This window comes from Agelaius phoeniceus, chromosome 5 (genome assembly GCF_051311805.1).
Source record: "Agelaius phoeniceus isolate bAgePho1 chromosome 5, bAgePho1.hap1, whole genome shotgun sequence".
In the NCBI taxonomy this organism is placed as follows: Eukaryota; Metazoa; Chordata; class Aves; order Passeriformes; family Icteridae; genus Agelaius; species Agelaius phoeniceus.
Genome location: NC_135269.1, coordinates 6,204,434 through 6,325,573, shown reverse-complemented (window position 1 = coordinate 6,325,573; position 121,140 = coordinate 6,204,434). Strand labels below are relative to the sequence as shown.

Below are 121,140 nucleotides of genomic sequence, written 5' to 3'. Positions count from 1 at the left end.
CAGGACGTGTGACAGCAAACACCTCCATTGCACAGGGCACAAGGACACAAAGGACAAGGTCAGATGGAGACTCAAGAGAGGCTCCTGTTGCTGCTGCCCAAGGTGTTGCAACTCTGAGGAGGTCAGCTGGAGACAGGGTTAACAAAACCACTGGCAATTTCTTGGAAGCAAGAGCTTCTCCAGTGTGCTCCCCCATGCGTGCTTCCCTTATCTGCACCATGCAGATCCCCCTCCTGCAGGATGCTAACCCCATTAGCACACAAGGGCTCAGCCAAACATCCTGCTCTGTGGGGTATGCCCATTTGCACCTGCCTGTAGGAGCCACTTAACAGATTATTTGGGAATTTCTGCTTCACAGGATTATGTATTCCACGAGTGAACACGTTCATCTTACTCCATTCTCTCCATTTATGCACCATGGCATCCAACACATCCACTTTTCTTGTCACCATAATGTGCAATACAACTCACAATGCATCACTCTGCAACTGCCCTGTAGTTACCATTAAAGGCAAAAGGAAAAGAGCTCTCAAGCATGTGTTCAAACATCCCAGGATTTGGGATGCTCTCCATGACAGTAGGTGCACCCTCATCCATGGGTCTGTCCCTGACATCCAAAGTCCCTCCCTGCCCTATGTGAGCATCTCCATCCATGGACAAAGAAGGCTGAGTTTTCTCCCCAGGCACCACTGACACAAAAAGGGAAAAGCAGAGCCTGGTTTTTATGGATGGGTGGATGGACATCCTTTCTAAGCACCAATGATGTGGGGCAGAACCTTAGGGACTTCTTTAGGTTTATTTCTTATTTGAAAAAAAGAAAAAATAAACACCAAAAAACAAAACTAAACCAAATTAAAAAAAAACCCAAAACAAAACTCAAAACACAAAAAAGCCCCAACCAAAAGACCAAAAAAGCAACAAAATCAAACAAAAAGCAACAAATCAAAACCAATCAAACAAACTGAAAAACCATGATCACCACCACCACAAAACAATCCATGAAAAAAAAAGGCTCTTTAATGTCATGCCCAGTATCTAGTAAGTAATGGGTTGAATTCTCAGGCTAATTGGTAGGTTTTGGATTCTGAAAGTGGGAAATACCCAATGACCACACACCTCTTGTCTAAAGGGAGATCAGCATCTCCCCAGCTGGCAAAAGTATGGTGCAAATTCCACAGACTGCAAGGCTGATCTTGGAGGCAATGAAAATCCCTTTCACCGTATCCCAAATCATAAACAAACACCGTATGCTGAAATTGCCATATTCTGAATTTCACAAAAAATTCCTTTAAAACGTGGGGGTTTAAAAGTGCTGTGTAAAAAATGTCATGTCTGGAAATTTCAAATAAATTAATTTCAAATTTAGTCCATCAACCTTTTCAATGAGCAAGATAGAATATACTTGATTCATATTTCAAGCCAGGTGTCATCAAGTCTAACACTTTGCCTAAAGTCATGTCAGAAATAAGAAACTTATTTAAGAGTATTCAGCAAAACCTTTGGTTCTCTAGCTTATCTGACCTACCTAGTTCATCCACAGCTTTACAGCAATTGGGTCATGTGAGAGCACAGGCTTGGGAGATTTCCTGGGTCATATATAACCAGATCAATAAACCACATGCCCAATTCACTGGACGCCAGTCTATTTTGAAACAAAGCAAGTCACAAGCCTTTCAGCAAATTCACACTTTCCCTACATGCAGCCAAGCAGACTTTTACATCAGCCAGATTTTAGAGATAGCTGCAAACAATTACTGTTTTCTATTATGGTTGAAATATCTTGCCAGTGGGACAAACCTCTTAGAGATATTACTGGAAAATGAAAGTATAATTCTGTTTAAGGTTAACATGACATGAATAAAAATATCTGTTGCTAGAACTTCTGTATTGAACTCAATCCTCTCATTTCTAGAAGTAATTTTTACCAGCCAATTGCGTTTCCAAGTGGCAGGGCAGCTGGTTGGCTCCATCTTCCCTCACGCTTTGTGGGTCTCTTCCAAAAGGGGCTTCCCCTGGATTTCTCAGCTCTTTACTACCTTTGGTTCATGCATCACCACGAAGTACAGTTGTAGCAGTGGTAGTGCCCATGAAAATAGTGGCAACCTCCAACTTCCCAGTGGTTTCCAGAGGCAGAGAGGGAGGCATGCAGAAACTTGAGATTTTGATGTGAGAGGTGCAGACCGACCAAAGGGGGCAACCCATGGTAGTAAAAGGAACCCATCCACCTCACAGTCCGTGTGGAAAATAGGCTGGGAAAAGGGAAGACAGGCTGGCAGCGACATGAAGTTTCCAGCCACGCTGGAAGAGAGGCAGCGCAGCCCCGGAGGGCTCAGCTCTGTGGGTGCTCCCTCCTGCAGGTTAAACCTGCACCGCCTCAGAGCAAATCCCCTCAGAACCTGGCCCCCATTGCAGTTTCACAGCCTCCAGCAGCAGAAGTCCGTGTCTCCTTTCCACATACACCTGTGTCTATGTACCTCAGGTTTCCAGGCTCCAAGAACACTAAACGAAGTCCAGGCAAACCAAACTCGGGAACTTGACATTGCCTAGAGGAGTAAACCCGTTCGTGCCACAGCTGGGAGCACGGTTCTGAGATCACGGTTCCCTGAGGGAGGCAGATGTCCTCAGAGAAAACCTCCACAGGGAAGCGGGCAGGAAGGGCGAGGAGCATGGCGGGGGCACCGTGACCCCCGGGCCCAGCGTCCCTCAGCCGGGTGCCGCCGCCTCCGCCCGCCCGCGGGGCCCCGTCCCGAGCGAAGGCTGAGGGCCTGGGGCCACCTTGTGGCTAATGGAGCGGATTGCGCTAATTCCCTTTAATTTGCTTTAATTCGCGTCTTCCTCTGCCCGCGGCGGCAGAAGCCTTGGCCCACCAGTGTCTTTGTGTGCTTCAGGAAGCCGAGCGCCTCCGGCTGCTGGCTCAGCTCTGTCCAGGCTCCAGCTCCCTCAGGGTTCCCTGGGAGCCATCCAGCTTCCCAGGGTTACGTGTCCTCTGGCTGCCCTCCTCGGATGCTGGGGCTACAGCACTGAAAACACAAGCGCTGAGTTTTATTTCTTTTACCCAACCAGCCTGGAAACTAGGGACCCTGTTTGTTGACATAACATGCAGATTCTGTTTCCAACACACAGCCCTTCTTCCATTCACAGGAAAACCAAAATTACTGGCTCCAGAGCACCTGGGAAGGTAGTCAGCACTGAAAAACACATATATCTGCAGAGGGGAGGGAGAGCTTCCTATGATCCCTCACTTGCAAGAAGAAAACACAAATCCACATGCTGCTCTCAGACCCCAGGAACAGCCTGGTGACTCATCAGACAGATGACACTGCTGTCTGAGACCTGGCAGTGGCTCCAGCAGAAGGTGGCATTGCACTCTTCACCCCAGGCCTGCCACTCAGAGAAGCCTCTGAACCCCTGTTCCCTGTTTTCCTTCCTACCCTAACCAAGCTTCCTCTCCTCTGGCCACCTTCCCATATCACTGCATCAGTGCAACTGAGATCCAGACCTGGGTGCCCAGCACAGCTCAGCTGACACACATCTCACCTTAACATGCTGTTGGCAAGGAATGCCAGTGGGACAAAATAGAGACAAAGCAGATCTAGTCAGGAAAAAACATAGATTTAATGGAATGAATGGAGAAGCTCCCAAAGTCCACACTGGAGCCACAGCTCTGACACTTTACTCCAGGGTCAGTCCTTCCTTTCTGCCCACCAGAAGCCTGGGGATGCTCAGGAACACTGGTGCTTGATGTGCCCCTTCAGAGCTCTCTCCAGGGAGAGAATTAAGGTGCATTGCTAACTCCACACAGACCATCTTCATGGCAGCCTCTTCATCAGCCCTTCAAATCTTCCAGAGAAGGGAGCTCAGCCCAGAAATCCCTCTCTTCTTGGTGAATGAAGAATCCTTGCGTTATCCAACATGTGGCAAAGGCTGTATAGAAACCATCCTGGGGGGAGGGAGGAAGAGCCACACTGGTCCTAGCAATGAGATTCGAGCTCTGTCAGCATCAGGAGGCCAGCTCTGGTAGAGGGAAGGGGCTGCTCTGTGCCTGGCCTGGAAGGCAAGTCCTCAAGTGGGCAGGTGAGTTGGCGGAACCTCTGGAAGGCAAAGACAGGCACTAAACAGCTGCAAGGACAAAAAGTGACCTGGGCCCTGCCCTACCAGTCCTGAGTTTCATTCAGCCAGCCAGGCCCAGCTGCAGATCTGCTCACTAAATGCCAGAGATGTCCAAAGTAAGGACAGTCAGTACTTCAAAAACTGAGGGGATAAACTCATCTTCCAACCACCTGTCCCAAGGCAAGCACTGAGCACATGAGGTATCTAACACAGGGGTAATGGAGAAAAGCTTCCTCCATTTGGTCCAGGCCAGGGCTAGAAAACAGTCTGAAGGAAGGTTGGTGACAAAGTACCTCCAAGTCATGTCCTCCATCAGCACAGAGCCTGTGCACACAGAATTTGCTTTAACTGGGACAAGTTCATAAGGGGTTACTCTCATACCACATCATGCTGTGCAGCCTTGCCTTGCCTCTGCAGCTGTTCCCACTCCTCCCTGTGTGTGCTGGACACAGGGGTCAGGGGCCCATTGCTGTCACAAGCCATTCTGGAACACTTGTAGGAGGCAGGAAATGAGAGGGATCCTGGGGGTTCAGGACTGTTTGTGAAACCTCACCCTGAAATCATGAGCTGTGGCAGGGATAGGATGCTCATGTGGAGCAGGGCCTGGTTTTCCAGCTCCCTGCTTCTCCAGTGTATTACAGGGCAACCAGCAATTCATCACTCTGGAAGCAGGACAGACCCAGAGCTCTAAGACTGATAGCAACTCCAAATTCCCAGTGATTGCTGCCATTCCAACTCTGTGGCCTCAGCACAGACTGGTGAACTCAGCTGACCATAATGCTCAGGGGATCTGGAGCTTTCTCAGAGCAAGTTCTCAAGCCTCAATTAAGGGCAGCATGGAGACCATCTTTATCTTCTCCATCTAATGACCTTTTTACTGGTGGTACTTGCAAAGAGACAGAAGAAATTTAAAAAGGCTACCAAGAGGCAACAGCCAGCTTGGAGCAGCCCTCCAGCATGGCAGAATTTTAAAAAACAGGTCTGTTATAGCAATTAACTCATTTAATTGATTTATTCTGGGCTCCTTCCTAATCAACCTGCAACACACAAATGATTCTGCTGCAGGGCTGGAGTTCAACACAGAAGCACAGCCCCATGCCCTGATCCCAGAGCACCAACCTCACCTCTCTGAGCGAGCCTTTGATGGTGGAAAGTTTGTAGATGACCCAGAGAGGGATGCAAACCATGGAGGAGAGGGCCAGCAGCCATCCCAGAGTGTCTCCCCACCACGGGTACACATACTTCTTGTTGTAAGTCAATGGGGTGTATTTGATCAAAGAAAACAGGAAGGTTGCCTGGCAAGGTGAGAGAGATCAAGAAAAACAAGAGAAAGAAAATCAACACATGAGAAAAGAGAGGTTTTCCTGGTAAGTACACATCTGCAGAGAGACTCATGGTAAAAAAGAGCCCCTCAGGGCAGCAACAGAAGAGACATCCCTTAAACAGGGTTTGCATTGCCCCATGGGCAATGTCAGAACCCAGAATATTCCTCTGGCTGCCCTGGAGGTCTCAAGACCCTGGCAAGGGGCTCAGAGACCTTGGAACAGAGTCAAAAACACCTGTGCCTTTGATTTTAGCCCACAGAAAAAATTACAAACTTTGTGTGAAGTTTTACAAGCCACAAGAGTTTGAATAGAATGATAGTTAATATGTCACAGGGTGAAAAAGTAGAATTTTGGGGATTTTGAAGGGGAGTTCAAGAAGCAAGATGGAGGAATCTGGGCATGTTCTGTCCTTCTTCTCGTCCTCCATCTTCTGCTGAGATGGTGGCCCTGTTTGATTGGTTCAGAAAGTAGACAGACTGTCTAACAAATTACAGGTATTGGAAAATTATTGTAAATAATGTACACGTAGTTCCTAGTATAAAAAGCTAACAACACCCCAAGGGCAGTCAGTGTGCCATAAACCAACCTGCCAGACAGATCTCAGCAGGTCAGAGAAAAAAATGTAATAGATAATAGAAAAAAACAACCTTAAAAAACAGAACTGACAAATCTCAACTTCTTCAGAGAGTCACAGAGCTGGGAAAAAAAGACTTCCTAATACCTCAGGAGCCATTTCAACAACAAAAACCCAAAAGGGCTACACTGGTCATGACATCAAGGAGCTTGTCCCACCAGCAAACACCTCTGTCACAGCTGAGCCTCTCCCCATTGTTTGAGCCCCACACCTAGCCCCCAAAGCTACAAGCAACAAATGGCCCCCATAGTCCAGGACACATAATCCCCTATATATATGCACATCCCTCTGTATATATGTAGGTGTCTGTATCTCAGAGGCACCCAGCTCTGCCCATCTTCCTCCCCACAGCTCTTCCTCCTGTGTGTCCTCACCATGCAAACAGCAGGGGTGATGAAAAGCCAGCAGTATTTGATGAGGGGCCACGGCCGGTAGCCGATCATATCTTCAATGTTATCATAGAAACGCTCAGCACCTGCAGAAGAGAGCAAGGATGGGATCCCTCACTGCCACCAGGGAAGGAGGGCAGCAGGGTCTGCACGTCCAGAGTCTTGCTTCACCATTCTTTAGGTGCAATAGTCTCAGCATAGCCAACAGTCAGGTCAGGGAGTTCCTCAGGAGAGTGGCCAGCTTCAGTCTTTGTCCTGGACTAGCTTCCTATCCTCCCAGAACAGCTAAATAGGTCAGCAGGGCCAGCCCCTCAGCCTCTCCAAGGCTAGGACCTCAGCAGAGGTTTTACCCATATCTGGTGACTGTCAGGACTGTGAGACAGGGCTCTCAAAATGTTTGAGTCTCAAGCCCTCTGAACACACGTTGAGAAAAGATTTTTCAGATAGCTCCAATTCCCCAAGGAAGGAGCGTCTCAAAAGCAGGAACACATAGGAGCATGCAGGGGATATCCACCAGGGTGTTCCCGTGAGGAAGTCCCTGCCAGTTGAGTCCAGGGGCACCAAAGCAAAGGTTTGGTGCTTCTGCCCTGCACTACAAAGCAACTACCAAGTTAAGCTACCAACCAAAATTTTGAGAATGAATCAGACAAGACTGAGAGAAGCCAGAGCTGTGGACCGCCCCCAGTCCATACTCACCATAGACCCAGGCGATGCAGAGAGTCTCAAAGATGGCCACAAAGAGCAGGCACATGCCACTGGCAGCATAGTAATCAAAGAGCTGGAAGACATACATCCCACCCTGGGAAGGCCCAAGTGGGCAGCAAGGTGAGAGAGAGGGGAGAAGAATCAGGCAGAGAGCTAGAACCAGAGCAGAAAACCAACTCAATATCTTCCTCAGAGCTGGAGGCATCTCACTCTCTGGGGAAGAGTTTTAGCCTACAGAAAGGACACATCCCTTGTGCCCAAGGCCCAACAGAGACATGCAGCCACCCTGGTGCTCTCAGGAGTCTCTGCAACCCTTCATTTCCATGCAGGGCAGCACAGCAGATGGCAACTGACTGCCAGAGATTGTGGGGATGTTTTAGGAGAAGACAAAACCTAGGCAACTCTTGTAGCTGGAAGTGAGAAAGGAAACCCCCCTTTAAGATACACAATCCATCTGATCGACTATAAATTCCCAATTTGCAGAAGGAAATAACTGCACACAGCCTGGCTGTTTCACTGCCCAGGTCTGCAAGGCTGCCTCCAAAACAAGCCTATGGGTAAATCTGGCACAATGTTGCATATACAACATCAGAGACAGCTTTTCCAAAAGTTATGCCCAAATGAAAACAGCAAGTGCCAAGAGCATTCTGGCAGCATCAATCCACACACTCATATTGCTAGGCAGAGTTCAAAGTTTTAAAGAAGAACAGTTTAGCTCCCAGGCAATTACAAGGGGAATACAGAGGGTATCAGTGTAATAGATAAGGGGTGCCCTGAGGCCTGACAAGTTTCCTTATAGCGAGTGTTCCTGTAGCTCCATTCAGGAAGAGAGAGAAGGACAAGGGCACTCCCCTACCCATGCAACCGGCTACAGCTGTAAAGGTTTGGTCTGTGTCAAGATAAATTTATAACCAAAACATAGGCTGCCCAGAGCTCCAGCTATCAGTCTTGGCAAGGCAAGTATCAGGACTGTGACTGGCACAAGGAGAAAGGGCTGGAAGGGAAAACATGAACAGCATGAGAAGGGCAGGGCAGCCTCCTGCAGGCAAAGGGCAGCAGGATGGGACTCAGCAGCAAGCTCTCAGCCCCAGTGTAAGACCTCACCACCCACCAGGTCCCACTCTGTCCTGACAAGTACTATGCAGGTGGTCTGAGCCCAAAATACCTCTGTGAGCATCACCAAGCCAACCAGATATGAGAGGATGGAGACCACCAGGATGAGGGTCTCCCGGCGGTTCTTCTTGCGGAAGATGGTGGGGTACATGTCCACAAGAGCTGTCACCAGACTCTCCACGCAGACAAACTGCAAAAAGCAGAGATCCCACCTCCGTCAGCCCATCCTGACCAGCATCCCAGCCCCACTGGCTCCCCCCTCAGCCAAGCTGAAGCCTGTCCTGAAGAGACAGTGGCTTTTGTCTGGTAGGGAGTCACTCTGCTCCTGCAGTTTTACCTGGCTGTCCAGTCCCAGCAAGACAACCATCAGGAAGAAGAAGCACGCCCAGAGTGGGGAGAAGGGCAGCATGACCACAGCCCGAGGGTAGGCGATGAATGCTAGGCCAGGCCCTGCAGGGAGAAGGGCTTTCAGAGCAATGCCACAGCAGCAGCACAGCTGGTTCAGACCTGCCTGAGGCAGCCACCCAGCCAAGGCACAGCTTGGGGCCATGCAGCCTCTCACTCCAGTAATATCCGTGCTGTGCATGAAACTCAGGCTCCTGGAGCAGGGAAGGAGAAGCAGGAAGGGAGGTAAGGGGACACAGCAACCTCTGGCTGCTTCACTGTGGCAAGGGCTGGGAGCCAGGGGAAGCCTCTGAGCCCAGGGAGCACAGCACAAGCCTGGGGATATGCCACGCAGTCACCTCAGCACCCTTCCCACAAGAGACAGCAGCTGCATAATGCCAGCCCTCACCCTTAGAAGCAACTTTTATTAGGCTCAAACCTACTGCATCTCCATACTTCAAGACTGTGCACTTATTTGCACTCATTTCTCCCTGCTTTTTGGAGGCAGAGAGCAAGGGATGGGAATCTGCAGCTGCAGGCTTCCCCCAGTAGCTGGGGGCTCAAGTGGCAGCACCCCCACAGCCCCATCCCACCAGTGTCTTCACTCACCTGACTCAGCCACGTTGGCAATGGGCACACCCTGCTCCTCTGCCATGAAGCCCAGGATGGAGAAGATGGCAAAGCCAGCCACAAAGCTGGTGCCACTGTTGAGGAAGCACAGGGCCACACAGTCCCTGGGAGAAGGGGGAAAAGCATCAGCCAGCTATGACCCACAACTCATGGCAGCCCCCCAAGACAGCACCTGCTTTTCTGCCCTGGCCACTGTGTCTCTCCCAACACACCTCAGCTTGATTCAGCACCAGGAGCTGCAGAAAGATGCCCCAGGCTGGACAACACAGCAGGACTCCCCCAAGGGAAGCCTTGTCCAAGGACAGCATAAAGATGCATTGCTCACCTAGCCCCCTTGCTTGTGAGGCAGTCTTCCCACACATCTAAATGCCAGGGGTTTTTTCTGTTTTTCCCCTCTCTCTCCCCTGGTCCCTCCTGTGGCAGCATGTAACAGTTTATTTTTGTCTGAGAAGGGAACTTTTTTTTTTTCTTTAATAGATTTCTCAGACCAGTTACAATCTTCTGGGTTCTCAGCACTACTAGTTATCTCCTGGTCTTTGCATTATGAGAAAAAGATAATCACAGCCATCCAATTTATTTTCTCTGACCTATTCCCTTTTGTCTCTGTTTCATCTCATTCTCATCCATCAACACTTTAAACTGAACATCTCTTATCTACCCAATTCTTTTTTATGTTTGAGTCTCCCTAGTTCTCTTGTGACTGCAACCCTGGGGACAACAATAACATTTGCAGCATCATTTTGAGATATTCTGAACCAAACTGAATGCACCCCTTCTGGCATTTCATGGCCTGCTCTGACTTTATTAAATGTTACTCTGCAAATCCAGAGTGATTTTTCTGTATCAGAATATAGCATTTTTGTATATTGTATAGCATTTTTGGGGCTTCATGCTCCTCTGCTTGCATGTTAACTAGGTCAGAGCCCCTGCATCATACAAATTCAAATCACTCTTTCCAAAGCACAGCTCCTTGCACTGTCAAGGACTGCACTGCACCCAGCACCATTGCTCTGCCTTTGCATTTGGTTTCTAAGGCTCAATGAATCTCCCAGCTGGAAAGGAAGGTCACACTCCACCAATCCCAGCTACACAATGGGAAGCCCAAACCCAAACCTCATTTCTCCAGTTGCTATAAAGTGCCTAATCTCCACTCAAATTATATTCTCAGTAATTGATACAAATTCTCACATGTTTCAAATAGTTCCTCGTCCTTCCTGGTGTTTCTCCCTCTTTCCCCTGGATGTATCCATGACAGGTCAAACCCTCCTTGGAAAGGAATGGGCTGAAATGTGTTCTCCCATTATCTGGAAGGTGGGAAGGGGTGTCATGGTAGAGAGTAAAATGAGGGGATGGCCAGATCAAAGAGATCTCTGCAGATTTACACCTGAAAGGGAACCAGGAACACCTGAAGTATTCCCTTTCTGTGACAGGAGACAAGAAATGGTCAACACTGTTTGATGCCATCTTCGACCACTGCCATATGAACAAAGGTTTCTACTGCCCATGTCCTTTTCCAGGTCACCCAGAATAGATGACCTGGAAATAACAAAGTACCTGGCCTGGCATAACAAAATGGGGCACCATGCTGATGTCCCTCTCCCTTGCTAAATCCTGGTTCTGTCTTCTTATCCAAACAAGCCTGTAGAGCACAGGATTGACTCACTAAAACTGGGTCCCTGCCTGGGAAAGGCTCATCGAGGTTTTGACACCAAAACTAAGACCAGTGTTCCTAGAAGAGCCAAACAGCACACAGGGTAAAAGTACAGGACCATGTGCAGACAGAGGTCTCTCCCCTTTCTACAGCAACTCCCAGCTGCAGTTACAGAAGGTCTTTACAACCCTTCTGCTGAGCAGCCCCTGTCATCATCTCCATGTTACATATTAGACTGGGGATGCAAAGGGCTAATGTCCAAGGACATGTTGAAGGCCAGAAACAGATCCATTATCTCTTCTTTTCTTACAGCTTTTTCTCTCAAAACTGAACGTGGGAGAAGGGATATGAAAACAAACAAGCATCCTAGCCCTGTTGTTGGAGAAGCAGCCCTGAAGCAGAAATTAACCCCTAAAGTGAAGAAAGATGCCAAGCAAGGATCATGTAGCCAGTGGCGTCCCTGGACCTTTGATGACAACAACCACAGTTTTGAATTTAAAAGATGGAGGGAGAAATCAGTGCCAGGAGCGGCCCAATCAGCAGAGGAAGTGTGGGAAAAGAGGTGGCCTCTTCTCCCACAAGTCTTTTAACCCTGGGGATGGATACACCTACAGCAAAATGGGTTTGTTTTCACTGGACCACAATCAGCAGCCTGATTCTATCTGGCAACCTGGTCTATTTCTGCTCCTGCAGTCCAGCACGCAATAAACAGAAGTGACTTCTGCAGGCTCCTATGTAACCATATGAGATAGCACACAGGAACCCAGAGCACTGACAGAGTCACTGGGTCCAAAATGAACCACTGAAGGATAAATCCCAAGGGGAAAGCACTCCAGTTGAGAGCCATTAGATTTCACAGTTGTGCTTTCCCTGTAGCTGCCTGTCCACCCACATAATAATGGAGACTGTAATGTGGGCTGGGGTCACAAAGCTAGTGAAGAAGATCTAACTTTGCAGAGTGTGGAAGAAGGGACAGACAGACAATTCCCTTGGGTATAAAGCACAGAGAACTGGACTTGGGGAGAAAACACCTGGAAAGAGTTTTCCTATGGCTTGAGTAGAAACAAAAATCATGACACTTGCAAAGGCCAGCAGGCTCCAGCAGATCCCTCGTGTTCAGGGAGGGGAAGGCTCGAGGCAGCAGTTACCTGTAGCAGTTGTTATGGTATTTGTTATAGCTGCCCAGAGCTGTCAGGCATCCCAGACAAATTGCATACGAAAAGAAGATTTGAGTGCCTGCATCCATCCAGACCTGCAAGGGAGATGCAAACACAGGTGAGAAGACAAGGCCAGCACACACACTGCACAATGGGATGGGAAGGGCCCCAAGGCTGCTGTAAGCACCAGAAAGGCCAGGGATCAGAAGGCCAGCAGGCAAGTTGTACAGTGCCAGGAATTACAGTGCTCAGTGATGCACCCAGGGGGGCTAGGCATGCCAAAGGGAAGGGATACATCAGGACCCTCATCCACCTAAATTATATATAGCTCTTCATCACTACCCTTCTTTCTTTGACAAATCTGCAGCACCCTGTGGTATTCACATTCCCTGAACATGATTCCTTAGCCCAGGGTTTTTCTCCTGGGAAGCTGAAAGGCAGCGAGAGAAAAGCCTCAGAGAAAAGAAAACAAATTCTCATCTCATCTGCTTCTCCTGTGTTGTGCTCACGTAGATTGTGTTTGGAGATTGTTTCATTGGATTCTGGTGTGAGTTGTTTTGACTCATTGGCCAGTTGGGGCCAAGCTGTGTCAGGACTCTGGAAAGAGTCACAAGTTTTCATCATTATCTTTTTAGCATTCAGTAAGTATCTTTTATGTATTCTTTAGTATAGTATAGTATTCTTTAATATAATATAGTATAATAAAATAATAAATTAGCCTTCTGATAAGATGGAGTCCTCCTCATCATTACTTCCTTTGTTGGTGGACCTGCATTTACAATAGCACTCTGTGACACTCAAGAGCCTTCTAGCAAAAGGAGACCAGATGAACACTTTCCATGAGAGCTGAAGGAGCCCTCTGCCACCAGAGGAAGGGCACTTGATTTGGGCAAGCCTAGTCTCCAACTGGCCAGCACAGGAACATACAGCTTGTGGTGGTGGCCCTTCCCTCCAAGACCTAATATAAATACTCCAAACTTTAAATGAAATTCAACTGGGGAGGAATACTAGAAATAAACAGAGCTGATTGCAAAAGACAGCTCCTAAAAGAACATACAAAACCACTGTTATTCCCATGAGGCCCTTTACTCTCACTGTCAATAACACATCCCAGGGCTCTGAGGCTGACATTTGTCAATGCCAAATTTCATCTGAAAGCCTAGCTGTGTGCAGTCACCAATTCAGGCACTGTCACTGCCTACTGCAGACTACAGCAAAAGCAGGAACCAATGGTGGGGAATGACAAAGATTATTAAATAAACCTCTGTTCTCTAAGATCTTTTTTTTCCTAGGGGTTTTATAAAACAGAGATAAGACAATCATTCAACAATGCTGAAACACAGCCACATTTTTAAGACAAAAGAAAAGCAGAAATAAAATATTGCTGGGACAACTTTATGAGAACAATCTCCATTTGACTACACTCTCCTCTCCCACAGTGGCAGTGCCAGTAAGCCCTCAAACAGCAGCCTTGCCCCAGAGCCCCTCTGAGAGGAACAGGAGCCAGTGGAAAGCACCACAGTGCTTTCCAGAGGTTTTGATGCCTTCAAATCACACCTGTATCTGTCAACCAAGACCTCATGTCCTGAGGCAATGGTTGGCTGGGCAGCACCTGCCAACCACCTGGCAACCACCCCCATTGCTCAGGCCTCCCTTACCAATGCATGGTTCTGCCTTTCCTCTTTTGTTCTGGCCAAAATACAACCATGTGGTGACAGGTTTTGTTTTATATTTACTTCTCCTTACTGGGCTGATGAGCCTTATGAAGGCATGTTACAATCCCATTAACTCCCATTTTCCCAGAAGAAATTCTGGATTTAGCTCAAGGCACAGAATAAATCCTCTCCCCGCCCACTGCCGCAAACCCCAGCAGGGAAAGAAGGCGAAGTGCTGCTAGGGCTAGGTTTGGTGAAACTGCTCTCCCTGACTGTTCTGCAAGCCACTTGCCTAACATTCAACCCCACAATCTTCCAACCCCATGGAAACCCCGGACTCTGGGTTTCAGATCAAAAAGGGAGGGAGATCCAATCTCTGATTTGTAAAATGGGAAGGGACAGGTGATGAGATAAGACTGGAACAACTAATTGGAGGCACTGAGAAGTCAAAAAAGTAATTGACTTCAGTGTATTTTACTCTTTTTAGAGATGAATGGGAAGATGGGTTTAGAGAGCAAGGTATTAATTTTTTTTAAGTTCAAAGACATTAGAAATAGATCAAAGCCCTTTTAAAATTGATTCCTAAAGCATCAGTGTGCTCTTGGGCAGCACGGGCACAGCTTTCATTTTGCAGCTACATTTTAGGCACAGCAAGGCACCAAGGTGAGCTGGACCAGCACACACCTTTGCATCAATAATTTAAACATCTTTGCACAGACTGGAATCAAATGCTTTGTTAGGTTTGCTTTTTATTTTGCTGTTCATTGATAGAGCTCTTGTTTTCCATCAAATTTGAGCTCAAAACACACCCTCTCATGGGGTTTGTAGCTCTTATAGCTCAATTTGTCAAGATAACAAGACTTTTGCCATTAAACTGCCTACCCCACGCCTGTCATAACATTAGACTCAGTTGATGCTTTTCTACCAGATTTAACAGTTGTCAGAAACCTCAAGGATATCAATTACCTATGAATTGCACAACAGTTAGGGAATGGGAAAAAGACAGGAATTCAGGGTCCCCACTGAGCAGAAAGCTACAGGGAAGAAGAGTCAACCAGTGTTAAATACCACATAAATCACACAAGCAAAGGAGAAATACCCCTCAGGCAGGAAAAGAACTGGTGCTTCACCAGCCATGGTGGAAGCCAAATATCAAGAGGCCAAGCTTCATTAGCTCTGTGGTTTATGACGTGGCTCATTTCTAAAATCAGTGATAACCCTGACTTGTGTAGCAGAGACCAGCATGGGGTCTGTGGGCTCCCCACTTCCCTGCCTGCTCTGCCCAGTCTCACACCTGTGGGGTGCACACCTGGCTGTGTGGAAGTCCAGCCCCAAAGGGATATCTTTAGGGAATACAGGACCTGCCTTAGCATATGCTCCTGTTTGAAGCAAAGCAGCCTGTCACTGAAACCGTAAATAAAGCTAAGCTTGACTTGCAGAGCTGATGATCCTACTTAGCATGACTGTGAACACCAGCTCAGGCTGCCTGCACATTATTTCAGGCATTAAAATGTAACTGCAGCTCTTGGGCCAAAGACAAGAGTCATCTACAACCTTCCCAGTTTCCTTGCAATTCCTGACCGCTTCCCCCAGATTTCTTGAGGGGGCAAAGGACTGCCACAGGACTGATGCCATGTGTGCTCCTCACCCACTGGTGATGGGGTCAAGCAGCAGCAGCAAGTCCCAGGACTGTGGGATCACTGGGAGTGGAAAGGATCCAGCCACCTCCAGCAGCACCACTGCCCATCCAGCCCCACAGGGCTCATGGGGGCTACACAGACCTGTTATCATTATATTGCTAAAGTTCCATACCTTCCTGGTGATTTCTCATGGGCACCTCCTTGCAGCACTAACTTCTTCACAGCACAACCAACAAACTCCAACTCTCTTTTCACCACCAGCTAACCCACTCTTTTGTAGCACTCATCTTCTTATTGGACACAGCTGTGGCCTATTAAGGGCAGGCCTGTTCCTAATCTTTGGTGATTGGTACAGCTGCAACTCCTCAGGTATGAGACTAGCTTCTGCATTACCTTTATTTTCTTACATTCTATCCCTCCACACAGACCATTCACTTCAGCAAAAGCAGCTCAAACCTTTTCTCCCCAACCTGCTGCCTGTGCTCATTTCTCTCCCTGTAGTGACTCAGAGAAATGGTTTTTTCAGCTGTTCCCAGACCAGTCTGACTAAAAGGCCTCGCAGGGTCAGGCAGTGCTCTTTTTCCACTGCAGATCAAAGCATCCTGCTGTTCTCTGGCCACTGCTCCCAAAGAGACTGGTAAAGTTTATCCTGTTCAGATTTTGCTGGCATATTGGCAGAATGGGTATTTTGATTTAATTATTGTCTGCATTTTTCTAAGCCATCCAGTTTATTTAATTCATAATTCGAATTCTTTGAATATGTTGTTTGGTCCAGTTTACAATAGCCTCCTATTCTGTTTTTAGCCAAAACTTTACACCTGAGCTGCAGTTATTCAAGATGGCTATGGCCATTCCTCTGTCTCTTAATTTTCTCTTTAATATTCACTTTATTACATGTACTGGAATTTAATAGCTCCCAGTACTGAAACAGGTCCTTCCTTAGGAAGTTCTCAAAGCATTTACATAATAACAGCAAAACCACTTTCAAGCAAAATGTTATTGTGGATGCCATACATCAAATATAGGTGGCATGCTGAGAAGCACTGAACTGTCCCCATCAGCAAGCAGAGACAGCACAGTACGGAGTGGGTACATGCTGTGAGGAGGGTCACGCTTGGTGTAATACATAGCAGAGAGCAAAAACCAGCCAAGTCTTCAGCTACAGTTCAAGCAGCATTTCTTTTGCTCACAACATCACGGCTCACGAGTCAGCCTGGGGCACCGGCACTCCCACCAGCCACCCACTGCACCACACAAACACATCCCTGCCTTGGAAAGGGACATGGTGACTCCTAAGGTTTTACTGCAAGACTCCCAGGGCTCGATTTCCAGCACACTGACATTCCCCTTGGCTCAGGGCTGGCCCACAGGCCCCAGCCCAAAGAAGCAGCCCACGTCCCACCGTGCTGCACCAGCACAGAGCTGAGGCACTGCCACACAGCTCAGGGCAATGCTTCCCCCATCCCCATTCATCCTAGCAGAGAGGAGACAGGGAATGGGGCACTGGCATTTATGTTCCTGTTCCATTTGCCCAGCACCATGTTCCCAATCCCAGAGCCCAATCTGCTTGGAAAACTCTCCTCGGGAGTGAGGAACAGGGGTTTTGTTCCCCAATTTATCTCCCTCTGCCAGCACTCAAGGCCCCCACAATGTCCTGCCTGAGAACACTGACCTCATGCTACCCCCACACCTCAGGACACCTGGGGGCCTGGAGGGACATTTTGCACCCAGGAGGGCCCTCCCGCCGCTGGGGTTACTTTAAACACCACAAGAAAACAAACAGGTTTGTGGCTCGTCCCAAGGAACGCAGCTGCCTGCCCCGGGGAGGTGCAAAGGGGTGAGCGGTGCTCCGAGAGACGCTCCTCGCTGCCTGGGAAGCCGGGCTTGATGGTCCTCCCCGCCCTGCTCCTCCCCGCCCGGACAGACAGACAGACAGCTTCATTCCTTCCTGCTATGTCAGCGCTGAGATCAGGCTCAGCAGGGCAGCAGGGCTGGGAACAGGCATGGGGCAAGGAGGCGGAGGGAACCACACGGCTGCGGTTCTCCCCACAGGGATGCGCTGCTCCAGCAAGGCAGAGCAGAGGATGGCAGCCCCGGGCCTCTCTGGCACGGTGTGCGAGCACCAAGCTCTCCCTGCCTGCTGCCCCGTGCCTGCCCTCTGTCCCCGGGGCGATGTGGGAGCAGTGCCCGGCTCGCAGCCCCTCGGCCGGGGCGGTGGGGACGAGCAGGGCCCTGTGGGTGACAAGCAGGGCCCTGTCGGTGCTCATGTCCGCACACGGCACAGCGGGAGCGGCTCCGCACCGAGCAAACACCCGCCCGCCGAAGGGGAAAGCTGTGCAAACCCGGCACGCTGGGTCAGGACACGGCCCTGCTGGGAAAACAATAAATACGGGGAACAAATAATATTTAGGAGGCCTGTGGTCGCCCTCCCCGCTCACAGGGAAGCAGCAGCGTTTGCTGGCCATAGAGCAGCAGCGGGAAGGGCCTGGATTTGGGGCTGTGACCCCTTCCCAGCAGGGCTTCAGGGGCCCGTGGTTAACCCAGCGGGTCCCGGCCCTGCAGGATGCACGCATCTCTCATCCTCCCTGTGGTGGCTGGAGAGGTTTATCCTCAGCTCAGCATTGACTGTGAGAGCTGCCCTGGTCCAAACCATGACCTCAGCATTCTCCCTCTGCAGCCACAGGCAGAGTGGGCAGACTCCCCAAAAACAGTGGGGGCATTTTCTCTTGCCTTCCCTTTCTGTGCTATCTGTTGGGAAACAAGAGCCATGAGGGAAATCTGCAGGGGCAAACACTCCAAAACCCAGTCCTCAGGGAGAGAGGTGAAAGAAAATGAGAGGGATGCAGGGAAGGATATTCAGAAATAAATGCTCAACTCTGCTGACTACTGGCACCTCCGGTGCTTCCCTGACCCAAGACTGAGTTACAGCCCCCAGATTCAGGGGTCTTCACATCTGGGATGGGTGGAAAGGAACTTATCACAGAAGCTTCTTTCTTTATATAAAAGACTGGATAAAGTACAAGCAAATACAGCATGGTGGGTGTTTTCTGGAAATTTCAAGAGGAAAATAAGAGTGGGAGGCTTTGAGAAACATTTGCTGCTTTCCCAGAGAGACACAAACTCTGAGCGCAACAGCAGCCTCTGAACACAACTTCTCTATTCTCACATAGCATTAAACCTAAGGAAATTTAGCTAAGACTTGATACCAGAGTGAAAGGAGACTACTACATTTCTTCTCTTGAAAACAAACCCAAACACACAAGACAGTCCTTTCTGCATCAGCCCCACCCATTCTCTCTTTACATCTGTCTGTCTAAACAGTGACTGGCAGTGATATGAAAGCTTCAATCAACAGAAAGCCTGACAACACCTGAAAAAATTCTTTTAATGACAAGTTTTACACACTTAAATCTTAGTTCTACTCTGAATTCCTCTCATTTCATCTTCTCACTAGTAGATCCCACTATGTATCCCTCTCCTTAATCACATTGATAAATTTCTAGCATTTCCTGCAAATAAAACAATTGATAAAACTGATAAATGCAAAGGGTGATCAAAAGTACAAATGGAGGACAACCCCAAGACCCTCTGTTGGTCCTCACTGTGAAACACACAAGATGCATCTGGAGGCACAGCAATGCAGTCAAGGAGTGAGAAAAGACTTTGGGCCTGGTTATGACTGACATGCTAACATCATAATATTAAATAATCTACATATTTTAAAAATGAGCTCTGAGCTCGTTTTTTAGATTTTTTTTTTGTTTGGGGACATACAGTTCAAAATAGATGATCTCTTTGGTGGTTTTGCTGTTATCTGCTCATATTTGAGCATAACTGGCCTTCCTTATTCAACACCTTGGTTTGGCAGTTCTCTGTATGGTCTCATCTACCTATCAACTGCAATTAATTTACCAGTTTAATTATAGGCATTTCACAGATTGAGGAGATGAAGATGAAGGAAGATTTAGGCCACCTCACAGCCAGAATAGACCATTACCAATCAGCTCAACTAAGCTCTCATAGACAGGATTTCCCAGTTTTGTCCAAGGTCACTTGGCAGGTGAAAAGCAATGATTTCCACACACCAGCCTGATATTCTGACATTCAATCACATCTCAGTTGTTGCTGCTCCCCTGGTAGAATCTGGTAAATAATTCATCCTCTCTTTTCATGTAGTTTTTCATATACTTTAGAGGAACTTTGATTTTATTGTTTGCCCTTTGTTAAACCTCCCCTTGAGATGCCTCCTCATAAGGCTCAGATTGGAGAGTCTTTTTTTTTTTTTTAATTTCCAAAATCCCTTCCCAAGCACTAAAGAATATTCCATTTTTCAAGGCAGTACAGAACTGCTGGTAAACAATTACAGTTCGCTGTCCTGTGAGCACAAATTAATTATAATCAGCTTGGTCCCCATGGGCTGGCAGGACTCACACCACAGTCCCTGCACAGAGACAGGAGGGCACAGTCACACACATACGTGGGGCTTGGGGCACTAACCCTTCCATCTCTGATGGGAAGACACAAGAGAATACTCAACACTGTTCAACAGGATGGTTAAAAACATGCTACAGGAAGGCAACCATTGCTGCCAAATCCTGCTTTTCTCTCTCAGAATGAAGCATTCATCAGGGAGTGTGGAGTGGGGAGGGAGAAGCAAGTTTTCCTCTCCTTGTTCAGAGCTATCCTCTTACTTTTGAAGGGTTACTCTGCCTTTCTGCCAGCATTTCCTAGGCTGGGAGGAAGATCTGCGTCTAAAGCACAGGCTGCAATTGAAAAGGTTTGCCAGGACAGACCTAATGAGGACACAGCTAGAACCAACCAAGTCACGCCTGAGGTGGCTTAGTTCAGTCCCCTGGGCAACACAGCCACGGTAACAACAGGACTTTTCACGAGAGAAGGAACACCACTCAAAAATACTGTTTCATTTCAGGAGCCTCTTGCACCTCATCAGTGCAAACAGAGACACAGTCACAGCAAACACAGACCTGTTCTCACCCTTCCATGCTTTTCTGCACCTCCATGCTGATGGAGCAGCTGTCCTTCCCACCTCCTGCCATACATCCACCAGCTTATGCTCCTATTTGCAAAAGTAATAACCAAGGCAGCACTGGTGCTAGAGCAGAAAGAGTTAATGGGGTTACCAAGGGTTTTGCTGGCCTATTTTCCAGGCAGGCACCCTTTAATCTCCTTTGGAAACACCTTCACACAAAGGCTGGTACAGTAGCTCAGCTGGAGCCAGGATTTAACATGGAAGAACTTGTCCCAAAGAGATTAAAAGCAGCAGTCGGGCGCTGACCCTCCTGTCAAACAGGCAGGAATTTCTCACCAGGGATGGCAAGGAGAGAAAGGCAGCCATGTCCCAGGGACTGCTGCTGCAGCATGCCATGGCTCCCACCATCCATGCACCCAGCATGCTTCCCAAGGAAGATGGAGCAAATGTGCCAGGAGCAGGGCTCATCCCCACAAGCTGCCAGCACAATGCAAAGGGCACCCCATGCACTGTCTGGCTCCACAGCAGAGGAGCCTCCCCAGGAAAGGGAGGCATAGCTTGCACCACTCATGGGAAAGGATTAAATCCCACTGCCCATACCCCTGAGCAATTCAGACTCAACTCAGACAGGAAAACAGCCCTGGAGGGCAAGAGAGCAGGGACTATCAGAAATGACACCAGTATCACAGTTCTGCCTTACGGCCACAGAGAGGCAAAAGAGAGGTCAAAAGAGAGGTCAAAAGAAACTGGAAGAAAAAGAGTAGGAAAACAGAAAGGAGAGAGTGAGGGCTGCCAGAGGAATCCATGCAAGCACAGCTTAGCCATTCATCCCCCCTTCCACCTTACCTGAGGGTCTCCAAGGCGACTGATGTCTGGGTAAAGATAAAAGAGGATTCCCTGGGCTGCCCCAGGTAAGGAGACTCCCCTGATCAGCAGAACAATCAGCATGACGTATGGGAACGTGGCAGTGAAATACACCACCTGGGAGGAGCAGGAAGGGACAAGTGTGAGAGAGCAGCATGGGCCTGAGCACACAGTGCCAGCCAGCAGCACAGCACTGATCCCTGGGCTGGGAGAGCTGGGCAGGGAACAGGCCAGGCTGCTTTGCTCAGCACCTTGCTGTCTCCTGCAGTAGAAAGAAACACATTTTAAAGTGCAATCAGGAAATGTATGACATGCCACTGCATGTCTGCAGCCAGAGAAAATCTTTCCAGTCCTAGAGCAATCCAGACCCTGAACCAGGCTGTCAGCAGGCTGGACTCAGAGTGGGTCTTCTGAAGCCAGTGGTGTAATATCTACATGCATCAGGGAAGGAGCTGTCCCCAGTAGCCATCTTCACATCCCTACTCCAAATAAAGTCTGAGTGACCCACAGTCTCTTCTCTGTAGCATTTAGTGGCAAGGGTGAAGGGTGTGCAGGTAACACCTTGAAACATGATTGCCACTGAAGGACCATCAGGGACAATGCTGGGGGTCCCCAGCTCAGAGCTGGGGCTGGCAAAGGGAGTGTGCCCAGCCCTTCCCACTGCAGTGGGCATTTCATCATGGGCATTTCAGGCAGAGCAGGGCTGCAAGTCTCAGAATTGCCACTAAGGATGAAGACCCAAAAGGTGGTATTCACATGCTCTTTGAACAGAGAGAGACATAATTCTCTCTCCCAGGATTTTTCCTGGGGAAGGCAGTGAGAAAGCTCAGAGAGAGAAGAGAAAACAATTCTTATCTCTACTTGCTGCTCTGTTGTTTGGCACATGTGGAATGTGTTATGGAGATTGTTTACAGAAAGGGATTTGTTAATTGGACTCTGCTGATGGGTGTTTGGACTGATTGACCAATTAGGTGAAAGCTGTGCTGTGACTGTCTGAAAGGGTCACAGGTTTTTCTTTAGTATAATATAGTGTAATATAATATAGCTTAATAGAGAGTTTGTTCTGCCTTCTGAATCATGGAACCAAGGCTCTTTATTCCTCACCTCAGGGGAATACCTGCATCGATACTTGAACACATGTCCTCTTGCTTTTTGTATCACTAGCCCCATGAGCATTGCAGACACACTCAGGTAGGGTTAAAACCACTTTTCTCTAGCAAAGGAGCTACATCCCCTTGGGGAAAACCAGCATCAGATAATCCTTTCAGGGACTTCTCTACCTCTGGTAAATGTGACATCCAGTCTGGGGACTACCAGGGTACTTTCAGGACTGTTCAGGCTAACTGCTGTAGCATGCCACCATGACACCACATTGCAGTCTGTTTCCCACACAAACTGATATTGAGAGCTCATGCAACCTCCTCAACAATTCAAGTAATGTGATTAATCCTTTTGCATCGTTTCCACACCTTAAAGAATTATTGGCCACCTTGAGAAGAGGTTGTTCTTTATCATGCTAGGCCAAAAAAAGAAATGTTGCTTCTTCAGGTTTTTTTCTGTGTGGACGTGCTGAGCAAGGACTTGCATCAGCATGCTTCACCTGAATGCTACCCTACAGCTCTTTTCTCAGCTCTGGCAGCTTTGCACTGGAGAGCTCATCTCTGGAGAAAGTGCAAAATGTAATGATGTGAAGTAACCTGTTTCTCACACCTGCCCGTCCATCCAGAATAAGTTGCTTTAAAATTCCAAAGCCCACCATCTCTTAGTGGGAGTCACAGGCTGTGACACATCTTTGGTGATGTCTGCCTTAGGGGACATCCTACTGAGAACAGGTATCTGATTTCCCTGGACAGTATGACCACTTCTGCTCTGCCCCTGGGCAATCTTTATGGTGTGAGCAGTAATTTACAATGAGATTTTGCTTTCTGGATCCACTCTGATAGCCTCCATCTGAATAAAGCAATGTCCAAAGCACCTGATTCTGTGAGTCCTTCCCCAAGTCAGGACACACTTTCCAGTCATTCAGTTTTGTATTGTAGGACAGGATTTGAAAGATTTCCCATCCTTGAAAAAACCCAATACAGGACTATCATCTCTATCTATGCATTTCATGTGCCCTGCTCTATGTATCTCAGCAGTCTTGCATAACACTGACACAGAGATCAGTGAAAAATACCTCCTTGCTGAGGCTCTGGATTGCCTGAGATATCTGGAGCAGGTTCATCCCAAACACTGTAGAAACCAAGGACAGGATCCTTCAGCAAGTAAATTCCCCATAGTCTCAAATTTTCAAGGAGGCTCTGATTTAGAGCTGTACAGTGACAGTAAATCAAATCTGCAGGTCCTGCAAGCTTAACCATCATCACTGTATTTACCACACAACCAAAGTCTTCCTTCAGGAAATAGTGGGATGCAAGTCTAAGCTTTCTCAGCCCATGAAAGCAAGATTAGAAACAAAAATCATAAAAACAACTCATTGTCTTTGAACCTTAGTGCACGTTCTTCCAGGATGCCAGGTTGCACATTGGCTTAATCTCTAAATAACATTAGTTTTAGGAGCTCAGGACACAAACTGGTAGTTGTCTGCCATATGATTTAGATACATATTTTGGTAACATCCTATTGCTTTACAGCCTGTGTGAATTACTGTGTTAAGCTTTTCACTCCACAGTCACTCACACCTCCACCTGAATTTGGAGAATGCTTTGCTGGATTAATATTGCCAAACTTCTAACAATAGGAACATCTGGATCCAATGAGATATTACTCAGTGCTTGGCTCAGACCCAATATTTTTTATTTTTTGGGCATTGTTAGCACTTACATCACTAGGAACCTTGCCGGGATCAGTGTGATCGTTCTGTCACATGCTGGTCAACAACATCCAGGGTTTTATTTGAATCTGATCCACATGCCTCTGCAAAGTGGTTCCATCTGTGACAACCTCCTGCCTGTGGGAGTGCTCCTGGGGTCAGGCAGTCCCTGTGCAGGAGGGTGAGAACCACTGCTGGTCTGAGTAGGGTGATTTCAGCTCAGGGTGTTGACCCTCCACAGGCAAATCCTCAGAATTAAGGAATATTTCTTTCCCAGTGGGGTTATATTCCTACAGCCATCACTTCAGTCAGATTATGAAATACGTGGAGGGCTGATAAACCTGTGGACACTGTTGCTTCAATGAAAGAAGGTTTCTGTTTTCAAGATCTCACCATCACTAGTACTTTTTGCTAAAAATCACTTGCATTTGACTGAGAACTTGTATCTAAAATAGATGGAATTTGTTCTCAGGACTTCCCACACTATGTTTGCTGTATCTTCATATCATATTTGCTGTTATTAGACTGCCTCTGTTTCTTTTACCAGGCCACCATAGCAAGCAGTTGCTCTTTTCTTCTAATTTTACTCCATGGAAACCAGAAAACCTCATCCCTGCAAGCTGCTTGATTTCCCTGTCATGTTTCATAATCCCAGATCATTCTGGAAGCAAGAGAAACTGCTAACACCCATGCCATCAACTTGATAGAAATGGGTGCAGCTAAAGTTTACACCCCATCACACATGATGGCTTGTTCAAGACATGCAGAGAAGACACCATTTAGGAAATGCACTAAACCTTTTCATTTCCATCTGTTCTTGCTGGCTCCAGACAAAGCTAGCTGGGAATGGGGTCAGGAGGCAGTGGCGGAAACTAAGTTAATGGGGTCAGTGCAAATCAGAATGGCACACTCTGCAACAGACAGCATGGAATGGAGCTGGACAGCAACACCAGTTTTTTCCCCAAAAACTTTACAAGAAATAACTCTGGGGTGACTAGCGTGGGGATAGAAAAAGGAGATCTTTACTGCTGGAGAACATGAGCAACTGTAGGAAGAGTTGGGACAAACAGAAAGCATAAAAAGACAACTCCCATGGTGCTGAGGCAGAGAGGGCTTTGGGGCCATCATGGTTACCTTTTTTTATAGCTCATGATTTTGAATGTTTTCCAGCTGCGCTTGCCAGCAGAGGCAAAAACATGCTGCTTGCTCATGCTGTGGTGGGAAGGAAGGGAGCATGCAACCACCCCAGACAGAGAAATGCTGCAGGGTCTCCTCAGCCTGTGAATGGAGAGGGACTAGATAGGCACCTTGGAAGTTAATGCTCTGAGGTGCCTCAGTGCTCCCCATCCTTTCCTACCCAAAAACACAGAGCCTGGCTCACACTCCTGCTCCACATTGAGCCCTACAGGCTCCCACCAGCTTAGGCAGACAGGGGTTCCCAGGGGACCTCAAGGACCTCTCTGAACCTGTAAAAGGTGAGTAGAAGCAGTGCTGTGACCAAGAGGCTTGACCAGAACCAAGGACTCACCTTGCCCGTGGACTTGACCCCTTTCCAGATGCAGAAGTAACAGATGATCCAAGCCAGCAGGAGACACAGAGCCAGCTCCCAGCGGAGACCACCCAGGTGCTGGATGCCATCAGAAATCTTTAGCACTCGCCTCCTGCATTGGGGGGAAAGCAAAGAAACATGCAAGGGTCACTGATGCTGGCCACTAATGTTCCCAATACCATGCTGGTTCTCACCTCCTCGGTGCCTGATGGCTTGGGGGAGACAAGCTGTCTTACTAACAAGGTTCAGGTCTGAGCTGAAAGCCTCAGAGGAATTAAGCAGTGCTCTTCTCTGAAAAATCCTGCCAGCCTGGCAGGTCACACAGGGACACACAAAGTTCACCTACTTTTCTGACACACTGCAATCCTCAAAGTCAGGGGTACACTGCACTTACCATGCAGAATCCATCAGGATCACCCAAGAAGCAATGCTGTCCAGCCCCTTCTCCCTGGCACACTTTCTCTCTTTTGAGGCAGCCACATAATTGACCTCAGGACACAGAGCAGCACAGCATCCCATTCTGGGACTAAGACCCAACCACAACCACCATAATCCCCACTGCACAGTCAGAAGAGGCCACCTAGAACATCCTCTCACAGCCAGTGTGGAGATAAAATCCTGGTCTAGGTGTACAAATGAGGTCAGATAATAACAGCTTTTCCATGTCATGTGTGTGACAAATCTTCCTCATCACTTAGAAAAGTAAGGATTCATCCTCCTCTATCTCCTACACCTCACAGCTGAACCTGAGTGTGAAACCCCAGGGTGCAGTCCCAGAAACCCAAGCCTGAGAAGGACTTGCACAGCACTGGAACCCAGCAACCAGCAGTGTCCCCCCTGCTGCAAAAGACAGCAATTACCCCAAAATAAAGGTGCTGCTGGAGAACCCTTGTCTAAGGCACACTGCTGCCCTCACTGCCCCACAGCCTTGCAGCAGATTGAGGGGGTGAGAGAAGGGCTGGAAAAATCACAGTGCACTCTCAGATACGCTTTGTCATGCTGCTCTTTGCCTGCTGCTGAGGATGTGGACTCTAACCAGTGCAAAGGGTGCCACTGGACTGGAACTAACTGGGGGCTGTACTGCAGCCAGAAGAGACCTGTGGAGTCTGTGTGATCACCCCACTGGCAGGTCAGAGCTCCTCAAAGAAATGCTGGCCTCCTACCCCCCTGCCCAGGGACAGCAGGAACAGATGCTGCAGGCAGTGGAAACAGAAGGAACAGAAGCAATGGACAGTGGAAATTTCCAGTCCCATGCTGCTTATTCCCCAGTAACACAGGGATGCTCACAGCAGTGGGAGAAACAACAAATTTTCCTGTGTTCAGCCTCAGGAAAAGCAGCCTAAGGCAGGCCACCATCTAATCACCTGTGAGCAACAGGCAGAGGGAGAGCACAGGCGACAAAAAAAAGTTTTAAAACTTTGGAGTTTAAAAGCAGTGTCCCTGTGCTGAGCTGAGGAGGCCCTGGAGGTGCTGTGTGTGTGCTCCATGTCCCCCTGAGGGTTGGCAGGGACAGAGCACTCCATGCATCCCAACACAAGGGAAATGCACAGCGGCAGCAGAGGGGTTACCTGCACAGCCATTCAGCCAGGGCTCAGTGCTTAGCTGGACCTGCTGAGGATCATCAGGGATCCTAAGCCAACATCCTAAGCCTTTGTGACAGACATAAAGCTACTCTGTTGTTGCAGTGTGATGCTATATGATCCCAATACTCTGTACCCCAGGGTAACTAACAAGGGGAGAAAACCATGAACACGAGGGACCAAATTTCAGTGTGAAGTTATCTGACCCTAGAAACTCACCATTAGTGAGTTTCTCTCCTCAGTTTAACTTGCATATTAGTCACCCTATACTGAGGACATCACTCCTTTTTCTATTTTTGAGATAAGACCAGTGCACATACAAAAGTCACTGCTCACCATGCCAGAGCCTCCTGGGAGCACGCTGGTATCACACAGCAGCATGGATTCAAAGGAAAGAGGTCAGTGAGACCAAAAAGGGCAAAAGGTCCAGAGGGACAGGAACACAGCACATCAGAGAAGGACAAAATCAGGTGGCTCTGAGGCATGCCAGCACTGCTCCAGAGCAACACCCTGGGTGCACTGAAGTTAACCTTGACTGACAGGGCTACCCCTGAGAGCCTTCACTCTGACCTGCTCAGCTTCCCCCCCCTTTGTGTCTTCTGGCAAGGGTGGGTTTATGGGATGTGCTACTGCAGTTTGTCCTTGACCCAGGGAGGGAAGGGGTGTTCAGGCCTGTCCTTTACTTACTCCCAGAACTCGATGACAGGGGACGTGGCGTTTTCACTGGTCACGTTGAAGGTGGAGTTTGCCTTCTGAAGCTCCATGCAGTTCTCTGTGGGAAAGGCCCAGGGAAACAAGAACTGTAAGCAGCAGTGCCTGGAGTACCAGGGGTCTGAAAAATCCTTCCCTGTCATCCACAGTGTTGAGACTCCCTGACACTGACTCCGGGATGAGTTATAACCCCAAGGATGCACAAAAAGAAACTCCTTCCGTGGAAAGGCTGAGCAGAACCACAGAACAAGAACAACCAGAGAAACACACAGAACAAGATGATTGAAAGATGCCAAGAAGGAGGGCACCCATGTTTGCTGGAACCCAGAGCAGGAGTCACCAGGGAGGTCACCACTGCACAGCACTGGTGCTTCTCTAGCAAAGACTGAGATCAGCAAAGCCTCTCCCACAAAAGTGCCAACAGCACTGCAGGGACCCAGCACCCCAAACCTATATCCCACCCACACATGAACAGGACACTCTCCTGAAGCTTGGCCCTGGGCAGTAGCAGGTTTCCCTCAGTGGGATCTGCTGCAGAACAGGGAGAGGGCTCCACACCCACCTGTGTTCCACTCGTGGTCACAGCTGCCCCAGGGGAGGTCAATGGTGAAGGAACTGAAGAGATAAAACAAGGCCCAGGCCAGGACGATGATGTAGTAGAAGTTGAGCAGTACGACGATGACCTGTGAGGCGTAGCCAATTCCTGCAGAAAGCGAGCCCCAAAGGAAGGTGACCCACATGCCAAGGACAGGAACAGGATTCCCTGTGGGACCTGCTCTCCCACTGTTTGTGCCTGCTGCTCTGCATTTTGAGTGCTCTGCCAGATCCATGTCACTGGGGTGGCCACCAGAGCCACTGTCCCCTCCCCAAATTCCACTGTGCCACATCAGTGGGCATCCAGTCAGGAGCCCCCAGGCACTCCCATTCCTGCTGCCCTCCCACAGCCTTCCCTGGTCAAAGGGTGGCAATGGGAGGGATGCTGGGCAGGGGGTGGGCAGCTTATGGTTGGAACACCACCCAAAGGGACAGAAACATACAATGGTGTGGCACCTGCTGAGTCACATCTAACAAAATTCATTTTTTAATAATTTTCACTTTCCCTTTTCATTTTTATTTGGGAAGCTCTTTTATTAACTCTGCACACCTTCTCTGGGAGGTGTCAGAGAAGCATCCAAAGGTTTGGGCACATGAGGAGGAGGCAACTGTGACTTTCAGAGAAATCAAAGAGAGTGGCTTGAGGCTGGATAACTGTGATGAAACTGTGCTAGAAACAGAGGATCTGACTACTGACAATTCATTAAGAGAGCTGACACCTTCACCAGTAGGGTTTTACACAACCTGCAAACTCACAGAGATGACAGAGCATCTACTTAAAAAAAAAAAAAAAAACAACAGCAACAGCAGCATGCTTCAGGTTCCTCATAATCAACAGAAGCATTTTCCCCATTTGCCTCTTAAAGGACAACCTTGACTGGGCATAAAGCTCCTTTCCATGAAGAAGGAAACCGGGATGGGATGTAACAGTGAGAACTGTTGGGTGAAGGTGACCCAAAGGGGGCAGCCAGTGGCCCTCTCAGGACAGGGGATGTGTGGTGCAGGTGCACAAGGATCCAGGCTGTGAGGAAACACATCCCTGCTCATGCCCTCAGGGTGTGCCCACCTCCCCATGCCCTCCCAGCTCCCCCTTCTCACCTTCAAAGAGGGGGCAGATCCTGCGCCAGGCTGTCACCCCTCCCTGGCTCGTGTACTGCCCCAGCGCCGTCTCCAGCAGGAACACTGGGATCCCACAGGTGAAGAGGAAGATGAGGTAGGGGATGAAGAAAGCACCTGGCAGATTCAAGTGGCAGATAGAAAAATAAGCCCCAGGTGGGGACTGAGGTCAGGCTGTCTCCAGCCAGTCACCAGGCAGGTTCCTGCTGAGTAAGACAGCCTGGAGGATTGGAAGATCACAGACAGGATGCCATGGAAAAAGAAATTTCCTCACATTTCATCTTCTGGTGTGATCTGATTACATGACTAATTCAATATGTACAAAGAATGGAGAAGAAAGTTGTGAATAGCTGTATGGAAATACAGAAGAACACTGCTGTAAAGACATTCCAACTTTTAATCAGGTTGGTGGCTCCTTTCACATTGATTATTTCACAATAATCAGTGTGAATATGAGAAACCCATGGATGCCAATACCAAGGCTCTGAGGAGCACACGGAGACTGACACTTTTACCCAGTTTTTGGGGTTGCTCAGTCATTTGCTTGGCAAAAAGCAGCAGACATGCAAAGGAAGAGCAAGCAGTGCAGGAAAGCATGCACCCCACAGCAGCAGCCAGGGCTCCCCTCCCGTTCCAGCCCTGTCATGGAACAGGCAGGAAGAAATTAAATGTTTCAGGCTTTTGATTACCCCAGGCTAACGTTAATTGCAGTGATGGCCTTTGCCCCACAAGATGGTGCATGCACATCATGTGCCACTCACACATCATGTGCCACTGGAGCTGCTCAGGCTGTGCTGAAAGGCAGGGACACAGGTCAGGAAAGAGGCAGGCTCAAGCAGAGAGCAGCATCTTGGCTGTGCTGGGCTCAGAGGGCCTGCAGGGTCAGAGGTGGCAGCCCAGCCAGGCACTAATTGTGGTTTCCCTACACAGGCCTTTTCCCTGCCTGTGTGATGCTAACTGGCTTTGGGCTCAGCTCGGTGGGGGTGTAGGGGAAATCACAATCCTGGTGCACAAGAGAGCTCAGAACCCAGGAGATTTCATTAAGAAGCTTAACTGGCAATGCAGGGGCTGGGAAAGGGAAGGGGCACTTGGGGGACTGGCTGGGATTCCCACCCTGTGCTCATCTCTGCAAGGTACAGAGCCACAGGCCCCTCTTCTTACAAAAAAAGAGCATGAGCAAAACAGACAGGGAAGGCACCTTAGCAGCTCCCTGTGGACAAAGAGGAGCTGAAAGGGGTGCTGGGTTAATGGTTTGACTCCATGATCTTAGAGGACTTTTCTAATCTCAATGATTCTGTGATACCTGGCAGCCCTGCAGGAACAATGCACATCTGCCCATACGCTGTAAAGAAAAATTGGTGAAGGCAAATGGCAGGGGAAATGTGAAGCACTAGAGGCTGTGAGGAATTTGAAGTCCCAGGCAGAGTTTTCATCTCTGGCCCCCTTTCCATGAGGTTAGAGCAAGGATGGTGCACGAGACTCTTGCGTGGTGAGGAAACAGTTTCTGTAAGATTCCTTTGTCTTAACACCATCCTCTCAACTCCCAACTTGTACAAAATCTTATCATCATGAAAATCAAGCCTGTTTCCAAGAGATTGTTGTAATATAAAGGTTTGTATTTAACTAAACTCCAGGACAGGTCAAGTCCAGCTTTCCAGCCCAGTTTTCCCTTATTTGCAGTCTGGCCTGTCCCCTAACCTGTGGTTATCTCGAGTTTCAGGAAGGTTTCAGGAGGGTCCTGACATGTAGGCTGTGAAATAGCACAGAATTATGGTGGAGAAAATGAAAAATTTGTCAAGATGTGTCTCTGCAATCTCTCCTAATCCCCTCACACCCCAGGTGGGGAGATTGGTGTGCTGAGCAACAGACTTGACCTAGAGAATGAATCCTGGGGACTGTGTGATTAACACCATCAGTATTATTTAGCTAAAAAAAATATGATAAAGACACTTATGCTAGCTCTGTATAACCTGGTGTAGTTATCTGCAAGAAATGTATCATTTTAAGCAACTTTCCCAACTGCCAAGAACAGAGGCTTGTTTGTAGGGTATTTTAGGGGAAAACTCTCCCAGCTGGGGCCTGAGCTTTGGCCAAACCCTGGCCCCTGCTGGTCGGGTTGTGTGCCATCAGATCCAGGTGTTTCTGTGCTAAAAATATTATCAAGTCACTTTGACTTATTGATTTGGGGCTATAAACCCTGAACCCACTTTTGGGGTGAATTTGGAGACCTCAGCTACAGGTGGACACACGTGTAGGATTTTCCCAATTGCTGGTATTTCCCAATCAGTGGGGCCAGCCTACCCAGGGAGAGCCTGGACCTGCCACTGCAGGTGAAAGCACACAAAAAAGAATTTTTTGCTTTTCTTTGTCATTTTTCTCTACTGTGTAGGGTTTTGGTATCATGCACTGAGCATTAAATGTGTAAGGGACTATTCTTCCTTTGTTATGTGAAAATATCCCCAAAGAAAGGAAGAGTGGCTCTTTAAATAACCCAGATTTTGCAGACACCATTCCTTGAAGAGGTTCATACTTAGGCAAAGCAAGAGCTGCCAGCAGTTGTCACCACTGCCTGCACACAGTTCAGAAGGGAGAGAGAGGCATCCAGCAGGGCAGAACTACCTCAGACTGATGGGAGTGCTGGCACAAGAGTTAATGGCTGTAGGCTGGCTGTGACTGACCTGGGGAAATGAAATCAAAGCCCTGCACCTTTATAGAAGAATGAGAGAAGCAAGTGCCTGGACCAGCATTTCTAAGGGAGTACAAGGCAAAACCTCTGGGAAGTTTTAACTTGAGGTGTTACCAGGGTTTTGATACAGTGCTGTCTGTGGTAGGCTGGGTTCCATGAGGCAGCCTTGTGTCCTGTACCACCTCATCACAGTGCTATGGCCCAGGAGAAACCTTACAGAAACTGTCTCCTCACCATGCCAGAGTCTCATGCACCATCCTTGCTCTAACCTCATGGAAAGGGGGCTGGAGATGAAAAATCTGCCTGGGACCTCAAATTCCTCACAGCCTCTAGTGCTTCACTGGACTTTGCTTCAGGCCCGTTTCTCCAGGGAAAAAAGGCTGAGAAATCCCTTAGAGTCTTGCCTCTGCTGCTCACACAGGGGCTCCCCTCTCCCCAGAGCTCTCCCTGAGCTCTCCCCTGGCACCCAAGGCAAGGGGTGCCTGGACAGGATTCCAGGTCCTGCTCCCATCAATGGAATAGTACCCAAGAAAGTTGCAGCAGTGGGACCAGACACAGCTCAATAAGCAGCCAAGAAGCATTTCCCACAGAAAAAGAACATGCAGAAAAAGTCTCCTTTTTCAGCAGGGAAAGAGACTGCCTGATCACCTGGTGAAAAGAAACAAGCACTGAAGAAAGCATGGCGTGAAAGTAGCTAAATAGTGTTTAATCCTCTTTTATGCCACTGGCATGAAAGCAGTTTAGTGAGGCCCATGAGGCTACTGCAAGCTCCAGCCAGGGGATTTCAGCCCTGGGTCCTCAGTGCTCACTCCCTGCCAGCTCCCAGCCAAGCACCACTTCCCCTCTCCCCTTCTGGAGGGCCCAATTAGGAACTAATCAGAGAGCAGCTCCCTCTCTCCACACGTCTCTGAGCCAAACTTGAGAAAAACTTTGTGTTTTCATTTTTTATGGTCTTCTCTTTTAAAAGGCAGCCACAAACTGTGGAAGCCTGCAGCAACCCTCCACCTGCACAGCAAGCCCAGGTCTGGTGCCAAGGCAGAGTGCAGGCTGCCCTGGGGGTGCAGGGCTGAGCAGCACGGCAGTGCTCACACCCCACTGCCAGCAGCATCACCCTGCTTCCCTGCCTCTGCATCAGCCACAGCCACCTGCACTGCCACAGCCCTTCCGTGGGGATCAGAGGCAGGGCCCCTCTCCCACACCTCACAGCTCTGGTGGATGCCAAGGGAGTGGGGCAGGAGTGGTGTTGTACTTCTACCCCGAGGCAGGAAAAGCCCCTTCTCTCTGTCCCTGCCACCAGGACCCAGGGGACAGCCCTCCAAGGACACACACAGGAGCAGGACCTGTGTCAAGAACTCCTGGGAGCCCCCTGAGTTCCTCCTCACAGAGCCTGCAAAGACACTGGGTCCCTGTGGCCTCTCCCAGCCCTCCCTGCTCTCCCACCAAGACCCCCCCATCCCATTTGCACAGGATGCTCCTGAAGGAAGCAATGCCTGCAGTGAGACACAGGGCTCAGAAAGCTGAGCTCTCTCCCTGCTCTTCCAGCCTTCCCTCTGCATATAGCCACCCTCTTCAGCAGCAGGAGCAGAGCTGCATCCATCTCAGGGTAGCACAGCTCCAGCCACCAGAAACCCTGGGATGTTCCCACTGCTATCCATGTTTCATTGGGTTCAAAACAAGCCCCTGGTTGGGGCCCAGCTGGCAGTACCGTGTTGGCAGGCTGGCACCTTCTCTTCAGACTCATGGGCACAGCTGAGGAGCTGGGAGGGATCATGGGGTGGTGCTGGTGACCAGGTGGCCCTGGCTGCTCTTACCTCCACCGTTCTTGTAGCAGAGGTAGGGGAAGCGCCAGACATTGCCCAGGCCGATGATCTCCCCAGCCACAGACAGGACGTACTCCAGCTTGTTGTTCCACTGACCACGCTCCAGGGTCTGGTCCTCCTCCTCTTCTTCCTCCTTCTCCTTTTCCATGCCAGGGTGTGTGGGCACCATTTCACCATTGCTGACAGCACCGGGGACGCTGTAATCCATCCCACCTGCAAAAAGAGTTTCCTTCATCACATTCAGCAGGAGCCATGCAAAGAGGCAGAAATTTGAGCCACGGGAGGCAAGAGAGGGGCAAGGACATGCACACACACATCTCAAACTGTTCTTCCCTTTCTCCTCATGCAGATTCCTGCTGGTGCTAAGAGCACACATGCATTTTCACTAAAGAGTTCAAAACTAGTCCTTGAAAGCCACTATTAGTTTCATTATTTTAAATCTCTGCATCCTAAAACAGCCCTGTCTCTGGAAGCCCATGCTCTAAGCCCAGTGTTACACCAAAGACCCAGCAGCTCAGGCTGGAGCTCCCACTGTGTCAGGTGTGGGAAACAGGGCTGGAGGGGGATGACAGCAGGATCAAATACTTGACAAGGTACTTTATAAGGATTTCTCTTCTCTTCTGTTGCCCTGGCCTGGTTTTACAGACCATGTGATGGATACTGCACATAGACATCCTAGACACAGGAACAGAAAAAACTGAAATGATAGGAAAGCAAGTTTATCCTTTTGATGGCAGCAACTGTTGCTGATAATCTTCAAAGATAATCTTCAAAGCTACATGAAAAGGTGATTTTCAGAACAGTGCTATCCTTCTAACAGCAGGATAAAGCATGCAGAAACCATCATTGGCATCTGGGATCTTGCCTTTCTCAAGGTCCGCCCTTCCAAACATCTGCCCATTTCCTGCAGAGTTTCCCACAGCACTGCTCTCAGATCCTTTGGCACCATCTCTAAACACATTGGATCAGCAGAGAGCAGGTGGGCACCACTTCACTCCCCCACGTTCCCCCAGGTACCTCCAAGAGGACACCATTTGGAAGGATCACAGAGGGTTGAGCCTGCTCCTTCCAGGCAGGATGCCCTGCTGGCTGCCAAGTTCTACAGCAGAAAGGGTGAGGATTGTGGTTTTACCAATCCCCAGTGTCAAAGCTGGGATTGCTGAGGACCTCATGCCAAGGAGGGCACCTTCCCCTGCACAGTGCCAGCCCTCAAGCCTACTCCATGCCCTGCAGAGCTGCTCCCCCAGCCCCAGCCTTACACTGACATTCATTCATTGGGAGGGCAAGAGAAGGCACTGGCAGCGAATCACACTCTCCCTTACCCAAGGAGAGCTAAAAAAGGGCAAATCAGCCCTTTCAACCTCTCCCCTCCCCCTGCTTAGTCCCTCTACAAAACACCTGGGTACATGAAGAGGGCTAAGAAACACTGGCAAGCGTTTGACAGGAAAGGAAGGACTGGGAGGACCCCGCCACGCTAGAAAATGATTAAACAGGCAGAAAAGGCTCCGTGACCTCTGGGCAGCCCCGGCAGGGCGAGCGGCACAGGGGGAGCGGGGCAGAGCGAACGGGGGCAGAGGTGTTACCTGGCGGACGGCGCTGTCGGGGCGCGGGCGACGGGAGAGGCGAAGGCAGGACCGAAAGGTGCTGGCTATTTAAAGTGTGCAAAGAAAAAATTCAGCGGTGGTGTAATCCTAGACTTCGCCCAACCCACATTCCTTTCCCCCACCCCCCAGGGCTGGACAAAAACCTACACATGACTGATTTCATGGCCAGTGCAAAGGGGCTCGTTCCCCCCGCCGGGCTCTGTCCCGGGCCGGCACCGCTGCGCTCCCGCTCTCTCTGCCCCGCTCTGTCCCTTCAGAAAGGGACACCGCCGCTCTCAGGTGCTCCTGCAGCGCTGCCCGAGGGAGTCCAGACCTGCTGGGAAGAGGTAAGAGAGAAAATATGAATTCCCAGTGAATTCCCTCCTGCTGCTGCTCCTCAGCAGGGAGGTGACGGGCGCAGGGCAAGGTCCTGCACCTCAATTGCCAGGACTGTGCTGTGGCCAGGAGCAGGGGCAGGCAGCAAAGCTGGGAATAAACCCAGCTAAGTGCTCTGCTGCTTCTCACTGAGGGCCCAAAAGAGCCCCATGCAGAAATCTGGCAGGGTGCAAACTCTCTTAGTTCACACACAGGGATTTTCGCGCTGGTCTTGTCCAGAAGCAGCACTGCCCCATCCCAGGACACCACTCTGGAAGCTGCAATGGGAACAGACAGTCAAGCAGTGGATGAAAAGTTTCATGGCAAGGAGACAACCAGCCCCAGTGATGGACACCCAGCACTGGGCTGTGAAATGAGCTGTTCTTGCTCCAGAATGTCCCCAGGTCTTGGGATTACAGCAGGTAATGATGACATTAGGCTCCATAAAAGATACAAACAGAACAGGATATCATTCATGATGGATATGTTACTGCTGTGATGCTCCAAGGATGAACGTGAGGCAAGGTTTTAAGGTATTTTTATTACAGCTGTTGATAAATATCTGAGGCAAGAGAGAACAGGGAAGAAAGTAACGCTTTTGGGGTCAGTGTCCTTGTGTGAGGTGTGTAAAGCAGCAGCAAAATGTGTACAGGCAGTCTGAGAAGAAGGAGAACAATGAGGAAGAACCAGCAAGCACTGTGGTTTCACCACATGAATCTGTGGTAAATCCTCAGAGCACCAGACCTCCTGCAGGAGAAACAGAAATGGAAGAGAGGCAGGGACAGGTAAGGAATTAATTCAACCAAGAATGATGGAATATGCAACAACTCCTCATTTCAGGAACAGATGCCTTGGTTGAAAAGAAGGTGACAACAAAGGTCCAGAGAAGATGAATATGTTAGGCACTACATCTCACAATGTAACAACTAATGTCATTTGATGAAAAATTCAGATTTAAAATAAATTTAAATACCTTCTCCTCCCATTGAGCATGGTTAATTAAACAACAATTAAACTGTGTTTAATTATTATTATTAATTATTATTATTCTGTGGCCATTACCACAGAATACTGTTTGGAAAAGAAACAGGCAAATCCACACAGAGCTGCTCCTCTTCTGCAGCAATTAAACGTGGTGGTCCAAATAAAACATCTCCACTCCTCAAATCAGTGATTCTTGAAAACCAGGGAAGATGGTTTTCCCATAATTCCTCTTCCAGAAGAGAAATTATGCAATATGGTGAGAAACAGAAAATATCCCATTTTGTGCAGAAACCATCTCACAGTGAATAGTGCAGCTGGGTAAGAATGCAGGGATTAAAAACAACTGCAAAGACACATAATATCTTGACTTGTGCAACAGATTGGTGTAAGGAGAGAGGAGATTAAGGATATATTTCTATAGATTTTCAAACTATATTTTCCATTTCAAACGATTGCATTCGTCAGCACCACTGCATGAATATCCCTGGGTAAGCACAATTACTGCAGCACAGAGATAGCAATAATCCTATCAGCAAGACAACAAGTTAATTGGCAGGAGCTAATAGACTATGATAGGAAAATGTGCAGTCAATTAGAGACTATTTGACTTGCACCCCATGTGATAAGACTGCACTGAACACAACAATAACCCGAAAATGAAAACAAATGTTCAGTGTAAACATAAGCAGCGAGGGGAGATATGAAATCTACAAATGCAAAAGCAAGCTGGAAAATCCTGAGCAAAGCATGTTTAAAGTAAAGCATCACTTTACACATGTTCTGGAGTGAACTAAGAAAAAGTCCATATGGTTCTGGGAGATGCTACTTGAAAGACTGTTTTTTTTTTTTTAATTTTTTTTACAAAATCTAGAGAAAAAACCAACAATGCCACAAAGATCAGTTAAGACTACAGAAAATAAAATATACTTTCAATACATATTTTTTAAATGGTAGAAAGCAAAGAAATTGAGAGGGACTTTAATCGACCCATTAAAGGCAATGGAAAATTTAAAGGGAAAAAATGCTAAGGATGAAATCTCAATGTCCAGGATTTTCAGTGTAATTTCAGTGTAATTTCTTCCCCTAAGGCAAGGGGAAGGATAGGGACAGTCAGAAACAAAGCTTTACCAAACAGCTTTGCAAGAAACAAATAAGAGAAATGGAAAAATGTGGATCTTTAAAAAAAAATACTAAAAATGAACAAACCTAGGTAATAAATATGCATGCTGTAGTAACAGGAAAAGAACTTGACCCAGAGATCTACCAAGATAACACCATTCCAAATTATTTGGATGGACAGACACACATATATGAATAAGGAGAACACCAGGTAAGAGCTTCTGAAGCAGTGTGTGCCACCTGGAATCATGCAAGCTGAGCCCCCCGGGCAGCTGCAGGGCACCTTGCAGTGCCACAAGGGCTGGCAAGTGGCAGCACTGATGGTGGCACCTGTCCCACAAGCATCACCCTCGTGGAAAGCCCTGGGATGGCACAAGGTGGTGCTTTGTGGGTGGCATCCCCTGAGAAGGGTGTGAAATGAAAGGGTGTGAAATGGATTAGCCTATTCAGTGATCTGCTCTGAGCACAGGGCTGGTGGTGGCAGCAGCCAGGCCAGCCACACTCCTCAGCCCCATCCCAGGCAGCCTGGTGTCACCCACCATTTCTTAGGACAGTCTCTGCTGGAGCAAAGCCTCCAGAGCAGGTCCTGCAGCAGCCCCCAGGTCCAGGCAGGCTGCCAGGCACTGAGCAGCTGTGGCACAGCTGGCTTACACACTTCTCCCCAACACCCATTTTGGGGAAGAGCAAGAGCTCTGGACCAGGGGGTCACTGTCAGGGTGCCTTACACCTCAGCCAGGAAAAGGGCTGGAAATCTGAAAGGCTATTGATCCATGCTGTGTTTTGCTCCTTTCTCTTTACTTTAGAACATCTGCCAAGATTTCTGCCTTCAGCTTGATCCCAGTCTTCCAGCAGCAGCTGTGGCTGTGCTAGCAGGGAAGTGCTTTCAGCCCAAAGAAAGCAAATGTGGAACAAAAGCCTCTGGAGATAAAATGGTCCTTGGACTTTGTCTGGGACAGATGGCATGAGAACTGGCCCCAGCCCACCCCAGGACTGCTGATACTTCATGCTCTGGTAAGAACTACACAACCTACTCCCAGGTCTGGTCTTGCTTCACATTTTTGTCCAGCTGAGCAGGGAATAAGCATTGGATTTCTCTCCTCCAAAGCACCAAGCCACCTCCAGCCACCCGAAAAGGTAGTTCAAACCTAAAAAGAGGAGGGTTTCAAAAGGCACCTACTTAGAGGAATGAGGAGGAGAAAAGAGGAGAGGGAAATGTTTACAGGGAGACAAGCACAACCTCCTGCTGCTGTGCAAGTAGCAGCTCCTTTAAAATTGATTATGGCCCAAACCACCAAAGTCTTTTCAGGAGAGTGGCCTGGGCACAAATGCTGCTGTTTCACATTCCCAACACAAAAAACCATCAGCCACGTGTGGCCTTTGCTGAGCACTGAGAGCAACTGTGCCCCCTCTGCTCCTCAGTCACTCAGGACAAACTGCCTCCACGTGTGCTGAGGCACTGCTATCCTGTGAGCCACCTCCCAGCTTCCAGAAACACCATTTGCCATTTTATCATCTGGGAACCAAAGGCCAGAGCAAACAGGATGCATTTCCTCTATCTGATAACCCCCCTGCTACTGGCCTGTTCAGCCTGAACATGGTGTTTAGCTTAAAGCAACCATGGCTGTAGTGAGCAAAATTGTCACCAATATGCACAGAAATGGGATAAACAGAGGTTGACACTGGCTGGCACGTTACAGGAACCTAGAGACTGCTCAGCAGAGAAAGAAGCCCAAGCACAAAGGATTGGCTATTGCTTGAGCAACTAAACTCTGTCCCAGAAAGGCACACACATTTTGAAACTACAGCAGCAGAAGAAAAAAATCCAGGGCCTGAAGTTCCTGCATGACAGAAGATCCTGCAGTTGGCTTTCAACCAATCTCATTCAGAGACAGCCTGCCTAGTGAACAACTGCTTCCAAATCATGGCTGGAAGAACCAGAATCCTGAGGCTGGGAGAACCCTGTCCTCACTGGACAGCTGCAGAGTAGCAGGGGCCTCACTTCTGTGCCCAGGTTTGGGAGGGAGATCCTCTGTGTGGACACTGGTTTGCACACTGGAGATAAACTGGTGACATTGCTGCATGAGCCAGAGCTCAGGGACTGCTCAGAGTGCTGGAAACCCTTCTCCTGAGGATATCACTGCCACAGGCCTGTGTGTGGGTGACAGTGCACTGGTTTGTCCCTCTCTATGACCAGAGCAGAACAGGGAAGGAGATCAGCTGACAGCAGAAGAACAGTGCCCCCAGAGCTGCTGTGGTTGCTGCAGGAACTCCCAGCAGCAGCAGAACTGCAGATTCCTGTCACCACTCCCCTGGCTATGCCCAGTGCCAGCAGCTTCCCCCCAGAGCAGGATGAAAGCAGCAGGTGCTGCTCCTTGGGGGTGCACTTGGCTGCCAGGAGCACCAAACCCAAAACTAAAGCAGGAGCACACAGTTCTGCATGCATAGTAACAGTGCAGCAGGCAGATGTGCATCTTACCTCTGCTTTGGTTTCTTAGTGCTATGTCCCCATTAAACACTGGCCTTTTGCACTTATGAGCAAGGAAAAGGGGCTTTTCTGCCCAGAATTAAAAAGTATCCTGATTTCTTTACAGGCAAAATGAAGGTTATGCCCTTATAAGCACATAAGTAAGGACTGCAAGGTTATGCCCTTATAAGCACATAAGTATAGATATCTATATGTATATTTATAAAATAGTAAAGCACAAGGTAATATAAGCAGGAACTGAGTAGCAAGCAAAAACTCCTGAGCCTGAAGACTTCAAATTTTTTAGCATCTCCTACTTTCCCCTCAACTCCATCAGGTACCACCAGTTCTCAGGCCTTTTTTCTATTCCCACTTCACCAGCAACCTGAACAAACCCTTGCAGAGTAACTATGGGAATAGAGCCTGAACACATTTTAGGGAGAGGGCAGAAGTCATTGCTCTTCCAAAATCTAGTCATGATGTGAAAGTTGATAGCTGCATCAAGAAATTCAAACTCACCAGTTTGAAGTTGCAGCCAAGGAAACAAGTGAAGGATATTTTCATATCAAGAACCATTTACCAAAGGAAATGATAATTCCAGCAGTGGTGTGAGAGGCCCAGGATGAGCAGATTGATCAGGTACAGGGTAAACTGAGGGAGAGAAAGGGAGCTGTATATTGGGACCACTTACGGTCTTTCCTCATGCTCTGCACATCCTACTCCTTTGAGGTGAAGATGTAAGTCTGAAAGCAACTGCCTGCATGAGTAACAAAATCAAAACCATTGATAGGGCAGGGATTTGCATGTCCCTGCATCCTTTCTGTCTGCAAGGGGGATGTTCTGGCAGGAAAAAGGAAAAACTTTTCTCAGAGGTTAGACAGGGCTGAACTTAACTGATTCCTGAGAGAAAACCCATAATCTGCTTTTAAACAAGCAAGATTTGGGCAGTGATCTCAGAGCATCTGTTCATACTTACTTGAACACTCTAAAAACTAAAGAAAAAAAAAAAAGATACTTGGTAATTCATGACTACTGGGCTGGTACCTACTCAGAACACAAAGTTTCCATTCAGGGGGGAAATCAATACTCAGCTAGTCATTGGCTGACAGAGTGAGAAGTCTTCAGAAATTTCTCAAAAAACAGGTTTTCTATGCAAAAGCTGACAAAGTGAAAACTTAGGCATTCAAAAAATGGTCAAAAAGAAATAAAATTTGAGTTCAGTTTTTCCAGCTTCCAAAAATCAGAATTACAGCAGATTTTTTTAAAAATCCTTGCACTGCCAGGAGATGTTCTCTGTTAAAAACATCACAGATAGCCCTTGTCTGAGCACAAGGAGGGAGTGAGAGCCACCAGCTCCTGGCCACTGATCAGCAGCAGCAGTTTGCCTCTTGTTTTGCTCCTCTGGTCACCAGCAGCCCAAGGCAGTGGAGGAGGAGGCAGAGGGACCCGTAGTGCCAGGCTTCTTCCCTCACCTGCCCTGCTGAGGTCCCTGCAGGCAGAGGAAAGGGACTGCACTCCCCAGCATCTGGGGAGCATCTCCTCAGCATCCCCTGCACTGGCTGTGCCTGCTGGGGCTCTGAGACAAAACCTGAGCACGACCTGGAGCCCTCACTCAGCTTCCCAGGTGGAGAAATTCTGCCTGAAGCAGGAATCACAAACCTTCACACCATGGCTGATCCCCTGTCTACAAGTCATTCCTGTTCTGGTAGTCAGTTGCAACATATGGCACCAAATCTCTTTCAGGCTTATTTTTCCTCAAAGAAAAAAAAAAACTAAATAATAAAAAAATAATCTGTCAGTTTTGAAAGCTCAAGGCAATCTTATTTTTCTATTGATGAGTGCCAGAGATGAAAAAGTTCAGGTTCAAAAGAGATGCAGCTGATGGCTGCAGAAAGCTGAGCCTTCCAGCCAAGAGGAGGAGTGGCAGGGGAGCAGGGGAGCAGGGAATGGGTGCCCAGGCACGAGGGACAGGGGGCTGAGCAGAGGCACAAGGGTTTGGTGTGGTTGGGCTCACTCACTGCACCCACACTAAAAGAGAAGGTGGCTTGAGAGCCCTTTTGAGAGAACAAAAGGGCTCATGAGCTTCACTCTTTGCCATTTTTGACTGTCAAATTCCAAGCCACATCACCCTTTGGCCACCATGAATTCAAACAGTGATGCTCAGGGGGCTGAGCAGATCAAGAGGTCCCATGGAGAAATACACCCAAACACAAGTATTTCCACCATGAACATCAATTACTTCCCTGCAGCCAGAGAGGCTCAAGGCATCACAGCTCTTTTTGGCAAGGACACTTCATTCCTGATCCCTGCAAGCTAACACAGAGGGTCAGGCACTGCTTGCCAATCATCTGACAGGTGCTGAGAATGTGGTTTCATTAAGTCTGTCACAAAGCTTTCCATGGTGATCAGGGAAGGAAATAGGGGGGAAAAAAAGACATGGTGATGTGTTCAAATGGGAGAATTAATTGAAAACATGTGGAGCCAGTGGAACTTTTTAGTTTTGGTGTTCACCATAACTGGGATCTAGAGGACAAAGGAGACTGGTCTTTGATATTCTGATTTACCTTGAAAGGATCCTGCTACAAGGTTTGAACTCCATACCCCCTAGGGCTAGCACAGAACCTGTGGATTGACACAAGCAAGCCAGGAAATGGCTGTTTTATTGCTGCCCAAATCTGGCCCTGCTGATGCCAATGGGCAGTCTGCAGTCACACAGCTCCTGTGGAGGGAGCCAGGCAGCCCCAAGAGGGTGGGAGGTGACACCTCCTTGCTGCAAAGGAAAAGCAGCTGGGGAGGACCAGAACAAAAGTCTGCAAAGGGAGTTTGTGCTGATTTCTTTTAGCCTCACACTTCCCTGAGAACAGGGACTGCTCAACATGTAATGGAAGGGCCCTAGGGAATGAAAGCAAAAAGCACAACAGCCATTTTCCTCTGAGATGACCAGAGCTGAGAAACAGGGACATGGAAGAGCTGCTGCTCAGGGCAAAGCAAAGTGAGCTCTTATTGCAGAAATCTCAGGTGTTGCTTGTCCAGCAGCACTCTCTGCACACAGGAGTTACACAAAGGTCATGCCCACTTTCTGCTCCAAAGAGGTATCTGACCCCTCATCTCCCTAGAATCACATTACTCAGCAAGAGAAAAAAATCCTGCAAGTGATGAACACTTTCCCTGTAGCTATGCACTCTTCCATTATTTATTTATTCAGCTTGTGTACTCTCTAACTGCCCTAAATCCCAGAGTCTGACCATTCCAAGACTATTTGTAGCAAAAGCCAGAGGAAACCAGTGCCATGGTAGGGGTGGTAAGGCCCAGAAAGTGAGAAAGTGGAGTGTGTTCAAACCTTACCAGTGAGATACAAACCTGGAAATGGGTTACACCTGTGGAGCCTCCCCTTCTGGCAGCAGGTGAGAGCAGCAGCAGCACCACTACACTCCTCTGGGGCTGGTCCTTCAGCATCAGGCAGTGATTCCACTTCTCCACCAGGTGTTCAGATAAGGTAACAGTCACCACTCTAACCTGAGCCCTATCTGGCTGCCTTCTGTGATGCACTCGATGGACAAGGGGACAGCAGTGGGTGTTCACCCTGATTTACAGCAGAAACACACTTAGGGGGAGTGGATGGACAACCTACAATGGCAGCAAAAAATGGGGAGGACTTCAATACTCAGGCTTCAGCAGTCACCAATTTGAAATCCTGGAGACAGCTCAAAGTGCAGTAGCTCAGGTGTTTCTTCTTACCCACCTGGGTAGTGGTATAGAGCAACTCAGATGGCATCAAACAATGCTGGCAGAGGATTGGAGCAGCAGAGCCCAAAACTCAGGAGGAGGGAACTCCCATTCAGTTGGATCTTTCCTGGCTGAAGTGATGTGCTGATGGAAAGTTTAAGTCCTGTATCTGAGAAATTAGAAACCAAAAGATCTGGGGCTAACAGTAGCCAGAAGGAACAGGAGTCAGCAGTACCTGCAGCCATACAGGCCAGCCCTGTAGGAGGCTGCACAGCACAAGTGTGAGCAGCAGGTTCAAGGAAGTAAACTCACCCCTCTATTCAACACTTTTAAGCTGTACCTGGAGTAACACACCAAGTTTTGGGCTCCCTGCAACAAGGACCACCAAGACTGTCAGAAGGCTGCAGCTCATGCCATGGCTCAAGGGAGGCTGAGGTGGATTTGTTCAGCTTGGAGACCAAGGCTGCTGGAGCTGCAGTCTCCAACTACCTAAGGGATGATTAGAGAAAATACAGAGCCAGACTCTGGCAACAGGCACATTACAGCAAGTGAATTTTGCACTGAAGATGCTACAAAACCAAATGGAAATTCAGGGAAGTTGTTGAATGCTCATCCCTGGAAATACTCAAAATTTTATTGGACACCACCCTGAAAAATTTCACCTACTTTTAAAGTCACCACTGCTCTGGTCAGGAGGTTGACCCAGATGACCTCCAGAAGTGCCCTCCAACTTAAATTACTCTATGATTCTAAAAACTGAAAAGATCAGTGCAAGTTTCACAGTGTGGCTGATATAACGAAAACTGCCTGTTACCTTATGCTGTGTGACTGTGTTCCAATCCCTTCAGATAATTCCCATAATATCAGCAATATTAAGTTGCTGAAGACTCTTAAGTCTTCATTACCAATGGTCCAGGCTGCACCAGCATTCAGCTACAGATCTGTCAAAAGCATAAATCCTAAAGGCAATGGTACTGAAGGTCAGCAGTGACATTTATCTCTCTGCAAGCAAAGCTGCCAAATTGCAGGCCCTGTTTTTTTACAGGAAAAACCTGAAAACACCTAGTTTGTACAAGCCATACAACTCAAGCCCTGGCCATTTTCAGCTCCTCACAACAGCTCAGGTAATTTCTTTGACCTTTTGTGTCAGACACATGAAAAGAAATAACAGCAGCAGTGGCAAGCAGCCTTTGTAGACTACAGCATTAAGACATGCACCTTTCTAGATATACAAGCTAATATTTTTGTGTACTGAGATTTTGTCCCCAAAGCATGAGAGAGTTTTCCCACAGCTGTAGCAGACCTGTAAGAACATTTCTGTCTTGGCTTTGGCTGGCTTCTCTGCACACGCTTTTATAAAAATTCAAACCCCTAGGATCTGGAGACAACACCACAACTGTAGCTTTGGGTTTTTCAACCACTAAACTACAGGTTTTTCCAAAAGTTAACATTTATTCATAAGTTCATACTATCAGCAATCCTTTGATAGGAATTATGCTCTTAAAAAACAAGCTTAAACAATAAGATGTAAAGCTAATAATGGTCTTCAGTTTATGAACACCTTATCCAAAAGCAGACAAGACATCTGTGACCAGAGAAAAGTGTGGCAACCTCCTTCCAACAGTGGAACAGAGGCTCTCCACGCGGCTACATGAAAAACAGCTACTAAAAACGTGACTTTTGCATATGATTTGCACATTTCTTTCTGTTGTTTGCTCTTTCCTGTGCTTGTTACCAGCAGAATGACCACAGTTGCATTGTAGAGCTGTTTGCTTCCATCTTGTTGTAACTAGTGCTTCTGTCAACACTCTCCACCACACCTTCTACACAGAGAAACAGGAACATGCAATGCAGGTTTACTCAAAGATCTCTTTTCCAGTTGATGGCAATTACATACAATGACTTCATTGCAACAGAGAATGCAGGAATGGTTACCAGGATATGCTCAGTGGCTAACAGGAGATGCTAACCATATTTCCCCTGCTGTGTCACAAATTCTAGGAGTCAGGAAAGAATACAGAACACTGGGATTCCTTAAGAAATCTTGTACTAGTCTACTTCTGGAACGATTAAACATCTGTGACAGATCGTTTATCCACTCCATATGGGGAAACACTTACGTAGTACCGTCGGTTAAAGCTTGAAGGAAAAGTAACAACTGCTTAAATCAGTTTACCAAAACTAAGTGTACATTGAGAAAAAAAAAAAGTAATTGGAGGCAAAAAGAGGGTATGTCTATCTAAAGCATAGACTCCTTCATAAATAAGTAAACAAATAATACTCTTAAATTTGCTAGGGTGCCCGTTCAGCCACACGCTTAACCACAGCTTGCTTTTGCTTTTAACATCACATTAAGTCTCTGGGGAGCAGGGATTAGAAGTCTGTGTCCAATTTGCACTCAAAGCTCCCAAGACTCTGGATCTTCTGTGCTCCATCTTATTTCTTTTCCTTTTGCACACTTCCCTCTTCCCAGGTAGCAGGCACACAGAAGAAAACAATAAAGTTCTGTCTACCTGAGCTGAGTTGTTTGTTTTTTTTTGGATGGATAATTCTGCCAAATAAATAAACTTCCAAACATCAGAGAACAAGAGAAGGGACACAGAACAGTCAAGACAGCACACCTTTGTTTTTGTCAATATTTCTTTAAATCCCAATCCAGCTCCTAGTAAGACTGGACACTACTTACAACACTCCTAGAACTGCAGAAGAATGGAAACAATAGGGAGCGAGTGGAGAGGGAGACAAGACAGCCCAGGGGCTGACTTCAGACATTCACATACACAAGGCCAGCATCCACTGGAGTCATTAAGGCCCAGATGCCCCACTAACAGGAACAAACCCAAATACAAAGGTAGCACATGAAATGTATTTACCTATTTAAACACAGGCAGCTGGTCAAGCTAGAATGGGGAAGGTAACTGCTAATTCCTTGTACTACAAGGAAGGAATGGAGTAAAAAAACCCAAGCCCACGGGCAGGTTTTTGCTTTGTGAACCTCTGTCTGTGCTGCTGGTTAACAGTGGTAAGTATAAAAAAATCAAAGAAAAATAATCTATTTATAGAACAAGTCAGTAGTCTGAGACATTTAGAAAAAAGTAAAAACAAGTCCTTCTTTAAAAATGGATTTACTAAAACAACTGTCACCCAGGATGACCCCAAGCCCTCTGGTCCTCTGGCAAAGCCAGGGGCAACTTCAAACAGGAACTGCTGCTGATTGTACACTGGTACACACCCAGCAAAGCCAGCAGGGAGGGGTTTGCACTGTGAACAGTATCTGCAGACTGCTTGCTGGTATCACAGGAGGCCATGCCTGTAGCCTGGTGATACTGGAAAGTTGTGAGTGAAACTTTTCACAGAAGCACGTGTCAGTGTAACCTCTGAGGTAAGTGGGCTGTCTTCTTTCCTTCCCATCCCTGGGTACAGATCTCAGAAGCTGTGCCCTGGGTGCTGTACCTCCTTGCCAGCTCCACCCTGCGCCACACAACTTCAATGTGCAGGAGTGCAGAACTCTAAGCAAAGCCTAGAACAGGAGAGAGCATCCCTGTGGAAAGGGAAGCACTCTGCTCTTCCCAAGTTCTGGTCTAGCTAGACATCATCAATGACTTCTGGCCCTCCTCAGGACAGGAAGATCAGTTGTTTCCCACTGAGGAAAAAAAATTTGCCTAGTGGAGTAGAGTTGGGCTTCTTTTTTGGTAAACAGAACTTTTGCTGATTTTTGCCATTGTGAGCTCCTCTGCCCTTTAGCTACAATAGAGAAATTAAAAGAAATTCATCCACTTGCTCCCACCCTTATCGTGTAGTGTTAGCTGCCTGGATTTGGAGGCAATTTCATTCTCCCAAGACATTGCTCTACACACTGGGTTGGCATGGAGAGGTGAAAGATAACTTCCAAAGTCACCTCCTCAGGATAACCAGGTAGGTCTAAGAGCTCCAGCCTATGCCCACCAGCTCCAGGCCAGCTCCACTGCCAACATGGACTTCTAACACCCTCAAGTGTCTAACAGCCTCGAGTCTGCTCAGTCCTTGAGAGCAAGAGCCACACTCCAGGATGGAAACACTCAGGTCAGGAAGCACTGGCTGGAGCTGCTCCTCAGGCAGGGTGTGCATAGCTGAGCGGGTGCCTCTGTGCCCTGACAGTGCCACTGCAGGAAGGAAGGCAGCAGCACCCAAGGGACCAGCTCTGCTGCACGTCTGTACATCCTTGGAAGAGAAGCTCAGGAGCTACATCAGCCTCAAACCCCTCTCCTTCTGAAGGGCTCCAGTGGTCCATTTCCCAAGAAGTTCTGGGCATGGAGCAGTTGCTAACTCGTCTCCTTGAGATCTTCCATTGGTAGTTTGTAGCTCAGGAGGAAGGGAGGAGGTGAGGCGTGGGCAGGGCTGCTGGGCCCCTGCAGGGGTTTCTTTGCACAGTTTATACAGATGTAATCCTCGTTCTCAGCCATCTCTGGGGACACCCCAACACACACCTGATGGAACCACTCATCACAGCCCCCATCACACTGCACCCAGTCCACCTGCAAGAGAGCAACACACAGCTTGTTACAAGGAAGGACACACAGGCACAGTTTGTGACAAAAACACCTTCTGTTAAACCTACCAAGAATATAAAAGCTCTGGGGCAAAAATTAATGCCCCTAGAGAGCTTGTTTAAGCAAGCTACTTCAGTTGAATGGAAACTAACTCTTCAACAAACCTTGCCCCTCTTGCATCCTTACACTGCAACAGCACAAGAACACTCTACTACTCCTGAGGAAAATGACTCAGCTCTCCTCAGATACTCTAAAACATATTTAAAAGGCTCAGGGATGGTTACTTCAGCACAGGTGAGTCTCCACACACACCCTCTTAGACTGCATTATCAAACAGCCACTTTTGTAAATTTAAGTCCTAAGTGTCAGAACATTTAATCTACAATACAAACTTTGAGCTGAACCTACTGTAGAACAATTTGGAAAAGACAAAAAATGAGTTAGAACGCAGGAAGGAAAAAACGTTACTGATTTGATTCTGTAATTATTTGAATAAAAGTACATGTTAATTGGAGTCAGTGGGCAGAAATTGATTTGCAGGGTAAAAAACACAGATCCTTCATTTTAATGGCATCCACTGGTACAGCTATAAAAATTGTTACTGCTGCACTTCTGCTTTCCACTTACAGGGGAATGTAAAACTGTATCAGAAAAGCAACAGGAGTGGCTGTATCAGAAAATCAGTAGTGGCAACCTATTTAAAATGAAGTAACATTATCTTCATACAGATGTTACTTTGGTTTGTAGCCAACTACTCCTGAACAAATCTTCCAAAGTGATTAGTAATGGATATCAACAGCTGCAGCTTCAGTCATTACATTCCTGGATCTGCCATTTTTTGACAAGTATGGTATTCCCCTGTTGAAAGTAAAAAAGTACAGAAAAAACATTTTGAAAATATTTTTGATCATCAGTCTGTGTTAAAAGCTGACAATCATGACAGGCAGTACCACAGAGAGGCAGATCAAGTTTCTTTTGTAATAATCCAATCAGGTCTAAAATAATTGATTATTTATCTCCAACAAACAAAATGAACCACTGAAGTTTAAGAAGATCACTCAGCCTGCAACATCACTGTTCACAGAGCGTATGCAAGAAATACAGAAAATCTATTTCATTTAGGAACATCACACATCCCACTCCTGCTCAGGGACACAGTAAAGCTAGGAATATTTCTTTCTGAATCAAAGAATTAATCCTTTGAATCAGCCAATGCATGTTGCACACAGTCAACAGAAAATGGCACAGCTTGAAGAAGTTAAACTTCACAACCAAAACAGAGCACCTTTTCCCAGATTCTAATCTTCCATCTTCTCTTTTGAAGTACCTAAGAGAATAAGGAAGTCCTACAGTTCAACCTGCTAAATCCATGTGCCTACCAAGTACTACTCAATCATCTCTCATTTCTAACCACACCACTTTGGTTTCTCACGGTGCTCAACTTAAATATTACCTGGCACAGGGGTTCTGACTTAGCACAGAATTGCCTGTGACACAACTAAGGGGTAACTCACTTTGTCCTTGCAGGGCCTTTGGCAGTTCTGAGCAGCACACACAGCATTCTCATCATCTGACTCTTCTGCTCCTGACCAGTCATACTTGGAAGGAATATCCAGAACCTTCTTCTCTCTTTTTTTCTCTGTGCTCTCCTTGGTCAGTTCTACCTTTGCCACAACTGCCTTCTCTCGCTTCTTCTTCCGCTCCTCTTCCTTAGCCAGTTTCTTTGCCAGCTTGTTCAGCTCCTTTGTCTTATCCATAGTGAGTTTTAGCTTCTTCTTCTTGGGTTTTTCCAGTTTTTTCAGCTCTTTAGATTTTTGCTTCATATCTCCAAAGAACTGTTCTGCTCTCTCCAGTTTTCGTTTCCGCTTCCTCTCAGAAGAGTCCCTCCCTCTCATTTTCAGTGGTTTTTCATCCATGCTGTCATCCTTCATAGAAAAAGATACACATATTACTCAAAGACACATTTCCTGCAAACCGGAGCTTTGACAAATGTACTTACCTCTACATTTACCCTGATATGGCATGAAGAAATCTAGTCAACAACATACTGTTAAACAAAAAAAGCACTTAACTTGATTTTCACCATACTATAAAAAATTCCTAAGTGTTATCAACTGTGTCAAAGTATAATCAGCCAAAAATACCCACTGGAAAAAGTAAACTATCAGCAAGGGTAAGAAGGCAAAATAAGCAATAATTACAACTCCCTTCTCACATTGTTTTTTAATAGAAGTTGAGAAGATTAATCATTTGTTAGATGCTTATTTTTCATCCGAGGTCAGTCTTGCCTGTAATTATTTTCGAGAGAAAGCAACTGCTGTTTTGGAGATTAAGAAAGAGTAATTGGTGAATTCTTAAAATGTATCAGCAACTCAAGCAAGAAGAGAAAGCAACATCTATTATATGAATGGCTTCCAAACTGGCAGACATTGTAAATATCCTGGTGTCATCAAGAGCTCTTAAATAACAGATTCACATCACAAGTGGGGCTTAAAACTGGCCAGCTCTGTCCCTGCAGGTAACATTCACAGTGACAAGTCCCATTTATACCTGAAAGATTCACTTGTGTAGTCCTTTGTACAAATGGGACTGATTTGATTTCAGTCAATGCAGCTATATACTTTAACCTTAATTATTAATAGATTAAGAACATACTATAAACCAGAAGAGACTGTTTACTGTACACTACCTAATATAGCTACTCCACCCAAAACCAAATCCTCTCCAGATTATTTCACAGAAGTCTACTTATTTTGTATGTAAACAGACATAGAATATATTCAATTCAAAATGGGCAGCTCTGGTCAAGCAAGTATTCATAAAGGTTAACCAGAAAAAGTTATAATGCACACACACTCTACCCGCCTCACCCCACTCTCCTGGAAAAAAGCCTTGCTCAACTATTAATATAAGAGTCTGGCATATTATTTATAAATTGCTATTTGCTGGCATTCAAGCTGCTTTTCAATCAAGCCCCTGCCAAAACCATTACACTGAAAGAACATTACACTTATGTAGTACTTGGGCTGAAAGGTGGTAAAGCAGCAGAACAGGGAGGCAGGGGCAGTTTTGTATTCCACGCTTCTAACTGATGCAGTCTGGCAACACTTGAACTCACCCACTGTGCATGGATGGCATGCAGAAAATGAGACACCAATTAATTTGTTCACCTAACCTCACTGTTTACAGCATGCAACCTTCCATCTTGTATTGCTGTACACCACCAAAAAGCCAAGAAAGAACCAGCATCTTCTGTTCTTCCTGTACAGCTCAGTAACCCCACAAGCCATCATATAATCCATATGGTCAAACTGACCCCTAACTGCAGCTGACAGATGATACAAAAGGGGTTTCACTCTCTGGCTCTTAATCCAACAGCTTGAGTTGAAACTTTAAGAGAAGTTTCTATTCTAGCACACATTCCTTGCCTTTTCCATCAATGTAGCCAAGTGATTTTGACTAGACCTCAGAATCAGCAGATAAACCTGCCTGATCCATGGCAGCTGAGCAAAGCAATCAAGACATCTTCACAGTGTATCAATAAAAAATTGCTACGTCTATGTTATTTTGAGGAAGAACATGAACCTTACTGTCTGCATTATCAAAACATGCTTTCCCCAGTAAGAAAGTTCAGTAACATACAAGTATAATGTCATATAAGCTAAGTGTAACTTTTCATCTTCCTAAATGTTTCTTGTAACTCTTTTGCAGATTCTTGTAACTCTTTTGCAGATTCCATTTCCAGGCACAATCAAGAGGAGTGTTTTCTCAATTAACCTGTTACCTTCTAAAATAAGGTTTGCATATGGAACTACTTGAGAAAACTGTTCTAAATATGGTTAACTGTGGAGGACAGTGCTATGGCATGAGTGATCAAGAATTGAATTTCTGCATCACTTATTCTGTTGTTTTCTGTAACCTACTACTTTCTCCAGGTGAAATCCAAACATGACAAGCTGAGCACTCAACTACTCAAGATGATATTTATATTAATCCACCAACAGAATGTGGTGGGATTTCTGTTCCACACCAGAGTATTTCTCCGAGTTCCCTACCTCCATGACATGAAGAAACCTGTCCTCAGAGGGAGGATGAGTGGCCTGTAAAATCCTCCAGATGTGCTGAGTTTCATCCAGAGATACCTCCAGCAGATCTCCTACCATCATCAGATCTTCCAGCTGAGCTTTTGCTCCAGGTGACAGCTCCAGCACGGGGGGCTCCAGGCTGCGAGGTACCAGCGGGCTCTTGCGAGGCTGCTTCCTTGGAGTGCTAGAACCTTTCAGACAGGAGCCAAGACACAGAATCCTTAAGGCTGGAAAAGACCTCTAAGATTACTGAGTCTGTGCCAAGCCCACCACTAAACCATGTCCCCAGGTGCCACACCCACATGTCTTTTGAACACTTCCAGGGACATGATTCCACCACTTCCCCTGGCAGCCTGTTCCAATGGCCTGAGCATCCTTTTAGTGAAGAAAATTTTCCTAATATCCAATCTAAACCTCCCCAGGCAAAGCCAAATAAAGATAAAAGGAAGAGATCGAAACCAAAAGAAATTAGGTTTTTTTTACAACAAGGTGGGAAACAGTAGCAACTAAAACACACTGGCACAGGTTTATATATCAAATATCAGGAAAGTAACTACAATGTAACTCTGCTGTACATTCCTCCAGACAACATATCCTGTACAGCTAGTGTGGATACAGAGCAGTTCCACTCCTCACTGACTGCTCATCCCAGTTATCTACTTAATTTTATCTCAATGTATATATACAAAGCAAATACCTTGAGAGCAGCTTTTAGAAGCAGAGGAATAGGCGTGTTCAGCACAGAACGAGGGAGCAGTCCACATGTGTGTCACCACCTCCTCTGATTTAATGGGGATTTCCTCATCACAAAACAAATTGGGTTCCAAGCTGCTGGAGGATTTCACACTGGCATTGTCCTGAAAAAGACACACAGAAAACATGCAACATCTGAATCCAGAAAATACCTGCTTCAAAGTCAATTCTACTAAGACTGAGCAGTCTGCTGCTCCTAAAGCCCTCCTCTGAAGCACTCCATCAGAGATACCAAGATCAAAGGTAAAAATTATATCCCTACTTACATGGTGGATGATTACAGGAACTATGGAGATAGGTCAGTTTATTTACAGCTAGTGCATAAAAAACACTTGAAAAGTTTCCTCACTCAGCACCTTAACTATGGTCTTCAGAAGTCAACATGATGTAAAGAGGCTTTTACTTAGCCTACATAATTTACTATTTTGCTTGAAAAGTCAGACTGCAAGCCCATGAAGACTATCTTCCATAAAGCAGGGAGCATGCTGACTAAATTATAGTGACTATAGAAAGAAATAATTTAGGATTTTTTAGGATAAAAAAAAGGGCATTCCAGCACGGTGAGAAATATCAGCATAATGGCAATCAAATGCTATCCTGAGATCAGTACTTTTATGGAAGTCTTAAATCAGTTTAAATTAGGACCAAATACTAAAAAAAGAGGGCTGTCATGAATATTTCCAGGAACACAGTACTGATAGCACTGGCCTGTGCGCATCTCACTGTGTTGAGTAAGACATTGAACAGCTCAAGGTATTGGACAAGACATGACATAAATTTTATGACATAAAAAGAGAGTTTGAGAATGGTAATATCTCTCTCTGTGGCCTTCAGTTGTATGTTTAAAAGAAAGTACAAATTAATGATTTCTGTACAGAACTACAAGTGGGAAATTCAAATTTAAATTGCCCAGATGAAAAGGTAAAATAAATATACTCAGAAAGAGGAAGGTACTTCTCCCTACACAGTGAAGAATTTTTATCTTGAACAATGTCTTGTTATGGGTATCTTATTGTACTACATTAAAGGAAGTTCAGGGCTAACATATAAATTTTAAAATTTTTTAAAAATCATCATTAGCGGCCATAGGCAATACCGGTGCAAAGAAATGAGGAAAAAATACAAGTCAAAAAATGAAAACAGATTGCAGATTATTTGACCAGTGAATGTGTCTGCTTGGAACAAACCTTAGAAAAAAACCTAGCTACTGCACTCCTAATGAAGATTTACTGGAAGAACCATGTTTTAATTAAGAGCCATATAATCAAACAGATCATATTTTCATATCTACTTTATAACAACTGCACATTTGAGAAGCCAGAGAGTGTGGTTTTCAAAACACAGTCTACAGAGCCTTAGGAATTCAGGATTAATTCTACAGGGTCCACAACAAGAGCAAATACATACACGATGCATAATGAGCTGTATCTTTTTTTAAACACACTAGAACAAGTCCACATATCAAAAACCGAAAAAAACCAACCCTTAAAAGTCAACAGTATAGAAATAATTAAATTCTGAGCAACTTTGGGTTTTTTTTGTTTTGGGGTTTTTTAAAATCTTGCATCTCCTAGTTTATACCTGAAGAACTTGATTGGTTGCCTGAAAATTTGTCTTCTATTCCAATCATCTTAGTAGACCTAACAGAAGACGTTTCTGGTCTCTATCGACTTTGCTTAAACGTATTTTTTTATGGTGAACATCCAAACCAAAAGGGTTAAGCATGAGATTTCTAAATTATGACAGTAGAATCATTAAACAAATGAAATTATGCTCTTGAAAAACCCCAAGATCCTGGCAAGCACATGCCATCTTTCTTGACATGTTGTATCACAGCCTCAGAAAACGCCTCATAAAGAACCCTGAAGCAAAGAACAGTTTTGGGGATTACTTTTATTTATAAAACTAAATTAATTAAAAGCTGTAGCACCCAACAGCAATGTATTCTTGTTGGCATTTCACAGGGGACTCTAAGACAAATCTGTGTACTCTATGCATCAGGCTGCTGAGAAACAAAACACTTAAAAATAGGAGATTACAGCACATCATACCTGGAGAATATGCTGCCCCTCTATAAACCAGAATATCTGCCTTAGAAGAATTTACATGTCTCTTAAGATACCATCTTCAAAGGCAGAGATATTATCACTAAAAAGAAAACACTGCTCAAGAAGCAACCGTGGCATTGCCTCTGCCTCTACATATTTCAAAAGGACATTTCAAGACCTTGAAAACACATGGTTTTCTCCACAACTGCCTTTTCTCATGAAAGTTCTTCTCTCAATAAAACACCTCAGAAATTTAACTGCAGTTACAATTTCTGTACTAAATCCAGACACTAATTTTACAATATGATCCAGACATCTTGTCTCAAAAAACTCCACACTCCAAAATGGAACACATGTACTTGCTTTATACAAGGGCTGAATGAAGAGGAAGGTATGAAAACATGAACAAAGCTCTGGCATCAGGAAACTTCTTACACAGCATGCAGTTTTTGAAGGCTGATCTTTTTGCTGTAGCAAAAACTTTCCAAGAGCTCTTCATATAGATTCTTATATTTATGACTCATGGTATCTCTGAATGGGGCATAAAGACAATGTTCATCCTCCAGGCTGTTATAAATACAAATCCCTTTTTAAGTGTGTCTTTTTCCTCAGCATTAAAAGGCATCTTTTGAAATTCAAAAGGTGGAAAGGACTTTGGAAATTTTGCATAAAAACATTACAAAACTTCACAACAGTTGAGAGAATGGGGACATTGAGATAAAAATCAGGAAGTACCTCTTCTGCCACAGGCACTAGGGCAGAGAATATAAACAGCTAGTTTTAAATACAGTAAATATTCTGGAAAAATGGATTAAAAGACAGGTGTTCTGTATTTATTCCATTCAAACAAACCTCTCTGGATTACCTACCTTTATGTCATAGCCATATGTCTCCCTGATGTCTTCATCAGAGTCTGTCTCTTCATCATCATAATCCAAAGTCTGCCGTGGGGACGAGGACACACTCCCTATCACTCTGTTAAAGGCTGACTGCTGAAAACTTGTCAAGTGCCCCTAAAAAAAAAATTAAATATGGAAATGAAACAATAAAATTTCCCAGAAAAATCTGTAAGACCTAAAGAGTTATTAACAAAGAAAACAGTGGTTCTTTTGGCCTGAGGATAACTGCCTGGACATCACAAAAGATACCTGTTACAGCAAGATGTGAAAAAAGATAGGGAAACACCCAAGTAAAAGGTTTGGTTAGATTCTGATTACCTGGTTTTTAATAATGGTGACTGGAAAGATCTAGATATTGTTCTTCAGTGTTACAAATTACAGCTTCTTCACCACAACATGACCTGCCCTCACTCTCAAGGTGAAGAGGTCAGTTATGGTCAGCTATCAGTGTTTGACTACATTCCTTGCTGAAATTTACTAACAGGACACCAAAATGCTTGTGAATGACAATCCATGAGAAGTTATAAATATTGAGAGGCTGGATTCTGTAAAGAGGAAAATGGAATTTGGACACCAAAGTGGGAACTGTTTTACACATCTTGAGGCCTGTACCCAGCTGTTACAGCTGACCTGATGTTTCTTACAGACACAATGCAGAATGATCTGTATCTTTTTTTAAACACACTGGAACACGTCTACATATCAAAAACTGAAAAAAACCCAATCCTTAGAAGTCAACAGTATGGAAATAATTAAAATTCTGAGCAACTGCAGCAGTTGCTGTTGACAATGAGTACAGAGGAACAGACCTGCTCCTGGAGCAGCAATGTACAAAACAGAAGCCAGCCAAAACCTGTAGAGCACTAAACTAAGAAGTTTTACCATGTGTAGTCCTCAGCTTTTCACTGCCCTCCCCTCTCCCCCACCCTTCTCCAAGAAAAACAAGACATTTTGACACACTTGTTGGGGAAGATGAAACAGGAATGCCTAATAAATATGATTGCCTGGCAAAAGATTTTGAGAATATGGAAACTAAGCAAGACTGAAATGTAAGCAAGCTTGGAGATACCTTAGTTACTGAACAACTGGAAAACAATGGTATGGTCAGCTGAAGGTAATCCCCTTTTGATTAAACAATACCCTCTGCTTGCAGACAGGGCCAAGGATCAGAGCAGATTCTGCTAGCTTGGCAGAAGGGGTCCAAAGAGTAGCTTTTAGGGTTTAAAATGTAACACAGTATGGTAATGTAATGATTCTTATAGGCTGTATGTAAATGCTATAGGATCTGTATCTTGTACTAGATTGGCTAGTGAAAATCAGAACATTCAGTACAGAAGTAGATTTATGATATTGTCATGGGAACTTCGCTCTCTTTACACTTCCTCACTCTCTCATTCTCTTTACCATGCTCTTGCCTTCTCTCTTTTTACCACTGTCTTTACTTCCCTCAGGCCTGCTCTGAGCTGTGGCTGGCAGCTCCAAGTAGGGGCCCTACACCCAGGCCCTTTGCAATAAACCACAAGTTCCACAACCTGGCTTCAGAGACCTCTCATCTCCATTCGTCCTGACCGTCCTACCCCCCCATCTCTCCTACAGACACTAAATCAGAGCAAGCAGAGGGAACAGCAAGACCTTCCCATCCCTACCTGCAGGTCAGGATTAGCTGCTGCCTTCTGCAGCTCTGCACTGATGATTTTCTCCGTTTTCTCTCGAGCCGCCTGCTCCACCATGCGCTGGCTGAGCACGGAGAGCTTGGCCAAAGCGGAGGACAGCTCGTCGGTGGCCAGGGCCTGCCGTGCTCGGTCCTGCCAGCTCATGGCTCGCTCTGTCAGGCACTGCAGGGCCTCCCCCTCGGGCAGCCGCACCGGCAGCTTCTGCAGGGACACCAGCAGCGACAGGATGGTCTCCAGGCGCGGCCGGCGCGAGCGCATGCACAGGGGACACAGGAACTTCACCTCCTTGGCCTGCCAGCTGGAGCCCTTCTTCTGAGAGCTGGTTTTGGGCAGGGGCACGCAGCCGCTGTGGAACCAGTCCTTGCACAGCTCGCACTGCAGCATGAAGCCGCTGGCTGTCTTGCGGCAGATGCAGAACTTGACCTCCTCAATTCGGTCCACCATGGTCATCTTGGCCAAGTTGGCTGCCCTGAGAGCATGCATGGCTTCAATTTCCTTCTGTTCCCGCTCCTTGAATACAGCCACCTGCCCAGCAAGGACAAAAACATGTCATGACCTTCACAGCTAAGAGAGATTTCATTTTATTAACACAAGAAAACAGAAAAAAACCAGCTAACTCAAAAAGATCAAGAGATCTAAGCCTAGCCCAAAATTTAGGAACTACATGATCTAATTAAAACTTTATCTAAGATACCTCCTCCTCAGTTGCTCATTACTCCCTAGAGTCCTTCTGGTAGAGATGCTATGTAAACTTTAGATAACCCTCTCAATATCTACAAAGTTTCTGAAGTTTATAATTAAATCTGTCCTAAGGCCACCAGAAGAATAGGTTTTGACTCCAGAGAAGAAGTCAGAATCTGTTCCATTCAACTACTATTGAGACAATGGAGCTGAGCATTGTTTCAGAAGCATCTGAGTGACCACATACCTCCTGAACTAAATTGCACTTCCTAAATGTTTCCCTTCAGGTAACTATAACCAAACATACTACAGTAAAATAGATTGTGTACAAGCCATATTAATGACCCTGCATATATTTTCTTTGCTACCAGGGAAAGGGCAGCCAGATATCAGCAAATTATTCTGATAAGCAGCATGAGTATCCTCCAAAAAAGAGGAACCAAATAAAACAATCCCTCCAGCCCAGTGTCCATGACCAAGCATTTGCAGGCAGATCACAAAATTGACTTAACCAAGTATGTGTTGGTCCTGGTTAAGGCAGAGCTGCACCTCATTATTTCCACATGATTTCAATAAATGTTAATATTAGATGAGCAGCAACAGACACTAACCCAAGAGCATTTAAGTCTTACACACACCTAATGTTATTAAATACCAGCAGTAACACTCTGAACTCTACTTTCACTGCAATTAAAGTTGAACTACATTCTTGTGTCAAACACCAGATTATGAGGTATCTCTTTCAGTGAAATTCATTTATTTCTAGAATTTCTACAGATTAGAGATGACTTAAGCCCACACAGGGAGGAGACACCGCCTTTCACTGCTCCTTACCACAGCTGCAGCATCCCTGGCCTCCTCCAGCCCATCCTCCAGTTCACTCAGGGATTCCAGGTCAAGATCTTTCTCCTTTTCCTTCTCCATCAACTCCTTCGCCCTCTTCCGCCTGTTCTTACTGCTCCCATAAACACCGATATCAGTCCGTGGGCTCAGAACCTGGAACCACCAAGGAAACTCATCCTGTCAGGGACATCTCACCAAGGAATGACAACAGTGGCACCAGGGAACAAGAACTACCCAGCAATCTAACCCCTCTGATACCTGTCAACTAATAGGAAAAAGAGAATAAACAGATAAGGACAGAAGTATCTCATAGTTAGGGAACTGCAATGTGATCAGCAACCAGTGACATGGCAGGTCAAACTGAGCCAATGTGTTTTCTGATTAATTACAGAATTTATTCAGATTACACTATCATGCATATACCAGCACACCAACATGCAGTTAGACATTCATACTTCAACATTCCCTTCAGGGGCTGTGGCATTCACATTCTCTGAAAAATCCCTTTGCCCAGGATTTTTCTCCTGGGAGGCTGAGAAGCCTCAGAGAAAAAGGAAAACAAATTCTTATCTCATTTGCTTCTCCTGTGTTGTGCTCACATGTGGAATGTGTTTGGAGATCATTTACCAACAGGTGATTGTTTCATTGGTTTCTGATGTGAATGTTTTGACTCAATGGCCAATCAGTGCCAAGCTGTGTTGGGACTCTGGAAAGAGCCACAAGTTTTTTCTTCATTATCTTTTTAGCATTGTCTAAGTCTCTTTTCTGTATTCTTTAGTATAGTTTAGTTTAGTATACTATTCTTTAATATAATGTAGTATCATAAAAAAATAAATTAGCCTTCTGAGAACATGGAGTCAGATTCATCATTCCTTCCTTCATTGGGGCACCACACAAATACAATAAGGGGCCTCTATAAATCAAGTCTTAAAAATTATTTCATATTTACATCAGCAATTTGGTGCCTGAAAAACCCCTAAAAGTACACTATAAGCCTTTCAATATTGATATGAGAGGCTGAAAAGCACTTTTAAGGACAAGAATAAAGCTTTAAGTCATCGTGACTAGTTGGAATGTATACATAAATATAAAATCTAGCAAATTAAATTCAATATAGGAAAGCTCAAATTGCTACATTCAGGAAAACACAAAACCAGAACATATTAAATAATTAGTTAAGCAGAAGAATATAGAGAAAAAGATGTATCTAGAATGTATCACAAAGTGAACAAAAATGAGTGTGATGTGGTTGCAATAGGGAAAATCCCACTGGAAAACATTAAACATTAGTGCCCGGCCCCCTTTGAGACACAAGATGTAAGTACTGCACTCCACACAGCACTAGAGAAAGTCAGAGAGTGGGGATTCCATCTGGATTTGGACATCTCACTAAAAGTGAAGACAAACCTCAGAGAATTAACAACAACATAAGAGAATAAAAATAGAGCCTCTGAGAATGCAGCTGAACTGGAACTGTTTTCCTTACAAAAAGGAAGTCTGTCAAGTAGATAAGACAGATCTTCAAACACATGATTGATTTTTATTAAAACAAGGACAGTCACTACATTCACTGAAGGGAAATAAATAGTAGCTGACTAATTTTTTTCTTATAGTTGAACAGTTTATAAAATATATATCTATTTTCTTAGCATTTAAACAGCAAGGCAAGTGAAAACATTTATCAACTTGAGACAGGTCTGTGCCCATTTCAGGTCTACATTTCTTCAATGACAAACAAAATGCTTTACTTTCCCTCTTCTTTCACAAGTAAGAGATGAGGTTGTCTATACATAAAACAGGACTAACCAAACAGATTTTCTGCCTTTTTCTTTCTTTTCACCCAATAACAGCTGAAGTTCTATTCTATTCTGAAAAGGATCTGTAATCCAGTGTCACTAAACCAGCTCTTCCCTCCAGACAACTGAGGGCCATCATGACCAATTTCTGACAGAGCAGTGTGTTCTTCCCTTCCTCTCTTTCCTTCTCCTGACAGGGAAGTATGTGCTGCTCACCTGTAGCAGGTTGTAGCTGGAATTCTTCTTGAGGAAGGTCCTTCCCGTGCGCTCCCTCCAGGCACGAGCTGCAGCCACCTGGGACTCCAGCTGGGGCAGCGCATCCAGGCGCACCGGGATGGGGCGGCCTTTGGCAGACAAGCTCTCCAGCTGCTCCAGGTATGCATAGTTGCTCCCATTCTGGGGTGAAATAAATTGTTCTAAGTCAACAAATCCATCATTATATCAGCTGCCAGTCTAATTTCAAGCCATACACTACTTTGTCCCTGCCTAAAACAGAGTTCCATAGGAAAGGAAAGGAGGGCAGTGTTTCAATCTATTGTTAAACAATTCTCTCATACAGCTTTTATTTTAACAGTCATTTTGATATAGCCAGCTGGCTTAGGGAATAAGACAACATTCCATTTCCAGACAGTTATCTAAATGCTCTCTGTTGTATAAGGGCTGATGTGAAATCTACTTGGATTCTCATTTCAACTCCCAACAATACCTGGTATAAGATAAGCATTCTAGTTCAGTGACCAGCACCAACAAATATCACAGAACTGGGGACCAAGTCATGTGGGTAGACAAATAGAAGGAGAGGTTACTGAACTAACTCATCTCTTTCAGAAAATTCTGGCCACCATTGCCATTAAATCTTGCAATATTTTAGGAAGAAAAAAACAAATTTCCATAAAAAACAAAACTTCCACAGACAGATCCAAAACTGAAAACCTGAGAGCACCCTCTGCTGCAGCTAAATATTTTCAGTGACAGCATGCTGATCAGTTCCAAAACCCAATACCATATCATAATGAATTTGCTGGCTTTTATATCTGCTCTGAAATACATAAAAGGAAGGGAAATAGAAATTGGGTAGCCAGTGGGGAAACAAATGCAGAAAATCAAGTACACGAGCTCTGGTAAGCACATTTAAGAGCCATAGCAAGGCTTCTCTTCAGGCCACCTTAGTGAGGAGAGGTGCTAGGAATAAAGGACATATCCAAATAAAAGAGTGCAAGCAGAAGATCCTAGTCCCTGCTGTAACCCCTACCTGAATGGCCTCCACTTTGGCTGTCCAGTCTCTAGCTCGCTGCAGGGCTTCTTTCAGTGCCAGCACATTGGGCAGGTAAGCAGGGATGTTCTTGGCCTCGTTCACGATGCCCTCCAGAGCCATCATACTTTGGCGTGGCCTAGAGTAAGAGAAACCCAATTCCAGCCTTCTCTCAAAACACCAGTCATCTCAAGGCATACATCTGACAGGCTGGTGATGCAGCTTCACCACTACACTGCAGGGCAGGACACCATGGCTCTATGCTTGGAGGCTACCAAACAGGAGGTGAGAAAGCTGAGGGGCTTGGCACAATCAAGCTTAGAATGGCAAACATCACAACCCCTGAACACCAGGAAAGCTGTCTCTTGTTGGTAGCCTAGTCAGAGTTCTGTGTGGAGAGGGATGAATAGCAAAGAAGCAGCAACAAGCACAGCCTCAGTCTCCTGCCACTGTGTAACATGATAGGCAATCAACACTTGTGCAATTCAATCTCAAATCCAACTCTAGAACAATCTAACTCCTGGGGAGTTAAAAAAAAAAAAAAAAACACCACAAAATAAGAAAGCCAACTACAGCTTCAAGAGCTTTTCACCTCACATCACAAAAGAGAAAGAGAAACACCAAAGTGTGTGGCCTCTAAGAACAGCTTGTAAAGGAACACTCACCTGGCCTGCAGGCAGACCTTGGCCTTCTCCTCCCACCTCTCTGAGACTGTGAGCAGCTCCTGCAGCTCAGCCATGGCTTTTTCTACAGCATGATGTGGTGCCAAGCCCACACCAGAGTCAATCAGCTTCTTCATCACATCCAGGGTGACTCTCTGGGGATCCAAGAGGGTGGACCTCACCTCATCCAGCCACCGTGCCTGCTGCAGCTCTTGCTTTAACCTTGGCAGCTCAGGAAGTTCAACATAAAGGCCAGAGCCCATGTCTATCAACTCCTGCAGCTTGGAAGAGTCTGGGATCTCATCAATCATGGCTTCCTGAGCACGCTCATGAAACTCTTCCACATCATCGAGCAGATTCTGAAGTAACATACAGCACAAATCAATTAGGAAAAAACACCCACAGAATCCAAAAGAAAATGCAACTGAGGGATCAGCCAGCTGTAAATCTGTATGTGATCATCACATCATCAGTCTGAGCTTCTACACACAATGCCAGCTAGCTGTCACAAGCCATCAAGTCTGACAGAAATTAAGTAACAGACCATCTAAACTTATTTGACGGCCTAATGTCTCATGCCCTAGGCATATTAGTTGCATCAAACTCTGCACCTAAAATAGTACAACTGCAAATGACAACAGCTCCCAACAAAAGAGAATATTCAGCACTGCCCAGTCAATATTAATTTTAAAATAGTGGGGAGAAGAGGGACTTCTGCAAACAGGTCATCATTTCAATAGTGTCAGGGGCATTACAGTAATGACAGCAACACAAAGCAGAAAAAAACATGCTGAGGAGAAATAACAAGCCAGAAATGTGTGAGAATATGAATACCACAGGTCCTAAAAATAACAATGGTCAAGTCTGAAAGCAATATTCCCTAAAGCAGCACTACCACTTATAAGCATCAGGGATTTACTGCACTAAAGAAAGAAATGAAAATACAAAACCCTCTTATTAAAGGAGACAATTTCATAGAAATCCAACTGCACTGCTGCAGTTGTCCTCATCCTCATATCTGGCACTGCAATGAAAAAAAAAATCAAAGCAAACAGGAAAGAATCTCTGCAGGAGACTCATTCAAGGACATTCAACCAGGATACTCCATGGATTCACCTCCAAGTCTCTCACAAGACAGGCATTTCTGACAGCAAGCCAATGGCACAACAAGGAGCAAACCCTACATTTCCTAACCCTTAGCTTACTGCCTTTTTTGGCTGATGCTGCTTTTCATGTCTGTCTGAAAATCAGAAGGCATTTATAAGAAAAAACAAGATCTACATTATAAAGATTTTGATTTAGGGAACATACTCTGAATGCTTCATAGTGGCAACAGTAAATTATTACAGTTTAATAATTACAAAGCCTTCTGTGTTAGAAAATATTCATCATCCAACATGACAATTATTTTGCTATTCATCATGATGGATAATTGCATTCAAATGCCATGTTAAAAGCCAGTGAGTGCTTAGGCATAAATGATCATTATCTGACTTCATTCAGAAATGAAAAGACTACAGTTTGTAATCAGGAAAATGATAATTATTTATTTATTGACTAGTGATTATGCTGAGGCTTCAAGAGCATGCACATGCATAGGCAGAGTGCTTGAACTAGAACCAGACTCCTTCCTAATGCTGAGGGGTGGGGGAACATGGACTAGCTGGGAGAAGGCATTAGACAAAAATACAAGCTGAAACTGTTAAGCGTTAATTTTATGCCTGCAGCCCTCTCATTTATGAATTATGTTTTAATTAGAAGCAAGTCTTAAAGACATTTAAAAAACAGCCCTTCTGAGAACCATCTTACATGTCTACCTAATAGATGATGATAACATTTCATTAATAAATATTAGTAAGTGTTTTTACTAATACTAGTATGTGTGATTACATACTAATGCGTGTGTAAAGAAGTGAAATAAAACTATCCTATCATATGAGGATGAGAAAGCACTTTCCACTTTATTAGATGCCAGCCTTTGAAGGACAAAGACGGCATCAATCAACAAGCCTGGCAAACATGCACGCTAGAGCCCTATGGTTTTCTGAGAGAAATTGTTTTCAGAAAAAAATGCCAATATAATGTAAACAATAAGAAATTCCAGTGTGAAGTCTCTCTTATCAACACTGAACTACCATGGAAAAGCTTATATAAAACTCATGAATAGGACATCAACACTAACAAACACTTATGGAAAAGGGGCCTTCTAAAAAAAAAACTAATTTATTTTTCAGCTGTATGTTTGGCTATGTAGCAGCAGCTGCACCTATGGTAATGTACAGGATTTCAGGCCCTCTATCGAGTACTATACAACACATGTAAAACTGTACAAGCAGAGCATGCAGGTTAATAAGTGATTAACACACATCTCAAGCATTTCTCTAGGCAAAAAATCTTTATTAAGGATGCTTCTTAAGCAGTTTTCTACAAGCTGGTTAGTAGGTGAAACGCTGTTTAGTATTTCATCACCAGTGACAGAGAAACAAATTAAGACTGCTGCTGAAAACACTTGCTATGATGCAGAGTGCCAGAATGATAAATGGCAATAGCAGCCAGGGGAATCAGTATGATCTGGATTGCTTATTAGTCTAGATTCATCCAGAGACAGGTGCAAAGATATATATGAAGGGCAAGAAATGCAGGCCATGCATACAGATTAAGAAGGCTGTAGCCTGGAAAGCAAGGCTGAGATGTATTTATGGAATGACAATGTGGCACTGCTTTCCTGCTGCCCTGAAAAAGCACAGCAGGGTAACACTCAGAGGTTTCTACAAAAACATATAAAAGGTAGGATTTAGCCAGAAACTTAAGCTCTACAGAGAGCATGAATGATGATGGAATAAGAGTCACTGGGTCTGAGATTTAGAACTGGGCTGTCTGGACAGTGACAGGGGAAAGGGATCTTCTATCTCTGTATAGCTGCACCACCACATCTGACAAGGCCTGTTGTACCAGGCACCTGGAAAAAGCGCACACATGTTTTAAATCCAAAACTTTTCATCCTCTACACCAGGCAAAATTATCTGTTTAGAAAAACATACTACCACAAAACCAGAACAAAGTAAAAGGCACACCATGATCAGAGGAGCAGATGCAAACTTACCTTGACTTGTCGGGCCTGGCTGATGACACAGGGCAAGCTGAACAGCTGCTGCACAAATGCTTTAAGCTCCTCCATGGTCAGCTTGGTCCGTGTCCTTCCACTGTCTTGGCTCACTCTGCTGTACAAATGGGCATAATTAAATATCAGGTGAGAGATAAGATGATGATCAGTGACAGAAATTATCAATCAGGATTACTGAGAAGTTAGCAAAAGTATTTAATCACCTAAGAACTCAAAAAGAAAAATGTAATTCGAACTGAACAAGAATGCCAAAATCCTGAAAACAAAATATAATACAATTCCCCTAAGCCCCTTCAGGATCATTTACCCTGCCTTTCAGAGGTACAACTGTCTAGGTGAGCTCCAAACTGAGTTTGTTACAAGTAGAAGAATAAGCCCAAATAAATCTGCTTTAGGCAGTACAGGAAGTTGTCTCACATGCCAGGCACTGACAAGAACTCTGAGATATGTAACAGCAACAGGCCCTGAACACAAGTCTTATTAACCAGTGCTTTTTTCTTGTAGCTGGAGAACTGCTGAAACTGACCTTGCAACAGAGGACTGATATTCAGTGGGACAAGTTCTGCAAAGACATTTCCATTAAATATCCCTCAAAGCAAGTGTAACAAGCCCATTGAATGGAGTAAAAGACTTGAAAGTGACACACTGCATAAATTAAATACTTGGTGTACAGATCACTGGCAGGCACAACTTCCCAAGTACAACAGATTTCAAATACTGAAGAGCTGCTCCCTGCTAATGAATCTACATTTGAATACTACAGAAAGAGTAAAGAAAAGAAATTCTGTCTTATGCTATGGAGTTATGTTGTAAAATTTAGATTAATGATCAAATATCATTACATACCAGCTAAACCTCAGAGAGGAATAAAGAATCCTGCAGGCTTTGATTTGCTTCAGCAGACAGTGATGAGGAGCAGTGGCTGCAGCAAACCTGCTGTGCCCCCAAAATCCCTGAGTGAGGGTAAAGGGGTAGAGGGCTCCAAGGGACAAAACTGAGGGAGGGGACACTCAGCAGTGTCACACTGGAATTCTGGCCTTAATCCAACCACAGACTGGCACAGCACGACATGCTGCACAAACAGGTACAATTATCCCTGCCTGTGGAAACTCCCAACTTCCAGGAGAAGGCAAAGATCTAGGACTAGAATATGGGAGAGAACTTCACAGCTATCCATTATCGGGGTTTATTTAAAAAGAGGTGGGTAAGACACAGATTTTCTTCTGCTACATTTGACCATGAGTTTATTGGTGCATTAATCCCTGCCAAATTGCTCTGTTTGAGCACTTGCTTTTAATTTGCTTTTTTAATAACCTTATCCTTTCTGTAAATGTGATCCTTCTCCAGGTTTTAAATATGAACATAAATGTTACAGAAGCAGCTAAAGATGACCTTTATAATTACACTGCCTGGCACTGTTCAAAGAAGCTTCAAGATCTTCCTCAAACCTCAATTCTGTAAAATATTTTTAGTTAGCATATGACAGCCCTCAAATGTATATACAAGTCCTTTTTGGGCCTCAAAAATCTTTCCTCTTTAGTTCAGACATAACACTGAAAGCTGCCAAATCCTTCTACCCCTTGTCCTTCTTGGGGTAGCTCTGGAAACCCACCAAATAACTAACTGAAGAGTTAGCTATATCTTCTTACATATATATAATTATATATATATAATCTCAGCAACCTAAGGACTGTTATACTCCAACAGCAGGAGGAAGAGGAGGAAGCAGCACCAGACCAGGAACACCTGGGAGCTACCAAAATAATTATATTTCACTAGAACAGGGAAATGCAACCTATGTCATGCTGTTTCCCCCACCTGGATCGGAGTTCTAAGTGAGTAATACTTCTGTGCCAGTGAGGTTCTACAAGCAATAAAAAACAATCAGGAGAGCTTTCTTTAGCCTCCAAATACAGACAAAATGCTTCTCTATTGTCTAACAGTTTTCCAGTTAGAACAGATTGCTACACTTGTATCTGTGGTGCAAGTAACATTTTAGTGTTCAAATTCAAGCCAATAAGATATATGGATTATGTTCTGTGTAGCAAAGTTGGGCATTATAATTAACAAGGTATTTAATTTTTACTCCCTCAAAATGTCTTAAGTAATACACAAAAACCACACAGGCAAGAAATACAACCAACTACAAAACCAAATCTTATCCTCAACAGGGGAACAAGCTACATAAATTTACTGTACAGCTACTGCCACAAGAGAGTCACCTCACTGAGCTATTTTCTATGGGACTTGTTATTCAGTGCACAAAACGTACAGGAGAGAAGGAAGAACATGCTCCTGAAAGTTTAGGAGAGCAGAACACATCCAGCAGATTGCTGAGGCAGGGCCAGGAGACAGACTAATGCTGAGGCAGCCACAGGCAAGGCAGGCAACACAGAGAAAGAACCAAGGGAGTTACACTGCCCCAAGTCACTACCTTTCAGCCACACATCACTGTCTCCCATGGTCCTTCCCAAAAAATACCAGATTGGCTCCAACTATGGACTGGTTTTGCTCTCTGTACTGCTGTGCTCCCCTAGATCCTTTTGTCACAAACACCCCAAGTCAAAACTTAGTTTCATTACATTTTTACCTCCAGCTGTCTCTCCCTACAACTCTCCCACACATTCAGCAAAATACTTCATCAGCAAACACAGCTTCCCCAAAGGATTTCACATTTCAGTACATAAGTCAGCTGAAAGCAGAATGTTTATAACATTCCAAATAAGCCCACCTTTGGGCCCTTTGTGCTACTGTATCTGCCTCCCCTCCTCACCTCCTAGTGAGTCACAGCACTAAGGAAAGGAAACACTGAAAGAAGCTTGCACACACTAAGACTTCAGGGTTTTAAACTCTTCCAAGTGCAATGAAGTAACAAAGAAGCAGATGGAAACTACTGAAAAACTGCCTGTCCTACCTGTGTTTTTGCTTTTTGCTCAGAAGCAGCTGTGCTACTGAAGCACAGGTCTCTGCCTCTTTCACGGCATCTCGGAGCCTGCGGAAAAGATCGTTCTCTGGGTATTTCCTGTCTTCAGCATCCTCCAACATTACTCTCAGCTCAATCACATCTGTAATAAAAGCACATAAATTATTTGTATGCAAAAAAAGAGAGAGATTTTAGATTGCTTCAATAGCCTTCAATCAAGGTTCCAACAGCATAGCTCAATTTGAAATGCACAAGGCTAATGAGAGCACAGCACACATGTAGGAGTTTCAGGACATCCTATTAAGAATGACAGAAGTCTGACCTTTCTTGTGGTTGAGATTGGCAGACAGAGCCTCTGTAACTCTACTGACCCAAGTGTCGTAAGACTGTGCTCTAACCTTCACGCCATACAACAAAGAAGGAAGGTCTTCTAGTGGGTACCGGTACCTGAAGGTATGCAAAAAGACAGAAAAAGTTTTAATGCCCACAGGAAAGTCAGGTATTAATAATATTGAGTTTTTCCAGCTACAGCAAGGCCAGAAAAACAGAGCATGTACGTCACTACCATATTTTCTGAAAAATCCTTTGCCCAGGATTCTTGTTGTCATCTTATTGCAGGGGTTCCATGCTGTTGTCTCCTTATCACAAGAGTTTCTTGGTGTTTCTCATGGGCAGCTCCTCAGAGCACTGACTCTTTCTTCTTCACAAAGCAACCAATTGACTCCAGTTACCTTCCTAACCAGCCACCCCACTCTTCTTATTGGTTACAGCTGTGGCCTGTTAAACTCAAGCCTGTTCCTAATCTTTGGTAATTGGCTCAGCTGCAACTCCTTAGGGGTAAGATTGCTTTCTACACTATCTTTATTTTCTTGTATTCCATATCCCTACAGATTCTTCTCCTGGGAAGCTGAGACACCTCAGAGTAAAACAAAAACAATATTATCTCATTTGCTTCTCCTGTGTTTTGCTCCTTTGGAATGTGGTTGGAGAATGTTTATCCAACATGTGCACTGTTTTGACTTAATGACCAATTGTGATGGTCATGACCAAAATGACCAAATGTGATGGTCAATGACCAAATTACTTAATTGTTTTGACTTAATGACCAATCACAGGCTGTGTCGGACTCTGAGGAAAGAGTAATGAGTTTTAAATCATTATCTTTTAGCCTTCTGTAAGTATCCTTTCTCTATTCTTTAGTATAGTTTTAGTATAGTATTCTTTAATATATTATCATAAAATAATAATTTAGCCTTTTAAGAACATAGAGTCAGATTCATCTTTCCTCCCCACAACAGGGGACCCCAAAAATACCACACATGTACAACACCTGTTTGCCTAAGAACCAAGAAACAAAGAGGATAAAAATACTCCTTAAATGAAGGAGAAAAAAAGTATTACCAAATGTATTTGGCCACTGGGCTACAGCAAACTATTAGACATGGAAGAAAAGTAGGGACAAAAAAAATCCTGTGTACCTTAGACACTTCTTCTGCATGGGACAGGGACATAAATCAGAAGGATGGTATAAGCACACCAGGCGCTCGGGATTGCAGGAACACGTCAGAGCTGACAAGAAGCACGTGGTTCTGCAAGCTGTACACTGACGTTCATCATCTGGAACCAGCTCAAACACCTCTTCCTCAGACATCAACACTCCCTGACAAGAAGAATTAGCCACTTGCTCAAAAATTTTAATGCAAGCAGGGGGAGAGGGAAGCAGAAAGTTCTTTTGCAAGCATTTATTACTCACCATCTGTACAACAGACTCCCTCAGGCGTGTCTCCTCCTCTATCAATAGAGTCATCTCCTTGCAGACCATGGCAGCCAGCCCAACATCCAGGCACTCTGGATCTGCAGCCATCTTGAAGATCAGCTCTTCATGGGAGAAAACACAGTGACGTCCCAGCCTCCGGTAGTGACTGACACACTGGCGTCCAATGGGGAGCTACAGAAACATCATCATCATCATTCAGGGGGAAAAAAAAAAATCATCTCTCAGCTCCCATTCTCCTTCCTTGGAGAAAAAATGGGAAAAGACAAGCCAAGAGTTGTCTTTGATGAGACAGAGAAAATTCTGTGGCATTCACATTCATTCGCCTGTATTCAATAAGATTCTGACAACCTTAAATCATGTCACAGATGAGGACAGAGAGGGTATCAATGCTGGGGAGGGGCATCTTCCATAACCTTATGCACCTAACGTAGAAACTAAAGTTTAAGAGTTGAATAAGCTCTTTTTATTTCCAGTGGCAAGAAACTGGCACCAAAGAGAAGTCATCTGGTCTACACTAGGGTGAATACATTCCCCTCTGGATATTACTATGCTTGCACACAGCCATTTAACATTAAGATTCCTACAGTTAACCAAAACTGGAATCACTCATTTTGTGCCTCCTAAAGCAAAAAGATGCTAAATGAATTTGCTGCACATATTTCTGGTTACATTTTACATAAGCAAAAGAAATTTGACATGGCTGATGCAGTTTTTCACAGAGGCTACACTCATATTCCCATCATGAGTGCTAGAGGAAAGAAAAGAGCCCTGACACACTACCAGTCCTGCAGACAATTTTTCTGATAAAAGAATTTAAGTCTCTGAAAAAGGGCTACAATTCCATTTGTATTTAAAAAAAACAAAGCTAGAGATAGATGAACTAGAGATGAGATCCTAACTTCCAAGTGTAAAGCCTGGATAGTAACAGAACACTCCTTTGACAATTTCCTGAACAACCCACATGAGCTATGCACTGATGTGGCACAGCTATCAGAACAGCACTAATATGATTAAAAGGCACAAGGAGCTGGCACAAAGGAGGAACAAAGACTCTTATAAGCCTATCTCCAACATTCAAATGACAGCAGTACTTCAAGACAGGACCCAGACCTGTATCAAATTCAGAAAGTGGTATCACAGCTAAAGGTACTGTGAGATGCCACTTTTTGGTTAACCAGTAATTAAAAAGGGAGAACATGTGCTCAAAGTTTCAGTTTGAAGTTGCCTAAAATTAGAATTACTTTGTATAATGAAACTTCCCTCAGTTTCTAACTGCTGTGCCAAGAACTATAAATACAAAATACACTATTTAACTGAAAAAGAGTGTTCAGGTAGTTAAGTTACTAACACACCACTTGCAGAAGTCATATAGCAACTATATACAAAAGAACAGACCCAGTCAGCAGTGCAGAAGTTCACAGCTTCAGCAAAGTTATATCCCTGGTTAAATCCAGAGTGATAGGCACGAGGAAAGGTCACAACAAACTCGCCAGCACACTGATTTGTCCTGAAAACCTAAAAAAGGGAGGACAAAGCAAAGAAAAAATGTGCAACGTGCAACAGCTTAACACACCAAAGTACAAGATGTTTGAACACCACTTTCTGTACCCATAGATCACCACAGGCAACAGCTATCCCAGTAGTGGTAAGGATTGTTTTTGCCTTCTGAACATGAATACTCAATTTACAGCCTTTTTCAAAAAGAGCTGAATATATAAGCAACAGTTGAAAACTGTCTTTATGAATCCCAAAAGGGATGTTTCTCTATCATCATTTAATCCATTGTACCACAAAATGCAAAAGCTTCTGGAAAAAAGTTTATGGTTTGCTTTGTTGGGGCATTTGCCAGGGAAGCAATTTATCCTAAGACAAAAGCAAATGATAGTGACTGCTGCTTAGAGGTCTGCAGTCAATTATGTTAGGTCAGAAAAGCATTTTGCAATGCTGAGATTTCTACTGAATGTAAGACAAATATTTTACTGTCAAGAGCTTTTAAAGGCATTTCAGACAAACTTTCTGTTACACAAGGGAGGGGATTTTTTAATTAAAAATTAACTGTAATACACAGCATATGCTTGTCCTGGAAGGTATTTTATGTAGGAAGCTTGGTACACTCACTTCTGTTATGAGAAAATTTAAATTTTCTGGTTAGTCTACAGAAGAATCTAGAAAACAGCTTTTAAAAACACCCTATAAGTAATGAATATGCAAATGCCTACCATAAAAATTCTTCAGAGTTATGCCAAACCATTGTTATACAAATCTGGCAGAGAATGAAAAAAAGAGAGCATGTAGAAGTACTTATGTAAAAAATGCTTGTGTGCTACTCACTGGTACACCATGTTCCATCAGCACATTGGGGTTCATAATAGTGACCAGCTGATGCAGGAGATCAGGCTGGGATTCAAACAGCTCAGGAGCCAGTTCCTTCATCACATCTTCCAGCTGCTCTGCTGCATGAGAGGGCACACCATACCATGTCTTCGGCTCTCCCCTACAAAACACAAGCACAGGAATGAATACAAGTGAGAGAGGGATCTGATGGTGCCACCCAGCTCTAAAGCACGCCTCACAGCCAGCAGCACTGTCCTCATCAGCCATTTTACACCTAGATTAAAAAAATGTCCTCAATCAACAAGCATCTTCTTCAGGATGTATTACTCTCATCTGAAAAATCGGTTACACTCCAATGCAATTCTCCACATACTTGGGAGAAGATTTGCCTTGACAAGCTTAACATGGAAGATAATTGTCACTTACCATGCTCCCCAAAGGGATAAAATGGGCAATTATTTTCCTTCAGGAAGAAGGAATTAGGTATAATAAACAAAACCTTGGCTATCACACCTACAGTACTCCTCCATTCAATTAGGCTTGAAGTTATATTTCTAAAACCAACAGAACAGCCACTGGAGTAAAATACAATCTCTCTAATTCCTAACTAATTACTAAAACTTTGGGATCCACTGGACTATTCAGATGAAAGATGCCAAACAACCTGGATTAGTTAAGTATGAGGGAACAAAAAGATTAACAGGACCAAAACTAACCAAAATAATCAATCAAGCACTATTCCATTCCTTTCTTAACCAAAACTAACTGGCAGCCCTAGCATCTACAGAGGTGAGATTTATTTGTAAAATCTGTTTTACTCTATTTTAGGAAGTACAAGCAGCAATCTGCTTACACAGACCTGTGGACGTGCATTATGGCAGAGGCGGGAGCAGCATTCCCGGCGGGCTGCGGTGCCCTCTGCTGGCAGCAGCCGGCAATGCCCGCACGGAGCCCCCGCCGGACGGACACACGGACCCCGCCGGACGGACACCGAGATCCGCTCAACAGCAACTCAGCCGGGAACAACAGTAATGCCCTTCCCGAGCGTGCCCATCAGACCTTGCTGGCAAACGTGCTTCTTCAAAGATGCGCAGCTTTTTTGAGCTGATGGTTTGAAGGCCATCAGCTCATCTCTCCCACGTGTCCTGCAACCTTTCTAAAGCTTCCCACAGCTCCCTCCCCGTCTTCCCCCCTGCTCCTTCATTCATGCCTGAGGAACTGAGAACACTGCAATTCCCAAAGTTAATCTGTCACGAGTCTTCTATTCAGACACAAAAGCTGAACAGCACAACACTTGCAGGGCTGTTCCAAAAGGCAGAATTACTTCCAAATATCTTTTTACTAGGAGTATTTCTGTGTATACATGGATCTGCTGCTGAACAGTCAACTCTGATGCCTCTAGAAGCCATGAGACAGCAGACATCCACTTCTAGCACACAGACATCCCAATTTTAAATCATAAAGGAGGGAACCAGTGAATTCTTAACTCAGTTCTAAACAAAAAAACTTTCTTAAAAAATATAGGATCCTGTAAAGCACAATTTTATGGTGACACTGGAATGTTGGCCACACAAGAATATTTCATCAGTTAATGAAAAGCACTAACATGCTTGTCCTGGGTTTGCCTTAATTGAATGCTTTGCCTTGAACCCACTACAATGCTTTAAAAAGCATCTGTATCCACCTTCAATCAGCCACAGCTAAGAACAGGGACCACTCTGCACATTCAGATTTTCATTTACAAATGTCCTCAGTGTGCAGAGGCACTTGGAAATGGAACCACAAACTTCCTAAAGCCAACAGGGCAGTGTCAGGTAGATGCACAAAGGACAGCCCATACCAGTGCAGGTAGTTGATGGAGTAGCTCCAGTGGTCTTCAATGTGCCAGCAGAAGGAGGAGAAGCACATCCCTACATACAGCCAGGGCACCTTCATGCCAGAGATGTCTGCATTGATGTGAGCAAGGACTGACTGCTCCAGAATGGGCATGTTGTTCAAGTTCCAACCAGAGAGAGCATAATCCTGCCACAAGAGGAAAATTTGAACAAATCAGAAGAACATAAGGACACCAAGTGCAGAAAAGGAAAGTACAAATGAAAACATCAGCCTATCCATTTCTATAGTAGATAATGGGATATTTCCTGCAACAATGGAAGATCAAACCCAGAAATTGTTCCTTAAATAATCCTAATCATCAAATAATCACACTAAGATTTTAGTAATAGTCCTAGCATTTCAACATAGCTCATCTTCTTTGGATCAAGGCTTATACACTTAGGTTTTAGTTCCTTCCCCATCACAAGACTGCAGGTTTCATGCTTTTCTGGTGGAATAAAATACCAGCAATGCCAGCAGAAGACAAAGATAGAAATCTTCAGTAATATAGGAAAACTTGAAATTGTAAACACAGTGAATCTCATGTTACTATTTCAGCTTTTTTTAACACCCATTTTACCATGCTGCACTTTATGTTGATCTACTGTACAGATGACTTCAGAAAGTTTTCTCAAGGGAAGAAATTCCTCCACACTCATGTTTGAGAGGACAGCACCACCTGTTAAGCACTCTCACTTTTACTTTCAAATACACACAATTTGTTCAAAAAACTAAATTCCAGACAGCCTTAAAAGCCCACTACTGTGCTTTAGCATTAATCTACTTTCCACTTTTACAAAAGCTGTAAGCACAGATTGACTGGGATTTTAGATATATCCCATAGCTGCTGAAAGGACTGGTCAGACCCTCAGCTCAGCCAAACATTGCTGCTGTTTCCTCTGCTCTGACACTACAAAGACATTGCAGTGAGTCAGAAGACTTAAGTGATCTGGTTAAGAAATTTTTCAAGTGACTACCTTCATACAAATAGAAGAATCAGTGCTGACTCACTAAGCAGCTACAGTCACAGCATAGCCAACAAAGGTACACACAGGAAGGTGCAGGAACAGGTGGAAGATGATAGTGAACAGGATTACATCTTCCAGTGAGCAGTATAAATTGATTTGGGGCTGTGTAATCAGGAAACCACACCTTTACTATGTCTGAATTTCAGCATACAAACAGCAAGAAAATTGCTTTGCTACAGTAAGGTCTGAGGGAAAATAGATAATACACTTACCAGATGATCTTTATAGAATTTTTTATAATTGAATGTTGCATCTACATCACTACAGTACATACAGAGAAACAAGCTAAATCCAATTAGTTTGTTTCACCCATTAGGAACATCCTAAGGAGGACAGAATTGTATTTCTGTAACTAACTCTATAATGAAAAGGTTTGGAACAAGAAAGAAAAAATATTATTAAAGAGTCTCCTCATACTCAGACAAACTGCAACAACTTGCACATCTTGCCTGCTAAGACTAAGTGATAGAAAACAGGTGTGACTTAAATCATGAAACAGACCTTGGTTATCAGCAACCAGATCTGTAAAACAACCTCAAATATCAGATTAATAACCTGCTCAAAAGGAATGTAAAAGCCTGAAACAATTTCTTCATGAAAATAATCCACAATGATTTCTGACCTGAAGTCTTAATGTGAATTCTTACACAGAGCAAAGAATGGGGTCAGTTTGCACATGCTGTTCCTCACCTCCTCCTCTGGCATCAGCTTTCGTCGGCCATCCTTCACTGGGAAGCCACTCCCAAAGTCCTTGGATGAGATATCAGCCCCATATTCCACAATAACATCTTCTTCTATGCTGCTCACTAATCTCCAGAATTCTTTTTCTACCAGCTCAGTGGGAACCATCTGAAAGCAGAAGAGAGGTTATGGTATGTGCAGATAACAAAAATTATCATTCAAGCAATAAATCACTATTAACTCCCCATGAATTTTCATACACCAAGGTCACTCCCCCTTCTCCTCTCCATCTCTTCAAAGTCATAGTTTTGGTCTGTATTCCTCCATAGTGGCTGGAATGTTTCAGAGAGAAGGAATAAACAAAAGATGGAATCAACAGACACACAGCAAAACACAGGGGGAAGAGGAGACAGCCAGCAGAAATCAAGTAGCAAAGAGAACAAATCAACATGCAAATTCCAAACTATTTCAGAGGATAATGACCAAGATTTCTGAACAACAGTAAGCAAATTCAGATATAAAACTGTGTTCAGGAGTTTGATCTTCATATAACTGATCATTACTCTTACATGTATTCATTTACAAAGCTTATTCTTAAAATAAGCTTTGTTCCATGTCCCAAGTAGAGGTAGAGGCTTTAGCAAGAATGTCCATAAATTATCAAAGAACCATGAGAGGAGGAAGACCTTGGTGCTGCATGCAGTCCACAGGACAGCGGAACTGCACCAAAGCAGAAATTCTAGTTTGAAAAATGTTGCTGTGATGCATAACAAAAAAAAAAACAAAAAACCCAAAACCACTGTGATTATCAGACAGATTCAGTCTATTGACTTGACTGCAAGAAAATACTGTAAGACAAAGAAAAACAAAGATTTATCCTCTGGACAAACTAAACCAAGACAAAAGGCATAGGGAGGGCAGGAAAAGGGCCCCTATGCCAGATGAGCAAGATACTTAGTCCAGTTTATCAAAAAGGGCAAGAACATGAACTAGAGTGTGCCCAGTGCAGCAAACTCTAAAAAGCAATAAAAGCTGTCTGCCCATTGCAAGGAAAGGGTGAAATGAAGTTGAAATGAGACCAGATGCCAGCAAGCTAAATAATTTGTTTACATGTTTGAAGCTTATGGTGCCTCTTTAAACAAGGCTAAGATGTCTTAGCAAAAATCCAAGACCAGCTGAAAGCTCTTCTCTTTTTCCCTTACAAGGAATCCCAACAAAAGCTGAAACTCACATGGACCGGCATGTTGAAATAATCAGACTTGAAGTTATCAGCCATTTCACCAAAGCTCTGGAGAGTATATTCCCTGACAGCTTGTTCAAATCCAAAGGCCTCTCGGGGTTTGTTGCATTCCTAGGAGACAGAACACAGAAATATTGTTCCCTGCAGCAGACTCTGACACAGTTACATTTTTAGCATGAAGCCCTAGTGTCCATCTGAGTCCTTAGCCAGCACAATGAGCTACCAGTTTTGAGACTTGTCCAGCCCAGGCAGTCGCACCACAAGGGAAACAGGCCAGAATTAACGGCACGGAAGCGAATCTAACCCTGTAAACCCCAGGGCTCCACACTTCTGCTTTCCTCTCCAAAGCTACATTTCATCAGCTACTGCTGCCAGCCACAAAGCAAGACTGTGCACAAGATGCTTAGACAGCCACAGGACATTTCTGTAGACACACTGCAATCAAGCACCTGCAGAATAACTGCACAGGAACAAACCCCCCAAGTGTTTCAGTCTTATCACGTCAGCGAATCATCAATAGATTTGACACCGTGAAAATTTATAATAGGGAAGAGGAAAAAGGAAATTAGAACAGGCTAACACAGGCAACAGCAGACATGGCCCATCTGACAGAGAATCTCCAAGTCCTTCCCTGTTCTATCCCCATTCATCCTGAAAATGAAAAAATATTGGTGCACATTTCAACTCCTCTCCCCACTCATTTTTAATGTGTCCTTCTCAGCTCCTTTGGAACTGACACCATGTTTATAGATACAAGACAGTTTTACATCATCTTTGTGTTCAATATATCTAATAGTCAGCTTTTCAGGCAAAGAAACAGGACTGGAAAGGAATTCATCAGTAGTTTGGGGTTTTTTTCAACAGGAACTATCCTTAGACTATTCCCAACATGTATCAAAGCGGTTGTCAAATGGAGCCTGAGACAGAGAATCTACAACATCTGTGAACACTTCAAACAATGCTGACCTAAATACATATAAAGAGCCCTTACCCTATTCTTCCTAGCTTCTGTTCCAGTACCCTGCTGTAAAATTACATTAAAGATCTGTGCACAATTAACATCTAAAGTAAAAACTGAGGCAAAAAGTACTAGTGAATACTTCAAACATCCTTTTGCTGTTACTTGTTTACTTTCCAGTACACATTACAGTCATGTGTTTTCTCCTACCTCTTCCAATGCCTTTTCAAATGTTTTCTCTATCATTTGCTAGTAAAAAATTATATGACACCTTATCTTTCCTGGGTTTGTCCCTGCCTGCATTTTTTTCTTGGCTAACATCTCTTCCTGTTTTTACTAGCAATAATGAAATTTCTTGAGTTTCCACATTCTTGAACTGTTGCAGCCACTGTATTTACTACTGCAGTCTCTAAATTAGAGACTCCATATTAGATTGCTGCAGTTTCTTAATTCTTCTTTCTTGCTCAATCTTAAGAGAAAATAAAGAAGTAGGTTGGTCCACTCTCTGAGCAGCAGCCCAAAGGGAACATTTCACCTCTTCCCTTGCCTGTAGCTATGAATTTCCACCTTTCTTTAAGCAGCATTTGCTGAGTTCATCTGACAGCCTCGGCTCTCAGTGAAGGGTCAGAGCAGTGAGCTGATCCAGCTCCTGTGGCTGCACGATGCTCCAAACACCACCAAGAGGAACCAGCAGCAGCCAGCACTGCAGAAGGGCACGGGGGGAAGTGGGTCTGTAAATGTGTGTGCTCAACTGTTCCTCTGGAAACAACACAGCCTCAAGAGTGAAAGCTACTCCTGCAATTACAGAGTTACAAACAGTCAGCTTCCTCCTCTGAATCCTACATCTACCAACTTTCTGAGCTTGCAAAATTTGTTTCCCCAAGACAAATACCAAACCAATCAAGTGATGTTTGCTGTCTGTTGATCAATCATCTCTTAGAACGGGGTAGTTCTTCTTTTTTGAGTAATGAAATTCAACTAGCTTCCACTTTCAGAGCCTGAGCAGATCCTTTTTTAGACTAAACCAAATCTAAAATAGCTCTAACGGAACTTGAAATTAGTTTTTTCACTTTCTGCTACAGGCCATTCTGAACAATGCCATCATGTCTTGCCAATAATCAAAGCTCCCTGTTACGCCTAAATTTCATACTTTACTTCCTTCATAGTTTACAAATTGTGTCATCATTATGTGGAAACATCCCTTATAACCCTCATTCTCACCCCTAATTTCACACTTCCAAATTATCAAATTGAGTTTCAGCTTTTAATATACCAAAGCCAAATTTTTACCTGTCACATAGCCCCATCAAAAACAAAGATTATGCCCAAGCTCTAGAAGGAATGTTTCTCTCTCCTCATGGCTCATCAACCAAAGTTCAAGGCTCATCTTGGCAATATTCCAAAACAAACTATGCATTCTACACAGATGGAACTGCTCTTCTTCTGATCTTTCCAGGTACACAAGTACACATACAAAGCTTCAGTAGTTCTTGAACTGTACCTCAGCAACACACTTTGGACACCTCCAGTCACCCTTGGGTACATCAGGAAGAGGAGGAATCAAGCAGAAGGTGTGATAGCTGTCATCACATCCATCACACAGTAGCAGTTTATCCTCATTGTTTCCTCTACCACAAAATAAGCAAACATAGAGATCAACCTGTGGGGGGAAAAAAAGAGTTACAAGAAGTTTCTCATCCAGAGCCTGTCTTACTTAAGCTAAGGAACAAAGGATGATATCCTCAAGTCCAATATATGAGCATCAACCCTGGTTTTTGAGAAGTATTGATAAGGATAGCTTCTGTTTCATTCCCAAAGCAGCACTATGTGGGAGCAAGAGGACTTTGGGAGCTGCAAAACAATTACCCAGTTCAGTGGAGTATCTTTTGCTATCTAACTCAAGAAGCATCTCACTCATGTTATTCTAAGGTAAAAGAGTAAGTTACAATTTTTAGAACTCCCTCTCTTCAGCCCTCTTAGAAAAACAATTTAAACTAAATCTCTACAAAGACTGCATGGCTAAGGAAAATCTCAAAAAGAAATTTCAGAAATGCACACATCATCACTTGCAACAGTACAGTTTTACCTTTGCAATGAAAAAGAGATCATAAAATTCACAAACCTACAGAATTCAATCTAAAAATTCATGAGGAAGCAAAGGAAACCACATGTAAAACTACCAACTTCTCTCATTTTTTTCCAAAGCAAAGAATAAAAACTCCAAATGGTAAGAGAGAAGTATTGATCTCTATACAACAGCAAACAGTTCTTGGAAGTTGTACAAGATAGTCTCTCAACAAAAACAACACTGACTGGGAGACATGCTCTGGGGCCAGAAAACCAACCATATAAAGAGATATCATATTTTCTTTGCTCTAGCTTCCTGTAGAGTGCAAAGAACTTCAATTAATAGAAGCATTTACTATAATACTGAAGAAGTGTAACAATCTAAATTTAAAAAACCTGGGTATTATATTGTCTTTGAAAAACAATTACCTTTTGTATAAATGCTTACTAACAGCATGAACTTCATGAATGATACCTACTCCAAATCCTGCTACTACTTCCACCAGCCCCTGGCAATTCAGGCTGTGTGCATTCCTTTCACACAACCCCAAGTAACACCAGAAGGGGTGGGGCTGTGTTTGGTGGGGTCTGTTAATTTAATCAAGATGTCACAAAAACATGTGCACTTCAGCTGATTAGGCTCAGGTGGATTAAATAGTTAATGACAAACCCATCTCCAGTTACAGTGGCCTAGTTAAGTTTGCAACCTCCCAGCTATGCAGTAATATACTTCTTAAGGAGGCTGCTCAGGTTTCTTAAGAAACTATTTTAAAAAATAATGCAGCTCTACTCAAGAGGCATATCATTTTCACCTTTAAAAAGAAAAATCCACACACTCACCCTCATGGAACATTATATCTGTCCAAAGCACCAAACCAGCTGCTTTTGTTGCAACTGCATAGAAGGGAGGGAGGGTACCTCAGCAAGCACTTTGATATTCCCTTCCCAAAATTTAGCAATGCATGAAAATGGCAATGCTAAGCTTTTTGTGGTCCTCACTAGCTACCTCTCACTGGTAATACCTTCTTCTCTCTAAATTCCTATTAACACATGCAACCTCTATGTTAGCACACATGATGATGTGGCAAATACAAAAACTGCATTGAAATGGATATTCACAACAAGGAGACCTGTGATTATGTAATAACCACAAAAAATCCTACTAGCTGTGTGATAACACAATGTAACACTATGATGATATATAATTATATGCATCAATAAAGGTGTATTTTATCTTGCAGTTAGTAATTCACAATGGGAGTAAATCACATTGACTCCATTTTCTCCATGGTGGAAAAAGACCATTCTTTATTCACATACCTCCTTTTAACACAGTTTCATAAACCTCTTGTGGGACTCCAATTGGTTACTAGTTTTCTTGCCAATTACTTTTACTGGTTAGTAACAAGTTGTTACTCTGTATTGATTGGTCACTCAAACTCTCAGTCTCTATGTGCAAGGACACTTGTTTGTGAAAGATAATTTTAATTTTTCTATCTAACGGTGCAGAAACAGTTTATGCAGGTGCAGGTTATTTTTTTACCCAGGAATAGATTATTATGTTAACAAATTGCTCACAACAGGATTGCTTTCACATGGGAACTTGCAAAATGCCAGCTCTGACAAGGCCAGACACTGATTCCAGGAGAGCAGGCTTGATTTTATGAAGCCTTTTTTTATGATTTTTCTACCTTACTGCAACAATTCACCATATGAAATCCATTTCACAGTTAGCACTTAAAGATAAATAAATGATGGAGAAATATACACAAAACTGCACCACAGTATTTTTCAGCCCAGTGTTATATGAGGTAAATGCATCACCAGTGTGTTTAGGACTGCTTTCCTCGTCCAAGTATTAAAAAAAAGTGTGGAACTAAATAGTACTAAGTCACAGAATTTCAAGATATTGGAGTTACAGTAATACAGTTTCAAAATAACAATGCTGTTGTGACAGCATTTTCATATTCTCTTATAAATACAGGTTAAATGAAAAAAGTAAATAATAGTGCTCCACAAAAAAACCCCAAGAGACTAGACCAACTATTTTTAAAATTAAAGCATAGTTAAAATTATCAAATTCACTTGGCCTAGGAAAGCCATATACTCAGAAGTAGTAGCACGACTGAAAAAATCCAAGTCACAAAAATCCTAACTGATCTGCAATGGCAGTGATCTGGTTTTTAAATATCCAAATTCTCCCACTTTTTCTGCCCCATATAAAAATGTGATTACTTCAGGTTGCCTTGGCCTTCCATGGTTGAAATTTAAGATAAGCTTTTTTAAGTGTTCCCAGGCTAAGAGAAAAAAAAAGGAACAGCTGAATTCTAAGTAAAGAATCTAATTGTTTAGACAATAAAAGCACAGCTCTTCATTCATGGCTGCACACACACGTTAAGTTATGACACTTGAAAAGTAGGAAGTCACATTATGTGAAAGGCATTAAGAACAATTGTACATTGCTTTTCCATGGACAAACATCAGGGAACTAAATGTTTTATTTTTCCTATTCAAATTCAAAACAGAAAAGACACAAGATGTGGAATTGCTAAACACAAACTCCTGAAGTAGTGGAGCACCTCAGCATCTCTTCTAAGGACAAGAAGCGGTATTATAGTTGTTCTACTAAGGGGAGCTCTAACAAAAACTGAGCTATTGAAAGCATTCAAGCATGTAGCAAGTATGATCAGCAAAAAGCTTCACAGCTTTCCTGTCCAAAAGATGAAAACAAAAGCCTTGAGCACAGATTGTTTTTTCCAAAATACTGTTCTTTCTTCCCATAACAGTATCATCTGCTGCAGCATGCATTCATTCATCTGTTTGGAGGGGTGGGAGTTCTTTCAGAGGAAAAAGAAAAATCTTAGTAAACCAACCAAGTCCTTTCCATCAGAAATCCCAGCAAAGGCATCAGACTTACGAAGTTGACAGAAAGGGTTCCTTTGCGCTGCCTCATCTGCATCCCAAACGCCTCCGACCTGGTTCCCTTGCGCCTCCGTGTCACCTCATCTTGAAGGAAAATGAAACTAAATGCTGTTAATGTGACATCAAGATAGACTTCACTTGTAAAAACACCACAGACACCCAGCCTGCACCCTGCCTTTCAGATCAGAAGCTACTTAACAGTCCAAAGAAAGCAAAAATGTCATGTTATATCTGGCCAATCTAAAATCAACAGGGATTAGGAAAAACATTTTATCCTCACAGGTGATCCCAACGGCCTCATGAAAAACACTGAATTAAACACCTAAGTTGTGCACTTTGCTGGCAGTATCAGTTTCAGTACTTTTAAATCCTGCTTCCCCTTTCAGTCACTCAGTTCATGGAACAGCTGCTTAATTGTTATTGTTACTATATAATACATCAAGAGCTGAAACTCTGCCAAGTTAGATGAAGCACTCTGTAAATCTCTAGTGAATGAAACCCTAGAATACTTAGCTTTCTTTTTCCAGTTTTGATTTGCCTTCTTCTTAATACTGTCTCTAGAGACATTCAGAAAGATTTAACAGTCTCACTGAAAGCAAAGAACTCACAGAAAGCTAAGAGCCCAAGATTTAATTACCCTCTTTATCCTTTGCTCCCAATGCCAGTCCCATCATCTTGGGTCCAGCTCCAAAGATCTGCAGCTTCTTTAGTTCGGTGTTTCTACTCATTTCTCCTGCCTCTGCCTAAAAATAAATACAAGACCACATCAGCACAAACCACCAATATTTCCCCCTCCAGGTTTCTTCACAATTTGTTTCTATTCCACTCTCCCAGAATATGTGCTCATCAAAAGAAGCAGGCCTGAAAAGATATGATTTTCTGTTCCTAAAGGCAATGAACATATGCAAATGGAGTAAGAGAGAGAATTTTTGTCCCAAATTTCCAAATTATTTCCCATCTAATATTCCAAATCAACTACATGAAGTGACCTCTATGATGAATAAAAGAACTAGGTTTAACATTTTGCAAAAAATAATAAGACTGCCAGAGCAACATTTTTTCAAAATCACTATGATTCAGTCAAGTGCCTGGATTTTAATGCACTTACAACAGGATTTCCTTATCTGCTTCCCTGAGAGATACATCCACAGGACACTAATGAGATCCAACCAACTTCCTTAAGCTTGGCTGCTTCTGGGCTTATTTGTGATGAAATGTTGTGAGTACAATTCAGATCACAGCTACTCATGTTGCAAGCTCAAAATCAGAAGTAAAAAGACCCATTTGGTGACAGCTCCATGCCCCTGCCAGAGATGTTTCCTGTAGTGTTCTGCTCTAATGAACTTCTTTCTGTTTCCCATTACTGACCTACCTCATTTTCTCACATCACTACCAATAATCTAACAACAAAAAGAAGAAAATATTCTGCTTTTATCTGCAACAATTACCTTGGCATTTTTCTTTATGCTGCTTCCTTATGCTTTGAAAAATCTCTCTGATGTGGTATAGAAGGCCAATAAGTTCTCCCTGTTCAAAAACTTCCTCCTGAAATTCACTATCTTAAAAGATCTCAGCAAGACTATCAATTTTGATGGTGGGCATGTAATTTCAACTAAGTTATTCTTCAGTTAGCTTCCTGATGATATTTCATCTGTTATTTGTCAAAGTTATGGCCTAATATCTCATGCCTGTCCCTTGGGGTGACATGCCTTTAAAGTCTTTAATCAATTATTTAAAAAAACAAAAAAAAAAATCTTCTAAAATGGTGTTTAGCATAAGTTCTAATACACTGGCAATAAACATTAAAAAATTATTCTTCTGCCTTAATCAGTTGTTTTACTTGCTTCCAGAAGACATTTGAAGTTTCCTATGCATTATTACTCTAAGGAATTTTATTGATATTTACAGTCCCTGTTCCCACTGAACTGGGTATGCATCATGCTAAGAGGCATCTTTCCAATCTAATTACTGCTCATATGCTTATTTTGAACATTTCTATGTTGCTATTAAATTATTTGCACTTTATATGTGACCAACTCTGTAAGCCCGCTGTGCAACCATGCAAATTTTTCCTCACCAATTCCTCATTTTTTGGCTAACAAACCATAAGGAAACACACCAGAGACTTCCTAGTCCCTCATTTTCCATTTGAAATTCATTAACAACTCAACCATTCCCCCAACTAATAGAACCTGACAGAATCAACCCACATACTTCAGCACAGACATCATTTCAACAACAATCTCCTCAATTTCTCCTACTATTGTGACCAAAGATAGTTTTCTCAATGAGATATGAAAAATAATTTTAATATTTAATGAAAGTAAATCATTAACATGCAGCAAGAAAGTTTTACAGCTCAGTTTAAAAATACATTATCTAAATAGATTTTCCTAACTCCTCAGCTCAGATTTACTTGGATACCACTAAACCTTAGTGGATGAAATCCTTTCATGCTCAGGTGGAAAGAGCTAGAGAGTTTTGAAAAAGAACAGTTTGCATGCTGGAAGATGAATTTTTTTTTCAAAATCAGATTCCCCATGTAGCCTCATGGACACTGACCAGATATTGATACTTAAAGGTGTAAATACCAAAAGTATTCAGAAGCCCCACTAAGCATTTTTCTGCTGTGTCCTTTAAGACTGTAAGAAAAAACCAAACTCACAACTGTGATTGCATGGAAGCAGCAGCAATACTTGCAATTCTCTCACTGCTCACAACACAAAACTCCACCTCATGTTTGCATTATATTTTCTCTACACAAGTGAAATGAACTTGATTAAATTGTGATTCTGCTCTTATCTCCTCTTTGTCCTGAAGGATACAGGCTGTGTCTTTTACCTTCTAAACTGAAAGTACAACCCAAGGGTTTTTCTTGTATATGGGCCAAGCCTAATGACACAATCCAGTTGCACTGGATTCACTCACTATTCTCTTGTCTCACCCCTCATCAATTCTGAAACACTTGCAACCCCACTCCTCCACCCTCAATGGACAATGGTTACAACCAGTACCCAAAATATTTACATGTTTGGGGCATTTGTCAGCATCTCTCCGAGTTCTTTTGTTTCATTATTTTGTTTCACAGTTATTAACATGGAAAGAAATCTTTCAAGCAAAAAAACCTGAAGCTTATTTTACTGTGTTAATCTGCAATCATAAAGAAATCTGAAAGCAGATATATTACTTAGAATTGTTTTTAAGAAAATTCTCTGGACATGAAGTTAATATCCTTTGAGAAAACAGCACTTTTCGTTCCAGTACTGCAATTCTTTACCAGAAATCACCATGACACAGCCTCATTAGACAAATCCCTTGTCAGCTAAAATACACCCTAGCAGATCATCTATGAAGATACCACTACCATTTTCTAAGAAAGTATTCTCCTAAATTTAAGCTTTCCTTAAGGATATTTTTTTTTTCCTAATCTGAATTAATTTACTTTTTATTGTCATTTTCTTTACAAGCCTTTAGGAACTCAGCTGCCTTTCTCCAGCTTTTATTTGTGAAAGCTTTCTTCAGAGAAAAGAGAATAAAGCATTAAGTTTATCTTTTGAACATAACTGCTCACCATCTAATTATTCCCTTCCTATTCAGAGACAATGTTTTCAATTGACATTTGATTACAGTATCCAAAGATTCTCAAGCTATGCTTCACAGAGGAGGACATCCATTCCCTATTTCCTTTCGTTTTTCACACTCCCGAAAAATGCTGAAATTTGCTTTTTCAAAGTCTCTCACCCCCTTCTAATGCTGAGGACGTTTCTCTATTTCAGTAATTTCTGAATACTATATTTATACTTTCTTATTATTTGCCCATTCTAAGGTAAGTTATCTGCAAGAAGATGCAGAAGGTCTTTGGGAACTACTTCTAGCACTTGGGAAAGATCTAAGGATCTGCAGAGGTTTGTGGAATTATCCATGCTCACTAACCAGGCACTGGACTACTTGGCACACTACACACAAATCATTCAGATGTTTCAGCTAGAGCAGAATGACATTTATTTAGTAGGTTTTTACATTGCTTGCATATTACTGGCTCTCTAAAGATTGTTTAGACAACCTCTGGTCCAATTCCAGGTATGCATGTCAGACAATAAACAGAGTCCTGTCTACAATAAAAAGGTGCACTGAAATCTGGAACAATGTCTCCATGTTCTCAGATATTTATTTTACACTGCTACCATTTCTGGATACTGAGGAAAAATCTGGCTCTAAATGCTGCTCCAGGGATGACTTAAGATAGTTATACACAGCTTCCAACACAGCCAAAACCTACTTCTTCTGAACGTGCAAGTAGGATGATTTTTTTCCTGTATTAAAGAATTCACTTCAGCCATTTTAGTAACTGTAATGCTTAAAAGATAACATGGCTACATGCCTAATAAAAGGTATTTAAATATATTTTTTTTTTTTGCAGACTTTCTAAATAAAATGATCTCTTATTTCTGAATTGCAGGCCCTTCAAACAAAGTGAAACACCTGTACAGTGCCAGGATCACCAAAGAATCATCTTTCCAACATGGAGAAATGACCAGTATTATTATTCTACTGAAATCAGCAGGAAAAAAGATCCCACAGGACCTTGGCAAAACAGTGACACTTTTACACCCTGTGTGAGAAAAAGGACATACTGGCATTTCACCATGAGATTCATTCAAATCCAAAGAAGAATTCCACATAGCAAATGACTGCTGAAATTTCTGCAGCACTCAGATTTTCTGGGTAGCTCATTACCCATACTTTGTTTGAGAGATCTGGGAAGATCAACAAGCCTGGGACTGCTTGTGTAATGCACTGCTATATGTCTATGATATATAACTTCAAGTCAGCTTTAGCAAGCTGAGAAAACACACTTAAAAAAGACAATTCAGTCTAAACCATCAGAGAGGAAGGCAAAAAATTACAAAGGATACTCAAATACCTGTGTGAGAGAAAAGGTGCATTGCAAAAAAAAAAAAAAAAAAAGGCAGTTAAAGAGCATTTGAAAAAACCTTGTGGTGCTGGAGCTAAGTCTAGAATAGGATGAAGCAAGTAGGAAGTTGGTTGCATATAAATCCAGCTTTCACCCACGCTCTGCTGATGAGCCAGCAGGGAGCCACCAGACTTCATGTGAAAAGCCTCAGGATGCTGCCTGCAAGGAGTATCTCTGTCAGAACGGGAAGGCCTGATTTAAATAGTCCAACAGAGCCATCAGGGCAGTACCCCACAATTATTTTCAGTAAGACAGCAATTTTAAATGGTGGTGATTCAGTTTGAACTCAGATTTTCTCAGGGGTACCTCCCAGGAGTTACTATCACCTACTAGAATACCAGAAATTCCTATAACACCAGTAATTCAGAAGGAAGGAAACTGCTTTTCAGCAGAGTAATTGTAGATAGTTCCAGCCATCAATGCTCATCTCCTCACACATCTGTTTCAGTTCTTCAGAAGAACTGCCTGCCCAGCTTGAGATAGTTAGTCCCACATGCAATTCCACAATTAACCATTACTTCCAAGTATTTGCATTTATGCCATTAAGAGGCATATTTTAAAAAGGTTTTTAAAAGTTCTAGAACTTTGTACAAGCAGAAGCTTTAACATCAACTCACAAACAGCTTTCTGTCTTGTTTTCACAGATACATTCCTTACCAAGGTACTTAGGTCACTTGTCAGTAAACAAAAAGCAACTTTTAGACGTTTTGACACAAACCGTGCATATGCTGTATCAAACCAGATCTCAAGAGTTACAAACTGAGTTACTTCTCTGGATTTTAGCTAAATGAAAACTGCTTCCTGGTGGTGCTGCTGAGCAGGTTCCCAAAGGCTGCTGCACTGGTGGGAGAAATAAGAGTTCCCTGTCTGTAAGAGCTGATCAAGAGGAATACCTGGGATTTGACACGCCTGGTTCTCTTCAGCATAACATTCATCCTTGAAGCCTGCTTTGGGGAAGCTTGGGCATCTGAACTGAGGTCCTCAGGCTCCACTTTTTCCTTAAGGTCCAAGTTAGGCTTTTGGATGCCCTGGAGGAGCAGAGCACAGGACACTGTTGGTCAGGCAGTGCTAATCATTCCACAGCCTATGAATCATTCTGTGTGCTAAGAAACGGGACGAGTGAAGTCACGCAGACCATTTGGAAAAGAGGCCAATTAATTCATTCACCCTTCAAATAAGAACACTGAATCCCAGCTAGCAGGTTATTTTTCAAGAGAAAATATTTCCAATTGAACATATCATCTTTTGCCTTGTTTTCCATCCCAACATGGCTGACTTCAGTCCTAGAAAGAAATACCAGAAAATAACTACACAAGGTCATGTCGCAACTTCTGGCCTGTCACAGATAACTATGAGGGTGGTTCTAACTTTGTTGGCACAGCTGGAGCTTCCAACAGCACTGACCCCATGGCCCAGTTTCACATGGAGTAACAGAGCTCTGTGTGTGCCTTCTGGGTACCCTCTTCATAGCATGAAAGAGGAGCATCTCACCATGAGGCTGACCCCGGACTGGAAGAGCTCGTAGGGATACAGGATCCGTTCATAGTGAGACTTGAGCAGGGAGCCCGTGCCCTTCCCTGGCAGGTAGCCAAGCCGACTCGCCACCTTAGACCATTTCTTCTCTTTGGTCACTACTTCAAAGCCTCCTTTGCTGGCAACAATCTGAAATAAATAAAATAAAAAGTTCAGGGTTTTGAGCTGCTCTCACCAGCTTGCGTAAAGCAAGAATCAATTAAACCAATCAAATGTTAAAAGGTTCCATGAAAAGCGACAGAATCCTGAAATTAGCTTTTGTTTCCTGAAAGACTAGTCCTTTAATAACAAATTATAAGTTATTATAAATAATAACTTATTATTCTTATTGCTTCATATATTTAATGTGATTTTTAATTTACTAGCAAATGTAAATTGCACAATGTCCGTGACAGGAGGAGTCCAACAGTTAAGGTTTATCATGTGCTGGAAAAGATACAAAACCTACCACAAGAACAAACTGAAAAGTTAACCCTCACCAGACTTGAACTCTGCTGTAAAACACAAGTCTGGCCAGCAATAAAGCCCATTTTAACAGACCCCAGTCAGCAGGGAATGTTGGAGCTTAGAACTCTCACAAAACCCTGGAGGGAAGAGAGACTACTATAAAAAGAGGGAAAAGTAAATTTACCTTCCAACTCAGTCCAGTTATTACACATGACTTCAATTGGTTTGAGACCAGTAATTCACATACAGAACTATCACTGCTTACATCTATATGTATATACAATTAAAAACAAGACAATTTGCCTGCAAGCAATATAACAGCGTATGAGTTGCTTCCTCCGACACACAGGCCACATTTCCACTGCCTCCATTCCTTTTAATTTCACTGCCAAACAACTTAAAACACAAATGGATTATAATTCCATTTATATTATTGTAAAACTAGTATCATTTTTACAGCAGTGTAGTTTTGCATTGCATTTCTTTACACATGAAGACTAAATTTCAAGCTTAATGTTTCACATACTGTTAGAAACCTCAAGGCAAAAACATTTTATTACTGGAGTAAAATTTATTGTTTGCTTGTAAGGCTGAGGTAAAATGAGAAGTCTGACAGTGACAAGTAAATTCATTAATTCAGGTTTCTCCTATAATCACACAGAGTTAGATTTAAATATTATTGATCATTATTTTTCCCTGTATTTACAGAAAAGCTCTAGAAAAACCTTTTAAAATGAAACCTGTCCTAAATTTCAACTTATCTTTAAAATTTCCAGGAAAACTTGTTTTCCAAAATTATCTATGCATGAACAACAGCTAAAGAAGCTAGTAACGAACCAAATCAACTCAGAGCTGCAAATCCACAGCCAATTGAAATGTTCCAGCTCACTACAGTGACCCAGATATTCTCCAGTACCTCTCTGATATTCTGCATATCCCAGTAAGCCACCATAGAAACAAAAAGAAAAAAAAACACAGGAAAACATTTTATCAGCTTTTCTCTGCATTTTATCAGCCCTTCCAGACTTTCAAAAATACTTGACTTTCTTTGAAACAAAAATATACTCATTTACATTTTTACTTACCTAAGAGAAACAAATCTTGATGGGGAATGGAAACTGATGCTCTAACCTAGAAGCACTAGAACTACCAGAACTTCGGTCTTTTCCCTGCAAGAAGAAATCTACCTATTTATATTTATTAGCAGCTAAGTCTATAATGGTACATTTATTTTGCCAGTGCAAAACCAAATTCCAACAGAGACTTGTGCATAAACTTTGAAAGAAGTTTGGTGTGTTCACCAAACATAACTATGGAAATATTCATTTCTAGTCAGCTTTAAGCAAAGTCTGTTTTGGAAATTAAAGTAAGTATTCCTGGAGATGACATTATATATTTTCAAAGATATTTTTGTAAAAACCTCTGCTGGAAGAGAGGAAGGAGAAACTGCAACAATTCATTACAGAATTGTTGACCAGAGCTGAAATGCACACATAACTGCTGCCTTCCCAAAGAACACCTCAAACTCCTGTAGCTCCACTGCATGTAAAAATGGAGAACTGAAAATCAAGAGGCCAGCTGACATCAGGACATTCAAGCTAAACAAGGTAATAAATACCTGCTGTATGGAATCCAACCAATCCAGCCAAAGGTAACTGATTTAATTACACTGTGACATGTTTGCCATAAACATTCAAATTAGAAGTGTTTTTTTCACTGTATTTTTCCCAGTTATTTACCCTCTGGATTAATGAGATTAGCTCTGTAACACGAGCCCTTCCTCTTGTTTGGCTTCTTGAGCTGGACTGAAAACTGAAATCTCTGCCTAAGGCCTACAAATACTTACCTTGCTCAAACCATACAGATCCAGTATTTTTCTCTCAACCACAGGGATTTTTAAATTGGATCCTTGGAGTTCCCAAAATTTTGCTAACTGATCCAAAAAGTCCAGTTTCACTCTTGTCATTGCCTGGAATCAGTAAAGGTAGACAATCATGTATGTTCAAAACCAAATGTGACAAAACCTTACAGTCCTGAGAGAAAACAAGTTAAGTTTTTATAGTGCTTCCATTTTCAACATGCAACTTGGCAAGGGAGATATTTCTTTGTCAGGTAAAAAAAAAAACAAACCTAAAAATAGAAACATTGTTAAAAAGAAAGTCTTTACAAAAAGAAAATTATATATGCTTTTCTCTCTGCACTAAAGACACTATAAAATAAATTCCTACCAAATAATTTCTTGGTCTGAAAGCAAAATGCATGCTTAAGAAATAATCAGCATTCCAGGGAGAAACACAAGAACAATTATTAATTGTGACCCCCAAGAGAACACTGCATTTGACCTGAGGCCATGGAGAAGGCTTCCAAAACAGAATGACAAAACAGATTATGGGTGTGCGGTTTGATTAGAAGTGTGTAACATCACATGGTAGAAAACTTATTAGAGTTTAAAGTTTTAGAATATAGTAATATATATGAAGCAAGATAGAGGTTTTAGGGTAGAGCTTGGTCCTTCTTTACTTTCTTCTTCATAGGTTTGGGTGGTTTTGTGCAATCAGATAAAAAAGTCCGCATTGCGGGCCAGGGGTGGTTGGTTATTAGGTTAAAAGTAAAAATATTTTAAGTGTCATTTCTTAATTAGAGATTAAAAGGCCTTGTAGAAAGAGAGAGCTCCATTTTTTTTAGTTTGTTAGAGTGAAGTGCTGTAGAACTGATGGCTTGTGAGATTGCAACATAGATAAGAACTAATAAACATCTCAGTCCAAACAAGAAATACCGTCCCATGCATTTATTTAATCCCAACCCTGGCAAAAAGAAGTTAAGACTCAACACAGTGGTTGTGTGAACAGGACAATTATTGGTGGGGAGGAGAGGAATTACCAACAGTTTTTATATATGCCAGTTTTTATGCATTACCAGTTTTTATATATGCCTTACCCACACAAAGGGCCTCTTCTCTGGAGTACCCAAATCACTTTCCATAAGGAGGCCCATTTACAATCCAAATGACATTTTGGTACGTAAACAAAGCAAGGCTTTGAGAAATGTTGCAGAGAAAAGGAAAAACCAGGACAGAATGGAGGTCATACTGCTTTCAAGACAGCTCACATAAGTTTTTAAATGATAAAATTAACCAGCTATAATAAGCCTATAAAAATAATTTAAAGGCTTAAAAGGCATTCTCACAACAGTATGAGGTAACCAGAGGCATCAGAGCAGCAGGAAGTATTTTAAGAGGAAAAAATCATTGCCTGTGGAGCTCTGAAGGCTAGACACTGGCTGCTCTTACTGCACACATGATATTTGGAATTCATTCTAGACACTACCAGGTGAATGTGAAAAACTCCTGTGGTTATTTTGGGTAATAAAATAAAAACCAGATTTTTCTCAAAGCATGGGAGAGTTATTCTATACAAACTCTGCCACTGCCAAATTTAAACATCAATATCATCTATGGGCTTCTAAAGTGTCCCCCATCCAGAAACCTGCCAAGATGCAAATCTCAAGCAGGGATACCTCTTTCTTTCAGAGCAAACACAAAATTATATCAACAGTGGAAAAGCTCACCTCCAGTTCATTCAGGCGCTGAATTCGTGGAGTGAAACGAAAACTTTGCACTTCACATGCAAATGGAGGCTGCCAGTCCTAAACAGAGACAGAAAGACATTTTACTGCTTCCAGAAACTTCTCTGAAAAATGCACAAGACCAAACACCCTAATAATGCCTGAGTAAACAAGCTTCCAATAGTAAATTAGTTTCTAAGAACAACTGGTGATATCATTTTCCAATTTTAAGACATTTTTGTGCTTATACAACAATGTTCCTCCCACCATATTTTAGTCTGAAGAAAGATCCTCACAGATTCAAAAATGTCAAAGAAAATAAGGTTGAAAGCATCTCAGTATGCATTACCTCATGCTAAGCTTAAACACAAGACACACTCTGTAGCTGATCTGTTATTTATTTACTTTAAATAAAGAATCCATATATCCTGCACACTGAAAAATCCTCAGTGTCAACAGCAACAAAGACTAAATCAGGCACATCATAACACATCTAATGGTTTTCTGCTTGTCCACAGTCATTTCAATAAAGACAAGACCACCAGTCAGGAGCCCAATTCTTTAACAAGAATTGAGCCTTAAATAACGACTTTCTCAGCACTGTCAGGGGTTGGTGCAACCACCGACCAGCTCCATCTCTCAAAACCGTGTTACAACATCAAAACAAGTCATTCAGCTTTTTAGCACTTTTTACCAAAGCTTCAGTCACAGCAGATCTACCTGGCAGTGACTATACCTGAAGGAGGACACGCCATTACAGGTGGCCAAGCCACACAATCTGCAGCAGCAAATAAAGGCCTCAAGCACAACCTTAAATATTTACAACTTCTATTTATAGGAAACAGCAATTAATCAGTCAGGGTAGTATGAAATGTGTGATTTAGCAATTATTGCAGGTTGCAAATCAACCTGACACACGTGTCCTGTGAAACCCTGCAGGGCAAGCAGCTGAGCAGCCTCAGAGGAACACCAATGCATCCAAGAGCCAGGAAAGTTCCACTTATCCTCAATGAACAGGATCTGGATCTGTTCCTTGTGGCCTCCCAACCTGAGCTATGCAGCTTATTTTAGAAAGGGCAGCCCCTTGGAGGTCAAGCTTTCACCATGTCATTAAACCAACTGAACACATTCTGGGAACCAAAACAGGTCAGGAGAGAGCCATGAAATCCAATCAGCAACCCCCATACCCACACTGCTCTCGGCTACACGCTGTCTTTTCAGGTTTTTACCTCTCTCACTGCTTTCAAGTCTCTTACTAACAGCTGTATTTGAAGTTTATTTGTACTTTAATAACTCAGTGAAATAAGTGCCTTTTGCCAAGCTGTCTGATGCTCTCCGTGTGATGACCTGCCCTGCCTGGTCACTGGGCAGGTGACCCTAAGTAACGACCAAACCGTCGGAGAGATTGAGCTGCTCCTGAGGAGCTGTGCACAAACAACGCCCGTATAAGAACAGCCTGGCCGTCCTCCTCCTAACGGTCTAAGAACTGTGTTTATGAACAATGATCCATAACGAACAAATAACCTTCCTTCTCCCTCTTCCCCGCCCGGAGCAAATGCCCGATTTCACCTACAAAGCCTCCCCAGCTTTTCCAAGCCGACTGCTGGCGTTGTGGAAGTAAAAATAGCACCAAGTCCCGGGCAGCGCCATGCACTCACTATTCGCTTCCCAGCTGCTCAGAGCAGCCTCTACAAAACCCCGCTCGGAGGTCAAAGATTCTACAGGTTCCTGGGCGTCCCTGGCACAGACACCGCGGCCTATGGAGAGCGACACACGAAACCCTGAGCGAGCGCGGGGCCTGGCCAGCCCCTCACGTCTGAGGCCCGGCCACCGAGGCCCGGCCGCTCTCAGCCCCCCCGGGCGGGCGGTACCTTGGGGGGCCGGATCTTGCAGATGCCGGTTTTCTCCGCCAGGCCGCGGATGCGGCCGATGAAGCCGAGCGGGTCGCTGAACTCCTCCCAGCTGGGCTCGAACACGGGGCACTCGGGCGGCGGCACGAACTCGGCCGCGTAACGCGACCCACCGCCCCCCGCCATGGCCGCAGGGGGAGGGGGGCGCCGCCGCCGCCGGGAGCGCAGGGCGGAGAGGGACGGCCGGGGGGCTCAGGGGCTGGGCCGGGGAGCGAGGCGCATCCCCCGGCGGCGCTGCCGGGCGGGGCGGCGGGATGTGCTACCGAGAGCCGCTGTCGCCGTCCCGGCCGGGACCGCTGCCCCCGCCCGAACCCCACTCCTCGCGTCCCGGCCCGCCGGAAGTGACGCGCCTCTCTAATCCCTCCCCGGAAGTTTTCGCACGTTGCCTTCCGATCCAAAAAGTAGTCCGTCCGCCGCGCTACTTCTGGAGAGGTGGCTTCCGCACCCGTCGCTCCCGGGGACGCCCCCGCGACAGATCCCAGCGCAAATCCGCCCCGCCCGCCGCCCCTCAGGGCACTGCGCCGGGGCAGGAGGGACGGGGACCGGGGAGGGCTGGGCCACCGCAACTTCCGCCGCGGAGGAATGTGCGACAAAATTAAAGCCATTCACTTCCGGTTCCGCGGGGCCGCGTCGCCCATTGTCTGTGCCGGACGTCAGGAGCGCCGCCAGAGGCCACGCCCCATCGCGGCCACGCCCCATCGCAGGCCCTGCCCCTGCCCTCAGGAGCGGTCGGTGCCGAAGGAAAGCTCCCTAATGGGGAAGGGACCCACAAATATCACAGAGTCCGACTGCTGGCCCTGCACAGACACCCTAACAGTCACACCCTGTGCCCGAGAGCATTGTCCAAACACTCCGTGAGCTCTGGCAGGCTGTGCTGTGCCCAGCCACCCTCTGGGGGAAAAACCTTTTCCTGATACCCAACCTAAACCTGCCCTCGCACAGCTTCAGGCCATTCCCTCGGGTGCTGTCACTGTCACCACAGAGAGATCTGTATCTTTTACCTGTCCATTGCAACGCAGTCTTCCAAAGTAAATTGTATGTCTTTTTAACCAAATAAATTGTATGTTGTGTTTAACCAGAACTGTGCCTTCGCTGTCTACCAATAATCTCACTTTATTCTTACTGATTATTCAAACCTCCGTGCTGCTGTTCTATTTCAGCCTCAGGAAAAGTTAATTCCCTCCTCCTGTTACCAGGAGGCTTTACAAGATCTGCTGCACGCAGATTAAAACATTTCTCTGCGTCACTTCCCTGCCAGATTAAAGAGGTGTCACCCGCATTTTACGTGTGGGAAACACACCTCCAATGCAAATGGCTAACTTTAACAGAAGTTACAGGTAAGACTGATCTCATAAAACTGAGATCAAACTGATCTCATAAAACATTGAGCAAATAGAGGTTATTGTGTTGTTGCTGAGTATTCTTACATTTCATAGGGAGATTCTGATATGGATGCTTGATAATTTTATGCAGGACTACATAAGCATGTGGAATGCAGATGTTTCCTTACTAGTATCTAGAAAATATATATTTCTACAAGCTCCTTCTACTTATTTTCTTTTATTATTTGGTTGTGTCTGTCTTCTGATGAGCTGTACCAGAATCTTTTGAGGAAATACATGTGCCTTGTATTCCCAACAACACAATCTCCACGTCCCCGATTTCTAAGATAAGCAGTGATTTAGCCAGGAATTCCAGAAGGAAAAATCTCCCTGCTCAAAAGCTTTGTTTTGAGATCCACTCTTTTGCTGGTTTCCCTGTAGACTCTTCAAGGTTGTTTTGGTTTTATGTTAAGATATTTAGGCTGGTGGAGGTCACTGGACGGCAATCCTGGGAATGTTGCAGCAGCAAAACCTAAATATCCCATATAACCTGAGGGGGCATTTTTCTCATCAGTTCTGCAAGAGACCCTTTTTAAAAGAGAATGTTAAGCTTTTCTCTATTACCTGCTCTGGTTTTGGGACTGTCTATCCTTCAAAACACCTGTCCACATATTGTATTTGCAGGGACCACCATGGCAGGGAGGAAGGAATGATGAATCTGACTCCATGTTCTCAGAAGGCTAATTTATTATTTTATGATACTATATTATATTAAAGAATACTATGCTAAACAATACTAAAGAATACAGAAAGGATACTTACAGAAGGCCAAAACATTAATAATGAAAACTCGTGACTCTCTCCAGAGTCCCGACACAGCTTGGCCCTGATTGGCCAAAGAGTGAAAACAATCTCCAAACATATTCCACATGAGCAAAACAGAGGAGAAGCAAAGGAGCTAATTATTGTTTTCTTTTTTCTCTGAGGCTACTCAGCTTCCCAGGAGAAAAATCCTGGGCAAAGGGATTTTTCCAGAGAATGTGAATCTGATAATCCATGTGTACTCCATGTCAGGTTTTATTCTCCTTGGTTATCTAGGGTTATTTATCATTTCCCTGAGAGAAGACTTCAGCCCCTCATACAATGTATGCAGCTGCTCTACAAGAGTGGGGAGAGCCCGCTGTCCAACCCCAGGGAATCATAAATATCCTGAGCTGGAAGGGACCAACCAACAAGGGTCATCAGGGCCAGTCCCTGACAGCAGCCTTTCTTCTGGACTTTGTCAAGAGAAATACCCTGCTATTTTCTCTGTTTCATGAGAAAATTGATTTGATGGAGAATCAGAGTCACAGAATGTTCTGAGTTGGAAGAGACCCACAGGGATCACTGAGTCCAGCTCCTAGCCCTGCACAGGACACCCCAAAAGTCACACCATGTGCCTGAGAGTATTGTCCAAACACTTCTTGAGCTCTGGCAGGCTGTGCTGTGCCCACTGCCCTGGGGAGCTGTTCAGTGCCCAACCACCCCCTGGGGGAAAAACCTTTTCCTGATACCCAACCTAGACCTGCCCTGGCACAGCTTCAGGGTGTGAAAATGCATATTATATGATTGGCTTTCTGGAAATATTAAAATGAATACTATAGGTGTTATGTTGGAAAGTTATGCTCTATTAATCCTTTTTTTGTAGTGCTGTAGCGTGGTAGAATATAGTTTTAGGCTACAGAAACTATGTGATGTAAGGTACTTTTTCTAACTAGCTCAAGGAGAGATAACAGCAACAAGACACAAAAAAAAAAACCAAGAGAAGAATTATTGCCTCCTTATCAGGAAGAACCAGACTTTGAGGAACCAAGACAATTGATTTACAAGATGAGGGAGGAAGTTGACAATAACCAGAAAACACCTTTTGTTTGAAAAGAATATTTGCATCATGTATGAGATATATGAATGTGCAACAGGCTATTGCTTTTAAGAGTTAATCTTTTGTTAGCAAGGTGTGTTTCTATAGTAGAGTACCAGACACCCAGACATCCGTAATTCTTTGCTTTTATTATCCTAACTCTGATTGTCCAAATTTTCATTGCTCTACTTTTTATGACTATTTTTATAACTATTTTATTACTATTAAACTTTTAAAATTTTAACACAAGTGATTGGCGTTTTTCACAAGGCCATTCCCTCGGGTCCTGTCGCTGGTCACCAAAAAGAGATAAAAGCCTGCCCCTCCTCTTCCTCTCACAAAGAAGCTGCAAATTGTGATAAGGAAGAACCTCGTGGTTTCATAAATAAGCCTTTCTTTGACAAAAAAAGTCCATGTCTATTAAACAAAGTCTTAAGGCAAAAAGAACCCTGGCTTATTGCTGAGTGTGAAAAATGCGTATTTTATGATTGGCTTTTCGCAAATATTAAAATGAATGTTATATGTGTTATGTTAGAAAGTTATGCTGTATTAATTTTCTTAAGTAGTGTATTAAATGTACTTTTAGGTTATAACATAATGTTAAAATAGAAAATAGAAACTATGCTATGTAAGATACTTTTTTTTTTAAAGAGAGGACTTGCACTGAGGTAGCAGCCACAGGACACCTAAATCTTTCAGAGAAAAAGAATTTATTGCTCCCTTATTCTTCTGATAAGAAGAAACTAACTTCATCCCATCTCGCTCATCCCTGAAGACATCGTTAGGATTAATAGGAAGAAGCTGACACTGACCAGAGAGAATCCATTGTCTGAATGGAATTTATGCATCATGTATGAGGTGTATGAATATGCAACAGGCTATTGCTTTTAAGGGTTAATCCTCTGTTAACATGTGTCCTTTTTCGGGCTTATTTTGCCCAGAAAAAGGTACCTGGACTTCCCTAACTTTTTGTTTTTATTGTTTCATATTGTCCTAAATCCTAATTGTCCAAATTTTTTATTACTCTAATTATGTTACGATTTTTATAACCATTTTATTACTATTAAACTTTTAAAATTTTAAAACAAGTGATTGGCGTTTTTCACACTCAGCAAATTGGTTTTTCTCCAGCACACTTAATAAATTAGGAAATCGTTTGGTGCATAAATGACAACACTTAGATACTACTGGGAATACATGAGGAGGATGAGGAGGCTACAAGGCACCGGGATGACCTAAAGAACACATTCAATTCAGCCAGAATTTGTGCCAGTAACTTCTTGTGACCGCTTCCAAATGCCAGGTCACTTTCAAAGGAAAAGGGGCGTTTTGAATGGCGTGTTTTGCTGGTGTGGATAAAGGTTGATTTTATTTTGCCCCACAGGCCCGGTACTCCGCCATGGGCCCTCCGACCATCCCGGAACTACAACTCCCAGACGCGCAGGCGCGGAACCGCTGCCGCCCGTGTCGCGAGCGCTGATTGGCGCAGACCGCCGGGCCCGCATGAAAGCCTGTCTGTGATTGGAGGAGACCGCGGGGGCGGGGCGTCGCGCCGTTTAAGTCGCGGCGGGGCCGGTGCAGCCGTTGCTCGGCCGTTGGGGCTCTGAGGAGGCGGAGGCCGGACCCCTATCTGGGGATCTCTATCCCGGGGCTTTTCCAGCGGGGCTCCCGCCGGGCACCCCCCTTTCACCAGCCTACCGGGGTGCCCGAAGCCCCTCTCCCCCACCCATGGACAGCCCGGCTCTCCGCAGGGCCGTGATGAGTGCAGCGGAGCGCGCTGCGGGGAGCCCGCGCTGCCCAAGGTAGTGAGTGTAGGGCGGCTGCTGCCGGGACACCCGGAGCCCTTTCCTTCCTTCTCTGGCTCCTGGAGCCCTTTCCTTACTCCCCGGCGGCCTGGCTCCTGGAGCCCTTTCTTTATTTTCTGGTAGATTGGTTTGCGCTAGGGCACTTCTTGGGTCTGCTCCTCTGCCTGCTGTGCTTCCTTGTTCTTCCATCTTTCAGTTTCTGCTGCTCTTCGGCAGTAAAACGTTCGCCTTGTGCCTGGGTTACTTCTTTCTCTAGGTATATTGTTTAAGGAGTTTCTGGTACTTCAGCAAGTTCCTGCACTTAATACTTATACTTTGGCAAATTTAATGCTTTCCTCCAGTGCTCAGAGTTTTCACGGATGTGCACTGGGGATCTTATCCAAGCAGCTTTGGTTAGTGGCCCCATAAAGGTCACCATTGCCAAATCACTTTTTCACCAAAATTCCTGATTCTCCACGACCAGATTGCGACTAAGCGGCACTTTAGTCAGGAAGCTTCTTAGCTTCTGTTATTCATAGTATCATTTAGAAAAAAAAACTTTGTAGTATCAATATAGATGATGAAAAGAGCACTTTCTAAGGTTTTTTTTTTTAACTCTGCAGCTCTGTTTGCAAATCTGCTGCTTGTTTGAACAGATTAAATGTTTGAATGCACTAAATATTGTTTTGAGGAAAACTATGTGATCATACATATCCTTGATTTGATTTATATAACATTGATTTGCTTTCTGTGTAGCACTTCAACATAAGATTCAAGAACTTGGCAGCTTCTATTTCAGTGTTGAAGGTGGACAAGCTATGTGGATAAGAACATCAAGTACACCAGAAAGGAAAGCACATAGGTTCCTAGACTTACACCTTAAATTATAATGGCTGGTGCATTAGCTAGCCTGAATTATCATCTTCATTCAGTGGTCTGTCTTTAGAAAGTGTTTTTCTGTTTGGGTGTCCAGTAGGGACTGTCACAGATTGTGTGCCTGTTTATTTTTCAGTGGCTGCTGCTTCTAATTGAACAGCAATGGACTTTTTATCCCCTGAGTGCTGTCCTTCTATTCTTTTTCTCTTCTTTTCATTGTCATCCTCCCCGAATAATGTACAAGGCTTTGCTTCCATAACATCTTTTTTTATCTTTTCCATGGGTTGGGCCCTCCTCCACAGTACAATACACCTGCAAGCTGCTCTTTATCAAAGTTCTTGCTTCTCCTAAATGCCATGATCTCCTGTTAATACCCAGAGAACAGTCAAGCTACTCTCTGTAAAAACTTAAAATCTTTTTAGCTACTTTAGAAGTTGTTTTTAATTTCCCTGTCTGAGGCTTACATGTCATCAGAGCCTTGTTTCTCTGCAGGGTGCCAACCCCCCGTGCCTCCTCCAGATCTGCTGAGTCCCAGTGTCCGAGTCAGGAGGATTTCCCTCCCCTTCCATCCATCGGGGAGCGCTTGGCCCATCTGAACCCCTCCCATGAGCTCCTGGACTATTACCGCAAGAAGATCGCTGACTTCGATGAGGAGCACGAGGAATTGGTGAAAAGGCTGGAGAAATACAAACAAACCTATGATGAGCAGGTTAGGAAATGAGTTTTGGAACAATTATGGGCTACATGCACAAGTTTAGTGTTTTTATTCAATTGAAAATTCAGCATGGAAGTCTTGGGATTTTATTAGCAATGTGGATTTTGGTGGTTGATTTTAAGATCTAGCTGTCTGTCCTCTGTCAAATCAAACAGAAAAATGCCTGTAGGATGTTCTTCAAAAGTCATTATGGCTTGGTTATATCTTCACAGTGGGAATTTTGCCTTTTTTTTTTATATTAAGGCTTGAGTTTAGATGCTCATTTCCCATGTTTTCCAGCTTCTTTCCCTTGCTTCTTGTATTGAAGGAATGTTCTTTTGTCCAAATTGAATAGGCTTTTACTTATGGCTATAATTCCTATTTACTGCAGTGGAATTCATAAGCTTGGCCATAAGCTGTTAAGTAGAAATTTAAGAATTTGCCTTTTAAGAGGAAGAAATCTTAAAGAATACCTGCAAGATATGCAGTGTCCTGATGCAGGCTATAGCGTCTATCTGCCTAGCAATCATGTTTGTAGTTGTGGATGGTTCTTTGGGAATAAAACAGTCACTTCTGAGGTGATAGAGGTGCCTCCTCAAGCACTGGCCATGCTTGAAGCAGTCTGAAAGTCCTTGGGGATGTACTGTATATCTTATTGTCATGTGGGAAAAAGAGGGGCAGGTTGCAAAATAATGCTTTTTTTCATACAGGAGTGGTTGGTAGCTTCCTATACCAGGTGGAAAAAATGAAACATAATAACTAGCTGGATTTCTCACTGCTAAACCATACAGCTGTTTTAGTGTTTGTTCTTCAGTGATTTATTTCAAAAGTAAATGCTGTTAGAGGCTTTGCTAGGTGATGTCAGGCTCCCCATACCTGCTCTGACCACCAGTGTGGAAATGCAACCACTAGAAACTGGAGACCCAAGCCTTATTTCACTGTTGTGTAGTGACAGTGATTCGCAGGGCTCTGAACTCCTAGCTGAAACATTTTAAAATATTTTTTTCCAATTTTTCCAATACTGCCCTCATCTGGTCAAATATTATAGGAGGCTAAATAATTCCTGAGCTGGCTGTTCCAGACTCAGAGCACAAGCAGTTTGAAGCTTGTAAGTGTTGTCCAGTGCTCTGTTCCATGTGCTCTGTTCCATTTCGAGTCCCTTATGGTCTCCACTCAGCACCAGTTGCAGTGGGAAGTGCGGCACTTGGAGGAGGAGGTGGCAGAGCTGCAGAAGGCTTTGAGTGACATGCAGGTGTACCTGTTCCAGGAGAAGGAGCAGGTCCTTCGCCTCTACTCGGAGAACGACCGTCTCAAACTCAGGTGGGCTGTCACCATGGTGTTTTCCTGAAAATCCATTAGCCAGGATTTTTCTCCTGAGAAGCCTCAGGAAAGAAATGTAAAAAATAATTATCTGATTGCTTGGAATGTGGTTTATTGCACTTTTTAGTCTTCTAGTCTGACCAAGTTCCGCACAGAGGAGCACCATTTATCACTGGTCAGGGGTCTGTGTACAAGTTATGAACAGGATGGGGCTGCTGGGGACATGCTTTGAGCTGTTTTATTTTCCAGCATCAGTCTAATTACATGGTTATGACAATGGGAAGATGCCATCAGCTCACATCCCAGGCAGCAGACCAAAAACTTAATGTTACAACTTACTTTATAGGTTTTTTTGACACAAAGCAAGAGCACATTGACAGTAGTTCTATCCAACTACTATAAGCTCATGTACCTTTAGTTAAAACAATGCCTGCTTATTTCAAATACAATACTTGTTTGTAAGCCTTAAAACACAATGCACAAAGCTCTATTATTAAGCTTAAAACTTCCTAATATCTTGTTAGATAAACTTTTCTGTAGCTTAAAGAATTATTCTAAACGAGTGTTAATACACAGACCACTGTTCTATTTGTCCTTACTTTTCTACATTTTACATAATTTTTCTGCTAACCAATTTCATAGCTACTGCTTAGCTCTAATCACAGTTCTGCTGTCTCTAAGACCTGCCTTTTGCAGCTTTCCCAAAACCCTCTGATTTTATGGATTCCCACATGGTCTGGAGGTTGCTTACCAACAGGTGCTTCTTTGATTGGTTCCATGTCAATTGTTTTTACTTCATGACCAATCCCAGTCCAGCTGTGTTGGACTCTGGTCAGTCACAGGTTTTTATTATTCATTTTTGTCTAGCCTTCTGATACAGCCTTTCTTTAGTGTAGTTTTAGTATATAATTTCTTTTAATATAATATCATAAAATAAGAAATCAGCCTTCTGAGAACTTGGAGTTAGATTCTCATCTCTGACCTCATCCTGGGACCCACAACAGTGGGCTGTCCTGTGTGGGGACTGAGGCACTGCCAGCAGCAATTTATTCTCAGCCAGACCTGGAGTCCTCAGTGCAGCAATTATTCCACACCTCCTATGGAACCATACCAGTGAAGGTGCAGTGCAATCTGTTGGGCTGCTAAATGTTTCCACTTATTATTCCTATTCTGGTAGTAGAAGGAAGAGCAGAAATTGAACATTGGTTCAGATTTGAATTGTGTGTTACCAGTTTGAATGTGAAGTTTTGATTGAAGCTGTCTGTGGTGAGTTGACCTTGGCTGGATGCCAGGTGCCCACTGAGACCAAGGCATCTTTTGTCACTCATCTCCTCTGCTGGACAGGGGAGAGAAAATACAAGAGAAGACTCATGGGTCAAGATAAGGACAGAGAGATCATTCACCATTTGCCATCATGGGCAAAACAGACCTGGCTGGGGGGAATGATTAACAATTAAATGACCAGAGGGCTGGAGCCTCTGTCTTACAAAGACAGGCTGAGAGAGTAGAGGCTGTTGAGTCTCAAGAAGAGAAGGCTCCTGGAGCCCTTAGAGCAGCCTTCTAGTACATAGAGGGCCTACAAGAGAGCTGGGGAGGGGCTGCTACAGGAGCATTTAGTGACAGGATGAGGGGAATGGCATTAGCTGAAGGGGGGCAGGATTAGATTAGTTGTTGGCAGGAAATTCTTCACTCTCAGGATGGTGAGCCACTGGAACAGGCTGCCAAGAGAAGCTGTGGATGCCCCATCCCTGGGAGTGCTCAAGGCCAGGTTGGATGGGTCTCTGAGAAACCTGGTTTAGTGGAAGGTTCCCAGCCTGTGGCAAGGGGGCTTGAAACTAGATGATCTCTAAGGTCCCTTCCAACCCAAACCATTCTATGAAATCCGAGTAGGATAATGAGAAATAAACCCAGATCTTAAAATACCTTTCCCTCACACTTCTCCCAGCTCAACTTGACTCATGAATTTTCTACTTCCTCCTGCTCCTGAGGAGCACAGAGAGGGAGGGAATGGGGGTTATGGTCAATTCATTGCATATTGCCTCTGCTTCTTCTTCCTCCTCACTCTGTTTCTGTGCTCCAGCATGAATTTTTCCATTGAAGATTTAAGAACTTAAGTCAAAATATGTGTTGGTGTGCTTTGACACTTGTCAGGAGTGTGATAAAAAGTCTGATACAGCCCTTAATGTAGTTTGGGTTAAAAATGATGGACATGTACAATTGGAGAGAATTTTAGGTAGTTTATAACTCTTAATGCAAATTCTTTTCACCATGTGCTATTGTAGCAGCCTACATAGTGTTGTTATACTTGAAAAGAGAAATGCTCTGCAATCAGCAAAACTGGTGATGGTCTCATTGGCAACATCAGGAATGTCTTTGGAATCTTGTTTTTAAAGCAGTAGTCTCAGAAACTGCAACAGGTTGGAAAACTTGCAGGCATCTACAGGTAAAGGAAAAGGAGAGTGTGTCACAATGTCATGATGTATTTTTAAAAAAATCTGCTTCTATTTGTATATTTTCTATTGTCTATTTTCCTATTTTCACTTCCTTTGTATTCCAGGGAATTGGAGGACAGGAAAAAAATCCAACAACTCCTGGCTATACTGGGAGCAGATGAAGGAGAAATTACATATTTTCATAAGGAGCCTCCACATAAGGCAAGTTCCATTTTTTCTGTAGATCTCCTCTTTGAATTTTAACATGAGTATTTGTATCCCAGTCTGACCACAGACCAGATCAAGTCAAAGGTTGCTAAATGAGCCCAAAGCAAATGGGGTCTGTAGCAACATCAGGTTTTAGTCTAAATGCTGTAGTATAAAGGTAAGTAAGAACAAGCACCCTGAAAGTAGATCCTCTTAGCATCAGCCTCCTTCTGCCTTCAAAACTTACCTCCAGCTTGGCCTCTGAAGTGTCAGATGGGAGTCTGAAGTCATCTGGCAAATGGTTGTCAAGAAGATGGCAAGAACACCACAAAAAGGAAAAAAAAGGTGCAGGAAATGGCCAGGCACAGTGTTTGAAGCTCAGCTATCTCCGAATGCCTGTCTCAGAGCTTCAGTAAAGAATGTGTCAAGGTTGCTGCAGCAGTTTCCTGGGCTGAAGGTTGCTGAAGAACCATCCCCTCTAGACAACATTGTGTTGCATATTTCAGAAGTGATGTTGAATTGTTTAAATGGCAGCACATATGGTGTGTAATGTAGTTGAACCTAATTAGAAAAGTCATGAGTGATTTGGATGTACAAAGACTATGATGGGAATATAGGATTTATTTTGAAATAAGGTGCAGAAAAAGGCTGAAATATGCTGCATTGTTCATGGTTGCTCTGTACTGCTCAAGCTCTTCAAAAATCTTGCCAAAGCTTTAGAATTTTTGGTTTAGGGTAGCTCTAAAATTAAGCCTATTATGTAACATGAACATAAAGATAAGCTTTGGGGTTATAACCTGCTCTTTCATGGCCTCCTTTTTTTTAGGTGGGTTTCAGTTCAGAACTTGAGTTTCGGTATTTTTATCACTTAGCTTCTATCTCAGGCTTGTTCAGTATCTTGAATGGATGTGCTGATAAATGAAGCTTCATGTTTCTCTGTCTTGCTGAGACAAGGAGTATAAAAAAGGGCAATAACATCATCTTCACCTTCCTCTTCTCTCTGTCTCCAAAATGCTCTTTTTCCTGCTGAGGGTGCTGATTTTCACCCTAATGAAGCCATCAGAGGCAGAATTACTTTCCACTTTTTCTGATGAAAAATATAGAGGCAGTAATGGCAAAACTTATCCATGATAAAGGAAACTTTTCAACATGGGCATTACACTTGTGAAATCTTGTGAAATGTAATGTCTTCCTTGTCTTGTGGTAGAAGTAAGGTAATGCTGTTCTTTTGGATATCTTGTTTTAACTTTTTAAAGTTAAGAAGCTAAAACCTCTTGACCATTGCACCTTTGGGGAAGTAGATGCTTAGTGCATTTGTCTTGTTTCTGTAGGTTACTGTGCTGCAAAGGCCACCAGAGACCCAAGAACAAGATGATGTTTCTAGCACAGGTACCCACACCAAGCTGAGTAACAGCAGCTCAGCTCTTGCTTTTTTTTTGTGTCTGTCTTTTGTAAGCCAAAATAATGGGATACTGGAATGTATGTGAATGCTTTGGTAAATCTCCATTAAGTTCCCTAAATGTGACTCTGCATATCCATGCAGTACTCCTGGCTTCTCTTCATCATCCTTTAAAACAGCCTTAGCTTTCACGTCCCTGGTGTGCTCAGCTAAGGAAGAGGCTGTGGGACATAATTGTTTAATCAGATTGACTGAAATTGGCCAACAAGCTCAAAACTCACTCAAGCCTTGATGTTTGTGCAGCTGTGGCATCTGCCTGTTCATCACTTATTTTAAGAAAACATGTCAAATTTTCTTTCTATACATGCCAACAAAATTAGGAGGGTGCCTAAATACTGCAGTATGATAGAGAGGATAAAGGTGTGTGATCACCAGAAGTTCTAGAATTCTTTTCTTTCAGCTAAGCCTCAGAAGTCCTTGTGACTGTAGCAGTGGAAGTCTTTCTGCTGTTCCTGTAGGCCCACCACAACACAAGTATGTCATGCTTGGAAAGGTACTGCAAGTACATTGGAAAACCCTTTCCCACTTCAGTTAAATGTCTTCAATAGGTACAGAGAAGAATGCTTCAAAAGCAGCAGCAAAAGTAGAGAAATTAAGAAGTTCTCAGAGAGATCAAAAAGATAATGACACACTTCTACTACAGGTAAAAACGTTTCCTAGCTGATGGACATAATTGCTGGCTTGCAGAAAATTATGATAAAAAATATTCTGTCTGCTTAAGATAAGATGTAGATGTACCAGTTGTATAAATCCCTGCATCTTACTATGGATCCACACTTTGTCAGTTTACTTAGCTGTTTCTTTGCTGTGAATGTAAATTTAAGAACTGATTCTGGAAGCTTTATGTAAGCAGATGTTCCCTTAATGTCAACTGAAATATGTTGTCCTTAAGTACAGAATGTGTAATTGATGTTATCTCCCATAATTTGATAGCAGATGTGAATTTACATTAAACCCACTGAAGATGTGCAGGGTTGGGTGTTTTGTGGAAGCTTGACAAAAGCAATGTGCTTGAGACACAGCAGCCTCCTGAAGTGCATTGCATTGATAAAATGAAATATTCCCTTTTCTAGACTTCCATAAGAGTTTAGGCATAGGTAGCATGACAAAATGAAAGATAAAATGTTCAGAATCATGAACCGGGGAAGATGCTAGAAGCTGATGCCAAGTATGAGGAAAGATGAATCAAATAATGGATGAACTTGTACAGCAGATATTGATGGTAGTTGGTTTTTTATTATTATTAATATTATTTGTTCAAGCAGAGGTACAGAAGTGTCTCTGCATATTCCACAGGATTTGTTAGATGTGTGCAATTTAAATCTTAATAATATATAAATATTAACAATCTAGTGTTGCTCCTCATAGTATCCCTCTCTTGCCTACAGCATGTTTTTTTTAAATGCTTCAGTTGTTTGAAATAATTAGCATTAAAACAAAAACAAAAGATTGGGAAATTAGAACTGCCAAAGGTGTTATCAGGTACAGTTTTTGATCTAAATCTTGGAATTTAACAGGAGCAGAGCTGGCATGAGGTCTTGTTCTGTAATGTCTGTTTGCTTGTGCAGGTGAAGGCCCTGCAGGCTCAGATAGAAGAACAGACACGATTGACCAAGGAACAGGTGGAGTCCCTGCTCGAGGACAGGCGGATTCAGATGGAGGAAGCTGAGGTCCGGCACCAGAAGGACCAGGACAAGATAAAAGCTATTACAGAAAAGTGAGTGTGAGAGCATGACCATGATGTAGTCAAGAGAAGAGAGGGAGCAATGGAAATGTTATGGCTTTCAGTGCATTGCTTTCTGCAGCAGGCAGAAAAGCAAATTCTGCAGCCATCTGGTAGTGTGTATGGAAGATGAGTGGAGTAATCTGCTTATTCAAAATCCTCTCTCACATTGGAAGAAGAGCACTTCTTTCATTAGGTGAGAAGAGTTCAACTCACATTTAGACCGTGTGTCTTCTCCTGTGCTTCTTCCAACTTGCAGTGATGACTGATGAAATTAAGGTAGGCACTAGGAAAGAAGTTAACTCCACTGGGATCCCTTTTTTCAGGCTTCATAAGACCCAAAATCTCTTATATGAGAGTACCCGGGACTTTCTCCAGCTCAAGTTTGATGCCAGAGCCAACGAGAAAGCATGGATGGCAGAGAAGGACAGTCTGTTGAGGAAACTTAGCAAAGATCTGGATCAACTTGCTTTCAGCACAGAGTCAGGACAAAAGAAGCAGACAGAGCTGAAGAAGATGCTTCAAGGAAGTGATGGAGCTTCGAAATCCCACAGCAAAGAAATAAAGGTAATTTTTTTTTGTCTTTGGTAGAGCACTCTTTAACAGTTTTTGACTAGAAAATTGCAAGCACCTTGCCTTTGGCACAATACACAGTCACTAGCAGCACTTTCAAAGTTGTACTGGATTGCCTTAAGTTACATTGTTGTTAGCAGTAATCTAAATAAAAAACCCCTCCTGCTTCAAAATCAGCATCACCTTCAAGTTTCAGATAAAATGTACAGTTAGGATTTATGGTAGCATGTCACTGTCAGTTTCTTTCATGCTCAGAAAAAATCCCAAATTCTGTAAGCTGTGTGATTAATTGGGGCCAACAGTTTTCAACCTGCTGACTGCATGTGGCTCTCTTTCCTGTAAGTGCTCTGAGCTAATGGTCTTAGAATGCAGTGTCTGGATCTCCCTTGATGCTCTCAGGGGAGAATGAGTCCTCTCAACTTACGTCTTCCAGCTCTTCTCTAGCAGTCTGAATTTTTCTTCCTCTTCCACTACACTTCCAGTGACAAGCTGGAAGATCAGAATAAGGAATGGCAAAGTAAACAGGAAATAGGGAATTGTTTCCATTGAGCCCTGAATGCAGATGCCTCTGAAAGTACTGGGCAAACAGCTGTGAAAGGGGAGTTACAGCATTAATTGAATGTTATTTTTAATGATGAGCAGTCAGACAAAACTGGTAACTTATTCAAAAGTTTTGGTAATGGGACTGAAGTTAGAATATTGTCCTCACATACTTGCGAGCTCTAGTTCCAGTTAATTTTTATTCTCCTGTCATATTGGCAGTGATACCACACTTGCTTGTCCAGGGCAGGGCAAGTTTTGTGAGCACAGTCTTGAATTAATTTTTTTTTGTTCTTCCTCTGTCATAGTTACTGCAAGACAAGCTAGTGCAGGAAAAGCACCTGTCACACATGTACAGAGAGCAGTGTGTCTCCCTGGAAGGGGAGGTGGCTAGGATCCGTGAGGAGAGAGATGCTGGCAAAGAACTCTTTCAGGTAATTAGTCTGGAATCATCTGCTCGCTGGGTGATGAGCTTCCAGCATTTATTTTGCATGGCCTATTGAGTTTTCCTCTCCGCAGGAACGCTCAGAGAAGATGGGGAAGCGCCTGAAACTGATGACTCAGCGATGTGAAGCCTTGGAAAAACGTCGGAATCTGGAAGTAGAGGGCTTCAAGAATGACATCAAACAGCTTCAGCAGAAACTGAAAGATGTAGAGAAGAAGATTTATAAGGTAACAGCTAAGCCTTTCTGAGGCAGGCTATTGTGGGCTTATCCTATAGAGATGTATTCTCAGTATTTAATGTAGTATTCCTCTAGGGTTAAGGAAATAGTTCATTTTCTAAGTGTGCCTTTAAATATCAGTATCTGACAAAACTTGCGTCCTCTGTATTTTACCAAGCAAAAAAGATTTGTCTTTTTTTATCAATTAGGCATCAAGCTTACCAAGAACTGTCTTTGCTATACATTAGCTGTGTTTTTTTGTTTCCACTCTCAAAAGTTCTTATGTGATACCTGTAGCTTACTTAGCTATCTCAAAATTGCAAGGCAGTGGTTTGATTCAGGAGTTTATCCTGCAAAGAAAATGAGTGTTTATTTTCTTTGTAAGAGCCATAGTGTTTGGTTCTGTTCCAGTGAGAGGTTGATCACTGTCTTAAGTATTTTGGATACTCTGTTTATTACTTTAGTATGTCATTTATGACTTTGCAAAAATCACTGCAGAAGCAGTGGCTGGAAGTTGTGTTCTCTGTAGTAGCTTCCAGGTGTGTAGATGAACATCTGAACAGCTTAGAGGGAAAGGCACAGCCTTGATGTTGCTTGGAGTTAAGAATGAGCCATTTATCTGTAATGTGCTTGAGAGGATCATCTCAGCATAGTTTAGCCTCTCCTGCAGGAGTCTGGCAGTGCTACTGATTCATTCTTTTCCTGTACTTTTGATGCACAGTTCAGTTTATGCAGACTAATGCATTTATTTTGATTAAAGTCTTCAATTTGTTTGGGTTTTTTTTTGGTTTTGGGTTTTTTAAATGGCCTGTGAATTTTTCAACTTTATTCTTTAAGGACTAACAGCAGTATATGAACAAGGGGAAAAAGTGTGTATGATGCCTTTACTGGAGACTTGTATGTTTTATATCTGGGTGTGCTCTTCATTGTATTCTCAATTTCTTAACACTGTTGACCACAAGAGGGCAGGGGAACAAAGCACTTGCAAGAAGTCTCCAGAGTGATCATTCAATCCCTCTCATTGCTTGAGGTCAAAATGACTAAAGATGACTAAATTTCCTGATTTGCATATTAACATTTTTGACTGAAAACTACATGATGACACAATAAGAAACCATAAGTGGGTGAAGAGAATGGAGGGATTTTAGAGCAGCTTCCAATGCTGTGCCCTTGAAAGTGGCTGGGCTGGCATGCTCTAGCCAGTTGCAGTGTGACAGGAAATGTCAGCCCTGGCCAGCTTGCTATCAGGAATTCTGATTATCCAACAGCCTTTACTCAGCCCAGTACAGGCACTGCCTGAGTCAAGGCTTTGGACTTGAGCTGCTCTTGAATCCTGTGCACTTCAGAGGGCAGCAGGTTAGCCACAGCAGTTAGAACACCTCTGGTTGAAATAGCAAAAGATGAAATGTCATATCCTGAGGTACTTAGAGCTAGATACGAGTTCCTTGATAAATACTTTAACTTGCCCCTTTTTGTGTGTCTCTAAATAATACAGGAACTAGAAAGGAGTCAACAGGCTATGAGTCAACATGGTTATATTCTATTAAGATTTCTTCCTTGCTAGTACTATAATACAAAAACATAATGTTATGGAAGCTTTGTTCTTTATTTTTGGTTCTGGAGCACCTTGCTTTTGGTGATGTGCATTATCCTTGTGCTATTAACGTAAATATCCTCTTTGCTGACTACAATGGGTCTCCTTTAGAGTTCTCTCCCTCATATACTTACCTTAATGCTCCATAAACTGTATTCTGTACAGCTTTGTTTTTCTTTTTGTTTTTAGGTGGCTTTGAATTTGGCACCAGACGACCAGGATCTTGCAATTCTACATGAGATCCGCCAAGGAAACAAATTAACACGTAAAATTCAAGGAGAACTAAAAGACTTAAAAACAAAAATCTACATCTTAGAGGATGAACTACGGCACTGCTGAAGCTGAATTAGCAGCTGGCATCCTAGTTTTAGGAATAGGACATTGCTAGACTTGAATAGTCATATGAAAGAACAGCTCCTGCTTGTTTGTTTCCTGGCATCCATCAACAGAAATTTGAGGAAATCTGCTGTTGAGCCATTCCTAATGTACCAGATTATATTGCTGTTTGAGCTGAGAGATGGCACCTGATAAAACTGACTTTAAAAGTACATGATGACTGTTACATCAGGAGTGTGTGTGTGTGTGACTGTATTTTCATATCTGTGCTAGGGATCAGTGTATACTGTCCTCTGCCTTTATTTGGAGCATATTATAAATGACATACATGTTTATAATGAAATTAACAATCCTAGAAGGATCTATGTGAAGATCTGGATTTTGACTGACATTTTCCTATGTGAGGAGCAGCTTTTAAAATAGTTCCTGCTTTTAAAATACTTCCATGATTCCTGTTTTGGTGCTTAACACCTCAGGATGTAACTGTAAATTCTCATATAGAAAGTCTGTACTAAAATGTCTTGCATTTGACTCCTGGACAGGATAACTATTTTTAAGTGGCTCCTGTTTGCTTGATTTTAACCTAATTGGAACAAACCTAGCTGATTTAATATGGTGGGAAAAGATAACCCATTATAGAACTTTTCTGCAAGGATGAGCAACATTTACACAAGTTCTGAATGCTTGGTGGGGAGGGAGGTACTACACAACTGAAATTCATCTCCTCTTCCCCTTCTTCACAGTTTTTTTTTAACATTCAATGGAAGCCCATAATAAAGGGGACCTAGTATCTTCCTTAACCACCGTATTATCTGTCTTTGCAGCTCTAAACAAGGTCATGTTTATGTGCAGAGAAATCATGACCAGCTTTTGCTACAGCAGTTGTTGCTACTGAACTGTAACAAACTGGGGTGGAAGAGCAGGTGCACAGTTGCTGGATGAGACCTGTAACTGTAGCTGTGTGTGGTGATTGTCTTCATACCAGACATCACAATCCTAGAAAACAGATGAAATCATGACAAGGGTTACACCATGGCTCCAGCCCAGTTTATAACAGCAGGTATTCATGCTTTTACTGCAGCATCCATAAGTCTTGTCCACCTTGCAGCCTGAGAGCAGATCTGTAGTGGAGAAGGGATTTCAATGCCTCTGTTTCCTTCTTTACCTTTTTTTTACTTTGTTTCTGAAGTATACACCATATAAGCTACCAGAACTTCCTTCCTCTTTGAGCAGAGCTGAGTGTGTGAAAGCAGACAATTTCTTTCAGGTGGAAGTTGCCATGCAGATCCTCATTTAGTGTTTCATGGGTAGATATGGAGAAGATGGATGTGAAGGTTTGGAGAAGGAAGAATTGTTTTTATAGCATCAGCTAAAGCAATGCAGGAGGGGAAATGCCCTTAAGACACCCGTACCCACATCAGTTGTCTTAACCCTTTTGTGACAAGCTTGCTGTCCCTTATGGTCCTGTACTGTGGCTTTTATTCTGTATGTGTTCTTGAGGGCAATTGATCAGACTTCAGTGTCCTGACAGTCTCTGGGTGCTCAATAACACTGCAGCTTGCAAGGGGCTGTTTTAAAGGATGTGGCACTGATCAGTTGAGCTGAAAATGCTGAACTGTTCAGAAACTGGTTCATGAACAACTTGGGTGCCAATATGATGGGGACAGTAAAGGAAGGGTATTTAATGCTCTCCATCCTTTAGTCTCACTCTCTCCTAGCTGGCTGATATTTTCATAGAGAAATCAAGCTAATTCAAGTGAGTTTGTATGTGAAATGACATCTTACTGGTTTGAAGATACCAATCCTATCACAGGGCCTAAAAGGCTGCTTCTGCAGATTGCTACATAATGAAGCCTTATCCACTCATTTAGCAGGATCCATCTACTTAAATTTGGCTGATGGGACCCTAGCAAAAAGGTCTCTTGAACCTATAGAATCCTGTTTATTTTCAAATCTTCCAAGCTGAAGAATTGCCTGTGAAATGCTATTCTCCTCACTGGAAAGCCATGAAGTGTGTCTGGCTAAAGACTTCAGGCTCTGACATTCAGGTTTGTAAGACTGGGGGAGAGGAAGTATTGGGGGAAGAAGGATGTAAATGTTTAATTTCCTGTCTTGCTCACCAATATTCTTTAGACTTCAGAAAGACTGAACAGAATAAAATGACAACATTCCTAATATATCTTCTAATGTATCAAAATCCAAGTGCAGTTTGAACATGATTCTTAATATGTCACTAGGCTATGAGCACTTCCTATGTGAGGGGGTGGGAGGGAAATTACAGTATTGTTACTCTGTAAATCCATTTTATTTGGAAGCTTGAATATTTTTCCAAGTGCAGGAAGTGCAAAGTATTGTACACACTCTGTGTGACATCACGTGGTCATGTGAAAGGTTGCCAAAACAAATGGCAAACCTTCATGCCAAGAACTGCTTTAGAGAGCCAAGTGCTTCCTACCACTGACAGCTACCCTTTAAAATGTCAACAAAGCATTATTGAAATTTTCAAAGGAGTTTCCTGGGAGAAGTTCCACTACCTTACTCTTTTTTTTTTTCTACAGTTTTTGGGTAGAAATAAAAAAATAGCATTTACTACAAAGATAGATTAGCTTTTTTGATAATTGAAGTTAGTAATGGTGACTTGTATCATTTCAATACAGCTAATTCCAGGTTATGAGTGTAGGAGGACAGAATCTGAAAGATTTGCAAAATGTCTGCTTCTAAGATTAGAGAGACTATACTACAGGATTCAAGGTTAGAACTGGACAAATGTTCTTATTGTGAGCCAAGATACTAAAATATCTCTTGCATAACTAGGAGAAAAATGAGGAGCAGGGGAAACCTTATTGTTGTGTAGCTTCAATTAAGTAAGGAAGGAGTGCCTACTTTTCAGAAGGAATGTTGAAATATTATTATTTAAGGCACAGAACCACAGATGATTCAGAGTTAGAGAAAAGGTTGTGCAAGAGCTCATTTTGTCTTGCATTAAGAAGATGGATTAATATGTGTCACTTGAAGACAAAAAAGCCCCCTACCAAAGTCCTCTCTAGCCTAGTAGGGCAATGCTGAGCAAAAAGAAGTAGCCTGAACCTGAAGTAAATTAAAAAGCATACATTTTTAGTAGGGAGATAGTGCTTTTCCCCCTTACTATAACAAACTAGGTGTGGAGGTAACAAATTCTCCATCTCTATCTTCAAATCAAAAAATTATTTCACCTCTATTAAGTTGTTTTGATAAGTTACTGGGTTTGACCCATTAGAAATTAATGAAATATAATGACGTGAGCTAACAGGAAATAATTTAGTGGCTCCTTCTGGCTTCAAACCTGTGATGTATTTATATGCAGTATTTGTTGGAGGTTTTTAGTTTTCATGCAGTTGCTTTAATTATAGAGACATGCTGTGTCAGCTAACTCTGCACAGCAAGGTTATACAAGGTAAAACCTAAATAAAAATAATCTCTTGTGAATTTCCTGTATCACAATCTGCAGTAATTCCCAAGTGAATTGGTGTTGTGGTGACTGTACTCAGGCAGGCCAACAGTTCGCATAGGTGTTAAAATAAGTCTAAACAGTAATGTAGTACATGCTTGTATGCAGTGGCTACAGTTCAATTGCTGATGTAAGTAGGATTATCATTTCAGAAACTCATTTTCCCACTGTGGATGGACTCTCTGGGCAGCCTGGTATTCTGGAATTGAAATGTTTCTGTGGAGGCCAGGAATTCTTTGATAATCAGATAGTATTTTTTGAGTCTAGCTGGGAGCAGCATGCCAGTGTACTTTGTTCTGGTAGATCTGTTCATAGTCATGCAAAGGGATGTTGTTCAGACTTTAATTAAAACTCACAAAGACATTAAATTAAATGTTTTAGAATGTGTTTCTGCCTGCTAAATCAAAATCTTAATAAAGGTGTCCTACTTGTCCTCATTCAAAGTCGTATCGTAGGTCATGAGTATGTTATGGACAGTTTTCTTTCTAATTTTTCTGCAATATTTTGCTTTTCTCTTTTCCAGTCACTCTAAATTGTAACTCCCTGAAGAGTTTTTCTTAAACATGCAAGTCTAGCTGTAGAAGTATACACCTTTTTTAGCCTGCAGACTGGGATTATGTATGAAAACATTCTTGGACACAGTGTAGAAAGTGTGAGTGGTGGGAGCTGCAGTGATTCCTTTTATTTGCTGTCTTTGTAGGGTTTCAGACAAAAAGAGCAGAGTTTGGATTCTTAGATTGCATCAAATGTTAAGGACCTGTCCAAAACAGGCCATCAGAGGTAATCAGTATTTAACCCACTGGCAGGAAACAGTTCTGCTGTGACTGAAGTATTTGAGAGGAGTATAGTGGATTTCTGCTATCTCCCATTTAGCACCAAGTGAACTGTTGGAGAAAAGGCATCTTTGAATGTGGGGTAGAGTGATTGCCCTTCAAGCAAGCTCTAGAAATGCCGCTTCAAAAATAGAGCCCTTAGCAGGGTTGACCGTTCACTTACACTGACTAAATTGCATATTTTAAGGATTGTGATGCTGTTGGATTGGGGACAGATGTGTAAATACAGATTATTTGGGTTTATTCAGAAAACCTTGAAGGGCTTTTAACACAGAAATGCTTCAATGTTAAAGCAAGACTAATAACTGTACAGGCATGAAGCGATTCACTCTCAAAATGGACCCAATTTTAATAAAAAGCTCAGGATTTACCTTGGTGAGGCATGTCTGGGATGTGCCAAATGCCTCCTGTATTGATTCAGAGATCAAATTGCTTTTCTTTTACTGTAAATATTTCTCTCAGTATGGTGTCACTTTTAAACCATCCAGTACAGTAGTTTTTCCTCTTCAGTCCTAGCTTGGGTGGACAGATGTCTACAGGGAATGCTGCTCATCTCTGTGGTCTGTAATGTCTCTGATAACATGCCTGTGATGCATCTTTGGAACTTCTTGAAAAGCGAGGATGATGAGCACAGTCACTTAAAATAGAAACCAAGTATTGCTATGTATATACAGGGGAAAGAAGAAATTATGTAAGACTAGACTGAAAACATGGATTTCCCACATTCTCAAATGCATATGTTAGTCTTTCATTATGATTAATATCTAAAGCCTGCAAAGTCTCTTGAAAGTTCTCAGCTTAAGAAACCTTTTTCAGGAAGTGCAAGTGTGTGCTCTAAATATCAAGAGATGGTTCTGATGTGCAAAAAAGCAATTTAGGTCAACTCCTGGGGCAGGTCTTGCAATCAGGAGGTGTTCCTAGAGCACTGCAAGAAGCTCATGTGAAAATGTGACCTCTGGCCAGCTGAAAAGGAAGGGCAACCATTTCTATGTAACTTTATCTGGACAGTGGGGACTTGAGAGCTAAGGCAGGAGTTATGCAGTGAAACGACACAAGCATGAATGAGGCTTTGCACCCAGACAGCCAAGTGGTAGGAGAGCAATGGGATCCTGATCCTGTCAGTCAAAGTCATGGCTGTGTGTGCAGCAAGAGGAAATCACAAACCCCAACCCAGGCCACACCATACAAATGCTGGCAGTGAAATTGTATTGGTAAAATATCAGAATAAAACACATGAGACTCCATTTTCTTCATGGTGGAAAAAGCCTATTCTTTATTCATGTAACTTGTCTTTATACACTTTTACAGGCCTCGTGTGGGACTCCTATTGGTTAGGAGCTTTCTTGCCAATTTATTGGTTAGTAAAAGGTATTTTACTTGTCCATCAAATCTCTCTACTCTGAAGTTGTTTACAAATTCTCTTCACTGCTTCCCATGGGGTAGATTTAATGTTTATGTAGGTGCTAGTTGTTTTTCACCCAGGAATAGGCTGTTATATTAATGAACTGGTCACACCAGGATTACTTTCACGTGGGAATTTGCAAACTGCTGGCTCGACAAGGCTAGCCACTGATAGAACAGACCTGATTTTATGAGGCCTTTGTTTTATAATTTTTCTTCCTTACTGCACCAGTAAAATATGACCATGGCAGCACAACCCCCTGTATCAGCACCATTTAGCTGAGCAAGGAGGTCCTTCTTGCTGATAGGTTGTTAATTGTGGGGCTGCACTGATTCCCTGAGATTGCTCCACTAGTAGTACCTTTTAAGTACCTTTTAGAGCCCAATCAAATCCTGAGGTGCCAAAAAGAGAAATAATGGGGAGCTGTGTCTTCAGAAACTGCTTATTCCTCTTAGAAACACTTCTGCCTTTGAACCATTTCTATGGAGAATGTTAAGATGAAGTCATTGTGCTTTAGAGCATAACTGAGATCAGGAAGAGGAGTATGGAGCCACCAGGGTGGTGAAGTCTAGGGACAGTTGGGTATCTGTGGTGTGGAACTTGTAATTAGCGTTGAAAGTTGCACAAGAAGAAAGAAGGGAAGGAGCAAGTGGCAGATAATTGCACCTTTGGGGAGCCTACAGAGAAACAATGCTGGCATGGAGCTAAAAGTGATTGATTTACAGAACAGAGAAACAGTTGTGAGATAACTAGAAGCAAAAACATAACAAGAAGCAGAGATGCTCAGAGATGTATCTAGAGAGGGGTGAGCCAGGAGGAACAGGAGATGTGCATTAAGTGCTGCACTTGTATCAAAGGCTGCTTTTATCATGAGGGAGCATAGCCAACACAGAAAACAAACAGCAGCTCAAACAAAGCCAAAAAATACTCCTGGCCAAGAGCCAGTTTCTTTGAAGTGGGTATTCAGGGTAGGCTGGGAGAGAGGTGTCCTGAAGCCAGCAGCAATGTCCAATATCCAAGGATGGTCCATCAGGCAATGTCAGCTCCTGTT

At 43.6% G+C, this 121,140-nt stretch overlaps 3 protein-coding genes across 6 annotated transcripts; 1 reads left to right on the top strand and 2 right to left on the bottom strand.

Annotated features, from left to right (window-relative positions):
- Positions 1–3,593: 3,593 nt before the first annotated feature.
- On the bottom strand, positions 3,594–35,885 carry LOC129119480 (sodium- and chloride-dependent GABA transporter 2). Its single transcript, XM_054631517.2, is given in 17 exon segments — positions 3,594–4,091; positions 5,235–5,405; positions 6,444–6,544; positions 7,155–7,257; positions 8,329–8,466; positions 8,614–8,726; positions 9,270–9,394; positions 12,090–12,193; positions 21,230–21,364; positions 25,588–25,720; positions 27,876–27,960; positions 28,462–28,602; positions 29,592–29,726; positions 34,107–34,328; positions 35,699–35,725; positions 35,728–35,763; positions 35,867–35,885. Coding segments are annotated over 17 exon segments (1,905 nt in total). The 5' UTR covers positions 35,883–35,885; the 3' UTR covers positions 3,594–3,971.
- A 9,913-nt stretch (positions 35,886–45,798) lies between these two features.
- KDM5A (lysine demethylase 5A) lies at positions 45,799–97,486 on the bottom strand. 2 transcript variants are annotated; one of them, XM_054631512.2, is made up of 28 exons: positions 96,907–97,486; positions 95,039–95,116; positions 93,318–93,440; positions 90,983–91,153; positions 90,385–90,519; positions 85,154–85,259; positions 84,512–84,600; positions 81,029–81,187; positions 78,561–78,680; positions 77,339–77,497; positions 75,586–75,767; positions 73,743–73,905; positions 72,807–72,926; positions 71,388–71,582; positions 71,113–71,294; positions 69,957–70,081; positions 69,626–69,776; positions 66,691–66,805; positions 63,591–63,946; positions 62,926–63,064; positions 61,890–62,069; positions 59,869–60,030; positions 58,327–58,878; positions 56,651–56,794; positions 53,678–53,837; positions 52,951–53,171; positions 50,410–50,820; positions 45,799–48,880 (listed from the first exon to the last, which is right to left on the bottom strand). In XM_054631512.2, the coding sequence occupies exons 1-28, from the start codon at positions 97,069–97,071 to the stop codon at positions 48,668–48,670; spliced, it is 5,076 nt and encodes a 1,691-aa protein (XP_054487487.1). In that variant the 5' UTR covers positions 97,072–97,486; the 3' UTR covers positions 45,799–48,667. The 2 variants fall into 2 exon arrangements, with proteins under 2 accessions (XP_054487487.1, XP_054487486.1); XM_054631511.2 differs by having other exon boundaries at positions 66,691–66,808; positions 96,907–97,485.
- Positions 97,487–98,192: 706 nt separating this feature from the next.
- CCDC77 (coiled-coil domain containing 77) lies at positions 98,193–118,291 on the top strand. Of its 3 annotated transcripts, none has more exons than XM_077178220.1 (11): positions 98,193–98,282; positions 103,320–103,536; positions 104,699–104,841; positions 107,399–107,495; positions 108,812–108,869; positions 109,488–109,582; positions 110,508–110,656; positions 110,989–111,229; positions 112,084–112,209; positions 112,295–112,447; positions 114,221–118,291. In XM_077178220.1, exons 1-11 carry the CDS (start codon positions 98,251–98,253, stop codon positions 114,368–114,370), a joined length of 1,461 nt encoding a protein of 486 aa, XP_077034335.1. In that variant the 5' UTR covers positions 98,193–98,250; the 3' UTR covers positions 114,371–118,291. The 3 variants fall into 3 exon arrangements, with proteins under 3 accessions (XP_077034335.1, XP_054487883.2, XP_054487882.2); XM_054631907.2 differs by lacking the exon at positions 98,193–98,282 and adding an exon at positions 101,480–101,969; XM_054631908.2 differs by lacking the exons at positions 98,193–98,282; positions 112,084–112,209 and adding an exon at positions 101,472–101,969.
- Positions 118,292–121,140: the final 2,849 nt, after the last annotated feature.

Bases quoted from the DNA above. Each gene is read 5' to 3' on its own strand.
- KDM5A (XM_054631511.2), bottom strand. From the start codon at position 97,071: ATGGCGGGGGGCGGTGGGTCGCGTTACGCGGCCGAGTTCGTGCCGCCG. The intron at 84,601-85,153 runs GTAATTAAATCT...TTTTCCTTCAAG, and splicing joins GGGAGCAAAGGATAAAGAGG to ATGAGGTGACACGGAGGCGC. The intron at 53,838-56,650 runs GTAGGTAATCCA...TGTCTTTTTCAG, and splicing joins CATATGGCTATGACATAAAG to GACAATGCCAGTGTGAAATC.
- CCDC77 (XM_054631907.2), top strand. From the start codon at position 101,896: ATGGACAGCCCGGCTCTCCGCAGGGCCGTGATGAGTGCAGCGGAGCGC. The intron at 101,970-103,319 runs GTAGTGAGTGTA...GTTTCTCTGCAG, and splicing joins GGGAGCCCGCGCTGCCCAAG to GGTGCCAACCCCCCGTGCCT. The intron at 109,583-110,507 runs GTAAAAACGTTT...TTGCTTGTGCAG, and splicing joins ATGACACACTTCTACTACAG to GTGAAGGCCCTGCAGGCTCA.